Source organism: Oryza sativa, chromosome 4 (assembly GCF_034140825.1).
Source record: "Oryza sativa Japonica Group chromosome 4, ASM3414082v1".
In the NCBI taxonomy this organism is placed as follows: Eukaryota; Viridiplantae; Streptophyta; class Magnoliopsida; order Poales; family Poaceae; genus Oryza; species Oryza sativa.
In genome coordinates, this window is record NC_089038.1 from 26546171 (window position 1) to 26680339 (window position 134169).

General features: G+C 46.5%; 14 protein-coding genes and 1 long non-coding RNA gene across 27 annotated transcripts; 11 read left to right on the top strand and 4 right to left on the bottom strand.

Annotated features, from left to right (window-relative positions):
- Nucleotides 1-31154: 31154 nt before the first annotated feature.
- Nucleotides 31155-32276, bottom strand: LOC4336422 (protein S40-4). The gene has a single exon (XM_015778669.3). The coding sequence runs from the start codon at nucleotides 32107-32109 to the stop codon at nucleotides 31585-31587; it is 525 nt and encodes a 174-aa protein (XP_015634155.1). The 5' UTR covers nucleotides 32110-32276; the 3' UTR covers nucleotides 31155-31584.
- Nucleotides 32277-43827: 11551 nt separating this feature from the next.
- LOC107280720 (uncharacterized) lies at nucleotides 43828-44595 on the top strand. The gene is made up of 2 exons (XR_001545274.3): nucleotides 43828-44019; nucleotides 44122-44595. It is a non-coding gene; the product is annotated as an uncharacterized lncRNA (long non-coding RNA).
- Nucleotides 44596-47249: 2654 nt separating this feature from the next.
- Nucleotides 47250-53783, top strand: LOC4336423 (pentatricopeptide repeat-containing protein At3g22670, mitochondrial). Of its 10 annotated transcripts, none has more exons than XR_010740968.1 (4): nucleotides 47250-48719; nucleotides 51445-51623; nucleotides 51837-51981; nucleotides 52354-52854. XR_010740968.1 is itself a non-coding variant. In XM_066309995.1 (3 exons), exons 1-2 carry the CDS (start codon nucleotides 47297-47299, stop codon nucleotides 48689-48691), a joined length of 1311 nt encoding a protein of 436 aa, XP_066166092.1. In that variant the 5' UTR covers nucleotides 47250-47296; the 3' UTR covers nucleotides 48692-48719; nucleotides 51445-51876. The 10 variants fall into 10 exon arrangements, 5 of the variants coding, with proteins under 5 accessions (XP_066166092.1, XP_025880292.1, XP_015636185.1 ...); XR_010740969.1 differs by having other exon boundaries at nucleotides 51928-51981; nucleotides 52354-52403; XR_010740971.1 differs by lacking the exon at nucleotides 52354-52854 and having other exon boundaries at nucleotides 47250-48456; nucleotides 48541-48719; nucleotides 51837-51876.
- Nucleotides 53784-55827: 2044 nt separating this feature from the next.
- On the top strand, nucleotides 55828-58376 carry LOC4336424 (probable aquaporin PIP2-3). The gene is made up of 3 exons (NM_001419671.1): nucleotides 55828-56501; nucleotides 57252-57392; nucleotides 57902-58376. The coding sequence occupies exons 1-3, from the start codon at nucleotides 55884-55886 to the stop codon at nucleotides 58013-58015; spliced, it is 873 nt and encodes a 290-aa protein (NP_001406600.1). The 5' UTR covers nucleotides 55828-55883; the 3' UTR covers nucleotides 58016-58376.
- Nucleotides 58377-60342: 1966 nt separating this feature from the next.
- On the top strand, nucleotides 60343-62619 carry LOC9268189 (uncharacterized). Its single transcript, XM_015778902.3, has 2 exons — nucleotides 60343-60718; nucleotides 62281-62619. The coding sequence occupies exons 1-2, from the start codon at nucleotides 60457-60459 to the stop codon at nucleotides 62316-62318; spliced, it is 300 nt and encodes a 99-aa protein (XP_015634388.1). The 5' UTR covers nucleotides 60343-60456; the 3' UTR covers nucleotides 62319-62619.
- A 2156-nt stretch (nucleotides 62620-64775) lies between these two features.
- LOC4336426 (WPP domain-associated protein) lies at nucleotides 64776-67585 on the top strand. Its single transcript, XM_026024800.2, has 3 exons — nucleotides 64776-67055; nucleotides 67228-67354; nucleotides 67472-67585. Exons 1-3 carry the CDS (start codon nucleotides 65026-65028, stop codon nucleotides 67583-67585), a joined length of 2271 nt encoding a protein of 756 aa, XP_025880585.1. The 5' UTR covers nucleotides 64776-65025.
- Nucleotides 67586-68276: 691 nt separating this feature from the next.
- Nucleotides 68277-70507, top strand: LOC4336427 (uncharacterized). The gene is made up of 2 exons (XM_015780887.3): nucleotides 68277-68809; nucleotides 70020-70507. The coding sequence occupies exon 1, from the start codon at nucleotides 68330-68332 to the stop codon at nucleotides 68801-68803; it is 474 nt and encodes a 157-aa protein (XP_015636373.1). The 5' UTR covers nucleotides 68277-68329; the 3' UTR covers nucleotides 68804-68809; nucleotides 70020-70507.
- Nucleotides 70508-71336: 829 nt separating this feature from the next.
- On the top strand, nucleotides 71337-74957 carry LOC4336428 (IAA-amino acid hydrolase ILR1-like 5). Its single transcript, NM_001402400.1, has 5 exons — nucleotides 71337-71705; nucleotides 71955-72080; nucleotides 72449-72763; nucleotides 73784-73912; nucleotides 74321-74957. The coding sequence occupies exons 1-5, from the start codon at nucleotides 71394-71396 to the stop codon at nucleotides 74717-74719; spliced, it is 1281 nt and encodes a 426-aa protein (NP_001389329.1). The 5' UTR covers nucleotides 71337-71393; the 3' UTR covers nucleotides 74720-74957.
- Nucleotides 74436-75527, bottom strand: LOC4336429 (predicted GPI-anchored protein 58). The gene has a single exon (XM_015780886.3). It carries the CDS (start codon nucleotides 75525-75527, stop codon nucleotides 75039-75041), a length of 489 nt encoding a protein of 162 aa, XP_015636372.1. The 3' UTR covers nucleotides 74436-75038.
- A 1398-nt stretch (nucleotides 75528-76925) lies between these two features.
- LOC107277757 (defensin-like protein CAL1) lies at nucleotides 76926-77624 on the top strand. Its single transcript, XM_015780888.3, has 2 exons — nucleotides 76926-77083; nucleotides 77199-77624. The coding sequence occupies exons 1-2, from the start codon at nucleotides 77017-77019 to the stop codon at nucleotides 77375-77377; spliced, it is 246 nt and encodes an 81-aa protein (XP_015636374.1). The 5' UTR covers nucleotides 76926-77016; the 3' UTR covers nucleotides 77378-77624.
- A 10027-nt stretch (nucleotides 77625-87651) lies between these two features.
- LOC4336431 (gibberellin 2-beta-dioxygenase 6-like) lies at nucleotides 87652-91323 on the bottom strand. The gene is made up of 3 exons (XM_015779673.3): nucleotides 90692-91323; nucleotides 88304-88646; nucleotides 87652-88123 (listed from the first exon to the last, which is right to left on the bottom strand). The coding sequence occupies exons 1-3, from the start codon at nucleotides 91177-91179 to the stop codon at nucleotides 87878-87880; spliced, it is 1077 nt and encodes a 358-aa protein (XP_015635159.1). The 5' UTR covers nucleotides 91180-91323; the 3' UTR covers nucleotides 87652-87877.
- Nucleotides 91324-110475: 19152 nt separating this feature from the next.
- LOC107278684 (uncharacterized protein At2g24330) lies at nucleotides 110476-114426 on the top strand. The gene is given in 8 exon segments (XM_066309828.1): nucleotides 110476-110798; nucleotides 110801-110854; nucleotides 112103-112213; nucleotides 112216-112239; nucleotides 112952-113061; nucleotides 113177-113313; nucleotides 113379-113695; nucleotides 113826-114426. Coding segments are annotated over 8 exon segments (1230 nt in total). The 5' UTR covers nucleotides 110476-110575; the 3' UTR covers nucleotides 114080-114426.
- Nucleotides 114427-115803: 1377 nt separating this feature from the next.
- LOC4336432 (photosynthetic NDH subunit of lumenal location 3, chloroplastic) lies at nucleotides 115804-123739 on the top strand. 2 transcript variants are annotated; one of them, XM_015780697.3, is made up of 3 exons: nucleotides 115804-115909; nucleotides 122461-122760; nucleotides 123349-123739. In XM_015780697.3, the coding sequence occupies exons 2-3, from the start codon at nucleotides 122512-122514 to the stop codon at nucleotides 123454-123456; spliced, it is 357 nt and encodes a 118-aa protein (XP_015636183.1). In that variant the 5' UTR covers nucleotides 115804-115909; nucleotides 122461-122511; the 3' UTR covers nucleotides 123457-123739. The 2 variants fall into 2 exon arrangements, with proteins under 2 accessions (XP_015636183.1, XP_066166093.1); XM_066309996.1 differs by having other exon boundaries at nucleotides 115804-115882.
- Nucleotides 123740-124712: 973 nt separating this feature from the next.
- LOC4336434 (psbQ-like protein 3, chloroplastic) lies at nucleotides 124713-125715 on the top strand. Its single transcript, XM_015780696.3, has 2 exons — nucleotides 124713-125308; nucleotides 125398-125715. The coding sequence occupies exons 1-2, from the start codon at nucleotides 124850-124852 to the stop codon at nucleotides 125494-125496; spliced, it is 558 nt and encodes a 185-aa protein (XP_015636182.1). The 5' UTR covers nucleotides 124713-124849; the 3' UTR covers nucleotides 125497-125715.
- LOC4336435 (uncharacterized) lies at nucleotides 125565-130654 on the bottom strand. 3 transcript variants are annotated; one of them, XM_015780694.3, is made up of 10 exons: nucleotides 130470-130654; nucleotides 129132-129624; nucleotides 128790-128889; nucleotides 127739-127807; nucleotides 127142-127256; nucleotides 126773-126861; nucleotides 126403-126464; nucleotides 126213-126309; nucleotides 126081-126127; nucleotides 125565-125962 (listed from the first exon to the last, which is right to left on the bottom strand). In XM_015780694.3, exons 2-10 carry the CDS (start codon nucleotides 129428-129430, stop codon nucleotides 125827-125829), a joined length of 1014 nt encoding a protein of 337 aa, XP_015636180.1. In that variant the 5' UTR covers nucleotides 129431-129624; nucleotides 130470-130654; the 3' UTR covers nucleotides 125565-125826. The 3 variants fall into 3 exon arrangements, with proteins under 3 accessions (XP_015636180.1, XP_015636181.1, XP_066166094.1); XM_015780695.3 differs by having other exon boundaries at nucleotides 125565-125992; XM_066309997.1 differs by having other exon boundaries at nucleotides 125928-126127.
- Nucleotides 130655-134169: the final 3515 nt, after the last annotated feature.

Here is a 134169-nt window from a genome sequence, read left to right on the forward strand (position 1 = left end):
CATAGAATAAAGGAGAAATATTATTTTAGAACAAAATTGGTTATGTCCGGAATCCGTCCAGTCTGTCTGGATCGGGTCGATTAAAAAACATGTGGTTTTCCGTCCAGTCTGTCTTGTGGACAAAGAACAAATGAGAAATGCTATTTTAGGATAAATTTGGTTACAACATGCGAAATCCATCCGGTCTATCCGGACTGGGTCAATTAAAAAACACGTGGTTTTTCGCTCGTGCGCATATAGAATAAAGGAGAAATATTATTTTAGGATAAAATTGTTACGCTCGGAATCTGTCTGGTCTGTCCAGACCGGATCGATTAAAAATTAAGTGTTTTTTAGTCTTGCGCACATAAAACAAAGGAGAAATACTATTTTAGGAATTGGTCACAATGCTCGGAATCCGTCTGCTTCTGTCCGGACCCTCGAGTCGATTAAAAAACATGTGGTTTTTGCTTGTGCGTATATAGAATAAAGGAGAAATATTATTTTATGACAAAATTAGTTATGCTCGGAATCGGTCCGATCTGTCCAAACCGGGTCGATTAATAAAACGTGTGGTTTTTACGTATTGTAAACATAGAACAAAGGAGAAATACTATTTTAGCACAATAATGGTTACAAACTCTTGGAATTCGTCCGGTCTGTCCGGATCCACGGGTTGACCAAAAACACGTGGTTTTTTTGCTTGTGCGCAGAAATATTATTTTATGACAAAACTGGTTACGCCAGAATCCGTCCAGCCTATCCGGACCGGGTGGATTAAAAAATACTCCCTCCGTTTCAGGTTACAAGACGTTTTGACTTTAGTAGAGAGCTACAGATATTTGTAATACTAAATTATTTATATTTTCATAATAATTTTGTCTTGGGTTAAAAATGTTGCTACTTTTTCTATAAATATAAAGTTGGTCAAACTTAAAATAGTTTGACTTTAACCACAACTTATAACCTGAAACGGAAGGAGTACATTGTTTTTGTTTTTTGGACCAACCATATTATTCCTGTCAGAATCTATCCGTATGTCAACCGGGACTTTCCGTTTTTCATCTATGTTGTTTTCTCTATTTTCTCTTTTTTTCCGTACGTACGAGATCCATTTTCTTTTTTCGTACGTACGAGATCCATTTTCTCCGTTTCCACTGCAGTTTCTTTCCCCTATTACCCCGTTTCCATCCATTATCGATCCGTCCGTTTCCATCTATTATCCCGTCAATTTATCCTGTTTTAACGTGATTTGTTTTCTCCGTTTGCACTTGCTGTTTCTTTCCCGTACTATCCCGTTTACAATTGGTGCGGTTTATATTTTTAATCGTATCGAGTTCTTTACCGCTATGGAATTAATGTTATTAATGGCAGTGAATTCCCAATCTGAACATATACCATGCGGCGGAGCAGGCGAGGTCGTCCGAGGCGGCGATGACGGCGGAGGAAGGAGCTGCGAGGTTCTCTTCGCCTCGGCTTAGGTTAGGGATGGCGTTGGCTCTGGAACGAGAGAGGAGAAAGTGCAGCTAAGGTTAGAGAATAAAAAGGACGAAAATACCCATCCGTAAATATTTTTTCCTAGACAAATATACCCCTCTACGATTCTACTACCGTTAAATGTAGTTGGAGTAGAAATAGATTTGAACCCTCCGATCAGATAAGATCAACGGTTTAGATTATTTTCTACTACGAGTAGAAAGCACCGGAGTGGCTGCATTCGTCAAAAGGATAGACCTCACCTCATCCCGTGGTTAAACTTTAACCGGTCGCTGCCTCGCTGGTGCTTCGTCACCAGACGAAAGATTGATGGATGTTTGCCTTTGGAGAAGATCGAGAGTGACCGTGAAATGTGATGGCATCAAGATGACATTTTCTGCATTTGGGCGCGCAACTTGAAGGAAAATGTAGTAAGCACTTTGCAGCCTGTAGGGAGTAGCGACCGTTTTCTATTGACGTATATGGTGTATATACCGATTTCCGTAAAAAAAAAGTGAAAATGTTAAGAAAACAAAGGACTGTACAATGTACTCCCTCCATCTACTTTTGATAGTAATATTTTCAAATCTAAAAAATCTATTTTTGATAGGCATATTTCAATCCAACAACCTATCATCTTAATGACTTTCTCGGATTTAATGCATGACTCTCCATTCTTCCACACAAGATTGGTTGCATGGACATCGAGAAATGTAAAAAATTAATGAATCGCTTGTTTACGAGGAATTACTAGTAGCATGTTTAAATAGATAATAAGTAGAATCACTTATCCTTGATCTGTGTATCAAGATGAAAAATGACTATCAAAAATCGATGATTGCAATGTCCTTTGTAGCAAAGCACTCCACGTCAAGGGAACACCTTGCGGGTTCAAACTAAACAACCGCAGGCAGTACTACATAAGGATAAGGATATGTTATATTCAATGATAGAGACGAGTATGGTCTCTTAAATAATACAAGATTATTTAGAGATCGTGTCTTTACAATAGTAGAAACGAAAAAGGCTCTAATTATTAACCCAAGAAATATTCCTTTTGTTAATATTCTTTCTATTTTTTTAATCCTCATGCAACCATATTTTCATATTATAGTGATTAAGAGTCGTTGTTAGACACTGTTATGCATAACAACGATGTTTGTCTCTCCCTCTTTCTATTTCTTCCATATCATCAAGTATTCCTAATTAGCAACGTGACGGAGCGTGGGGCTCCTCACCGGGAGACCGCGCAGGCCCCCCTTTGCCGGTTCGGCCGGGGGCGCTAAGTGAGATTCTTCGCCCTCGATCTGAGGAACGTCAGCGAGAGAGGAAGTGCACAAGACACGGGCGACGTAGACAGGTTCGGGCCGCTGAGAAGCGTAACACCCTACTCCTGTGTTCTGGTGGATCTGTGCGTGAAGGAATACAGAGAGCCCGAGAGCGAGAGAGAGTTCAGGCTCTAGAACCCATTCGCCAGAGTCCCAACCCCCTTCCCTTCCCTTCCTTTCTTCTCTCTAGGCCTGGGCCTCCTTTTTATCTGGTCCGGGGTCACCACATGGGCCTCCTGCTGCCTAAGAAGGGAAACATGCTTTTTACAATGAGGGCTAGTCTACAGCCGGAAGTGACCTCTGACAAGCAGAGCACACGCCTCCTGCCCCGCTCGCCCGCTTTTCCGGTGGACGCCCATTTCAACCTTCATTTAATGGCCAGCGACTTCCTTGCCATACTTGCCCTGAAGCCTGGAATGGATCTGACCGGGACTGACATACCAACTCCAGGAGTTAGCACGCCAGCTCCGGCTAGGGACGAGAGCCAGGAAGCTCTCATCATTCCGACGGGACGGGGCGAGGCGTGTGACAGGCCGCCTGTTGCCACCTAACCCGCGATCTGACCGGTCTGTGACCGGTCACACACCGCGACCGGTCACGGACCGGATAAGCGTGCGCTGCGCCGCATTAAATGCGGCGTGGCGCGCTCGTCCAACCTGCTATAAATGCGGTTAGGTGAGCCCGCTGTGCTCACCTAACCCACACACGTGGCGCCAAAACCACAGGGGGTCGGGGCGCCCCAGCCCTCGGGGCCGAAACGGGAGCGGCCCGATCCCTCGGGGAGACAGAGGGAGGGGTGGCCACGTCACCCTCGGGCCCGATCCCCCCGAGGGGGTCAGGCCACGTGGGTGACCGCGGCTACCCAAGCCTCTAGTCACGATACCCCCGGCCCCATGTCACCGACAGTAGCCCCCGGCGTTACGCCAGGGCGATCGCCCCCCTCGAGGGAAGCGCTCGGGCGTGACGCCACTCCTTAGGCCCGGTGACAGGTGGGGCCGGTCCCTACAGGCGGGCAGAAACCCAGCGGTCGCAAATCGCGCGCATCGGCAAGGGAAAACCGACCGACAATAATGAGCGGCCTCTTTAAGACCGCTACATTACTCGAGCAGCGCGCGAATCGGGACGAGCCGGTTCGTTTCGCCTGGAGGCATGATGATGGCGCTTTTCACGGTTGGCGGGCGTAGTTAATGCGCGCACGATCTGCCCCATCTCAACCGCCACGGCCGCACATCTGCCGCGTGCGCCGCAAACGGGCGAGTGGGGTTAGTGGAGGCGTGGGCGCGAGAAACGAGGGGGCGAGGTAGTGGGCGCGGGAAGCGAGGAGCCGGGCATAGCGTTGGCAAGGGTGTAAAGACGCCGAGGAAGGGATTCGTTTCTTTCCTCTCGCCACTCTTCCCCTTGCCTTCGCCACTTGTGCTCTAACTCTTCGTTTCCTGTGCCCTACCCTTGCCGCACTCGCGCGCTCTCAAGCTCCTCCTCCGCCGGCGTCATGGCACGGGGCTCCGCACCGCTCGATGGTAGCGTGCTGCCGCCTTCCCGCATCGTGAGCGAGAGGCAGGCCGGGCTGCCGCGCCGATTCATGCCGGAATCTGCCACCGGCCGGGAGGTGGTCGCGCTGGGCGAGGGACGCCCGGCGCCACACTACCAGGGGCGGTCCGTCTTCTTCCTCTCTTTCGCAATGGCGGGGCTGGTCCCGCCATTCTCTATTTTTTTCATGGATATTCTGGAGTTTTATGATCTCCAGATGGCGCACCTCACCCCCAACGCGATAATGACGTTGGCCATCTTCGCGCACCTGTGCGAGATGTTTATCGGGGTACGCCCATTTCTCCGGCTGTTCCGGTGGTTCTTCACCGTACAGCCGGTGTCGCCGCCGACGGTAGTCGGTGGCTGCTACTTCCAGCCGTGGGGGCAGGTGCTGAACCGCTACATTCCCTACGTCCTCCGCAAAAAGTGGGACGACTGGAAGAGCGATTGGTTCTACACCCCCCTCGCCGACGAAGCGCGCCTCCGACTTCCGAGCCAGCCCCCGGCGCAGGCCTCCATGTAACACCCTGAAAATTCGACCGACAAAACAAAAACTCTAAAAATACGGATTTTCAAAAACTTTTTAAACTAATTGCATCATGCCGATCTTATTCGTCTATTTTATCTGGAGTTGATCTCGAGGATTATTAATCGTGAGTAAAGAATAGTTAATTAGAAATAAACCCTAAAAACAAATTGGTAAAATAAATATAAATTAAAAATAAAGATTAGGTGTGGATAGTAATAAATAAAATATTATCGCGACCATATTTGGATCAATTAAATTTCATTGCGATGGAATAAGAATTAACCCTAATTAAAGCTCAAATAAATTATATAAAAATAAAATATGAGTAATATTAATCTAATCTAGGGTGAATTCATTAGTTAAGATAACACGAACATTGAGTAAAATGCATATATGTAAAATTAGGAATTGTGGAATCAAATTTATATGGGAAATACTCTAAAATCGGTTTAATGGAAAAATGGCACTGTTCATCGGCCGCCACGTGCTCGACCGTGTCCCCTAGCCCAGCCCCTTCTCTCCCACCTTTGCCCCTAGCCGCCCCGAGCCCGCGCGTCGCCGCCTCGCGCCGCTCGCCCGCCGCGCCGCCGTCGCCATCGTCGCCGTCGGCCTCGCGCCCCGTGCCGTCGCCTCGAGTCCCGTGCCGCTGCCTCGCGCCTCGCGCCGCCGCTGCCACACTGTCGCCATCGCCGTCGCGCCGCGCCGTCCCATCGCCGCGCGCGTTCCATCGTCGCTCCGAGCCGCGCGCCGTCGCTGCCGAGCCGTTCCCATCGCCGTCCCGCTGCCGCACCGCTTGCCGTCGCGTCGCCGCTGTCGTCGCGCCGCGCGCCCGTCCCCTCGCCCCTGCCGCGCCGCGCCAATGTCGCCACGCCGTCGCCATCGCCGCGGGTCGCCGTCTGCCTCGTGCCTCGTGCCGCCCGCCGTCGCGTCGCCGCTGCTGAGCCGTCGCCATCGCTGCTCCGCGCCATCTCATTATAGGATTAATGAGAATATCGTTAGATGAACTCCTACTATTTAAAATACCTAAAGTACTAAGATTTGATTATAGAATTAATTATTTACGAATTAAAAACAATTAGATAAATCTTAATAGATTGTTATAGATTATTTTTAGTAATGTCTATAGGAGATCAATTCGCGGTAATAATTTAGATCAATTCGCGGTAATTATTATAGATTATTTTGGGTAATCTCTATAAGTAATCAATTAACGGTAGAAAATTCGGATTTAATTACTAGGGATTATAGCCGTGTAATATATTTAATCGTTTAGTCATAGACTAAATTAAATCATATAATGTTTCTAGGATTTTGTCAGATAGTTAGCTCGCGCTAGAAATCTCTAACCTATTATATGGATATAATGCTCAGGTAGATTAAATTAAAAATTTGTGACAACAAAACATTTATACCCGCAAAATAGTTTAAATCGAAATTGGGTTTGTCATAGTTCGCAGATAGTAAAATTAATAAAAAGGAATCGACTTTCGCATGTGACTTTTATTTGGATTTATTTGGATTTTTATTTGAATTCTAACCGAATTCAAATCAATTCTTGCACGTAACTATAGAGCCCGAGGGAGTTGCGGATCCAAGCGAAGGCCAAGACCCGCAAGACTTTGAGCAAGGCAAGTCATCACTATTCTTTGAACATGTTGATCCCAATTGCGAAATTGTTTTGTTTACAAATAAAATTGCATGCAATTATGAACATCCTACTTGTGATTATACCATGCCTTGATTATTGTTCACCTTTAAATCCTTGTAACCATAGATACGTACGAGTCCCTAGTCAACTATGACACTTGCTTAGAAATGCTATTTTAGATTCATGCATACTCATATTTATCAAATGCTATATGCTTGGGCAATTACCTTTGGGAAGGTAATTGAGATGCGGCATGTGGAGACATGAGCGCCACATTGCCATGATATTGACGACATAATTTGTGAAAGGAAAATAAAGTAAAACAACTGTTTTCGACTGGGGCGGCTGGAGGACTTGGGTGGTGTCCGGAAAAGGCTAGTGCCGTCCCTGGTCAATTAAGGACCGAGCCATGAAGTTAAGCATGAAACGACCCCCGTACAACCGCACTTCTCGTATGGGTATAGACCTAGCGGAGTAGATAGCTGAGCGGAGGCAGTATCCATGCATAGTGGTTTCTTGATGTGTGAGGCAGGGGCTCTACGGTGGGGCAGCCATTGGTAGGACCGCGAGGCGGGTGTCTACAGTGGTGTCGCCATCGGTAGGACTGCCATGTGAGAATCTAAAACATAATTATAACTTAATGCATGTGTGAGTCTTCCCTTCCCGGGTGCGCCAGAACTCCTCTCACTGCTAGAAACCGTGTACGCCTAGAGTGCATGAGGATGAAAAGTTCATGGAGCGGGTACTGCCAATGCGAGGTTATCGAAAAGCTTTGTCGTGACGCGTCTCATGTGTTGGGACGAGGCTCATGTGTTGGGCAGTCGCGGAGTGCGGGTAAAGTGTACATCCACTGCAGTGTGAGTAAACTAAATCTATTCGAATAGCCGTGCTCGCGGTTATTGAGCACCGGGACATGTATTACACTTGGCTAGACTCTAAATTCTTAACTTGTGTGGGAGGGGATATTGCATGATGAATTTTATGCTGTTGGAACCACTTCCTGAGAGGCGGGAAGGTGGACGTCCTCAGAAAACCATGACGAATCAATGGCGGGAAGCTATCCTTGGGATCACAATGGATGGTGGACAGAACCGTCGTTGTTTAAATACAAACTCTGGTACTAAAATTTGATCAGTCAATGCTAGGTCTTAGGCTTGTGAAAAGAATTACAAAACTTGCTTTGCGCAAAAGAACTATGGCCATCCTTTGAACTCCCCCTTTCATATGCATTGTTGCTGTGGTGGCTTGTTGAGTACGGTTGATACTCACCCTTGCAAATATAAAATTAATCAGAGGCGGGCGATGAAGCTACGGAGGACCCCTATGCCTACTACCCTGGGTTCCCGTCATACCGAGTGAGACAGTGTGGCTCAGTTTGGGAGGCTCGGGTCGAGATTCACCCCCGAGTCCCTTCCGAGTTGGACTACAGCTTCCAGACACGTCACCACCGAGACCTGCCAGAGACCGCGATGCAGGATGCCGCCCGGGAGGCCTTCCTCCGACTCAGCTCTATCCACCGAGCTGAGTTAGTGAGTACCGAGTTTGCTCATCACCCGTTCCGGGAGGAGGGCAACTCAGTTTGCACAGTTCAGGACACGCCCTGCTGCTACAACCCGATGGTGACTCGGTTGTCACGATGGGCTGAGGCAGTAGATGACTACTACGAGGAGGCTCTGTTGGAGATTGACGACCACCAGAGACGTGTGGGGGAGTTAGAGACTGAGGTGACCGACCTCACAGCGCAGCAGCTCCAGTTGGAGGAGGAGCACCAGGCTTGGGGCAGTGAGATAGACTCACTGAAGGCACAGCTCCAGGTCCACGGCGACCAGTTCCAGCAGTTATCTGACCAGTACAACGATCGCCGCGGGATGATGGACACTCTTGAGGAACAGCTGAGAGAGAGTCAGGAGCACGTCTGTCAGCTGGAGGAGCAGCTTCGGGCAGCCAAGATCAGCACTTCAGGGGCTTCCACTTCCACGGCAGTAGGCCGTGACCGCTACTTCTTCCTCACCCCGCCGTACCCACCAGCGTTCCACGCTCTTCTGGGAGAGGCTAGTATGCTAGCTACCGAGTCAGCGCCCTACCTAGTGGACCCTACAGCGACACAGCCACCTGTTCCGGAGTTGGTACACACTCCACTGATCCCTACACCTTCTCCGCAGCTGGGTTCCAGTTTGGAGACTCCGATCCAGGTCGACTCCGAGACAGAGGGGACCGACACCGAGCCAGAGATCGAGCCAGACATCACTGATCCTTCAGAGGATGAGGCTCCTGTTCCCCGTATCACCTTCCTCGGAGGCCCTCGCACCCTCAGCACTGCTCGCAAGAGCACACGACCCCCGGGCAAGAGGCCCAAGCCAGATCCAGAGGCCACTACCTCTGAGCCGTGGGGACTCCGGTTTGCGCGAGCCAGCGACCACCCTCTACCTGCCCCGGGATCCTGCGGATGGCTGGAGGACTAGACTGACGGACTCCTTGCAGCTTTGATCTCGTATCAGATGGTTTTTGGATAGTATGCGAGACACCCCTTACCTAGATTGACGAGTAGTTTGATGATTGGTTTGATGTATTGTTTGGATGAACCTTATTTGGACTGCGTATGTATGCAGTCAATTGCATCATGATTTATGTACCATTTGTGAAACTCTGTGATGTTATTTATGATATCTATTGTTGTTGTGTTGTAAATGAGTTTATTCCACCATGCTTGCGAAACAAAGTTCATATCGACACAACTCCCTTAATGGGATAAAGCCATAGGAGCTACTTAGAAAATTAGGATGCTTACTCCATCAACCTACACAGATGGCAAGCCGACGTCGGGCAACAACCAGCAATGACGAAACTCAGACACCCGACTTAAACACTCTGGCCGGAATTATGGCCACCCAAACTCAACTTCTGCAAGCTATCGCGAGCAACCAAGGCAACCGCGGAGGGTCAAGCTTTGGAGAGTTTATGAGGACCAAGCCGCCCACGTTCGCTACGGCCGATGAGCCCATGGAAGCAGAAGACTGGTTACGCATCATAGAAAAGAAACTGACTCTAGTCAGGGTACGCGAAGCCGACAAGGTGATCTTCGCAGTGAACCAGCTGGAAGGACCCGCTGGTGATTGGTGGGATACCTACAAGGAAGCCCGAGAAGACGGTGCTGGAGAACCCACCTGGGAGGAGTTCACTGTAGCGTTTCGCGAGAATTTCGTACCTGCTGCAGTGATGCGCATGAAGAAGAACGAGTTTAGAAGACTGCGGCAAGGGAATACAACAGTGCAGGAGTATCTAAACAAGTTCACTCAGTTGGCTCGCTACGCAATTGGAGACCTGGCAGATGAAGAAGAAAAGATCGACAAGTTCATAGAAGGGCTGAATGATGAATTGCGTGGACCTATGATTGGGCAGGATCACGAGAGTTTCCAGAGCCTGATCAACAAGGTCGTCAGGCTAGAGAACGATCAAAGGACGGTGGAACACAACCGCAAGAGGAGGCTTGCTATGAGTCGCCTACCTCAGACAGTGCCTCAGCGACTTAAGGGAGCCACTCCGTCCGGATGGAAGCCCCCTGTCATGGTGACCAACCGTCCCGCTGCACTTAGCAACTTCAACAGGCCAGTTGCACTTCAGAACCGCACCCCTACACCAACTTTGGCTGCCCCTGGAGCCAAGAAGAATGTGGACTGTTTCAACTGTGGGGAATACGGGCACTACGCTAACAACTGCCCTCATCCACGCAAAACCCCTATCCGAACTGGCGCGAATGCAATGACTGTTCGCGGCACTACTACCCCTGCTGTCGGGCGAGGTCTATTCAAGACTCCGCAATCTAACAGGACCACCACTGGATTTGGGCGAGGACAAGTGAACCATGTCCGAGCTGAAGAGGCCCAGGAAGATCAGGGCGTACTAATGGGTATGTTCTCTATCAATTCCACCCCGGTTAAAGTTCTCTTCGATTCCGGTGCATCGCATTCATTTATATCTCTGAAGGCTAGTCAAAAGCACAACTTGACCCTCGTGGGACTTAGAAAGCCTATGATAGTACACTCACCTGGGGGCGAGATAACTGTGAGTCATGCTTGCATAGATGTACCAATTCGCCTTAGGGATGTGGTATTTCCCTCTAATCTTATGGTGCTAATACCCCAAACTCTTGATGTCATTTTGGGTATGGATTGGTTAGCAAAGCATAGAGGAGTAATTGACTGTAGACGTAGAGAGGTTACCCTGACCACACCCTGGGGATCGGATATGAGAGCAACCATGGATCAAGATCCTAGGCTAACCGAACGTGCTGGGGGTATATTCACCATGCTACCCCTAAAGGGAATGCCCGTAGTACAGCGATTTCCTGATGTGTTTCCAGAAGATTTACCTGGAATGCCACCAGATCGTGACGTAGAGTTCATTATTGACCTGATACCCGGAACTGCCCCCATATCCAAGAGACCATATCGGATGCCGGTCAATGAGTTAGAAGAACTTAAAAAGCAAATCAGAGAGTTGCAACAGAAGGGATTTGTACGCCCCAGTTCGTCACCTTGGGGAGCCCCAGTGTTGTTTGATAAAAAGAAAGACGGTAGCATGAGAATGTGTGTAGACTACCGATCACTGAACGAAGTAACTATCAAAAACAAGTATCCACTACCACGGATTGATGACCTCTTCGACCAACTTAAGGGAGCTAAGGTGTTTTCAAAGATAGACCTTCGATCAGGATACCACCAACTGAAGATTAGGACCGAGGATATCCCCAAAACCGCGTTTTCAACACGCTATGGGTTGTATGAATTCACAGTAATGTCGTTTGGTCTAACCAATGCCCCGGCATACTTCATGAATCTTATGAACAAAGTATTCATGGATTACTTGGATAAGTTTGTGGTGGTATTCATCGATGACATTCTGATCTACTCCAAAGATGAAGAAGAACATGCGGAACACTTAAGATTGGTTCTCCAGAAACTCCGAAAGCACAAGTTATACGCAAAATTCAGCAAGTGCGAATTTTGGTTGAAGGAAGTCGCTTTTCTGGGTCACGTAATCTCAGCCGGTGGAGTAGCAGTGGACCCTGCTAAAGTGGAGGCTGTCACGGAATGGAAAGCACCCAAATCTGTGACTGAAATTCGGAGTTTTCTAGGCTTGGCTGGATACTACCGAAGGTTCATTGAAGGGTTCTCTAAGATAGCCCGACCAATGACACAACTACTCAAGAAGGAAAAGAAGTTTGTGTGGTCAGAACAGTGTCAGGAAAGCTTTGAGCAGCTCAAGGAAAAGCTGACCTCAGCGCCTATTTTAGTTCTTCCCGACATCAGGAAAGACTTTGTTATATATTGTGATGCGTCAAGGCAAGGACTAGGAGGAGTACTGATGCAGGACGAAAAAGTGGTGGCCTATGCGTCGCGACAATTGCGACCACATGAGGAAAACTACCCTACCCATGACCTAGAACTCGTAGCTGTGGTTCATGCGCTAAAGATTTGGAGACATTATCTGATTGGAAACCATTGCGATATCTACACTGACCACAAGAGTCTAAAGTATATCTTCACCCAGTCAGATCTCAACTTGAGGCAAAGGCGATGGTTAGAATTAATCAAGGACTATGATTTAGAGGTTCACTATCACCCAGGCAAAGCAAACGTTGTGGCCGACGCTCTGAGTCGTAAGAGCCATTGCAATCATCTGAGAATGGAAGGGATGGTCCCTGAGCTTAGGGAGGAAATAGCTCAGCTGAACCTACATATAGTACCCCGTGGACAGATAAACACCCTGGACATTCAACCTCTTTTGAGAACCCAAATAGAAGAAGCCCAGAAGGACAACGAGGAAGTCCGAGAGGTGAAGGAACGCTTGGCTGCAGGACGTGCAAAGGAATTTTCAACCGACGAAAAAGATGTTCTATGGTATAAAAAGAGAATTTACGTACCCGAACAGGGTGGACTGAGGGGATTAATTTTAAAGGAAGCTCACGAATCGGCATATTCATTGCACCCCAGAAGTACGAAGATGTACCAAGATCTGAAGGAAGGATACTGGTGGCCCAACATGAAGAGAGATGTGGCCGAATACGTAGCACTCTGCGACGTATGCCAGAAGGTGAAGGCTGAACACCAGAGGCCGGCAGGTTTGTTGCAACCTCTCAGGATTCCCGAATGGAAATGGGATGAGATAGGTATGGATTTTATTGTTGGATTGCCCAAAACCGCAACAGGATATGATTCCATTTGGGTGATCGTGGATCGACTCACCAAGACGGCGAGATTCATTCCCGTTAAGACAAATTATAGCAGTGCTAAGCTAGCCGAGTTATACATGACCAGGATAGTATGTCTTCATGGTGTACCAAAGAAAATTATATCTGATCGGGGCACACAATTTACCTCACATTTCTGGGAGAAAGTCCATGAAGCCCTAGGAAGTTATCTCGCATTTAGCACAGCTTATCATCCACAGACAGATGGCCAGACGGAGAGAACCAACCAGGTCCTAGAAGACATGCTGAGGGCTTGTGCTCTGGATTTTAGCAAGGACTGGGAGAGATGTTTGCCCTACGCCGAATTCTCCTACAACAACAGCTTTCAAGCAAGCCTAAAGATGTCACCCAATGAGGCATTGTTTGGTCGACGATGTCGTACCCCGCTAATGTGGTCCGAGACTGGAGAACGGGCGGTGTTTGGACCTGACATTATTCAAGAAGCCGAAGAAAAGGTTCGCTTGATCCGTGACCGTCTAAAAGTAGCACAATCACGACAAAAGAGTTACGCCGACACTCGAAGAAGAAACCTGGAATTTAAGGAGGGAGATTACGTTTATCTAAAGGTTTCTCCGATGAGGGGAACAAAAAGGTTTAAGGTCAAGGGAAAACTGGCACCAAGATATGTGGGGCCATTCCAGATCACCGCCAGGCGAGGAGAAGTTGCATATCAGTTACAATTACCGGAGAATATCGCGGAGGTGCACCCAGTCTTCCATGTATCCCAATTAAAGAAATGCTTACGAGTGCCGGAAGAACAAGCTCCGCTGGAAGAGATTCACATTAGCAATGATCTCACATATCCAGAACACCCGATTCGGATATTGGATGAAGCAGAAAAGAGGACTAGGAGCAAAGTGTGGCGTATGTACAAGGTACAATGGAGTAATCACACTGAGGCTGAAGCCACCTGGGAAAGCGAAGAATTCTTGAGGACGGAGTACCCGCATCTATTCGAAAACTGGTAAGAAATCTCGGGACGAGATTTGTTTAAGGGGGGTAGGTTTGTAACACCCTGAAAATTCGACCGACAAAACAAAAACTCTAAAAATACGGATTTTCAAAAACTTTTTAAACTAATTGCATCATGCCGATCTTATTCGTCTATTTTATCTGGAGTTGATCTCGAGGATTATTAATCGTGAGTAAAGAATAGTTAATTAGAAATAAACCCTAAAAACAAATTGGTAAAATAAATATAAATTAAAACTAAAGATTAGGTGTGGATAGTAATAAATAAAATATTATCGCGACCATATTTGGATCAATTAAATTTCATTGCGATGGAATAAGAATTAACCCTAATTAAAGCTCAAATAAATTATATAAAAATAAAATATGAGTAATATTAATCTAATCTAGGGTGAATTCATTAGTTAAGATAACACGAACATTGAGTAAAATGCATATATGTAAAATTAGGAATTGTGGAATCAAATTTATATGGGAAATACTCTAAAATCGGTTTAATGGAAAAAGGGCACTGTTCATCGGCCGCCACGTGCTCGACCGTGTCCCCTAGCCCAGCCCCTTCTCTCCCACCTTTGCCCCTAGCCGCCCCGAGCCCGCGCGTCGCCGCCTCGCGCCGCTCGCCCGCCGCGCCGCCGTCGCCATCGTCGCCGTCGGCCTCGCGCCCCGTGCCGTCGCCTCGAGCCCCGTGCCGCTGCCTCGCGCCTCGCGCCGCCGCTGCCACACTGTCGCCATCGCCGTCGCGCCGCGCCGTCCCATCGCCGCGCGCGTTCCATCGTCGCTCCGAGCCGCGCGCCGCCGCTGCCGAGCTGTTCCCATCGCCGTCCCGCTGCCGCACCGCTTGCCGTCGCGTCGCCGCTGTCGTCGCGCCGCGCGCCCGTCCCCTCGCCCCTGCCGCGCCGCGCCAATGTCGCCACGCCGTCGCCATCGCCGCGGGTCGCCGTCTGCCTCGTGCCTCGTGCCGCCCGCCGTCGCGTCGCCGCTGCTGAGCCGTCGCCATCGCTGCTCCGCACCCCGCGCCGCGCCGCGCGCCATCCCGTCGCCGCGCGCCGTTGCCACCGCTGTCACATCGCGCGTCGCCGCAGCCATCGCGTCGCCTCGCGCCGCGCGCCCCCACCTCGCGCCCCGCGCCGCCGTCGCGTCCCCCTTCTCCCCTCTCCCCCTTATCTCTTCCCCTCCCCTATATAAGCCCCACTATTCCCCCTCTTCCCCTCCACCTCCACCCCCTCTCCTCTACCCACTCCTCCACGCCGCCGCGCCGCCGTCTCCACGCCGCCACGCCATCGCTTAAAGCCGCCGCGCCGCCGCCTTGAAGCCGCCGCGCCGCGCCTTGAGCCAACACCGCCACCGTCGCCGTCGCCGCCGTCGTCGCCGCTGCCGCCGTCGGTGAGCCGCCCTCCTTCTCCTCTTTCTTCCCCCCCCCCCCCCCCGCGTCCACCGCCGCCGCTCGGGTAGGAGGGAGAGCCGAGAGAGAGAGATAGAGCCGGGAGAGGGAGAGGAAAAGAGTGCCGAGAGGGAGAGGAAGAAAAGAAAAAGAAGGAGAGAAAGAAAAGAAAAGGAAAAGAGAGGAAGAGAGAGAAAAAAAAAAGAAAGAGAGAGGAAGAGAGAAAAAGAAAGAAAGGAAAGAAAAGAAAAGGAAAAGAGAGAAAAAGAGAAAAAGAAAAGAAAGAGAAAAGAGAAAAAGGAAAAATTTAAGAGATTTAGAATATTTAACATATTAGAAATTAATTATAGGATTAATGAGAATATCGTTAGATGAACTCCTACTATTTAAAATACCTAAAGTACTAAGATTTGATTATAGAATTAATTATTTACGAATTAAAAACAATTAGATAAATCTTAATAGATTGTTATAGATTATTTTTAGTAATGTCTATAGGAGATCAATTCGCGGTAATAATTTAGATCAATTCGCGGTAATTATTATAGATTATTTTGGGTAATCTCTATAAGTAATCAATTAACGGTAGAAAATTCGGATTTAATTACTAGGGATTATAGCCGTGTAATATATTTAATCGTTTAGTCATAGACTAAATTAAATCATATAATGTTTCTAGGATTTTGTCAGATAGTTAGCTCGCGCTAGAAATCTCTAACCTATTATATGGATATAATGCTCAGGTAGATTAAATTAAAAATTTGTGACAACAAAACATTTATACCCGCAAAATAGTTTAAATCGAAATTGGGTTTGTCATAGTTCGCAGATAGTAAAATTAATAAAAAGGAATCGACTTTCGCATGTGACTTTTATTTGGATTTATTTGGATTTTTATTTGAATTCTAACCGAATTCAAATCAATTCTTGCACGTAACTATAGAGCCCGAGGGAGTTGCGGATCCAAGCGAAGGCCAAGACCCGCAAGACTTTGAGCAAGGCAAGTCATCACTATTCTTTGAACATGTTGATCCCAATTGCGAAATTGTTTTGTTTACAAATAAAATTGCATGCAATTATGAACATCCTACTTGTGATTATACCATGCCTTGATTATTGTTCACCTTTAAATCCTTGTAACCATAGATACGTACGAGTCCCTAGTCAACTATGACACTTGCTTAGAAATGCTATTTTAGATTCATGCATACTCATATTTATCAAATGCTATATGCTTGGGCAATTACCTTTGGGAAGGTAATTGAGATGCGGCATGTGGAGACATGAGCGCCACATTGCCATGATATTGACGACATAATTTGTGAAAGGAAAATAAAGTAAAACAACTGTTTTCGACTGGGGCGGCTGGAGGACTTGGGTGGTGTCCGGAAAAGGCTAGTGCCGTCCCTGGTCAATTAAGGACCGAGCCATGAAGTTAAGCATGAAACGACCCCCGTACAACCGCACTTCTCGTATGGGTATAGACCTAGCGGAGTAGATAGCTGAGCGGAGGCAGTATCCATGCATAGTGGTTTCTTGATGTGTGAGGCAGGGGCTCTACGGTGGGGCAGCCATTGGTAGGACCGCGAGGCGGGTGTCTACAGTGGTGTCGCCATCGGTAGGACTGCCATGTGAGAATCTAAAACATAATTATAACTTAATGCATGTGTGAGTCTTCCCTTCCCGGGTGCGCCAGAACTCCTCTCACTGCTAGAAACCGTGTACGCCTAGAGTGCATGAGGATGAAAAGTTCATGGAGCGGGTACTGCCAATGCGAGGTTATCGAAAAGCTTTGTCGTGACGCGTCTCATGTGTTGGGACGAGGCTCATGTGTTGGGCAGTCGCGGAGTGCGGGTAAAGTGTACATCCACTGCAGTGTGAGTAAACCAAATCTATTCGAATAGCCGTGCTCGCGGTTATTGAGCACCGGGACATGTATTACACTTGGCTAGACTCTAAATTCTTAACTTGTGTGGGAGGGGATATTGCATGATGAATTTTATGCTGTTGGAACCACTTCCTGAGAGGCGGGAAGGTGGACGTCCTCAGAAAACCATGACGAATCAATGGCGGGAAGCTATCCTTGGGATCACAATGGATGGTGGACAGAACCGTCGTTGTTTAAATACAAACTCTGGTACTAAAATTTGATCAGTCAATGCTAGGTCTTAGGCTTGTGAAAAGAATTACAAAACTTGCTTTGCGCAAAAGAACTATGGCCATCCTTTGAACTCCCCCTTTCATATGCATTGTTGCTGTGGTGGCTTGTTGAGTACGGTTGGTACTCACCCTTGCAAATATAAAATTAATCAGAGGCGGGCGATGAAGCTACGGAGGACCCCTATGCCTACTACCAGGAGGGAGACGAGGACGATGGTGCCCAGTAGGTCTTAGTACGGTCGTTGCCTGTGGCAATGGCATGCCGCTGCCTGAATTCCGCTGCCTTATCTATTTCTGCTTTTGGATGTATTCCGGACCGCTCGGTCCGATGATTTAAGACTATGCCTGCGGGCCTATAATGTAATAATTCGTATTAGACACTCGTGTATGTGCACTTGGTATTCCAGCTATGAATCCGTGTGTACCAAACTACTTGATCCAGGGAAATGGTACTGTTTACACGATTGATTCCTGTTATAAAAACGGGGGTCTACACTCCAGCTGGCGGGCGGCGGTAGATCTGGGAGACGGCTACGACGCCGTTCTTGACCGCCTGGCGGGTTTGCAATCCCAGGGGCTCACGGGGGCCATGGTGTTCGGCGACTACCTTCGTCGCCGGATCGCGTCGCTCCAGCGGCGCGCCCGGGGCGCCTGGGAGTACAGCGGGCCCGAGGACTACATGAGGACCCACCAGGGGCGCAAATGGGACTGGGACCCTGAGGACTTCAGGATGGTGGTCCAACGGGTGCTGAATCTCAGCTCCGTGGAGGCATCCCTCATCCCCCAAGGGGTCCTCCTCCTCTGCTGCGATCCAGAGCGCGCCAAGATCCTGGCCATCATGCAGGTGGTCGGGGCGTCGGGGGAGCGGGCCCCCCGAGGCCACGATGGCGCGGGCGGGAGCCGCAGGGGGGAACAATCTACCCCGGGAGGGGGTCGTGCTTCTGGGCCCCGCGACGGGGGCCCGGGGGGCAGCCGCCCTGCCGACGCCTGGGGGAAGAGGAAGCAGGAGGGTACCCCTCCCCCATCTCCTCCCCGAGGGGGCGGGGCGGTGCGTGCCAGCAGCAGGCGCCCGGAGGGTGCCGTGCCGACGCCGCAGCCCGAGGGGGAGCGAAAGAAGAAACGGCCCCGCAAGATGGGGGGGATCGTGCCATGCCGGGGGAACCTCATCTCGCCCCCGAGGTGGTCGTTTAGCCGACCTCCCCGCAGGTTCGTCCCCGCGCCCACCGCGGCCGTATTCATTCTCCCATCTCCCAAGGCGAGTTTTCACTCACCCGTTTCTTTTTGTCTTCTGGTTTTTCTTCTGCCTCAGCGAGATCCCGTCGCGCCCCCCTCCCCCCGCCATTCCAAGTCCGGCCGGTCTGAGGCCGAGGAGACGGCGACCGCGGAGGCCCGGAGGCGGGAAGCTGACCGGCGAGAAGCCGCGGACCGCCTCCGGGAAGCCGAGGAGGCTGCCCAGGAGGCCGTCCGGGTTGGCCAGGCTGAGGAGGCCGCTCGGGAGGAGGCCAGACTCCGCCGGGCCGGGGAGTCCGTCCGGGAGGCAGAGGCGGCGCGCGCACGCCAGGCGGCCTGCCAAACCCCCGACCCAACTCCGCCCGAGGCGACGATGACTTCCGAGGCCACCCACGACGAGGCCGCGGGCGCGCCGCTCGGGCCCGACCCCTCGGGCGACGCTTGGGACGAGGCAGCTTCGGGGGACGCCCCCGAGTCCGGCACGTCGATCGGCGGGCCGAGCCGCGCGGCACCCACACCGAGGGGGCTCTCCCCTCTGCCTTCCGCTGCCCCACTGAGCGCGGAGCCCCTCCTGAAGGCCTTGGCCGCCGCGAACAGCACGGTGCTGGACGGGTTAAGTGCCCAGATGGAGGCCCTGCAGGCGGAGCGGGCGGAGCTCGACGCGGCGTGGGCGCGCGTCGAGGAGGGGCGGCGCTCGGTGGAGGCCATGGTGGAGGCGGGCCGCAAGGCACACCGCCGGCACGCCTCACAGCTCGAGGCCCGTCGTAGGGACCTGGCGGAGATCGCCAGGGAGGTGGAGGAGGAGCGGGAGACTGCCCTCATCGCCACCGCCATGCTCGACGAGGCGCGGGACGACCTCCGCCTCCAATACGGGAGCCGGGCGGCGGAGCTAGAGGAGAAGCTCGACGCCGCCCGGGGAGTCCTTGACGCCGCCGCTGCCCGGGAACGGCGGGCGGCGGAGAACGAGGCTGCGTCCCGGCAGCGCGAAGAGGCCCTTGAGGCTCGCGCCACGACGCTGGAGGAGCGCGCCCGCGCCCTGGACGCGAAGGAGAGAGACCCGGCGGACCGCGAGGCCGCCGTCGCCACCCGGGAGGCAACACTGGCGGCGCACGAGGCCGCCTGTGCCGAAGAGGAGTCCGCACTCCGCCTCCGCGAGGACGCGCTCACCAAGCGGGGGCGAGCTCTCGAGGAGGCCGAGGCCACGGCGCAGCGGCTGGCGGACAGCCTGTCCCTCCACGAGGCAGCGCGGGAGGAGCAGGCGCGCCGCAATCTGGAAGGCGCCCGCGCCGAGAGGGCCGCACTGGATCAGCGGGCCGCTGAGCTCGAGGCGCGGGCGAAGGAGCTGGACGCGAGAGCACACAGCGGCGGGGCAGCCGCGGGCCACGGCGACCTAGTCGCCCGCCTCGCAGCCGCCGAACACACCATCGCCGAGCTGCAGGGCGCGCTGGACTCGTCCGCCGGGGAGATCGAGGCCCTCCGCTTGGCGAGCGAAGTAGGGCCCGGCATGCTTCGGGACGCCGTCTCCCGTCTAGACCGCGCCGGGCGGCAGGCGGGCCTCTGGGGCGGGCGGTACGCGAAGTACGCCGCCAACCAGGGGGGCCTCGCCCAGCGCCTCTCAGAGATGGCCGGGGTCCTCGAGCGGCTCCCCGAGGAGCTCGAGGAGACGATCAAGTCATCCTCGAGGGACCTCGCCCGGGGGGCGGTGGAGCTCGTACTGGCAAGCTACCAGGCCAGGGACCCTGACTTCTCCCCGTGGGCAGCGCTGGAAGAGTTCCCTCCCGGAACCGAGGACGGCGCGCGCGCGCAGGTCCGGGACGCCGCCGACCACATCGTCCATAGCTTCGAGGGTACGGCCCCTCGGCTCGCGTTCGCGCTCGACTCCGACTAGGAGGGCGGTGACGACGGTGCGGACGACAGCGACGACGAGGCCGACGACCCGGGCGCGTCGGAGTGAGCCCCCAGGCCCCCGCCAATCTTAATAACTTTTCCTTCTTCTTCCGAGGCCTTCGGGCCCCCTTCTTGTATAGACTGATTTAATCTGCAATCAAGTAAAGAGGAAATTTCTGCGTCAGTTCTGTTTGTTGTGTGTATGAGACGAGGATGGTCTGTGCCGCGGTCCTTCTGTGTCTTGGCTTGAACAAGGGCTCGTGCCCAGGTCCCAGCCTCAAACGGCGCTGGTCGGGGCTAGTGCCTGGGGAGATCCTCGTGTCGAGACTGGCCAGGCCGGGAGCGCGGTGACCGAGGGTTATGGATGACCCGATTGTGGGCCTTTGCCGATTCCCCCCCGGAGTTCACCACGCCCCGGGGCACGGCTTGGTTCTGGGCCCCGTTTGGCGATTTTAGCCGGCCCGGGCCACCGAGGGCAGGGTCGAGCACGAGCGTGGTAATTCAAGCCAAGATTCTTCAAAAGGAAACGATGGCACAGACATAGTCCTCAGGAAATCGAAAATGCTTTTATTGAAATACGGAAGAGAAAAAAGGTAAGTATATGCATGTGGTAGCCCCCGGCCAACCCTGCACACCCGGGGGGGTGCGGGGTTGGCCCGAGCCCGAGACATGACACCCGACCCCCACTAGGGGTAGAAGCGACGAAGGTGTTCGATGTTCCACAGGTTAGGCAGCTCTGTGCCGTCGCCCGTGGCCAGCCGAACGGAGCCCGGCCGGGGGACGCCGATCACTCGATACGGACCCTCCCACATTGGTGAGAGCTTGCTCAGTCCAGCACGCGTTTGGACGCGGCGTAGGACGAGGTCGTCGACGCAGAGTGATCGGGCCCGGACGTGGCGCTGATGGTAGCGCCGCAGGCTCTGCTGGTAGCGCGCGGCTCGGAGGGCCGCGCGCCGCCTTCGCTCTTCCAAATAGTCGAGGTCGTCTCGGCGAAGCTGATCTTGATTAGCCTCGCAATACATGGTGACCCGAGGGGACCTCAGGGTGAGCTCAGATGGGAGGACCGCCTCCGCGCCGTAGACGAGGAAGAAAGGCGTTTCCCCGGTTGCTCGGCTTGGCGTGGTTCGGTTCGCCCAGAGCACCGCTGGCAGCTCCTCGATCCACGAGTCGCCGTGCTTCTTGAGGATGTTGAAGGTCTTGGTTTTGAGGCCCTTGAGGATTTCCGCTTTGGCGCGCTCCACTTGGCCATTGCTTCTGGGGTGGGCGGGGGAGGCGAAGCAGAGCTTGATGCCCATGTCTTCGCAGTAGTCACCGAAGAGCTCACTAGTGAATTGGGTGCCGTTATCCGTAATGATACGGTTAGGCACCACAAACCGAGCAGTGATGCCCCTGATGAATTTAAGCGCGGAGTGCTTATCGATCTTGATGACCGGATAAGCCTCGGGCCACTTAGTGAACTTGTCAACAGCGACATACAGATACTCGAACCCGCCCGGGGCCCGCCTGAACGGACCCAGGATATCGAGCCCCCAGACAGCAAACGGCCACGAAAGAGGTATGGTCTGCAGGGCCTGGGCCGGCTGATGGGTTTGCCTGGCGTGGAACTGGCACGCCCTGCACCGCCGGACCAGGTCGACCGCATCGTTGAGAGCCGTCGGCCAATAGAAACCCTGGCGAAAGGCCTTGCCAACCAAGGTGCGTGAGGCGGAGTGGGCTCCGCACTCGCCTTCATGGACATCGGTGAGAAGCTCGACGCCTTGTTCCCGAGGAATGCACTTCAGGAGGACTCCGTTAGCCGCGCGCCGATAGAGGGTCCCTTCCACCAGCACGTAGCGCTTGGAGATGCGCCGGACGCGTTCACTCCCTTCGCGGTCCTCGGGTAGAGTCTTATCTGCGAGGTACGCCTGGATCTCAGTGATCCAAGCAATTAATCTAGGGTAGCTGGGAGCGCTCCCCTCGGGTCCTGAGGCCTGGACTCCGACGGGCCTCGGGGGCCGTTCAGGCGCGCCCGTCTCCCCTAGGGGTCGGGTCGCGCCGACGGCTGGGCAAGCCTTTCTTCAAAGGCGTCCGGTGGGGTCTGGGCTCGCGAGGAAGCGAGCCTTGAGAGTTCGTCGGCGACCGCGTTATCCCGTCTAGGCACGTGCCGAAGCTCTATCCCGTCGAAATGGCGCTCCATACGCCGCACCTGGCGCACGTAAGCGTCCATCTGCGGGTCAGAGCACTGGTACTCCTTACAGACCTGGTTAACGACCAACTGGGAGTCGCCTAACACCAGGAGGCGGCGGATCCCCAGTCCAGCTGCCACTCTGAGTCCCGCAAGGAGTCCCTCGTACTCCGCCATATTGTTGGTCGCCCGAAAGTCGAGGCGGACCAGGTATCTGAGGACGTCTCCGCTCGGCGAGGTCAACGTGACCCCCACACCGGCGCCCTGAAGAGACAGGGAGCCGTCGAACTGCATCACCCAGTAGGCGGTGTGAGGCAGCTGCGAGGGGCCCGAGCTGGCCTCGGGGGCGGAGATGGGCTCGGGAGCTGGGGTCCACTCCGCCATAAAGTCGGCGAGGGCCTGGCTCTTGATCGCGTGGCGTGGTTCAAAGCGCAAATCGAATTCAGAGAGTTCGATTGCCCATCTCACCACCCGTCCAGTACCCTCCCGGTTATGCAAGATTTGGCCGAGGGGGTAAGACGTAACTTCCGTGACCCGATGCGCCTGGAAATAATGGCGCAACTTCCTCGAAGCCATCAGAATAGCGTAAAGCATCTTCTGGGCCTGAGGGTATCGGGTCTTGGCGTCCCGGAGGGCCTCGCTAACGAAGTAGACGGGCCGCTGCACCTTTCGGCGGGGCCGATCCTCTTCGTCAGGGGCCGCATCTCCAGGGCGCTCTTCGTCCGAGAGGCCACGCGGGGCGCACTCGGCTTCTGTGCCGACGACCTCGGGGTCAGAGGGCGACAGGCGCGGCCTTCCCGCAGTGGCCCCGGGGCCATCCTGGGGGTCGGGGGCGCCTGGCACCGTCGGACAAGCAGGCGGAGGGCCAGCTCCGGCCGTAGGGGGCCTTGGGCCGCCATTCGGCTCGGGGGCCTCTCCTCCCTGCTCTCTCCCGGGTCGAGTCGACACAGGGTGGGGATGCGCGGAGTGAGGGTTGTCCTCGTCGCGCTCCACGACCAACGCCGCGCTGACCACCTGCGGGGTTGCCGCCAGGTAGAGTAGCAACGGCTCATCTGGCTCCGGGGCGACCAGGACTGGGGGAGAACTGAGGTACGCCTTCAACTGAGTGAAGGCCCGCTCAGCCTCCTCCGTCCAGGTAAACGGCCCGGAGCGTTTGAGGAGCTTAAATAGGGGTAGTGCCTTCTCTCCCAGCCTCGATATGAACCGACTTAGGGCGGCCATGCAGCCGGTGACGCACTGCACATCCCTAAGCTTGCTGGGGGGGCGCATCCGCTCTATAGCTCGTATCTTCTCGGGGTTGGCCTCGATGCCTCGGGCAGAGACCAAGAACCCGAGAAGCTTGCCCGCAGGCACGCCGAACACGCACTTATCGGGGTTCAGCTTTATGTGGGCGGAGCGGAGACTTTCGAAAGTTTCCGCTAGATCCGAGAGTAAGGTCTCTTGGTTGCGCGTCTTCACAACCAAGTCATCAACATAGGCCTCAACATTGCGTCCTATCTGGCTACCCAAAGAAATTCGAGTAGTACGTTGAAAAGTAGGACCTGCATTCTTTAACCCGAAAGGCATTGTCGTATAACAATAAGTTCCTATGGGGTAATGAATGCAGTTTTTTCCTCATCCTCCCTAGCCATGCGAATCTGATGATAACCAGAGTATGCATCTAGAAAACACAAAAGGTCGCACCCCGCGGTGGAGTCGACAATCTGATCTATGCGTGGCAGGGGGTAAGGGTCCTTAGGACATGCCTTGTTAAGGTCGGTGTAGTCGACGCACATCCGAAGCCTGCCGTTCGCCTTGGGAACGACGACCGGGTTCGCCAGCCACTCCGGATGGATGACCTCACGGATGAATCCGGCTTCCAGAAGTCGCGCCACCTCCTCGCGGATGAAGGCTTGACGTTCCGGGGCCTGCCGCCGCACTTTCTGTCGGACCGGCCTTGCGCCCGGCCGCACGGCGAGACGGTGCTCAATCACCTCCCTGGGGACCCCGGGCATGTCCGCCGGTCTCCAGGCGAAGACGTCGGCGTTTGCCCGCAGGAAGGAGACGAGCGCGTCTTCCTATTTGTCGTCCAGAAGACCACCGATTCGTGTGGTCTTGGACGGGCCGTCGCCCAGGGCAACCTGCTTGACCGGGACCTCGTCGCACGTGACCATCCGCTGCCTTGGGGCGGCCGGGACGGAGGTGCTGAGCCTCTCGTCGCCACCCGCGGGCTTGGACGCCGCGGCAAGGTGGTCCGCGCGCTGCTCCATACAAGCAAGCGCGACTTTGAGGTCGCCATAGACGGTGATGGGGCCACTGGGGCCCGGCATCTTCATCTGGAGATAGGCGTAGTGGACCGCCGCCATGAACTTCACCAACGCGGGCCTCCCCAGGACCGCGTTGTAGGGCAGACTGAGGTCCACCACATCGAAGTCCACCCGCTCCGTGCGGAAGTTGGCGGAACCACCGAAGGTGACCGGGAGGTCGATATGACCCAACGGCCAGGTGTGCCCCGGCGTCACACCGATGATCGGCTGGGACGGCCGGAGCACCATCCCCGGGGCCTTGATGGCGTCAAAGGCTGCGGGGGAAAGGATGTTGAGGGCTGCACCCCCGTCTATGAGGACACGCCCCAACTTCACATTGCAAACGGTGGGGGAAACCACCATCGCGATCTGTCCTCCCCGGGCAACGCACGGCGGGTGGTCGGTCTGGTCGAAGGTGAGGGCAACCTCCGACCACCGCGCCCGCCGCGTCGCCTCATGGGTAGGGGCCGCGGCCAGAAGCTCTCGCTTCATGGCCTTGAGGCTCCGGCGAGAAGCGTGAGCGCACGCTCCCCCATCGACGGTGGCGACGGTGGCCTCAGGCTCCTAGAACCCCAGGTCATCGTCGCCATCGTCGATGTCCTCGGCGGTGGCCTTCTGCTTGGCCTCACCTCGCCGGTTGCCGGCGGGAGCCGCCGGGATCTTGCCCTCACGGCGCTCCTGCCTCTTCTCCTCCTCCCACTTCCTCGTCCGCTCAGCCAAACTTTTGACCGCGCGGCAGTCCGCGAGGTCATGGAGGGAGGTGTTGTGCACGGTACACCACTTGCCGGTCGGGCGCTCCCTGCTAGGAGCGCCGGCCTCCTTCTTTTTGTCGCTCGCAGGCCTCCCCTTTCGGGGGGCCCGCGAAGCGCCCTCGACAGCGAGGACATGACCCTCGTCGTCGGAACGGGCCGACCCCTTCTTCCTCCTCCTGTCCCGCCGCCCTGACCGAGCGGCGGACCCGGGGGCGGCCGGAGCTGCCACACCAGAACCGGAGGAGTTCCAGGTCCAGGCCTCCTCCTTGCGAGCCACACGGTCCGCGAGCTCAAAAAGCTGCGCGGTGGTCTGGGGCTCCTTGGAGGCGATCTTCTCGAGCATGCGGTTGTGCCGCACGCCCCCCCTGAACACGTAGATCACCGCGTGTGCGGGGATGCACGGTATGGTGTTGCGGACTTGACAGAACCGCTGAATGTACGAGCGAAGAGACTCATCGTCCCTTCGCTGTACCGCATGCAAGTCCGCTTCTTCGCCTGGGCGCGGATATATGCCCTGGAAGTTCGTGGTGAACTGCTGGCACAAATCCTCCCAAGAGTGGACCGACGCGGGTGGCAAGTTCATTAGCCAACCCCGCGCCTGACCCTTCAGGGCCATGGGGAAGAAATTCGCCATGACCCTGTCGTCACCCCCGGCGGCCTCGATCCCGGTCGTGTAGATCTGGAGAAACTCGGCGGGGTTGACGCTTCCGTCGTATTTTTCGGTGATGGTGGGCCGGAACCTTGGGGGCCAACGGACGTTCCAAAGGCTCGCCACAAAGGCTCGACAGCCGGCACCGCCAACCGGGGACACGGGGGGCCGGCCCCCGTGCCCGGACCGAAGTGGCGCTCCGGACGAGGAAGCGCCCTCCGTTGCGTGGGCGGCGCGACGAGTGCCGCGCCGGCGCTCGATATCGAGGCGGGCATCCAGCCCCCCACACACATCTTCTTGGGTTGGAGGCGTTGACGAGGGAATGGCGGACGAACGGCGGGTAGCGGCCGCCGCTCGCCGTGCCCTCCGCCTCGACGACATGGAGCCGGCGGCGGCAGCGCCAGAGGCCTCGGTGGCGGAGGACCGCCCGCCGGCGCCTAGGCGCTGCTGCGCCGTCATGACCAAGTCGGCCACGTCATCCAGCCAACGTCGGGCTGGAGTCTCTGGATCGGGGACGACGGGCGGGTGACGCAGGAGCGCGCCCGCAGCCTGGAGCGCGCCCTGGGGCGTGCCGCCATCGCCGTAGACGAGGCGGCGACGCGCCCCGTCTCGCCGTCCTCCCCAGTCGCCCGCGGGCGGCGAAGTCGCGGATCCTTCGACCTCTCCGAGCGCCTCCCCCCGCCCAAGATTTCGGCGAGAGGGGGACGGTGGGGTGCGAGCCCGACGGCGCGGGTTCTGCTCCCCGTCGTCACCGCTAGCGTTCGGAGAGAGGCTGTGCGCCACTGCCCGTTCGGTCATTGGGCTGAGCGGGAGAAGCTTGGCGCACACGAAAGAGGACGAGGGCTTAGAAAGACACGCGCGCCCCCTACCTGGCGCGCCAGATGACGGAGCGTGGGGCTCCTCACCGGGAGACCGCGCAGGCCCCCCTTTGCCGGTTCGGCCGGGGGCGCTAAGTGAGATTCTTCGCCCTCGATCTGAGGAACGTCAGCGAGAGAGGAAGTGCACAAGACACGGGCGACGTAGACAGGTTCGGGTCGCTGAGAAGCGTAACACCCTACTCCTGTGTTCTGGTGGATCTGTGCGTGAAGGAATACAGAGAGCCCGAGAGCGAGAGAGAGTTCAGGCTCTAGAACCCATTCGCCAGAGTCCCAACCCCCTTCCCTTCCCTTCCTTTCTTCTCTCTAGGCCTGGGCCTCCTTTTTATCTGGTCCGGGGTCACCACATGGGCCTCCTGCTGCCTAAGAAGGGAAACATGCTTTTTACAATGAGGGCTAGTCTACAGCCGGAAGTGACCTCTGACAAGCAGAGCACACGCCTCCTGCCCCGCTCGCCCGCTTTTCCGGTGGACGCCCATTTCAACCTTCATTTAATGGCCAGCGACTTCCTTGCCATACTTGCCCTGAAGCCTGGAATGGATCTGACCGGGACTGACATACCAACTCCAGGAGTTAGCACGCCAGCTCCGGCTAGGGACGAGAGCCAGGAAGCTCTCATCATTCCGACAGGACGGGGCGAGGCATGTGACAGGCCGCCTGTTGCCACCTAACCCGCGATCTGACCGGTCTGTGACCGGTCACACACCGCGACCGGTCACGGACCGGATAAGCGTGCGCTGCGCCGCATTAAATGCGGCGTGGCGCGCTCGTCCAACCTGCTATAAATGCGGTTAGGTGAGCCCGCTGTGCTCACCTAACCCACACACGTGGCGCCAAAACCACAGGGGGTCGGGGCGCCCCAGCCCTCGGGGCCAAAACGGGAGCGGCCCGATCCCTCGGGGAGACAGAGGGAGGGGTGGCCACGTCACCCTCGGGCCCGACCCCCCCGAGGGGGTCAGGCCACGTGGGTGACCGCGGCTACCCAAGCCTCTAGTCACGATACCCCCGGCCCCATGTCACCGACACAACGCTAAGAGACCACTATTGACAACCATTGTACATGCCTAAGTACTTCTACTGTTTCAAGTTATAAGACTTTTTAACATTGCACATATTCGTATAAATGTTAATGAATCTAGACATATATATATCTAGATTTATTAACATATATATGAATGTGGATAATACTAAAAAGTCTTATAATATAAAACAGAGGAATTAGATATATTACCAATTTGATGATTGAAAGCGGTTTGGGGGGCAGAGTAGGATTCCTGATTTTGACAGAGGTTGCATAAAAGCAGCGGAAAAAAAATCTCGATAGTCAGAAAGAGAGGTTATTAATATTTCATCCCTGTTGTGGTTAACTATCTTTCAGAAAAAAAGAAGAAGAACTGCTTGGGTTAACACAGAAGGGACATTATATAACAGCCGCATTATTGGATCGTTGCAAAGCTGTCGTTCTGCATGCACCTCATACTACTGCAACCGGGTCAATCATTTTGGCCACGGTTGCAGTGACAATTTTGTTTGCACTGTCAAGTGGCTCCGGAGACCACTAAACTAAACACATTTTTACAGTACATCCTGTGCATACCGTAAGTACGTTGTTTGTTGAGTCCGTCCTAAGCGAATCCGAACACCGGCGTTGGTTTCCCACCGTGTCAACGTCAGGAAATTGTTGCCGCTCTGGGGACTCGGCAACCGACGCCCTGCCAGTTTACGACATCCAAGAAGTCTCTAGAAAAAATATCGTCATCCCCGCGCGTCGTCGGTCGGTCTGCGGTGCCCGGGCCAGCAGCGAGCCAGCCGCAAAACCTCCTCTCGCGGAGCAAACCACCTAAAAAACCAGCGGCGGCCGGGTTCGCCCAGACGCCCACAGTGCGCGCGCGGAAAGCCAAACCACCGCGCGAGCACGCACCGTGGAGCGGAGCGCTCCATGCGGCGTCGCCTCGCGCGGCTGAGCAGACACGCACGCACGTACTAGGACGAGTAGCCTGTCGCCACTCGCCACCCGCTAGTCGCAACCGCCACGTCTGGCCACTGGCCACTGGCCTGGATTCTCACCTTGACAAACCACTTGGATACTTGATGCATGTCAGTTACTTCCACTCTCCCAGTGTACCGCTCCTGTCTAGGGCTGCTAGGCAATACGCGACCAGTAGCACACTAGCACTGGCCAGAAGCAATGTATTGCCACCGCTGCATGACCACCGCTTGTGCCCTGTACACTTGCTGATGCAGCGCAACGTTCCCCATGCGTTTCTGCTGCAGCGTGGCGAGCGAGCTGCTAGGTTCAGTAGTAGTGCTATCTTGGACGTCCACTAGTTTCTTACATGTCATCTAAATGATTATGAAAAAATCTTAAAAAAATTATAAGATACTTTAATATATAATATATCATTTCACAAACATGTAAGTTCAAATTCGACTTCTAAAAGTTGTAACAAAAATAACAAATTAAACTCTAACTAGTATATGTATATTTACAGTCAAATTTATTATTTTTGTTTCAACTTGTAAAAGTTGAATTTGAATTTACATGTTTGTGAGATGATATATTACATATTAACCTATCATGTCAATTTTTTTAAAAAATTTTCATAACTATTTAGATGACATGTAAGAAACGGGTAGACGTCCACCCGAGTGTTTAAAACACTTTCCCGTACTATCTTCTCTTTTGTAAAAGCGGTCCCAGGTAGAAGCTTGATCGATCCAAGTTTTACGTGGCGGAGAGGCGAGGTAGGCGCCACGGCGTTCACGGCGATCGAGAACCAAATCAACCCCGGGTAGCTCCGCTGCCGCAGTCGGTCGATCGATCGCGCGCGGTGCCATCCATGCATGCATGCATGGGCAGGCTCCTCTTGCCAGCTGCGCCGTCTGTGGCAGTGCGCCCTGCTCGTAACCGAGCCGACAGATCCTAGTGCGGGCAGGCGCCGCGGTGCGTGCCACTGCCACAAGACCAGAGAGACGTGGTGCACCCACGGGCCACACGCCGCCCGCCCCCGCCGCGCGCGCGTGCGCGTGCAGAGGCGGCAGCAGCTGCCTTCACGTGCACAACCGTGCCATGGCCGGGCCTCACCTCGCCGATGCATCCACCCTGCTCGCCTCGGTCGAGCGGCCGGCCGGGCCTGGCTCCGCTGCTCGTGCGCAGGCTGCGGCGTCGTTCGTCCGAGGACGTCCCATCAGTCCACGTCGAGACCACTTGGCGAGAGCTTGGATCAGCAAGGCACAAGTTTAATCTCGCAGCCGCACCCTGCTCCATTTTAAATTGATCGTGCCATTGTCGGTACGTACGGGTTTAAAACTGCGTCGTGACATAAGCAGATGGGAGTGAGTGAGCATTACGGTTCAGCGATGCATGGGTCGGGTCTGGAAGGGGACGTCGTTTCGATATATTTTTCCTGTGTGCAGCTTCAGCAGCAGCATGGGTGAAGCGATAGGGTCCTACATGGCCCTACATGATCTTATCCAGCTACAACGTTGTGAAAACAACGCCTTGCCATATGCCATGCATATTATCGGCTATCCATGTATAGCCGTGTTAACAAATAAATACTAATAGATCAATTATTGATGCTCTTCGGTTTGTGGAGACTCGCAGCCTCATATGTCACCTAATCTGTTTTAGCATCAACTTTAATTCTGATATGGGACCCTACAAAAGTCCGAACGTAGTGAATGAGTATATGTATTTCCAGGATTTTCCTTATATAATCACTGATATGATACATATCAGTATCTGCTAACTGTTCAGTAGGGTCGGCTTGCCGCTGCATCATTGGCAATGATGTTGCTAGCTAGTGTTGCACTATACTTAGGTGTCCCGCTCATCCAAAAGAACAATTCATCATTTTAGCTATTGCAGGAGAGGCAGTCGTTCATTTTCCATTTACACTCCTGTTGAATGACATCAATATATATACTATATGCATACAAAATTACTGGAAAAATGTGTGGTGTGACGGTATGAAAGATATTTTTTCTTTTCTCGAATTCTATAAATAAAATACTACTACTATAAGAATAAGTACCAGAGACTGGCAGTATGCATGCATGTCAACACAAGATTCTTTCTGAATTTCTTCGCTCTCTGCAATTTCGCACAAAACGGCATGTACAATTCTGCATACTACATACTACAGTGGTATAATACATACACTGTGCAGTAATGTGGAATTTCCCATACTCGAAGGGTAGAAAAAAAATACAGGATCGATCAGCTGATCAACCAACTCCAACCATCTCCAGGTGCCCTCAAAATTGTCACACCTTGATTGAACAAACCACCCACTCTTCCTGTCCTCTCTTGCATCTAGCCTTCTAGGACTAGGAATACTACCCAATTTCTTATCTTGTCCATGGCGAAAGAAAAAGAAATAAGAACAAAAGAGAATAAAGTAATTAGTACTACTAAGTACTCATTTTAAACCTACTGCACGTCTGCGCGGCGAGGCCAACCACCGGGAGTGATCAGCTAGCTCGCCGGTCAGTCCTCGAAGCCGGTCTTCTTCCAGACCGCGTCCCGGACCCGGCTGAGGTCGCGCCCCTTGAGCGTCCTCCCGATCCCCTCGTGCACCGACAGCGACGCCGCGCGGCCGCGCCACGCCAGCTCGTGCGGCGGTATCACCACGCCGCCGACGCCGGCCACCTTGCCGTACTCGTAGTCGTCGTCGCCGTCGCCCTGGAGCTCCCACTCCGCAGCAGCGGCCTGGTGATCCCTGTACTCGACCCCAAGAATCTTCTGCCAGTCCGGTATGTTCACCGGCAGCGAGCCGGCGGCCCGATCCAGCGGGGCCTTCCGGCCGGCGCGGGCGGACGGGATCGCGCGGCCCCGGGCGCCTAGCTCGGCGGGGCTGGACTCCACGCCGGCCGCGCCGTACGAGCCCCACACGTCCGACTCGTCGAACTCGTCCGCCCCGGGGCTTCCGGGGCACCTCGCCGCTGCGCCCCTGGACGGCGCGAACATCCGGTAGGCGTGCTTCGCTGCCGCCGACCTCGCGCTCCCAGCCATACGCCGCCGCCGCCGCCCGATCGATCGGTCTACGCTGCAGGGTAATATATAGGAGTAATTTGCTCCGCTTTACCGTGACGCCGCTCGCAACCACCGATCTTTACAGGAGGGGAGAGCGCGAGAATGTCGTGAGGAGAGTAATGGGTTTGGAGTTTGTGTGTGGCCTTGGACGTTTGGTTGTCCACGTTGGATTTTATAGGAGCGAGAGGTGAAGAACGGGAATACTGCGCCTCCGCGAGGTGAAGACTGAAGAGTGACGAGAGATAGCAGAAGCGGATAAGACTGTTTTTTGGAATGACGCTTCTGCCCTCCGGTGGTTCACGCTGCCACGGCTTCGTAGGCTTACAGCTATGCACCGGGGCACACCGTGGGCGCTTGTGTGGCCATGGGACACGTCGGTCTTGTACACGCTTGAACCGTGGCGAGTAAACATATTTTCCACCGGTGACGTGCCCGCGTCGAGACAAAATCGTACTACGACTACGAGTACGACCAGCTTCACGCTGGAAATGGACCATTTCACAGGGAGTAATAATTGGCCAAGGGCATTGGCGAGATTTCGCCAAGAGGAAAGGACCCAGGGACGCCGTCCTGAAATTTTCACAACTTGACCCTTTGCAAAAACCATTTTTACAAATGAACCACCGCCAAAACTTATTTCAAAATTGACTTTTCGTTGTCAGCGCCAAATCACCTGGCGCTGAATTTAGACACCTCAGCGCCATGTCAACTGGCGCTGAATGCCGTACCACCGTGGATGGGAGACTAAGTCAGCGTACCAACGTATATTTAGTGCCACGCTATTTGGCGCTGAGGTGTCTAAGTTCAGCGCCACACGATTTGGCGCTGAACAAAAGGGTTGTTTTTAAAATAAGTTTTAGCTGCGGTTTATTTGTAAAAATAGTTTTTGCAAAGGTCAAATTGTGAAAATTTTTGGACGCCGTCGCTGCACACACGATGGCAAACATGGCCCCCTCGGCTGGGTCGACGGGTCCGCGAAGGCGACACGTGGTCTCGCGCTTGGCTGTCTCCCCACGTTCGCTGCCGGTGGCCCCGTGCCCCCTCGTGGGCGCGTGAATTGCAGCTTACTGGCGAAGGGGCCCAACCGTGGGCCCGGCTGTTGGCTGGTAGAGGAGACTGGGCCGGTGGCCGGTTGAAACTTGAACGCAATGCAAATAGTGCAGTTCGAGTACTGCGGTAGTGTCCGGGTCAGGTACGGCACAGATTGATATACTACCGGACTACCGGACCGTAGTGCAGTTAACACCGGTCACAGCTTGACCGGGATGATCAGAAAATATTAGAGCCACAGGCAAAAGGTCGTTGGAACAAATCAATCTTATCCAACTGAGCTGTATAACTTCTCTTCAAGGCATGAATGCATAAGGGATGGGATCACAATGGTGTGTTGTTAATCGTCTTGCGTATCACCTAGAAACAACACTATCGTCTAACGAGTTGTTTCTACATTATTACAGCATATAAAAAGAGCCACCCTACAAACTGTGAGCGAAGAGATAATAGATACCACCTCCGTTTCAAACTATAACAGTACTTATTTTGTTTCGTCATGATAATGTTTTGAACAACAATTATTTTATTAAAATGTGATTTTTGACACAAATTAATTTTTATTATATTTATATTCAAAAGTAATTACTTTTGCCACAAAATTATATTCTAATGAAATAATGATTGATCAGAGTCTTGTCCCGATGAAACAAAATATACCTTATATTTTGAGATAGATGGAGTAGTAGTACAATACAAGAAGAGATATATGCCCCATCTGTTGTATGGGTTATTTGGCTCGTCTCTTCACCAAGGGCCAATGGCTCTATTTTCTTTGGTACACATTAGAAAAAATATCTATACAACATTACATAAGGACGACATAGTAATTGTTGTTACACACTCGACGACATAGTAATTGTTGTTACACACTCAACAACATATTAACAATTTATTTATTGAAAATGTCTCAGCTATTTACGCCATTTATTGATTGTATTTAAAAACCATATATTGTTAGTTGTTTTAACCTTTAGATGGTTGTTCTTTGGTGTAGGTTGTACAGAGTCACAAATGTAATACACCAAGCAACGAAGCAAATATACCACACCTAGGTTATTCATCTTGTTTCACGCATGATCAGTCTACCTCTCTGCAAGAAAAAAATGCTAAAACTATTAACAAGAACAATTATGATACCTCTATCTAGTCAGGATTAGGATACCTCATACTAAATCACTAATACGTATTGTTTGGATCAATGAGAACACATAGCATTTTCATACTACAGTGTAAAGCCTAGTGATAGGGTGTGATATCCATACCCTTGTAGATGAGAGCTCACTGGGAGCTATAGGATGGTGGACTGCGATAGGCAAACAACCAAAAGTAAAATAGGGTAGCTAAATTTAGCAATATTTTTGGTTGGTAGTGTAGGGAAGAAAAATGATCTGTTCAAGTATAGCCAAGCAGTCAAATTCACCCACTATTTATGCATGTTATATAACATTATTATTTTTGTAGTTGAAAAATTAGCTACAGTTCAAGTAGGAGTACATTTTTATTCAACTGTAGCATTGTGTAATTTTTTTTTGACGCAAACATTGTGTAAATTTTTACACCATGAAACACAAATCTGCCAATGAGTGATCACGGTCGACTGTGCATCGGTGTGTGATGCCCCTGGAGGCTTGGACGTTGTCGCCCGCTGTACCACACTACTATCGTCGATCGCACGCGCTGTAGCTGTCGTGGTGCATGTATGCTGAACTGTACTGCTACCCACGAGCGGGCCGCGCGCGGGTACGTGGCGTGCGGGCAGTGGCCCGGTCCACGTGGGCGCTGCCCTGGACGCACGTAAGGTAGGGCGCATCTGTACCCGATCCAAAATTAAAGACGCCCCTCGGTCGCCCCCGGCTAAGTTTTAATTCCGACCCGAACTGTCTCTACAAAACACAACACGTCTCTACCAGTACACTCGTGGAGAAACCACATTTTATCGGTCGGCCGAATTCCACAATAGTCCTGGTTACAATAAAAACCGACCTAGTCCCGGTTCAAATACTGTCAGGGCCTATTAGCCCCCTCGGGATTTTTAGTCCCGTTCATAACACCAACCAGGACTAAAGTCCCACCCCTATATATGTCTTCTTCCTCCTCCAGCTGCTCGAGCAAGCTTCAAAATTTCTTCAAAAAAGAGGGGAGGTCATGCCAAAATTTCTATTGAATTTATTTTGGTGATTATATACAAATCGGAGGTGCCTAAATGGTTAGCAACTTCATCCTCCAATGTTTTTTTGTCATATTACATTTGGAGCTATGTTTTGCACACTTTTTTTTCTCCAAAATTTAGTTGTAAGTTGATGAGAGAGAAAATTTATGTGGGGAAGAAAGAATATATATATAGAAATTTAGTTTATTTGCTAAATAAGGTTTTATAAAATAGTTGAGAAGAAAAATATAGTGAAAGTTAATCTTAAATAATAGAAAACAAACTAAAATGAAAATTAAAAGAAGTACAACACATTAATATTAGTTTAAAACTTTAGAAATAGTAAATAAGAATTATTTGGTGTAATATTTTATAATTTTTGTATGAATAATGATATGTCATTATTGTATGACTGTCATTATTGTAAGAATAATTATTTGTGTACGATTTTTTTTCATCTTATGTAGATGGATCGGCAATGGATGTACGCTGACCGGCGGTCCAAAGAGTTTATTGACGTCGTGCATTATTTTTTTAGAGTGGCCGAAGCAAACAGGCATAAGGGTTTTATTTATTGTCCATGCAATAAGTGTAAGAATCAGAAGGAGTATTCTGCATCCAGGACTATTCATTTCCACTTGTTTGAGTTAGGGTTCATGCCAAGCTATAACTGTTAGACATCCCACGGAAAGCAAGGGGTTGAAATGGAAGAAGATGAAGTGGAAGATGACAATATTCTGGATTTGAAGGAAATCAAACGGGCGAGGAGGAAAGGGATGCTGATGGTAACGACGTTGCGGATGATCTTGGTCAGATGTTGCAGGACGCCAAGGAGGACTGCGAAAGTGAAAAGGGGGCCCATAAATTGGACAAGTTGTTAGAGGACCACGGAACGTCGTTGTACCCAGGTTGCAAGCAGGGGCACAAAAAGTTAGATACCACTCTGGAGTTCTTGCAATGGAAGGCAAAAAATGGTGTTAGTGACAAGGCATTTGGCGATTTATTGAAACTCGTCAAGAACATTCTTCCGGAGGGAAACAAATTGCCCGAGACAACGTACGAGGCTAAGAAGATAGACTGCCCTCTAGGACTGGAAGTTCAGAAGATTCACGCATGTTCGAATGATTGTATCCTATATCGCGGTGAGGAGTACGAGAACCTAGAAGCATGCCCTGTTTGCAAAGCACTACGATACAAGATTAGACGAGACGATACAGGAGAGGTTGACGGGCAGCTAACAAAGAAGAGAATTCCTGCTAAGGTGATATGGTATTTCCCTATAATACCACGGCTAAGGCGTTTGTTCAGAAACAAGGGGAATGCTAGAATGATGCGATGGCACGCTGAAGAGCGTCAACAGGACGGGATGCTGAGACACCCCGCCGATGGTTCGCAGTGGCGAAACATCGACAGAAAATTTAAAAACTTTGGAAAGGACGCACGAAACATACGGTTTGGTTTAAGTACGAATGGCATGAATCCTTTTGGACAGATGAGCAGCGGCCATAGCACTTGGCCCGTTACGATGTGTATCTACAACCTCCCCCCTGGCTATGCATGAAGAGGAAGTACATAATGATACCGATTATTATTCAAGGCCCCAAGCAACCTGGTAACGACATCGATGTGTACCTAAGACCACTGGTCGAAGATCTTAAACTGTTGTGGAAAAAGGAAGGTGTCACCGTGTGGGACGAGGACAAACAGGAGGAGTTTAGCCTACGAGCGCTGCTGTTCGTAACCATCAACGATTGGCCTGCACTTAGCAACCTTTCCGGTCAGTCCAACAAGGGGTACAAGGCTTGCACTCACTGTATGCATGAAACAGAAAGTACATATCTTAAGCACTGTAGGAAGGTTGTGTACATGGGTCATCGTCGATTACTTGCTGCAAACCACCCGGTACGGAAGAAAGGCAAGCACTTTGAACATAAGACGGACCACCGTACGAAGCCTAAACATCGCAGCGGAAAAACAGTGTTTGCTATGGTTAAAGATCTTAAAGTAGTGTTCGGAAAGGGGCCTGGAAGCCAGCCTATAGAGAGCGAAGATGGTCACGCGGCGATGTGGAAAAAGAACTCTATATTTTGGGAGTTACCCTATTGGGAATTCTTAGACGTCCGCCACGCAATCGACGTGATGCACCTCACTAAGAACCTTTGCGTAAACCTTCTTGGCTTCCTAGGTGTATATGGAAAGTCGAAAGATACACTGGAAGCACGTAATGATCTGAAGCATATGGAACAACGCGGCGACCTTCACCCGGAACCAAAGGAGAAAGGAAGCCATCACTTGAGTCCAGCCAGCTACACTCTTAGCAAGGCAGAGAAGGAAAGTATGTTTGAATGCTTGGAGAGCATAAATGTACCGTCTGGATACTCCACGAATATCAAGCGAATAATAAGCACGAAGGAGAAGAAGTTCACAAACCTAAAGTCTCATGACTGTCACGTGTTGATGACACAACTGCTACCAGTTGTAATAAGGGGTATCCTTCCAGACAATGTCCGGGCAACAATAACAAAGCTATGTGCTTTCATGAACGCAATTTCGCAGAAGGTCATCGATCCGGATAGATTAGAAGCCCTTTAGAATGATGTGGTGCAATATCTTGTCAGTTTTGAGTTGATATTTCCACCTTCATTTTTCAATATAATGACACATCTGCTTTGTCACCTTGTCAAAGAGATCAGTATTCTCGGGCCTGTGTACCTACACAACATGTTTCCTTTCGAGAGGTACATGGGCGTTCTGAAGAAGTATATTCGTAACCGTGCTCGTCCAGAGGCAAGCATCGCCAAGGGGTATGGAACATAGGAGGTCATTGAATTTTGCATAGAATTTATTGAAGATCTTTGCCCAATCGGGGTACCTGAATCACGCCATGAAGGGAGACTACGGGGAAAGGAAACTCTCGGAAGGAAAGCAATAATGACGGTAGACAACAATTTATTCCGTAAATCCCATTTCACGGTTCTGCAACAATCTTCATTAGTATCTCCTTACATCGAGGAGCACTTGGCTCTAGTTCGCGCCAGAAACATCGGTAAGTCCGATGCATGGATTACATGGCATCACATTGATACTTTCCCCCCGTGGTTACGACAACATCTCATGGGTAACGAGACGATCAACCAACAACTGGCCTTCCTAGCGAGGGGACCATCTGGGTCGATCGCGACATTCCAGGGATATGAGATCAATGGATACACATTCTACACGAGAGCCTAAGACATGAAGACTCCAGAGCATCCAGGACGAACACGAGGGAAAGGGGTGATTCCTTGGAAGATTGGATTCAAGGAGGACATCCACACGTACAGGAGTCGGATGAGGAGCAAGAGAGATACCGAGGCGAAGATTGCAGATCTTGAGTACAGAGTATCGAGCTACGAGCTCAGCATGCAAGAGGAGGTGAACTTAACAAGAACGTGAACATGAACTTAACGTACGTTAACGTGAACGTATGTGAACGAACGAACGTAGGTGAACGAAATGTGAACTTAACGAGAACGCCAACGTGAAATACAATATATGTTACTTTGCGTTTATCCTAATACATCTTTTTGTATGTTGCAGAAAAGACGTTGTCGTCTTCATCCCTCAAGCCGGATTGGTAGCTAGCCCTCGAAGGAATTCGCGCAGGCAAGTGATGTAAATATATGATTGTTAGATTTTTAATGCAATTAAGACTATAAGATTTAATATACGACACTTAGACTTAGCATATATGATTATCTAGGTTTGTAATGTACGACACTTAGACGACTTAGCATATATGATTACCTAGGGTCCTAATATACGACACTTAGACTTAGCATAGTATAAGATTATTAGATTTGTAATAAGACTTAGCATATTGTGTAGGGTTCTAATATACGATAGTTAGACTTAGCATATATGACTATTTGAGTTTTAATATAAGATTATTAGAGTTCTAATACAAGATTATTTGAGTTTTAATATAAGATTATTAGATTTGTAATTAGACATAGTATATAATTATTGTCTAGGGTCCTAATATACGACACTTAGACTTAACATAGTTGACTATTAGAGTTTTAATACAATATTATTTGAGTTTTAATATAAGATTATTAGATTTGTAATAAGACTTAGCATATAAAATTGTGTAGGGTTCTAATATACGACAGTTAGACTTAGCATATTTGACTTAATTAGCATATATGATTGTTAGCATATAAGATTGTTAAAGCAAAAATGACCTATAATAGTTGTTAAAGCAACTATTTCTTGGATGAACAGATGGCTGATCGCGATGAGGAACAGATACTGTAGGATATAATCGCGGAGGGAAGCAGCCAGTGCTGGAACGAAGAAGAGGGGAACGAGGATCCAAACCAGTACTTGAACGAGGAAGGGAACGTGGAGAGGGATGCGGAGGGGAACCAGGAGGGGAACGTGTTGAGGGATGTGGAGGGGAACCAGGAGGAGGAGGCTAGTGGAAGTCAACCCTCCGCTGGACAGAAGAGGGCACGCGGGCAACGAGGTGCTGCGAAGAAGCTAGAGGGTCGGCACATCATAACGGAAGTGGACGAAGACGGCCGACCTAGTGCCCCGGCGGAAGCAGCCAAGAACTACGTACGACACATCGGTTGGGTTGTGCGGGATAACGTGCCTGTCAGTACGGTGTACTGGCGCAGAACAAGGGCACGCGGAGATCATGAGAGCTTTGTCCCAGATTCGGAGAAAGAGATGCTGTGGACCACAATGCTCAAGACATTCACCCTTCCCGCGGGTACAGAGGACAAAGTGAAAAGGTGGACTCTAAAGAAAATGGCAGAACAGTTTCAGAGCTTCAAGGGAGATCTGTACCAGAAATATATCCTGAAGGGGCAGACACTGAACTTCGACACATTCCCAAAGCTAAGGGATCATTGGGACGAGTTCGTTGCATATAAGACAGGTCAACAAGGGCAGGCGATGATGGAAAGAAACAAAGAAAATGCCGCCAAGAAGAAGTACCATCACCACTTGGGTCAGGCGGCTATAGCGTCGCGATGCCGAAGTGGGAGGAGATGGAGGCAAGCTTGCTTGAGAGGGGGATCGAACCGGCCACCGCTAAATGGCCGGATCGATCGAAGTTCGGGTACTATGCTCACGGTGGAACGCTCAACCCAGTTGATGGCTCCCTGGTCTTCAGCAATCAGATACGCGAGGCTGCGCGTCGACTAACGGACGCAGTGGAAGCCTCTTCTCAGGGCACGTTCCGACCCGACAGAGAGAAGGACGAGCTGTCACTCGCCCTGCAGACTCCAGAGCATCCAGGACGAACACGAGGGAAAGGGGTGATTCCTTGGAAGATTGGATTCAAGGAGGACATCCACACGTACAGGAGTCGGATGAGAAGCAAGAGAGATACCGAGGCGAAGATTGTAGATCTTGAGTACAGGGTATCGAGCTACGAGCTCAGCATGCAAGAGTAGGTGGCAAGGAAGGTTGATGAACGCATGGCCGCACATCGGTCCCATTATCCCCAGCCGACCATTCCTCCTGCAATGTTGATCCCTTTAGGCAATCATAGCAGCTGCGCCTCAACAAGGCAGGTAGGATCACAGAGCATGGACGCCATGCAAACCCAGGACGAAACCACCTGCCCCGTTGATGACATAACTCAGCGGACACCATGTGAGCTGCATATTCCCTTCAAGAACTTATCAATAAAGGTAAGTTCGTAGTTTATAGATTTTAGATTTGTCCATTCCGCAAGTTGCTGCTTATATATGTTGATTACTAATAAATAACCTCTCACCACGTCAAGGTGGCGTCGGGCATGGCCATCCCAACGGACCCTTCGGGGACTTACCACTGCAGGCCGATTTCAGCAGGATACTCCAAGGTCGAAGTTGAGTTGGTGGAAGGCGTGTACGAGTACCTCGAGTTGGATTACCCTGGAGGAGACGGTGAGACGCATCTACGAGACACAAGCCATGCCATTATACTATGGCGCAAGCGGTACATCATCCTCCCTGGGCGACAAGCGGCGTCTCGTGCACCATCTCCTCCGACTCCGCCATCTCCTCCTCAGGCTCCTACACCGTCTCCTCCTCATGCTCCAGCACCGTCTCCACCTCAGGCTCCTGCACCGACTCCTCCTCAGGCTCCTACACCGACTCCTTCGCAAGCTCCTCGTCCAGCACCTTCCAAGTCAAGGGCCCCCAAGCTCCACCGCCTGCCCCCACAAGGGCAACGAAGAAGGCGAAAGTTGATGCCGCAAAAAACGAGGACCCGGGGTACGATTGCACGCAAGAGGAGCTTGACGCTTATGTGGCATCAGAAGTCAGGAGACAATTGAAGCCTCGAAGTCCAGAAAAGAAGATTCCTATAGACTTGAGTCAGGAACTTCTTCAGGGGTATGTCTGCACCTGCCAAGGAGGCTATAAAGCTATCGGACTATGAGCGAACACTTAAGAAAGCATCTTCTGGAAAGTCCAAACCAGTCCCTCAGCTTGGAGAGCAACCAAACCAGGAGATCGAGCCGTTGGTGACTGGTGAAGATTTTGGAATACAAGAATTTATTAATGACACCGGGCTAACTACGGATCAATTGCTACGAGGCGCACCAATCGAAAAGGCGGAAGTAAAATACATGTACGAACTCGGTAAACCGCTTGTCAAGCCTGAGCAGCTGCAGTCCCTACCCACACAAATGTACAAGTTCCATCAACTGTACATGGAGATGAGCGCCACCGGTAGAGAGATGATCGGAGCGAGGATCAGGGACACGGACTTCTTGCAAGGAGATGACATTCTCTGGATCAATTGTAAGGGTATCTACGAACTATACCAGCTGGACACCCTCGACGTCTCTATTATGAGTTGCTGGATTTTGTAAGTATCGTTTAGTTAGATTTCTTATTACGTTTCCTTTAATTAATTAGGTCCTTCTATATAAGTAGACTATATATAATATATACTTCCCTTTATCGTTGTAGAATGGAGATTCAAAGGGCCCGACGGCGGGGGGTTTTCGATACTGGATTCATCGACCCTCGGAAAGTAAACGTCGCAATGCTCGACCAGTATCCGTAAGCTACAGAGGACAATCTCGTCCATCTCCTGAAGGCGCAGCATTACAAGACGTTCATACTATTGCCGTACAACACAGAGTTAGTTTTTACTGTCTTCCTATACCAAATTTCATTCCCGTACGAACATGCTAAGTGTTTCATATGTAATGCATCCCACGCACATTGCAGATTCCACTGGGTCCTTTTACTCTTCGACTTGGAGGCCTGCACCGTCAACGTATATGACTCAATGGATAAAAAAGAGTCTACGTTTGACAAGGTTTTCGAACTTATAGATAGGTACTGTCATAAGTTCCTATGTTAATTACGAATCTTGTTATAATTAATTGCTACTACGAATCATAGCTTTAAACTCCATGTAGGGCTTGGTATCGGTTCCGTCATTTGGTCCGCGGCAAATGGAGAGAAAGACTTAGGCGGAAGTTCAATTTTCTTGTGAGTACACATGCTCTACATTTATATTCGATCTCCAATTCAAATACATACAAGTGTATATTAATTAGATCTCTCGCCGTTTGTCATTTATTTATAGCGCGCAAAGCAAAAGCAGGGAACTAACTTGTGCGGCTACTACGTGTGCAAGTATTGCCACTGCCTTGCAGACCAAATCATCACCACAAGAGAGCTCGATGTACGTACAAATAAATTCAAAATTTCATTGCGTACGTATCGATTTGTTGTTTAATTACTAATTAATTTCATACATTCATATAGTTTATTCGCATGAGGAATAACCTGATCACACACAAGGAATTTATCGCGGCGGTTCAAGAACAACTCATGGGATTCATCAACGAACAAATCCTTGATCCCAAGGGTGAATTCTACTACGACGGAAATACAATTCATAGGTCCTTAGCTTTTGAGATAACGACTACTACTACGTTGAAATCGTAGCTAGCTAGGACATCATAATGGATTGTAATTAATACATGTCTATTTTTTCTATATGCATGTACACATTTTCTTTAATGTAAATATATACTACCCTCGTTTTTTAATAGATAACGCCGTTGACTTTTTATTACATATTTGACCATTCGTCTTATTCAAAAATTTTATGCAAATGTATAAGATATAAATCACACTTAAAGTACTATGAGTGATAAAACAACTCATAGCAAAATAAATTATAATTACATAAATTTTTTGAATAAGACAAATGGTCAAACATGTGAGAAAAAGTCAATGGCGTCATCTATTAAAAAATGGAGGGAGTATTTTGGTCATATATATATATATATATATATATATATATATATATATATTCTATATACCTGGGAGTACGTACACCTGCTCCCATCCACCGTCCATCCATTCAACTAGCGATCTACCCGATCGAACCTCCCCCTAACGGGTATAGCTACACTGGCCCGTTAATATTTTGAATAAGATTTAATCCATAATTATCCAGGGATAATTTAACTAACCATCGCCGATTTTTTCTCACTAAAGCGACACATATCTCTCGCCATACAGACGCGGCGGCGTGCGGCCATGGCGCGATCCATCGGCGATTCGGCCGCGACGCCGGCACGATCCATCGGTGATTCGGCCACGATGCGAGGTGCGGTGGCTACAGGCAATCCGGCGACGACGGCGTGGTGGTTCATAGGCCGATCGTCCTCATTGTTGGTACCAATCCTTGAAGTCTGACTGCTAGATATATATTCTGATTCCAGATATTCTGATTCATGGTCGCTTCTAAATCTCTGCTATCCTTTCCCCCTTTCGCAGTGAGCCAGGCGTACGAGAACCGTATCAATCATGGCAGAGGTTTCCGGGCTTCCGGCCATAACCTGGAGGCAAACTGTCCAACGATGGCAGCTGCTCACACGGATCCTCGATGGACGATGGTGTCTAGTCAATGAATCACGGCCACAACGTCCGGTAGAAACGTGTACTGCACCATGTCTATGGTTATTTGATTTCAGGTTCAGAGCTAATATCGATCTGCCAAAAATCAGAGGCGACACGTAAGGCATTTGTTCCAACCTCCCAGAGAACTGAATAGATTCTGAATTTTTCAGCAGCATATATATCTACCTCTTATTTCTTTTTCTCTATTTTTCGATCGACTAGTTGATTCTGAATCCTGTGAGCATGAGCTCATATATACCTCTTGTTTTTTGTATTTGTAGATGAATTTTGTATCATACTTCTAAATTTTGCTCGTGAAAAAGCATATAATACTGCACACATGAAAAGCAATATATGGCTTATCTAAGTAATAGTGGTACATACTACTAAATCTAAGAAATAGTGTATATACTTATTTAAGCCGTATATGCATCATATATATACTGAAGAAACAAAAAGAGTAGTATATGCAGATACTGAGCAAACAAGAAAGCAGTATTATCTCCTTTAGCGATGAGATGCAGTATATAGTGACCGAACAAAAGTATAGCAGCATATACTGACCAAATTAAGAAAAAACTAGTATATGCTCCGTCAATACTAATGTAGTATATACTGGCCAGAAAATTCAAGAAAACAGTATATACTGTTCAAAGGAATAAGTAGCATATACTTGTAACAAAACAGTACATACTGTTCCAATAAACAGTAAACAGTATATACTTATAAGAGTATGTGAACATACTATATATACTACATTGCTACTAGAGTATGCAGAAAGCATGTACATATGTACATTCATATATATACTTTGGGAAAGAAATCAGTACATACTCTTTCGGAGAATAAATCAGTATATACTGAACCAAAAGAAAATTAGTATGTGCTGCTATAATTAAGTAAAACGAGTAAAGTTTATACTACTACTACTAAGTGGGAAAAAGTATATACTACAATGTTTATAATCGGATTTCTCTAATCATTCCCAAAAAAAATTCAGTATATACTCACTCGTTCCAAAAAAATCAGTATATACTCATTCCAAGAAAAATCAGTTTATACTACTCATTCAGTCGTTCCAACAGTATATACTGCACGTACCATTAAAAAAAGAAATAATCAGTATATATACTAGTTGATTCTGAAGTAAGTATATACGACTGCTAAGAAAAATAAGTATACACTGCTACAACAAAAATATAAGGTAATCCTTACCATGTACTGCTAATAAAAAAAAAACTAGTATATATATACTACTGCTCATCACTACAAAGAGTGTATATACTAGCCTAAAAACAGTATATACTGTTGCTTACTAGAAAAGAGAGTATAACTAAGGCACGTTATCAAATTTGAAAGCAAATGCATACCAACGCCCTCGTTCAAATTTGCACCAAATCCGCTGGGCTAGCGGCCACATGCATACGGTGTTTTGGAAATTAATAATTTTATTCTTTTTCCTGGTTAATTTGAATGCTAATGGATCATCCACTAATAAGAGGGAGTGCATACACCTGGGTGTACGAAAGAGTCGTCATATATATATATATATATATATATATATATATATATATATATATATATATATATATATATATATATATATATATATATATATATATATATATATATATATATATATATATATATATTTTAACCATGCAGCAATAGGGCCATGAAAAAAAAAAGGTCAGCTCGATCTTTAGTCCCGGTTTGGGGTTACGAACCGGGACTAGAAACACTTTCTCCACCTTCTCCACCAGTGGTAGTATCGGACCGTGTTTGTATCTGTATATACACGCAATGACCCACACCGATGCGCGATGTTTGGACAGACGAAATACTGGTGTGAATTTGTGTCGTCGATGCGTACATCGATCGATTCGTTGCAAAGAAGCGGCTGTCATATCCATCAATTGTGGCATATATATGGCCTGAAACTATGAGAGGATTAACGTACGAGCTTGGTCTTTTTTTAAAAAAAAAAAAACGGTTCATACTTAATTACGTTTCTAAATTCTAATGTGAAAGGATATGACTTGTACCGATCATACGCTCCTGGTTCTGGCGTGCAGGTTATATACTTGCATTACGAGTAGCTGTCATATTCGACCTTCATTCCCATCTGCCTCGCAGTGGGCGTCAAGAGGTAGAGGGGATGCATGGTCAGGTGCGCAGTGCAGGGTATTTTGGCCGGTCAGTTCAGTTGGTCTACCGGTTTTGCTTGCATTCCTGGGTCTCCTTCCAATTCGCTATCACTGCGCTGTTCCGGATAAAAAGCGGTAGCTAGATGGTGAAGTCAATACCGTATGCGTACTGGACTGCTCGACAGATGACATCGTCGTCTCTGGCAGCCTCCGATCGTGTGCACCGTGTGTGGTGCGTACAGTAGACATCGCAGACTGAATTTTCATTGTAAGGTACGTATAGCTGGTTTTTAAATACGCGTATAGTATAGCTAGCCATCCTGACGCGGGTTATCTCGATCAGGACTCAGAAGGCTAATGTAGCATACGCCACTGTGATACTGTCCATAATATATGGATCATCCTTTTGTGAAACGTGGAAAGGCTAACGGTGATTCACGCCATCCTTTTGGAGTACTTCTGATCAATGATCATCAATTCATCGTATGGGCTAATGGGCAGCTGAAGGACGCAACAGTGGTCAACTAAAAGCAGTGTCTTGCCGAACTCGGTACGTACTCGTCCCTACACTAGTATAGCACACAAATTTGCCTATACCGATATGATGTATTCGGCCTTGCTAGAGTTGGGCTCACAAAAATTTTTCTCGGCCCAAATGTTCCGCAACAGCCTAGAATGAGCCTTCTTCTCTGTTGGGCCAATCTAATGCTCGTTTTCTCCCAAAATCCGCGAGGTTTTGTTTTGTAGGCCCAAATACGCTACACACGGCAAGAGGACACCGCGGAAACTCATCTCCAACAACCCTCCAGTCAATGCTGTTCGAGAGATTCATCAGAGAATCGGAAGCAGTTCAATCCCGAAGCAATTTCACTTTTCCTAAATCCTAATCCCTTCGCTTGTCGCCGATGAGCGCGGCGACGGAGGAGGGGCGGCCGGACGGCGAGGAGGATTCGCCGCGCGCGGAGGCGTTCCTGGAGATCCTCGGCCGGGTCCAGCCGGGGGATGCGGAAGCGGAGCTCTCCTCCTGCGGCATCGGCCCGACGGCGGAGGTCGCGGAGCAGGTGCTCAGGTCCCGCGTCTGCTACTCCCGCCCCAAATCCGCCGTCCGCTTCTTCGTCTGGTCGGGCCGGTCGGTGAAGCACACCGGCTACGCCTGGAACCTCCTCGTCGACATCCTCGGCAAGGCCGACATGGAGGAGCCCATGTGGGACGCCGTCCGCACCATGAACAAGGAGGGCGGCGGCCTCGTCACCGTCGCCACCTTCGCCTCCATCTTCTCCTCCTACTGCGCCAGCGGCAACCTCAGGAAGGCCGTCGAGGCCTTCGACGTCATGGGGAAGTACGGCGTGGAGCCGGACGCCGTCGCCCTCAACTCCCTCCTCTCCGCCATGTGCCGCGGGGAGGGCCGCGCGCAGGCGGCGCAGGACCTGTTCGAGCGCACCAAGGCCACCGTCGCGCCCGACGCGGACACCTTCGGGATTCTCCTCGAGGCGTGGGAGAAAGAGGGGAACGCCCAGCGCGCCAAGAGCACCTTCGGCGAGATGATTGTCCGCGTCGGCTGGGACGCCGGCAACATGCCCGCGTACGACGCCTTCCTCTCCACGCTTGTGCGCGGGGATCAATTCGGCGAGGCGCTCAAGTTCCTTCAGGTGATGCGGTCCAAGGGCTGCCTCCCGGGGCTCAAGTTCTTCGCCAGGGCAATCGACCTTGTCGTCCGCAAGCGCGACTATGCGAACTCTTTGGCCATTTGGCAAATGATGATCTCGGATGCTGGCCTTGTACCAAACCTCCCCATGTACAATGCCATGATCGACCTCTGTTGCAGTGTTGGTGATACCGACTACGCCCTCCGCATGCTCGACGAAATGCCCTTCAATGGCGTCTTTGCAGATTTTATCACGTACAATGCCATACTTGAAGGGCTCATCAAGCAGCGCAAGGCTCGTGAGGCTGAGGCTTTCCTCGCAGAGATGAGCAAGAACGAGCAGCTGCCCTCCCCAACCAATTGTGCTGCTGCTATCAGCATGTTCTCTAAGGAGTTTAACCCGTCAGCAGCAATCGATGTGTGGCACTGCATTGTGGAGCACCAGATTACTCCGGCTGATGAGTCAGCCAGAGAACTAATAGTTGGGTTGCTTGATTTTGGCAGGTTTGCTGAGGTGAAGAAATATACTGATGAAATGCTTGACATGGGAATTGAGTTACCTCAGTCAACCATTGATAATATGAAGCGCACATTTGATAAGGTTGGCAAGCACCACACATATGACCATATTGCTAGAAGGCCAAAGCGGTGTTAGCTATACATCACCAATTTAATCATAATAGGTATGCCTTCTTTCATATGGGTGTTTTTGGCTGTGTCAGTGAATGCCATGAATTGCATGAATTCATCTATCATCTTGACCTTATGCCATTCACTAATAAGTCCTCATGACTTGCTAGTAAGCTACTTGGAGTGAATGTCATCAGTTGCGTGAATTCACCAATTATCTTGACCTTATGACATTCACTAATTAGTCCTCATGACTTGCAATTAAGCTACTTGGAATTGGAGGTTTTATCCTGGACTACTAGTTTGGTTCCCTATGTTCTTGCATGAGCCAATTCCTTGTTCCTCTTGGCTGTCTTGCTCTCCTTGTCTTGTTAATATTGGAGTACCTTTTCTTGGCACGGTGCACAAGGCCACTAAAAATGACTATTCCACTGACTATTTATGTGCGCTACTTTTATGCATTTTGATAACTTTCCTTGCCCCTTTGGAAGACACTGGACATCTATGATTCCATCTTCCTTTACAATAGGATTCATAGTGATGTTGTATGGAAATGTAGCTGTTTGGTGCTCTTCAATGGAGGAAGAACTCCTAACTCATATCTTGGGTATCTAGCGGACATGCACTTCTATCACAACAACTCATATCTTGGGTTATCTAGCGGACATGCACTTCTCTTACAACAACTCCTTGTCGATGTCTACACTACTCACCCCACTTTAAGATAGATATCTTGTGGTGGCTGTCGGGGTTTACAGACTTATGTGCCCTCGCACTAAAGTTGATGCAACCCATAAGTCCTGATTGCAGATGGACACATTGCATTGACTATCGTCTATCTTCCAGGACCTAACTATTACACATTGGCTATATGTCTAGGCTGTGGTCTCCCCTCATCTAATTATTGAGTGAGTCCCTTGTCCCAAATTACAATGGCCTTACAGATGTGTTTTGTGCTTAACCTTTTTCTCTCTGATCACTTCCATCATTGTAGGTGTCGTGGGCTTCTTAGTGTTTAAGCCAAGTAAAATGTGATTCAATCTTCTTTGCTCAAATCTTTGATTCCTGGTACAACATAGTCGAGATAAAACATAATGTTGTTCACTTTAGCCTGTTTGGGTTTTGCAAAACTCCATAGATATGCAGAAGAGAAATGCTATCCCACTCCATCATGGCTTGACACTTCTTAGTCTGAACTCTGTAGAATTTTAAGGATTGCCTTCTAATTTTGGCATATTATGGACTCGAGTTCAAGATGTGGTGTACTGCGTGTCATCTTTTTTCCCTTACCAAGTTACCCCTGCTATATAGCTTCTCCAAATGCTTTTGATCACTCTTTGAGAAAGGCATGTTGGAAAACAGAAACATGTGGTCAGTACTGATCACACATTGCACAAGATGGTACTGTTTCTTCTTCGTTGAACCTAGATTATCTTCTTTAGTGTTTCTCTGGAACAACAAACCTCTTGAATTGTTAAAGATTCAGTAGCATTGAGTAAAACTACAACAGGTTATGTCTACTGTTACCACTGTTTGATGCACTTCCATCCTATAGAAATCAATAGCTAATGTTTCTATTCATGACGTGTCTACCAGGGAGGATTTACATAATTAGAGTCGGGGACTTTTTTGGGGCCTTTTGTGGGTTGACTCCAAAAAAAAAAAAAAAATCCCAATGAGAACCTTTAAAAAAAACAGAATGATCTATTTTGGTTTACTTAATGATCAATGCGCCTATGATTGCATGCATCTGTTGAAGTAGAGTTGTATTCCCACCTCTCTCTACACCTTAAGCTTTTGGATGAGCTGATTGGTTCATGAAACTCCAAATATTTTCTGTGGATGTGTTGCTTGATTACTTATTTATGTGTTTCATGGACACACTGACTATCTATGGTATGCCTGTTCTGTTGGTAGCCTCATATGACCTTGCTTTTGTTACCACATGTGTTACTTTTGCAGCCCGACAACCTAGGCTTTACTTAGTACTGTATGTTACCATTTGTATTTGGTCAAATATTGAATTTTTTGGTGTTGGTTTTGTCTGTCGATTGAAAACTAGAGTGTGAATGAGAGAAAAAAGAGGACAAAAGGCAAACCTCATGTCAAAATTTCCTTTTTGTGTCTCATCTCTCCTAGCTCCAGCTTGGCGATTGTGGACCAAACAAAATGCTGACCTCTGGTCACTGTAAGACGTTTATTCAAACTATGCCACCCTGCTTTGCTGCGTTGTCGTTGAGAAGCTCCTCACCATTGGCAGGGGCATTGTTGTGCACCTCCTCTTCCTCCAGGCAGAGCTCATATAGCTAACGAAACCATGTTTTATATTTCAACACACATATTTAGATTGAAACTTAACCTTTTAACATAAAACACCATCTTGTCTCCCTGTTGGTGCTAACTTGGAACAATCTTGCCACATCTTGGCATAGTTGCCTTCATATGGGCATGGTTGCTACAGTTAAGTGCCCTTCTTTGCACCCAATCGACCCAAAAAGGCATGAATTCTGCCATTTGGCCTTGTCTGTCTTACCATATGTGTTGGCTGATGTGGCAGAATACCAGTATAGAGATTAGCCTGGCTTGAGCAACCTTTACTAAAAGACGGCGTTTTACATTGGTTGACTGCTCACCTTGTTCATGTGCAAAGAAGTAAAGGGGAATGGGCAAAATTTCAGAATGAGGAATTTATCCAAACAAATGTAATGCATGTGGTTGTGTTACACTTTGTCATGTTCTATAAATTTGTGAAATTTACCCTTTCAAAATATCTGACAGGCTGCCTAAAAGTATTGACAGTAGTGGTATGAACCGCCTATTCTCTGAAACGTAGCAGCGTGATGAACAAGATCAAATCAAGTGGTTGGACTGTCCTTGGTGCGTTCGTTGGCATCAGCATCTGCGCTTCCTGTCATAGACGCCTCTCGCCTGAATCGAGGATTAAATGAAATCAAACGGTGAGAGTACATGCTGATGTGTGGATTCAAGTCCAACAATTAAAAGGGCATAAAATGTAGAAGAGCAAATCAAACATTTGTTTCATTTGGAAGATCTCATAGTTTTTGTGCTATTAGCTTGTCCTTCACATGGCACTGTAGTGCCTAGGGGTGTAGATATAGTTGTTTCAAGAATCCAGTCATTAACATGTCACCATGTGCCTTTATTTTTAGATCTGCAAGTCTATGGGATGTCGATAAAGTTTTCCTGAGAGGGTGTTGAGTTCTTTGGTATGTTAGTATTGCCATATGTCCACTTGTCCAGGATGAGAAGAGGCGAGTTCTGGGTCTCTTGGAAGGCTGCATGGGTACAACCACGGTGAGTTGCTAATTTCATCACATATGTTGCCTATCCATTGCCGTGATTTGCAGGTGTGCCAGAATGGGATAGTGATTTGCATGCGTGTTCCGTCATAGTTGGGTCTGAACAGGATATCGATGTATAAAAATGTGGTTTATTTTATTTTATTTAGGTCTGCATGATATAATAGAGTGATGGACATGCATCATCTAGTTTCTAATCAACCTTTAGGGGAAATGATCAAATCCACTCAACTATGGGGCAAACAATACATGGCCTTGGGGGAAAAGAAAGAAAGATCGATTTCCCGTAAGAGTAAAAGTTGTCATTAAGCCATTATCCTGCTGATCCTTATATTGTTTTCCTTTTGTTGTTATTGTTCAACTTCAGCTATTTGAAGGCGGATTTTGGAGTAAAAGGTATTCCACAGAGTTGCTCCATTTCAATATCGCTACTGAAATATTACGGGTTTGTTGTGTTGAAAATTGAACTTAGGCGAAGTGCTTCAGTGTCAATTTGCAACACGGGAAACCTGTATAGTTTTGAAATCTACTGTTATTACCAGCAATCCAGCATTTTTATCACCCATTTTGTGTTGGGTTTTGATTGCACGTTGATTGTTTTAATACAAGAAATTGCTTTTTGCTGGAGATTGTGTTGTTTTTTAGTTGAATTTTTATGCTTAAGATCAGATTGGCATTCTTCGAAGGGGATATGCTTTGTTGAATCGGTTCCATTGATCTGAGATTACTTGGTTGTTAGCTGGCTAAGGTGACAGTTCTCCCATATTCTTCAACTTAAGTCAGCTTAACATATCCGTTGCTCCGACATCCCAATTGTTATGTAAAGAATCTAATATGTTTTAAAATATATACTTGTTTTTCTAATTTGTATTACACTATTACTCCTTTATATCTGGACCTTCCAGGTGCAGATCATCATATACGCAATCCATCTTATTTTTACACATTTTTCGCGGGACCTCCTTTTACAGAATGTTCTCTTTATGCTACGTTCTGCAACTGCAAGTCTGCAACCTGTCTGGACATGCCTAATGGTGGTTCATAATTTTCCCTAGTTCTGATTGCTACGAATTTTGTTGAATTGTTAGACACAGACCCCTTGGATGGATAGCGTGCAGAGTCGTCTCTTTGTCTGTATGCGAAAAAGGATTTCATGTTCTTTGTTTTGACAAAAATGAAAGGAAAAAGAACTTCCTGTCCTGCAATGCCAGCCTGCTAGGCAGTTGTAGAAACCCATCAAAAATATTTGGAGTGAATAGGACTCGAGCCGTCCAGCTCGTTTCAACCATAAAGGCGTAAATTATAGGGCTCAGCGTCACTATTAGCCTGGTCGGTCATTGTTTCATTTTTTTCGCATATTGTAATCTAATGGCTGCAGTGCATCCACTTGTCCATCCAGGAGTCCAGCACGAACTGCATGCGTCAACATGCAATCGCGGAGAAGCGATGGCTCAGGAAGCGACCTGGGAGATGGAATTGGGGAGGGAGATTAATAATGGATCTTCGCTTTCTGTTTTGTGCTGTTGTTGTCTTCATGGACGAAAGGGCGGCTTGAAACTGTTCCATTCATGAGCGAAATAACGGCATCCATGGATGAGAGTGGACGGTCCTCGAAAGAGAGTGGCAAAGCGTTTTGTCAGGAACAAGCAATCGCATTGCTTTCATGTGAAAGCGTAGCAAAACTGCAGAAGGTTCTAGCCTCGCAAGTTGCAATTCGCGAGAGATTTTATTTTCACGTTGCAGTTTGAACTTTTGCATCCTCCAATTTTTGGTAAGGAAAGGAAAAGGTTCTCTAAAGTCTGAACTGTAGTGTAGTGATGCAACGCTCGTTGCAACGAACCGCTTTTGCACCACAAATTTAATCCGGCCGTATGGTTCAGACAGGCTCGCCTGACCTCATGGCAAGACGTAATTAATTCAACCAGGCTTACAAATTTGTGTACTTTTGCCTTTGATAATTCAGAGAAAGGAGGGATACAGCTAGGGATGGCAATTTTGCCCACGGGTCTGGGTACGCGGATACCCGGACCGATGGGCACGGGCATGGGTGTAATATTTTGCCTGTGGGCACGCCCGCCCGAGACCCGAGAACATCGTAGGCAAGAGGTGGGTATTGTTTTTTGCCCGTGGGTAATATATATCCGACCCGGTATATATGTATGAGCTAATTTTGGCCCATCTCTTATTCCTCGTACCCCTTTTTTTTTTTTGCCCATTTGGCCCACTAATATATACTAGAAACCCTAACCTATTCCAATCCCCTCTCCTGTTCCCCACTCCCCTCTCCTATTCCAATCTTGGTGGCGGCGCAGGCTGGCTCTAAGGACGACGGTGGAAGCGGGCGACGGCGATGGCTCTGAGGGCGACGCGGCCGAGGCGGACTCAGGCGGTGAGTGGCGCGTCAGCGGTGGCGGCGGGAGTCCGACTCATCACCGCCGTCGAGCTTCGCTTCCTCGCTTCCTCATCGCCGCCAGCCTCCTCATCCACCATCGCCCGGCAGCTGGCGACGCGGCAGCGCATCAGCGCGGGCGGCGGCTGGCGACAAGGCGGCGCGGGTGGAGGCCGGCGAAGTGGCTGCGCACAGGCGGCGACTGTGGCATGGCGGCACACGGCAGGGGCGCGGCTGGCGACACGGCGGCGCGGGCGGAGGCCGGCGAGGCGGCGACGCGATTGTGCATGGCGGCGACCGGCGGCGTGGCGGTGGTTGACGACATGGCGGCGCACGGCAAGCAAGCCCGATGGGTACCCGTCGGGCATGCCCGTGCCCGACGGGCATGAGCACGGGTATGGGGTTTTGCCCGATAGGCTTTGCGGGCGTGGATTGGGCACGGGCACTTGGATCTCGGGTCGGGCATGGTTTTGCTCTACCCGTGCCCGACCCGACCCGTTGCCATCCCTAGATACAGCCAATGCTGGCACATCATGGGATATTTAGGTTGCAACTAATCAAGCTTTCTGATAACAATCTTGATTAGTTGGTGGTTCTTGCGATGTACACACGCAGGATGCATGATAGATCGATGATTCGTTGTCCTTCTTATTATTAGCAACCAAACTGCTGATCAAGCAATGACTAATGATTCTCGCTGCCAGACAAATGGCAATAATACGAAAACATTCCGCCTAATATTCGTGGTGACTAATGATTCGCCAGAAGTATGAAAAACACAAGCATGCAGCTAGCCAATGGGTAGCAATGGCTTCCCAGAATTCCGGGACGTGCATGCAAAACCTGTATATAATACTGAAATGTAAATTTCTCCATTTCAGCAGATATTCAAGCGAACTGAAGGTCTGAAGCCAACTAAACAAGGTGTTGTAAGTTCTAAACAAACGAAACCTGTTACCTATACACTAAAGGGCCAAACCTTAATCGCTTAAAACACTAAAACCTAACCACTGAATTGAACTAAGTGTGTACAACATCTGTATGGAGGGCTCTGAGTTGGTAAAGAACAGCAGAGAGCCAGGAGATCGTGGGACGTTTATCAGAGAGCTAAATCCAAATGTTGAACACATAAGCCATCCACACAATATCGCTGGATTAAACTTGGCCTCTGATTATTAAAAGCAAGCCCCCGTATAATGCACAGCCACCAGTTTGTCTCTGGAATGACCTAATGATGATGGCTTTAGTCGGTTGAGGGCGGCAAAATTATAACCCAGAAATCCCCCTCACCATAAACCCCAGGCTTATCTCTCACTAATTAACAAAATCTCTAAACAAACTAATCACTTGATCACTTCCTGTCCAGTCACGAGCCAGTAGCTAGCTACTACTAGGTACAGTCCACTAGACACCGCCCATAAATACCTCGGCTCGCCGAGCTCGTCAGCTCACACCACTGCAAGCAGCGAGAAAGCTAAGCACACACAGCGCGCTCACAGTGATCGGAGATGGCGAAGGACATTGAGGCGGCGGCGGCGGCGGAGGGCGGGGAGTACATGGCGAAGGACTACTCCGACCCGCCGCCGGCGCCGCTGATCGACGCGGAGGAGCTGACCAAGTGGTCCCTGTACCGCGCGGTGATCGCCGAGTTCGTGGCCACGCTGCTCTTCCTCTACATCACGGTGGCCACGGTCATCGGGTACAAGCACCAGTCGGACCCGGGCGCGAACGCCGCCGACGCCGCGTGCAGCGGCGTCGGCATCCTCGGCATCGCGTGGGCGTTCGGCGGCATGATCTTCATCCTCGTCTACTGCACCGCCGGCGTGTCCGGCGGCCACATCAACCCGGCGGTGACGTTCGGGCTCTTCCTGGCGCGCAAGGTGTCGCTGGTGCGCGCGGTGCTCTACATCGTAGCGCAGAGCCTCGGCGCCATCTGCGGCGTCGGGCTCGTCAAGGGGTTCCAGAGCGCCTTCTACGTGCGCTATGGCGGCGGCGCCAACGAGCTCAGCGACGGCTACTCCAAGGGCACCGGCCTCGCCGCCGAGATCATCGGCACCTTCGTGCTCGTCTACACCGTCTTCTCCGCCACCGACCCCAAGCGCAACGCCCGCGACTCCCACGTCCCCGTAAGTGTTCATGCTGCCTCCTCAGCACTTCGCGCGTTAGCTCTTCTTCTTGCATGGCAATTAGCAAATGATTAATTAGCATTAAACAAGTGGTATCGCTAGATAGGGACAATTGAAGAAGTCTAAACACGTGATTACATTAGGTGAGCCATCGTTTTCAAGGTCTGATGGATAACATATATACAGTTCTCATTGGCATTCTTCTCATTAGTTCTCTGGAACCTTAGGGTCAATTGTTGATAATGTTAGTTTCATACTCTCTCCGTACGGACTCCAAAACATAATTTTAACTTCTTGTTTCTATAAAAATATTTATTGAAAAGTTTTATATATATATATATATATATATATATATATATATATATATATATATATATATATATATATATATATATATATATATATATATATATATAAGTATTTTTAAGACAAATTTATTCACACAATTTTTACATTTTCAAACTTAAGAATTTAAGAGTTATTCATGATTTATATTCTCAAGATTTGAATTAAACATTGTCCTAAACGGCTTTCTTTACGAGTACGTAGGGCATAGAGAGTACAGTTCAACTAGAAGAACTTTAATAAAAGTAACTCCTTTAACCAAACTGATTGCATAAGCGTGCAGTGTGTGCTTCCTGATGGTTCAAAATGTCTAAACAGCTGAACTGAAATTAATTTCAGAACATCTGAAGAAACAGTCTCGAGAATTTGTTCATATAATTAACATGATGCAATTGATTTGTTCAGGTGCTTGCTCCTCTTCCAATTGGGTTCGCGGTGTTCATGGTTCACTTGGCCACGATCCCGATCACCGGCACCGGCATCAACCCGGCAAGGAGCTTGGGAGCTGCGGTGATCTACAACCAGCACAAGGCATGGCATGACCACGTACGTGCCACACTACTTTGCCTCCTATTTTCCATTTTTTTTACAGTCTACCAATGGTCTACTTACATGACAATCGATTAGCAATCACAAGCTTAAATTATAAGCATAACTTTGCGGCTCTTCTGAGCCGCAAAGTCCACACATGTATAGCAGACAGTAGATATACTATTATACCGAAAGGCTCGGGATAAGGCTTTAATTAAGCTCAGCAGATGTCATCACCGACTGATAATTAAGTCATGAAGTTCTTAAAATTTAGCAACCCCACCTGCAGAGCAACTTCAGAAAGCAACCCACTACAGTGCAACTACCCTCAGACATACCTAAAGAAGCTCAAAATTAAACTACTCCATCGGCTAGCTAATGGTAGCTTGGTGTACAAAGTACAACTGTACATACACTAATCAACAATTAATAATATAATCAGGAGCAATTTAACTCGCTCTTTTATTAACTGAGATGACTTGAAGTAGTACTGTCACTAACATAGCTTGTTCATGTTGTTGTAGTGGATCTTCTGGGTGGGGCCCCTCATCGGCGCCGCCATCGCCGCCGCCTACCACCAGTACGTCCTGAGGGCCAGCGCCGCCAAGCTCGGCTCTTCCTCCTCCTTCCGCGGCTAGACGCCGCCGCCGCTGGATGCATGACCGGAGGCATTGAAGTGTAGATATATCGATATCAGAGAGGGCCTCCGGTCAGCTCGCTGTTAATGATCAGCTAGCTGTTCGTTTGCCTGCCAGAGCTAGTTTATCCTCGGTTTCTGGCTTTCTGCGTCAGCTAGCTTCTTGATCATCTTCAGCTTCTGTAATTCCTGAGCTATGCTGCATAATTGTTTGCTCAATGTTTCTTCCAGGTGTGCTTTTCATGTTAACTTTGTATGTGTCTGTATGTATATATGCGAGCTGTGTGCATATGGTACCAAAAAACTGTATGCACTCTATATGAAAAAGTACTTCGATGTTTTCCTCCTAGGTTCTTCCGGATCTATCTATTCCTGCTTTGAGTATCGCTTCTTTAGAATCTGTTGAATGTGTCAACAAAGGAAGAACACCATAAGTCAGTTTATTTACCCGAGCTGTGCTTGAACAAGGGGTGAACGGGCCGCGGACGCTTGCGTTTTGGTGAAAAGGCCGGATGGAGTGCACGCCAGGCAACGCAGCCGGGCCGGTGGCAGCTGGGCCATAGATCACCTGCAAGTCTGCAACAGAGGGTGCGCTCTTTTCAGCTTATAGGATTAGATTCTCCTCGTTTTCCGTTAGCACGCTTTTAAAATTGCTAAACGGTATATGTCGTGCGCAAACTTTCTATAAAGAAATTGTTAAAACAAATCCAACAAATTTATTCATAAAAAAATTATATATTAATACTTAATTAATCATATGCTAGTCGCATTTCTCGTTTTGCGTGCGGCTAAACTGTCCACCGCCACTACTGAAACGATCGCACCCAGAGTGTAGAGAATTTAGAGTATCCAGAGTGGATGGGTCTATTTGGCACAACTTCAACTTCAGCTTCATCTTTTTTGAAACTGGAGTAAACAAACAGATTCACATTACGAAGAATAGAGTGAAGCGAGCTGAAGTTGTAGCCCTAATGAGTTAAATTTAGATCTAACTAAAAATAGAGTTAAATTTAGACTTTATTTCTATTTAAATACCAAACTACGAAATCATATCACTCAAAGTTATTTTTGAGTCATAAGAGATACACATCTTTAAATAAATAAATTGATAAATCTATATAGCGCGCACTACATGCTGTAGTATGTGAAATGTCTATATACTTATAAGTTATAACCAACTAGCTAAATACCCGTATGTTGCAACAGAGTTTTAAAAGCGAAACTCATCTTTCTAAAACCATTTACATTTTCTAATCACGAGACTGTACTTGCAAAAATTGATATTAAATTTTCTTATGGATTTTTTGTGACTTCTAGAGCCTAGTTGGCTGGTTATCTCTACTATATAATTGCCAAAAGGATAAATAAAATTTTTAATTAAAACTCAAACAATCTAAAGTCGTGCCAAATAGATACTCCTTCCATCCCATAATATAAGGATTTTGATATTTTGCTTATACTGTTTGACCACTCGTCTTATTAAAAAAATTGTGCAAATATAAAAAACGAAAGGTTATGCTAGCTTAAAGTACGTTGGATAATAAAGTAAGTAAAAAATAAATAGTAATTTTATTTTTTTTAATAAGACAAATGGTCAAACAGTGCAATCAAAATATCAAAATCCTTTATATTAGGGGATGGAGGGAGTATTTAAATCCAGATTGTTGGTTCTAATGAAGAATAATGGATATAGATCTATATAGGCTTTGTTATCCGTTGGTTCTTCCCTCGGTCTTCATCCGGAGCTAATTGTAACAGGATTGGGCAATGGTCCGATCTGAGGGTGTACAACCTGTGCCATAGGAAAAATCGTCAACCAATTCTGGCTCGCAATAGCCCGATCAAGTCGGACTAGCACATTTCGTCTTCCTTCTTGTTTGTTATCGTATGCCCATGGCGACTCCTTGAACCCTAAATCATATTTGGCTATATAGATCCTAAATAAGTTTGAAAAAAAAATGGTCAAACAACTAATAATATACTAAACGGAGAGATTATTTTTTCTTTTCTCCTGATCAAGGATATGTGTACTTGTGAAAGCACGTATCCACCGCGTCAGTATATTGGATGTGACACACCAAAACTATATCCAACATTAATTAATCCTCAAAAGTTTGGGTTGATCGATCATTTGCCTACCGAAACTCACGTGAAAAACGGCTGCCCTACAATACGGTCAGCATATCTACCACCCGTCCGATATTCCTCCAACGATACGTGACCTGACCCCACCCTCCGACGGCCCACCCGAGCCCAGATCGGCCTACGGGCCCGCGTGGGCCCGTCGTTGCAGTCACATCCTCCCCTTCCATGGACTGATGGACCCCTGACCAAACCGCGACGATCCTCCCCCAAAACTCACGCTTCTCGCCGCCGCCGCCTCCTCGCTCCTCTCCTCTCCGGCCATCCGCCGCGAACCCCCGAAATCTCCCGCCGGCGAAGATGCACCTGTGGCCGTCGCTCCGGATCCGCGACTCCTTCAAACACGCCTACCTTGATAAGCTGGAGTTCAACCTCGCCCGCATGAAGCGCGCGCGGGGCGAGGACCAGGACCAGGACCAGCAGCAGCCGCCCGGCGACGGGAAGGCGCCGCTGCTCGAGGGCCTCCGGGCTCCGAGGAGCTCGTTCGTCGCCGGCGCGCTTGAGCTCGCCATGGACGCCGCCATGCTCCTCACCTGCTGCTGCTGTTGCTTCTGCTGTGGCGGTATGTAACACAGACTGAATCCTGTTTTCAATTCCATTTCTAATTATTGGGATCGCAGAAATTCAACCATGCTACCATCTATTTAATTTATCATTATTTTTTGCACAGATTCAGCGTTTGATTGTGAAAAAACGCATTTATCATGATAGACGAAGTATTGTCTACTAATTTTCAGTTTTTCTGAATGCCCTAAAAAATTTCCACTTGTATTTCTACTTGAATCAGACAGAACAAAATCATGTGATAGATTACGACTGCGATAGCTCGTAGAGTTGTAGGTTCAATTGATTGAGATGGTATAGGAATTAATATTCTGGTCGTGTATGGTATGGATTGGTTTCCTGATCGATCAAGTTGAATCTGTCTCCTTAACATTGGGGCTTCAGACTTGATCGCTTATGCTTAACTACTTAACCACATATAATTCGTAAGAAATCATCTCCTACAAGAGCACCCAACCTTTTTGGTAAGTTGGCAAATGGCAACCATGGGAATTCACTGTACACAGTTTCTATTGGAGGCTGTAACTCACACCTCTGTCGTTGTTAGCAATCTCAAATGATTGCAGTTATGCAATGTGGGGTGTTCACGAATGTTAACAAGAGTTGTGGTGTGATCTGGTTACATTGAGGGCATAGTGTGTCAGAGCGTGGCTGTAGTTCAGGGTTAATTGATGAATTTACGATGGCAGTGAAACTGTGAAAGTCAAGGTTTGCTGTTGGACGCACCTGATTATGTGCTTTTCCTTTTTGTCCTGAGTCAGCAGTTTGATGGTCCTTCCGTAATACGTTCTCGTGGGCTATCCCGTCTTCAGTTTGATTTCCTTGCAAACAGAGTCACAGACTCAAGTCAGGACATTTGAAAACAACTTCATTTCTTCAATTCATAAATTGTGGCCAAGTTGTTTTGAATTATGATTACTGATTAGACACTTTTGTGGAAACCCTCATATCCAAACATCTGAAGATATTATGCATGTTTGTTTGAAATCTCAATACTAGGCCAAAAACTCATTTAGGACGACAATTTTGAGAAAACTATCCAGGGACCAGGGCGGCCTACTATGCCTGTTGAAATTGTTTCTGCACTGATTTTTCTTTTTAGAACTAGATTCCTGGACTCTGACTGAACAAGAAGATTTTCCCGCTGAAAGTGGACATTGTATATTGTTGGTGCTTCAGCGGACATTGTATATTGTTGGTGCCTAGTACGATCACGAGTTGCTATGGATCTATCGTGCATATGCCGCATGCAGATCTTTGGAGGGACACATAATTGACTCTCCTTAATTTAATGGCTACTGCTAATTGGTGGGCATATGCACCTTCCTGTTTTCGAACTTATGATTTGTCACTGTGATAAAATAAGTTGAAGCCGTTTTCCATATATATTTGGTAATTCATGTTCTTGCGATCTCCATTTTGTTCCATGACCATCATGTTCTTCATTTGCAAAAGAAAAAGAGAACCGCTAAAATCCCCTTTGGTTTCTTTCCTGAATTTGATCTAGCTAACTTTATTTTTTCTAACTCGTATATAACCAAACCATCTGTTTTGTTCCAGCTTGTGGTGACGAGGAAGATCATCCTATTGCTCGCTGAGAATCACCTTCAGAAGAGTTCCCTGAAGAAAACCAGAAAATGCATGGACACAGTCAAATAACATCGTCTCTGTATATATGGATTTTTGGTTGTTCGCTGATGTGGCTCAAAGATGCCACTGGCAAATATACATAGAAGTATTTTTTTTATGTAGAAAATTAATGTAGTTATACTTCAGAATCAACATGTGTGCTCTAGAAAGTCGTATTTACATTCAGGGTACTGTGCTTCTCCCGTCACATTTATCCTTACCTCTGTACGTTCTAGACGTGTTAAACGCCTATCGCTGCATTCATGGTTACCCTTCGCTCGACATTTTAATCTGATTGGGCCAATGGCCGATCACAGGAAAGGTTTGATTCTACGCTCTAACTCCTGGGGATAGCGTAATCTTAATGCATAGATCAAGGGCAATTTTCATTACTTTATCTTTCCTGTGGTCATGATTTTGTGCAACTCATGCACAAACACTCTGGTCATTGGCTGGTTGAAAAGTGGTTGACCATATATGGTCTGGTTGAAACATTCGCACCATTTCAAGACCATTCACATTGCGCCCCCGCCTCGTCCTCCCCCACGGGCGACACGGGAGGCGGAAACCGCCGGCCTCGCCCGCTCCTCCCCCCTCCTCCCTCTGCCGCCTCGCCGCCGCCCGAGCGGCCGCCGGCAAAGCCGCGCGGCCGCAAGGACGGCGGCGGCGGGGCTTCACCCTCGTCTTCGTCTCCCTCTCCCGTCGCGGTGGGGGGCCGCGCGCGGGATGGCGAAGACCGCCCAGATCCGGGCCGCCGCGGCCGGATCTGGCGGGGAGGCCGCCGGAGGCGGGTCGGTGTGAGGTGGCGGCAACAGTTGGTGGTGGTGGCGGCGGGGATTGAAGGTGGCGGGGTGGCGGCGGCAGTTGGTGGCGGCTGGCGCCGGGGAAGGCGACGACGGTGGCGGGGGAGACGGCGACGGCGACAGGGATGTCGTGCGTGCTGGTGGCGTGCTGCTTCTCTTGCTGGGGGCGTCGGCGGCGGGGTTGGAGATGGCGGCGGGGATGGAGGTGGCGGCGAGGCTGGTGACGGAGGCCGGATCTGGCGGTGAGGCTGGCATCGGCGACCGGATCCAGGCGCTGGAGATGGTTTTGCCCCGGTGACGGTCGCGATGGCAGCGGAGAGCTCGGCGACGGCGTTGGGGCGGTTGCGTTGGCGGTGCCGGCGGTTTGCGACGACGACTGCTGGCGTCGGTGGCTGGTGACAGCGGCATCAGCAACGGCGGCCGACTTGCAGCGGCCGTGACTGAGGAGACGGTGGCGACGTCAAAGGATGCGACAATGGAGGCGGGGAAGGAGTTAGGTGTGAGGTGACGGCGGCGACGGTGAGGTGGTGACCGTGACGGTGGTGGGAGGAGGCATGGCGGCCTCGGATGGCTTGCCGAGGGCGTGGCAGACGGCTGCATCGGCCAGCGCAGCATCGTTTGGATGAGGGGTCGGAGACCGGCTGGACGCAGAGTGGCGTAGCCGATGGCAGCGGAGGCCGGCTCGGCGCGAGAGGCGCGGGCGGCGGAGATGGAGGCCGGCTTGGCGCGAGAGGCGCAACCGATGGAGGGAGGCCGGATTGGCGTGAGAGGCGCGTCCAGTGGAGGAGGCCGGCTTGGCGCGAGAGGCGCGGCCGGCGGTGGAAGAGGCGACCTCGGTGCGTGGTGGAGCTGCCGGTGGGTGTGGCGTGGTCTTCGGCGCACGAAGGCTGGCCGGCGGGGCGTCGGTGCAGGGGCCCTACATGTCGGCATAGTTTGAGTGGTGGTGGAGCATCGTGCATCAGCCGTAGATTCGCAGGTGGTGAGCGGCGGGTGAAAACCCAGCCCGGCCTTGGCCGGACCGACAACGATGAATTCCCCCTCATGAGGGCGTTGTCGTGCTGTCTCACCCCTCAAGGGTGATTGCCGGGCGAAAGTCCAGTCTTGGCTCCTTTGAGCCCTGATGGACGGCGGCGGCGGTCTTCCGTCGCTTCTCTTCTTGAAGATGTCGTTTTGGCACCCTCTTGCTGTAGGGTGATCTCGTCTGTGTTCCCTTGTTGGTCTAGCGGCGGCCGGTCTGGTGCTAACCTTCTCCTGGTCATGTGTGTTGGCGCTGCCAGTGTGTGGGTGGTGGTATATTTTTTTTCTTTCTCTTGGTTATGACCCTTCAAGGTTGTAATCTTGTAATTTTTTCATACTCTATCAATAGAACTTCGCATCGTCTCGTGCGAGTCGTTAAAAAAAAAACATTCGCACCCAACCACCCAACCAAGGCAATGATCATGAGAGCCCATTCTTCTACAGATGGTACGATCCATATCAGGGAGGGCCCATACATTCAACTGCTCACGGCTCTTTTCGCGGTCCTAAATGGGCCAGCCCACTATTTGTTTTGCCCAAAAGGGCCCAAGTATAGAAGAAGCCCAACACCGGGACATTCGCGTCGTCTTCCCCTCCGTCTCCGATGGCCGGAGCGACGCCTCCGCAGCCTTCGGGGTTCGGATCTCTCCACTCCGTATCCTCGCCTACTTGGGTTCCGTTCTACCACCATCTTTTAGGACCCCTTTTCTCGTCCTCGCGGTCTCCTTGTGGTCACCTGAATTGAAGGATTGGGGATTTCGCCTTCCTCTCCACGAACTCACCTTGCCGCGCGTCGAGGGAGGAGGGAATTACTACCACCGGGTGACTCGTGGTTTCGTACGCAGAAGGTGGCGAAATGGACGAGTTCTTCATCGGGCTCGAATCCCGGCTGCGGCGCTCGGTGAAGGTGGCGGACTCCGTCATGATGGGGCTCGTGAACGCCGCCATGGAAGACGCCTACAAGAAGAGCCTCTGGAAGGACGGCGACCTGGAGCGCCTCGTCCAGAAGCTCCGCTTCGCCGAGCTCGCCATCATGCAGCTCGAGTGGAGCCTCCGCTTCGTGCGCGGCGAGATGGAGTCCGGCTCCGGCGGCGGCGGCGACGGCGACTGCCACGAGCAGCTGCTCGACGACCTCCTCGAGACGCGCGACCGGATCCAGGCCCGCCTCGACGAGGCCGAGCTCGCCGTCGCCGACAAGGACCGCGACTACATGCTCCGGAAGCACGAGGAGCTTGCCTCGTCGCGCCGCGAGGCGGCGGTGCCCGCCGTCTCCGGCCGTGCCAGCGCGCTCCGCCGGGAAGCCGACGACGACGAGGAACGCCGCGTGTTCGGGGAGCTGAAGGGCTCGGTGGACCGGCAGATGGCGAGGATGAGGTTCAGGCTCGAGGACGCGCGGTCCACGCTCATGGCGCTCATGGAGACGGTCAGCGGCGAGGCGTCGCCGATGGCGAGGCTGCAGGAGGCCGGGCACGAGGGCGACGGGGTGAAATGCTTGTCAGGATTCTACAGCATGGCGCAGCTGCTCATGGAGTTCCAGGAGATGGTCCTCGACGCCGGCGCAGTGAGCGACAGCGTCACATCCTCGTTCGAGTTCATGGAGAGGTCCGTCTCCTCGTTGAAGGAGGCCATGGACGAGCAGCAGTGGCTGGCTAACGTCGAGAAGGAGATGTACGCAGCGACCATCAATGGTTTTCTCAGAGAGATCAGTGCGGGATTTCCAGTTCTGAATGATTGTTCTTCTCCGGGAGAGAGGCAGCCACCTACTGAGAATATTTGGGAGGAAACTGAACATCTGAAGGAAAAAACCGAGCACAATCAGAAGAGCCTGAAGGGAGATCAATGCGGGATATCTGGTTCTGAATATCTGACAACAACAAGGCCTGCGGCAACAGGGCAATGTTATTCAGAAGAGCCTAGCATCTGTCATGAGGAGGTTGAGAGGCTTATAGAAGAAAAGATTGATTCGGAGATCAGATGTGAACTGCAACATGTGTTACATTCAGAAATATTCAGAGACTTGGTGAGGAAATTGGCTGTTCTGGATGTTCAGAAGCTAACTGAAGAAAATGGTGAACTGAACATCAGAGTTGAACTACTCTGTGAAATATATACTACAGTATTTAAAGATTTGGTGAGTAAACTAAGTTCAGAATCTGCTGAACATTTTATCAGGACCTTCATCAAAGATGAAGTAGAAGCTGTCATTTTTGCCCGGACTTTAAAAGAAATTAAGAGTGTGACTGAAATGGTTCGCAGTGAGAAGCATATCAAGGAAGAAAACAATTGCAGTTTTCCTGGGGAAATAGAAAAGGGTTTAGAACAAAATATTGATTTTAATGTGCTCAGATTCCCAGATGAAAATGCATGCACCAATAATTTGGGAAGATTCAGTATGATTGGCAATATTGAACAACTATATACTATGAAGATGCAAACTAGTGGTGCTAGTGAAGATAAATGTACAGATTATTATCAGGTACCTCTTGAGAAAGAGATTTTAAGCAGCCCTGGTAATTGTGACAGGCAAGATTCAGAAGAAAATTATCTGCTAGCTGAAATATCAACAGGAAAAGATGGTGTTTCTGATGCATGGAATGGCAATGTTGAGCAGTCTTTGCAGCAACAGGATCATAGGAAGCTGCACGTGGGAGACACAGCTTTAAATCTGAGCATACCTCCTGAAGAAGCGAATACAGAGAATGCCGAAATGACCTTGATTCTTAATGAGAAACTTGATGTGATTCACTCAACAGGTTCAAATTCCATGCTTGCTGAACAGGATCACTTTGATCTGCAAATGGCTCTAGTTTCATTCACTGGTTTCCAGGAAGTGTTCATGAATTTTGAAGCTGTTACCTGCGAAAAGTTAGAAACAGCTATGCTGAGGTTGGTACGTTTCTTCGATAACTTTTCATACTCATTTTTTTTTGAACGCCGGCAAAAGCTTTGCCTTTTATATAACTTTTCATACTATAGCACACACGGAGGATAATCTCAAAATTACATTTGAAGTGAAGTTAGGTATGCAATTGCAAACTCAGTAGGGATGATTATGCAGATTGAATTATTTGAAAAAGCAACAGGGAAATCTGATTGAACAGATGCGCTCTCTTAAAATGAGCGAACAGAGTTATCAGATAGCTTTCATCAGGCGATGCCACGATCTCCAAACTGCGGAAGCAGAGGTTAGAGACATTGACACTTTTTATCTCAGGGGGAAAACGGCTTAGTACTGATTCCCAATACCAAAATGATTCAGTGCAATAGGAAGATGCTTTATCTTTGTTTGCTCTGAATGATAGGTGGATCTGCTTGGTGATGAGGTGGAACTGCTTCTTGGACTTCTCAGGAAGACATATAAAGCGTTGGATCGCTATTCACCGGTTTTAGAACACTATCTCGGGGTAATGTTATGATTTTGTGCCATTATGAGTTAGATTTATAAAGCAAAGCTATTGCAGATACTACTGAGTACGGCATTGCTCGAATATCTAAATAATCATACCTGAAATGGTATAGTTGAGTTTGTTCATTTACTTTTTCAGGTTAGGGAGATGCTGAAACTGCTTGGGAAGGAGCTAGCCCTGAGGCATCAGGTTTAGTACAGTGTTGTTCGTATCAGTCTGTTGATCAGTGAAACATATGCTTCATACACCCAGATTAACCCATAGACCTGGTTCAGGTGCATGTATTTTCTTTCGCTTGTAGCTTGTTTATATTTTAAAGAAAACATTAGGATCAGTCAATAAAATACGATCATTTTCTTTTTCGAAAGATCGATGAGATACGATAATGTATCGTGTGATTTGCTAATTCGCTCTCATCTGCTGTCATGCTGTCCTCCTTGGCTGATGCTGCCAATCGCTGGTAGGTAGGCCGGGACGGCCGGACAGCATGAGGCGGTGAGGCCCATTGGACCATTAATAGTTGGGCTGAAACGGGATTACGGTGGACGTGCGGACCATATTGATTGGGCCGAAACGCGGAATCGTACGGCCCAAAATAGTTGGGCCGGAAATGCTCCATGGTGATTTGTTACTGACACTTCTCGAAGTTTCCAGTGGTTTACGCCACTGCACAAAGCAGCCGTACCCGCCGGCCGCCGCCGGATCGCCGACTTTGCACGGGGAACTCGCCGTCCCGGCCTCACTCGGCCAGCCATGGAGCTCGACCTCCCGCCGAAGCAACAAGCCCCGCCGCTCGCCGACCTCGCCGTTGCCATCCACCGGGCCGCCGAGGCCACCGCCGCGCTCTCCGCACCCTCCTCCTCTTCCCAAGCCGCCGCCGCCGCGGTGGTCGCCCTCCGTGACGCCCACGCCGCTATAGGCGGCTTCCTCTATCGCCTCGACGTCTCAGTCCCTGCCTCTTCTTCGTCCAGCGACGATCAGCCGATGGCGGACGGCTGCGAGGAGGAGGGGGAGGGGGAGCAGCAGATGGTAGAGGAGGTGGAGGAGGGTCTCCGGGAGTGCGCCCTGCAGGGGAGCAAGCGGCGGAAGCGGCCTGTGCCGCCGTCGTGGCCCCTAGGGCGCCGCTCGAGTGGCGGTTGCGTGGTGCCGGAGGCCGCGCCGGCTCCTCTGGACGTGGAGGGGCGGCGGCGCGCTGCCATGGATCTCTTGCTACAGTTCCATGGGTAGGATGAGGTGAGGAACTGATGATTCGGTGCTTATCATGTCTAACATTTTCATCTATATTGTGCATACCAGTGCGTTGCAACGGCATTTGGAATTATGGGGTTTAGTTTTTTTTTGTATCCGATTTTTGTGTTGATATTTTAGGTAGTTTTCTAAGGAGGCGGTTTTTGGGAACTAAGATGGTGGGGAGGACTTTGCTAGTTTGCTTTTAAAATGTTAGAGAAATTAGGTTAGGGGGGTTTGGGTTTGTTGATGAGAGGGAAATGAGCAATGATGAGAACTATTCCGTTTACTATCTTCCCAATCCCAGTGATAATCAGTGTTTGACTGTGGACATGTTACTGTACCATTGCTGGTGGTACTAGACTTCTTCAACTACCTTGTTGTGGATAATTGTGGCATTAGGAAAGTTGGGGATTGAAAACTGAAATCTTTACATTTTGCAAATGTAAAGAAAAAAACTGCAAAGAGATGAGCAACGTGTTTGTTGTGAAGGATGTATTGAGTAGTAGTATGCTGAATATGGTACGCATCTCAGGTAGGAGTGTAGGATAACAATCTCCAAAATTCAGCAGCATAAAAGATAGAAATAGAAATACAAACTTTACTCCTTAAGAAAATAATCATTTCAGAGTAACTCAGGCTGTTGTGGTGAATTGCTCAATTAGAAAAAATAAATGCCTCGATGCATTGCGTGCATACTGTGTAGCAAACCCTCTTGTGCTAATGGGGAAAGTCTTGGGCACTTATCAGCCCATCTTTTTTCACCGCAATGCTCGTCAAGCTCCTTCAAGAATATTTTCTTCTAGTTTTCCTGCCTGTGTTAGCAACTGATAGTAGATACAGTCGATAAATCTTTTCTGGAAGCACTATACCCTTCATTTATATCGTATTGATCTCTACAAGTTTGCACTGTACTTGTAATGTTGTGAGCTCATATGAGGAGTAAAATTAATTTGGGTTCCATCCTTCTATGCAATGTTGCAATGAAGCAAACCTTCTACGGTTCTACCTGTCAACCTGTGCTTGTACTTATACTTCTCCAGCATGAAAACTGAAATATATCCGCGCCATATAATAGCGGGTCTGCTTACTAGCATACAGCCCCATCCTTCGATACAATGTTGCAACCAAGCAAACCATCTACCTGAGCCTGTGCATCAATACATTGCATTGATATCTTCAACTCTTGTACTGATATTTTTTTCTCATTTTTCAGTGCAGGGTTCATTGGCACAATACGAACGAAATGATGAGGCGCCTACTGAATAGTCCATACCAAGTTTGTAGGTCATACACTCGTGCTGTTCTTCACGAAGATATACACAAACATATCAAACAAACCACAAGCAAATAGGTGAAATCACCAACCTTCCCAATACTGAGGCAGCTAGAAATCAACACTTCAGCAGTGAGTGTGAGACAGAGCTAGTATCAAGCAGTACTCATCAACATAATGAGCCACTTAGCCTTACAGATTGTGTTATTTCCCAAAAAATAAAAAGTGAGATGAAAGACTCAGATTTGAGTCCCAAGATTGTTTTGTTTTTCAGTAAATGGGCTGAATCATTTGTCTCCTCAGGCGTTAATTCGTTATCCCCTGTACCTCCTACGCCACCAGTCTTATGAGTGGATTGACAGTTGCTTGCTCAAACATGTTCCTGGAAGGTATTTATTTTACATCTAATATTTTTTATTTGGGGTTCAGCGGGCATTTGTTTTGATTGTTTCTTATTACTCCCTCCGATTATAAATATTTGATATTTTTGAACAAGATTTGATCAAACTTTTAAAACTTTGATCATCAATAACATCTCAAAATTCTTAGCTTAAATATGAAACAAATGGTTTTGCGTAGGTTTGCCTTGAAGAATACTGTCATATTATCATAAGATTTTTAGATTTTTACAAACTTTTTGTAACATTAGCTGATTGTCTGCTCGTTGCAACGGATCTTAAATAAGAACATTGTCAATTGTCATACATTTTAAAGCCCTAAGTCTATCTAATCATCAAACCGTTTTGCCATCAATTTGCATATCACATCAGTTAATTTCTGGAAATCTATCACTTGGAATTTTGTATATACTTTGAGCTAACCACACATGTATAGCTTTATAAGGAACAGAAAGTTGGTGATAAGGGTGATGGCAGATTCATCATATACCCGCACCGCTTATTTAAAAGTATACTCCAGTATAGATAAAATTGATATAGATGGTAAAAGTTTGAAAGTTGAATTAAATCTGGCCCAACACGCACTCAGGGAAGTACCTGTACTTCCTACAAGACTTTGCAGCGTTTCATCCATTGAAAAGTCAGTTGGGCTGCAAGGCTTGCAGCTGTACAGGATATGGAATTCTTCAAAGATTTTTGTACTCACTAGTAGAACACATGGCCCACTGAATAGTGGGACCGGTAAACGAAGTATCATACATCGCACGGTTTTTTTCCCGCGACCACAGCGATCAGCCACAAAAACAAACGAGTCAACTTTCACAAACAAAGCGAGAGCAACAGTATCAATCTACACTGCGCAACCGGCAACCAAACCCCAAGTCAGGCTTCCAATTCCAACTACCACCGCTTCACCATGGCCGCTCCTCTCTTCCTCCTCCTCCTCCTCCTCCTCGTCTCCTCCGCCTCCGCGGGTTACGAGGAGGAGGCGCTGCTGCGGCGCGCGGAGGAGGAGCGGGACTGGATGGTGGGCGTGCGGCGCCGCATCCACGCCCATCCGGAGCTCGCGTTCCGGGAGCACCACACCAGCGCCCTCGTCCGCGACGAGCTGGAGCGGCTCGGCCTCACCGCCCGCGCGGTCGCCGGCACCGGCGTCGTCGCCGACGTCGGCTCCGGCCTCCCCCCCGTCGTCGCCCTCCGCGCCGACATGGACGCCCTCCCCGTCCAGGTCCCACCTCTTCCCCCTTTTTCTGATTTCGGTCGTACTAGCTTGTAGGAATTCCAAAACCTGCATCTCAGCATCTCTGTCCATCGGTGGTACCAAGGAGTGAAGGATGCGGAGCAGCTTCTGATCGCTCATGCTTTGCTTTAGTTCGTAGTTCCACTCTAAATCGCTTATTTTGAGGGATTGATTTGTACTACGACCGGGGTTTCTCTTCGTTGAATTGACTTCATTCGGTTGGTTGTGGTGGTAAAGGAATTAGTGGAGTGGGAACACAAGAGCAAAGTGGATGGTGTGATGCATGCCTGCGGTCATGATGTGCACACCGCGATGCTCCTGGGAGCTGCAAAGTTGCTTAGTGAGCGCAAGGAGCAGATCAAGGTGTGCTTTCTTATTTATTCTGATCTGAAAGGATTTTGCAGTTTTAATTTGGCATGATGTCGTAAACTGATCTTATGCAAGTTCAGATTTTCATGCACATAGCATTGGCCATTTCACATGTTTTAAGAGATTCCCTGGAGTCAAATATTTATTGTATAGTGACATTGCATGATGATAAGGAATATCGACAAATTCCTCGTTCAAATGATTCTTGTGATGCAACTCAACAAATTATACTAGCCATCTGAAACTTTACATTAGCTACAGATTTTCCAAATATCTTTCAGTGCACATGCTAGTGAATACACCTAGATATTACAGGGATGAACAGATATTCATTTTTGTCACATCTATCTTTTATGATCAAGGGCACAGTGAGACTTCTTTTCCAACCTGCCGAGGAAGGTGGTGCGGGTGCATCTTACATGATAAAAGATGGTGTTCTTGATGGCGTTGAAGCTATATTCGGGATGCATGTTGACTATCGGATGCCAACAGGTGTAATAGCAGCTCATGCAGGGCCTACACAAGCTGCTGTATGTTTTTATGAAGCAAAAATAGAAGGTAAAACTGGAAAGGCTGAAACTCCACACTTAAATGTGGATCCTATTGTTGCTGCATCATTTGTCATCCTATCCCTGCAGCAGCTCATTTCAAGAGAAGATGATCCTCTTCACAGCCAGGTATGGCACTATATTTCAGTAATATTACTTACTTCTGGTAGTTCTTATTTAGTATGTTAATATGTTATAGAAAAGTGTTGCACATAAGCCAAAATGGAAAGAGAAGGAATGAAACCATGTTGGTTAACAAAAAGTTCTTTCTTGTCATAGACATGTTAATATGTTATTAGGGCTAGTGAGTCGGGGTCTCTTTAGAACAGTATTCAGTTATTACTCTTGTTGCGCAAGGTAAAGTGTAAATTATTAATAACAAGCTCCGGCATTTTGATGTTGTCATGTGGGGAAATATTCCTTATCGTCGAAGGACTCATGCACAAGCGCCGCACGGCAAGATTGACAAGGCTTCCTGAAGTTTACCTTTCCGTTTGTTTAGAGATTAGTTCTTGAGTTTGTTAGGAGTTTGATAGGATGAAGAGTTAGTATCAGTATCTATTTAAGGAGTTGTAATTCGTCAGGAGGAATTAAGAATTAAACCAAACACCTCATCTCCTATATCTGTTCTCCCTCAAGTCTCTCCTTTCTCTTGCGTGCCCTTATTCTCTTTTGCACGTTCTTTTCTTTCTTCTGTTTCGATCTATCACCATACCTCGCCAAATTCGACAATGGAGGCCACGGCCTCTGCACTTTCATCCATACAATCTTCGGCCGCTGCCGGGCCGTGACAGATGTGCTAGCTGCTACAAGGTCAACTCAACTTTAGATCATGTACTAAAAGGTGTTATGTTGTAACCATGCATTTGTTCAATTGTGGATCATTAGTCATCAGCACATGAGATAAAAGTTAAGGTCTTGTACATTTTCAATTGGCACCTAATATGCCATAGAAGGGATGATATTTTATTGGGAAATCTACTCTTGCATGCTGCCATGATACTCATTTTGATTTATAGTTCTCACATTTATTGAGACAATATGTTTTGTAATTTATTTGGATACCTTTAAATTCTCTAGTAGAACTATTTGGGGCAAACAACAGGAAACTGTGCATGTTTCTGAATATTATTAATTTGTTGCCTTCAGGTGCTCTCAGTTACCTATGTCAAGGGTGGGAACACTATTGATGCCACACCTCCAGTTATTGAATTCGGAGGTACTTTGAGGAGCCTCACTACTGAAGGTCTATATCGTCTACAGAAAAGGGTCAAGGAGGTTAGCCCTATGGCATCCTTTTATTCTCTATAAGCCTAAATTAGCATTTTTGCACAACTTTGTTGTCCTGTTACCATTGCTAGTACTTTCATAGCAGTCCGCTGAGGACTTCATATCATTAACCTTGCATTGTTCTCTCTCTCAGACTCAGCAACACATTCAAGATTCAATTGCATATACAGAAAAAAAAAATGCTATCACTAACTTGTATTTAGACCAACTGGGTTATGGATTACGGTCCTGTTCTTGTAATCAGTGCTTCATGCCTTTTCTTTGCAAATGGCATCCGCTCAAAGCTAACAGTGTGCTAGTGTATGCATATTTGCGGACAATCATTATTTCAAACTATCAGATAACTTGCTCGACTGTACAGTAGATCTTGAATATAAATGTTGTCCCATTTCCCAGGTGGTAGAAGGGCAGGCAGCTGTGCACAGATGCAAGGGAGTTGTCCAGATAAAAAGGGACGACTACCCAATGTATCCAGCTGTCTTTAATGATGAGAAACTGCATCACCATGTAGAAACTGTGGGCAGACGATTACTTGGTCCAGACAAGGTGAAGCCGGGAGAGAAGATTATGGCTGGCGAAGACTTCGCTTTCTACCAACAGTTAGTTCCTGGAGTTATGTTTGGCATTGGTATTAGAAACGGGGAAGTTGGTTCAGTTCACACTGTTCATAACCCTAAGTTCTTCGTTGATGAGGATGTTATCCCAATTGGAGCTGCACTGCATACTGCCCTTGCAGAAATGTACCTTACTGAGCGCTCCACAGAAGGTGAAGACGGAAGCCAGCATTCGCATTGACATTCGTGCGTTGAACAGTTCGAGTGTACAAGTATCCAAGAGAATAATCATGCTTCAAGAATCCAGATGATCATTTTAGTAGCGTGCAAGGCGTTCTTGTACTCAGGTATGCTCGAGTAATGACAAGAAATATATACACTGTATTACTCAATGATCACTGTACAACATCCAACATACAAAAACCGAACTGGAACTGACAATCTCAACAGAGGCATCAATACATACACAAATTACGACTGAACCAAACCTGACGGATCACGAGATGAGAGACCCATTGGAAGAGCAATGCAAAAGCGTGCACGAACAGGACATGCCTACGCTACGCCGAAGGAGGTGGCGCGAGGAATGGCACCGGCACGTTGGCGGCCGGAATGGCAGGCATCGGAGGCAACGCCACCTTGGGGATCCCGGCTGGAATTGGGGGCATCGTCACCTTCGGCACAACGACGGCGGGCACGGGCGGCAACGTGACCTTCGGCACCGCCGGCATGGGTGGCACCGTGACCGTGGACACGGTGACCGCCGGCACGGCTGGCATCGGTGGCAAGGTGACCGCGGGCACGGCAGGCATGGGTGGCATCGTGACCTGCGGTACGGTGGCCGCGGGCACGGCTGGCATTGGTGGCATCGCTGTGGGCACGGGCAGCTTCGGCACGGCGGGGATGCTGCCGGGGACGGCGGCAGGAGACGCGGTGGGAGTAGCTGATTCCGTGGCGTCTGCCAGGAGGCGAGCGGCGTAGCTCACGTTGGTGCCAATGAGAGCGAGCGCCATGACGAAGGCTAAGCAGCTGCCGGAAGTAGCGGCCATTGCAGGAGGGAAGCCGCGTGTGATCCTTGGTTTGTAATGTGACTGATCCAAGGATTGGTTCTCCTCTGCTTAGTTCTCGTTTGCTTGGTGCGAACTAGGAGGATTCGTGCATGCGTATTTATATACACAGAAGACTAGATTGATCACGCCATCAGGGTGTGATCCGATCATCCGATCGGTTAGATTGGTAGTTGACCAGATTAGCATGGCATCCCTAGGCGAAACGGGTTGTTTTAGGAGTCAGTGATGCCCTGACCCCAGTTCGACGAGGGAGCTGTATCGACGTGACAACCCGCGTAGCGATCTGCTATGTATTTCTCAGGTTAGTTCACCTCCCAATTGGCTCGAAACTAACGCATGACATGGGCGTATTGTGCTACTGCACCAACAATTGGCTCAACCACAACCACTAGCAGAAAATTTTCCCATATACTCGTAGTTGAATAGATAAGTTTCGGCACAGGGAACCAGAGATCGGGAACGGTAGTGGTAGTGGAGTTGGGTTGGCTAGGAAAAACCGGGCACGCTCTCTGGCTCCGACGCCGCGACGCAGATGCGCTCGGGCGCGTTTTTGCAGAGAGCGGAGAGCCGGAGAAGCACGGGATGTACAGGCAGTAGTGCAGTACGCGTGTTGACGGATGGAGATTTAGAGGGCTTTCCAAGGAGTTGGGCCGGCTTGCGTGGAGTGTGGGCAATTTGGTTGGACTAGTATTGGGCCCGTAGCTCAAGGCTGGAACAGAATCTCTGGCCCAGGGTGTTGCAGGCTGAAATTTCTGGCCTTACGGGGCCTAGTTCGGTAGCTAGGAGCCCAACCTACCCCGAAGGCCGAAAGCCATGTGAAGTTAGCCAACAAGCACAATGTGATTGCCAATGAATTCATGTTTGAGTGACTCCGGTCGGCACCGACTAGTTGCCTTGACACTCATGATGCACGCCGCTCAATCTGATTGGCCGCATCCTCAACGCTGATCACGTGTACCCGTCCATCCCACTGTCAGGTCGGTAGCTGTAGCTCCCATTACGAAGCCAAATACACACACGACGATTGTAGCTACCCGTGCTCTTTGTCTAGCTTGTCATACTGAATTCGTAGCCTGCCGGCCAGCATCAACATGCCTGACCCTTGCCAGCCAGCTCCTCGGCGTTCCAAATCCAAAAAAACATCCACACATGCGCGCACCATCACCTCTAAACCAGCGCACAAATACTTTCTTTCTGCACCTGCCCGCTGCGAATTTTACCGGTACCAATGAGATTGCCGGGTGTCGGGTGCTGGCTGTATTTGGAAATTTTAACCCAACCCGGTCTCCAATGCACTGCTGATATGAAATGGCTAGTTTTGAATTTCGAACTGGACTTCGAAACTGCTATATAAACCCCTACAGTCTGGCGTCCCCCGGACCGTGCTAGCTGCTCAAGTTCGTGTACAACATCCTCACAGATTCCATCGCTATAGTTGAGCGCAGGTGTTCCTAAGGAAGCAGAGCAAATGGCTCCCATCTCTCGCCGCATTGCGCCCCTCCTCTTCCTGATGCTCCTCATCCTCGTCGCCTCAGGTTCATACACTTGTCCTCTCGTCATCAGTCAATCAGTAGTATGAAGAAGAACAGAAACCAATGTGATGTATTGGATTACGTTTGATGGATTGTGCTGTACCATTCGTGCGTGCAGAGATGGGGACGACGAGGGTGGCGGAGGCGAGGCATTGCGTGTCGCAGAGCCACAGGTTCGTGGGCGCGTGCATGAGGAAGAGCAACTGCGAGCACGTCTGCATGACCGAGGGCTTCCCGTGGGGGGAGTGCAGGTTCCACGGCATCGAGCGCAAGTGCTTCTGCAAGAAGCGCTGCTAGCCTGCTTAGCCGGAGAGGCCCAGCCCCAGGCCACCCGCTGATCGATCGATGATCCACCAAGCCAAGCCAAGGCGCCATTCCCCCCATCTCGCTGGTCACAGTCGTCGCTCACCTACTCTCGTGTAGTAGCCCTTCTCTTTTGATGTTATCGTGCACGCGAACTGCTGTCGACTTGCCTGGTCTTGTAGTAAGTTTGCAACGTGTCTTTACTTACCTGGAACAATAAAAACTTTGGTCGTTGCTCCGATTGCTTGGCTGCATATGTATGCCTGTTGTTCTTTTGGCGTGACACGTACGAGGGGTTTCAACTTCCGAAACCTCGCGTTCACGAGACAGTGCGTAAAGACGATCGAGCAGGGCTAGCGAATCAATCACAATATCGAAAAGGAATAAGTTCACTTTAGGTCCCTCTATTTGTCGCCCAGTCCGATTTTCGTCCCTTGATCGCAAAACCGGGTATGACCTGTCTCCTAACTTACAAAAACCGGACAAACGCGGTCCCTCGACGGTTTGGAAGACGGTTTTGGCTGACGTGGCGCATACGTGGCTTGTTTGACTATGTCTCCATCCCATGTGGCATTGACGTGGCGCTTACGTGGCAATTATATCTCAGCAAAATAATAAAAAGTGTGGCCCCACATGTCAGCTGCAAAAAGAAATAATTATAAAATAGTAGGGCCATGTGGGCCCTACATATCAGCCTCACTCCTCTCTTCTTGTAACGTCCTGCCTCAGCTTTCATAGGTCATAGACTGCCCGCTTACATCTGGCAGCTTTCATAGGTCATAGACTGTCCTCACAGACCAACACAAGCCTTTCCTGCACACTTTGTCCTCACTCGTGCGCACCCGGGATCCCGGTCGGTCACCCATCCCAAATTGCTCTAGGTCAAGCACGCTTAACCCTGGAGTTCTTTAGAGATCGGCTTCCGGAAAAGAAGTTACAACTTGTTGATATGAGTATTCTAGTAATTCTATTAAGCCCTAGGCCGGGATGTTACAGCTGTCGACCTTCGCTAACCACCAGACCATCCATGCCACAGCCACCGGACCATCCATGTCGCCGCCGCCGACCTCCGCGCGCGCCGGGACGGCATCGCCGAGCGCCTCTACACCGCGCTCGTTGTCCTTCCGCCGCCTACGCCGCGCTTGAGCTGTGTCGAGCTCCCTCATCTCCCGCCGGCGAGCTAGAAGGGCGGCGGACGGCTAGGCGAGCTCCCTGGCACAACCAATCGACCAAACAAATTCATATCTCTTTCTCTTTGATCTCTTCTCCCTGCTCAATCTCAAGAACGTATATTTTGTGTTCGACAAATTTTCATCAAGAAATCTCAAGAACACGTCGTGTTCAGGCAAAAGAAAGACAAGAGGCGATCGATGGCAATGGCCATGCGAAGTTGTTCATCACCGGGCTGAGCATGACGATCACCTGCTCCTCCGCGGTGGTGTTCAAGGGCGCCGCCATGGCCGTCGTGCTCCTGCTCAGGCTGGTCCAGCTCCCGGGCTACCTCGGCTACCTCCTCATCCGCGCCATCAGAGCTGCCGTCGAGGGGGCCGTGGTGGCCGCCTTCGCCGCCGCCAGGGACGCCGTCGCGGCGGCGGCGGACGCCGCGGCGGGGTGGAGGGACGCCGCGTCGTCGAACAGCACCGCGGCGGTGGCATTCATGCAGGCCGCCATGGGGAGGCCCGAGGCGCTGCTCGCCGAGATGCTCGCCATCTTCGGCCTCGTCGCCTTGCTTTCATGCAGACCATCGTCCCAGCGCACGCGGAGGGTGTCTGGGTGCTCGGCGGCGGCGACACGGATAGTGGCGTCGAAGAAGGCGGCGACGCGACGGAGAAGAAGGCGACGACGCAACGGAGGAGAAGGAAGGAGAGAGGATAGAGAGAGAGAGAGAAAAAAAAGAATAGAGAAAGAGGGGTAGGGAGGATGACAGGTGGGGTCCACGTGGCCCCCACCATTTTGAAATTATTGTGTGTGTGAAACTGACATGTGGGTCCATAATTTTTATTATTTTTCGGATCGAATTGCCACGTATGCGGCACGTCAATGCCACGTCAGATGAAGACCGAGTCAATTAGCCACGTAGGCACCACTTCAGTTAAAAACGGAGTCAAATACTACCGAGGGACCTTATTTAAACGGTTTCGTAAGTTGAGGGACCTGTCGTACCCGGTTTTGCGATTAAGGGACGAAAATCAGACTGGGTGACAAATAGAGGGACCCAAAGTGAACTTATTCCTATCGAAAACCACACTTGCTATTAAACGTGCCAGCCGGTGCCACCAGCCCACCATCGAAGACCGCGCGGCGTGCTTCACACAGTCCATCGGTTGGAGTTTCAAACTTGCCCAAAACAAGCCCAGAGAGAAGTAGAAGAACCAGGACTGCACTGATAAATGGCCGACTGTTTATTGTAGGCCATACCCAAAAAAACGTTCTTTCGGCCTCATAAGAATAGATCAACTGGCCCAAAACAGGTTGAGCCTGACTATCTTTTATCCTGTCCATTTTTGTCTATTTTATCCGGTTTTCTTGGAGTATCCCAAAATGACTATGTGAGTCCCTTGAGTTGGTTTTTATAGATCAGAATTTTTTTAAATGAAACACAGTACAAGCGCTAACGCCCATAACACGCGCACACTCATTTTTATGAACGCATACACGTACACCCTATCCCTATAAACGCATCCCGAAGACCGAGCCGACCTTTCTTGAGATCAACGAAGTCACTATAAACGTCTCGATGTCGACAGGTACGTCACCTACTACTAAAAGAATAATTAGTTGTAAATGCGAGCACCCTATCAAATATATGATTTGAACCCGGGTAGGCTAGTCCCACCACAAGGAAGCTAAACAGTTGAGCTACGCTCACTTTGCTTTATAGATTAGATTATATTATACTCCTTCCGTCGCATAATAAGTTTACTTTTAGATATGAATATAAATATAGGTCTGTCCGAATAAGTTTACTTTCAACATGAATGTGGACATAGATATTTAACAATAAGTTTATTTTTGGCCTATGTATATTCATATATATACATACATACATACATACATATATATATATATATATATATATATATATATATATATATATATATATATATATATATATATATATATATATATATATATATATATATATATATATATATATATATATATATATATATATATATATATATATATATATATAAGTAAACTTATTTTGGAATATAGGGACCAGATAGTATGTGTATCAACAATTTTAAAGCATTAAAATAAAAATTAAAAAGTATAATGGCAACATGATAAGTTCGTATATCATTTGTTACTAAAATGGATAAATGATGTGCAACATCCTTGCCAAAAAAAACCAACACCGTTCCCCCCGCGTCGCCCACGCGCAGGCGACCGGAGGGCAAACCCAACCGCCGCCGCCGCCCACTTCTCCTCCTCCCCCTTTCAACATGAATGTGGACATAGATATTTAACAATAAGTTTATTTTTGGCCTATGTATATTCATATATATACATACATACATACATACATACATATATATATATATATATATATATATATATATATATATATATATATATATATATATATATATATATATATATATATATATATATATATATATATATATATATATATATATATATATATATATATATATATATATATATATATATATATATATATATATATATATATATATATATATATATATATATATATATATATATATATATATATATATATATATATATATATATATATATATATATATATATATATATATATATATATATATATATATATATATATATATATATATATATATATAAGTAAACTTATTTTGGAATATAGGGACCAGATAGTATGTGTATCAACAATTTTAAAGCATTAAAATGAAAATTAAAAAGTATAATGGCAACATGATAAGTTCGTATATCATTTGTTACTAAAATGGATAAATGATGTGCAACATCCTTGCCAAAAAAAACCAACACCGTTCCCCCCGCGTCGCCCACGCGCAGGCGACCGGAGGGCAAACCCAACCGCCGCCGCCGCCCACTTCTCCTCCTCCCCCAACCTCACTGTTGCTGGAGCTCGCTACTGGTAAAGCAGGCTGGAGAGCTAGGATGGCGTTCGCCGACGGCGGGAGTGGCAGCGGCGAGGTATCCCGGCTAGGAGTGGCAGATCCGGCCCCACCGCCACTGGATCTGGTGACCACTGGCAGCGCGAAGTGGAGGCAATGTGGCTGGCGGTGGCCGCTGCGGCGCGAGGCGGCGGAGTCCGGCGTGTGGGTGGTAGAATCACGGCGTAGCGACGACAGCTGGCTCCGTGGTCGGTGGGAGCGTCGGGTGTCCCTCCGGCCGCCCCTCGTCGCCGGCGGAAGCAGAGGCCGCCCCCACCCCCACCCACCTCCCTCTCCCACCTCAACTACCATCTTCTATCCTTCTTTCTCTCTTCCTCTCTGTGTTGTCTCTCGGCACAAGCAGAACCTCCCTCTGATACCCAATTCCTCCCTTGCCTCCTCTCTCTTCCTCTATGTGCCGTCTCTTGGCACAAGCAGATGGGGGAGGCCCCTCCCCCCATTCCTTCATCCCTTCCTCTCGCCAGCTCTTCTGTCTAGTTGACTAGTTGCCCTGCTGATTGCCCCCGCGCTCCTCTCTCCGCTCTGGTGGTGAAGTTCGAGGTGGTTGCCGAAGTTGTAAGGATTGTCCCGCGAAGCCCGGAGATCATCGCCGAAAACATGGAAGACACCGATGTCTTTGTTGCCCGGTCTTCAGCTCTCAGTTCCTCTTCAGGCCTAGCAAGCCTCCTCTCCTCCTTGATGCTCCTCTCTTCTTTTGGCCGTCTGCTTTCAGACCCTGCCGTGAAGTCTTTCGGTGGTCGAGGAGAAGTGTTCGTTCGTGTGGTGATCTAGTCTATCTGTAGTCAGGGCTCTTGGGCCTCGCCGGTGCTTCTTGTGCCCTGTGACTGTCTAAACCTGTCATAGTGCCAAGTTTGGAACGGTGTGCTTACCCCATACGGAACTAGAGTTTCTGTGTTAAGGCGAAGTCAGAGCTGCTGCATCAGATTCAGCCGATGAGCTGGGCAACGATAACACTCGATACTCTTACTCTGGCTTCTTGGAGGTCCCACACCTTTGGAGGGAGTCTTGGGCGAAAGCACTGCCTAGTCTTCCAGGACCGGCGACATCGACGCCTGTGGGTACCGTTTCCTCCTTGGAGGTGTTGCCTTGTGGACTCTCTCCCCCTTTGGGTGAAAATCCAGTCTAGTTTTGGGCGGGTGTTGGCAGCGGCTTCTGTCGTTATTTACCTCCTTGGAGGCTTCGTCTTGAAGGTGTTGCTATTCCCTTGATCACTTCTGTGGTTCGTAGTTGTTTTGTCATAGGCTTTTTTTGTCTTCTGTATAAGGTTTTGCCGGTTTCCAAACTATGTAGTTGTATGGTTTTTAGGCCTAGTCTTCCTTATAAATAAGGTCAACTCTCTTCTTCTAATATATCCGGTAGAACTCCTGTTGTCTACTATTAAAAAACATCCTTACCCAATTAGAATTTGGCATGTGTGGCACATGAGAGCTGTGTGCGTATGTTTAGTACTAGCTTACTAGTTTAGCATGAGTGGAACCAACTGATAAATGCTTATATCCTTCTAACCCTATCACTCCAGGTTAACACTTTTACATGAAGCGAGGACAAAAGTATAAGTGGGGTGGTATGTGTAAGTAGGCCCCGCCCATCGGTTAGGCTGGGCTACGTGGTTCTGGAGGCCGGGTTATTACGAATGGTATCAGAGTCAACCCTCATGGTTGCGTATATAGATCAATGTGCGGGCATATGGCGTCGACACTAGACATATCGACGTGTGCTAAGAGGGGACGTGTTCCTGGATATTTGCCTATATGCGTGTGTGGTCCCTCCTAGCATATCACTCCCTAGTTAACTCTTTTACATGAACCAACTATATCACTCACTGGTTAATCCTTTTAACGACGCAACGACAAAAGTATAAGTAAGGTGATATGTGTAAGTGGGTCCGCGCGTCCGTTGAGTTAGGCTACACGGTTCTGGTGACCGGGCTGTTTCATGATGTCAACGCCCTAGCTAAGAGGGTCTCTACTTAACCACTTTTATTCGTTTTGAAGGCATGACGTCACATTGTGCAGTTAGTGGGCCAACGCCATTTTGCAATACACCTCGATCCCCTCATGCTCGGATTTGCATCGATCCCCCGCACCGCAACACAAGACGACATACGCGGCCGGACCGCCGGAGTGCCGAGTGCCGACACGGTCCTCCTCGACGTTGGGTTGTCCACCGCGCGCGCGCCTCGGACGGGCTGGCCAATAATTCGTACGCGTCGTGCGCCTCTCCGCTGCCACATAACGCGAGTCGGCGTCGCGAGATATGGTGCAACGAATATGATGCCCTTTGGCGGCAAGATTCCTGAATGCATGCAGACGCGGTGGGTTTAACAACACGTGTCGTCGTGGAAAAGTCTCGCTGCCGTGTCGACCGTCCTGTAATCCTGCAACGTTAGAAAGGACATAGCATCGATGTGTCAATGAGCTCATCCAGTCATCCTTGGTACGGATCATTGACGAAGTGTGTTAATTCCAAGAGTGCACGTCGCACCAAGTGTCACGCCGCCCAGTCGCACTCCGTTTTCTCTCTTTGTATGTACGATCAGCGCCTCAACGGTAGTACGCCATTAGGCATCTTTCTAGAAAAGAGAAGAAGAGAGAGAGAGAGCTACGCAAAATAGAGACCCGATCCCGTACATTTCGATTGATTCAATTCGTCCGCTACACGTGAAAAGGGCCATACCTCCGAGGGTGAAATTTGTCGGCACGAAAGTCATTCTCATTTTTGTGCCTACAGCCTACTGCCTAACGAGGCTAACGCTCATTGGTGCGTGTTCCAACAGAAATAGCATGTCGGGCTCTAGCAACAGGATCAACGGCATATCTTCTTCAAAAGTAGGAAAAAAAGAGAGAAAGGGTGTGTTTTGGTTGAAATTGAAATGATGTAATGAAAAAATTGAAAGTTTATGTGAGTAGAAAAGTTTTGATATGATAGAAAAATTGAAATTTTGAAGAAAAAATTTAGATCCAAACACGGTAAAAAAAAAGGATACCTTCGAGATCACATCTAATTGATCGATTGCACCGAGCATCAAAAGGACCCTTCTTGCGACTTGCGAGTTTAGAATTTGACAACATAAAGGTCATTTTCATTCATCGTTGATAGCTGATGAGGTTATACTATTTGTCTTTGACTATCTTGTCAGAGTGATTTTTACAGCTCTTTAAAGAAGCACTAGGAAATACCGTATTATATGAAAAAAAGATTGATACATCTTAGTATCGCTAGTACGTCTATCATAAAAAAAGTTGACACTACTCAAAGACCATAATTTTTTCTAAAATTATTTAAAAGACAGGATGTGTCGAAACAAGATTTCGGCAATAGTAAAAGGGGGTGGTTATCAAGTTAGGAAAGTGGATGAGTTTGGAGACGAAGAATTTTATACAGGTTCAAGCCTTCTTATTCAATAAGTAATACCCTACTCCTGTCCGGGGATTATTCCGCCGAGTGTGTTATTGATTGTATATATTGGAAAAAAGAATCGTGCCCCGAGAGGCACACGGACCCTCCTTATATAGGGGAAAGAGTCCGCTTTACAAAGTACAGTCCATATCCCTAACGGTATGTAATTACAGATAAAATACAATCGTAACCGACTAAGATCTCGGGCAATTCCTTGACATACAAGTTAAAAACTAACCCGAGTCCTCATAAAGATATTATATCTATATTTGGTACCGTATATCCGACTAAATTATAACTGTCATGTAGATATGGGGTATCCATAATTTCCACAGGATATAACTAAAACTAGTCTTACACGTTGCAGATGACCAACACTGGTATTTGTCTTCAATGTCGCTAGAATCTGCTTCGCTCATGTCAAATCTGAGAGAATTGTCATTGGACATGATGACAACAAGGTCACAAAAAAGATGGCCATGCCCATGTGAAGCCATATCAACGTCAAGCATAACATACCTATCACTAGGCATAACATCATGCCATATGTGGTAGCAAATCATTAGTGTAATGGAGAGTAGGTTTTGAATTGTCGTCGCGATGGGCTTGTACGTAGTTTTAGTGTCTCAAGCGGGGTTGATCCAAGATAACTCTATTTCAATGACTAGGGTCACGCCCACATCTAGGCTTTGTCGTTGCATCATGGTACTATGTAAAGATATATAGTGATGTCTCTTGCAATTGTATCAGAGTGGTATATGGGCATGTTTAATGGATTACTTTTCAAAGGTGTTTGATAGATTCCAAATTTTGTGATGTTAACTAGTGAATATGATGTGATGTAGACGCTCATGGTTGGACCACTTCTTATATATGAGTTATATCGCTTAATTGCCAACAGATCTTACTGGTATCATCATAATTAAGGACATCTTCTATCCTTGGGAGGTGTCACCAGTATATATCTGTATAATTATAATAAAAAGAAGGTATCAAAATTAATCATAGAAAGTCTACCTTTGCAATTTTTCTCTTAGTTTTTCTCCAATCCTTAAGAGTTACAGGTATTTAGTGATTGTCAGTTGGCTACTAAGAGTACTATATTCTCTTGCTAACACTATTACTACGTACAAAATCTTCGACTAACTTCTATGAACCATAAGCCCCACCGCGATGCTCTCTATTGGTAATAGAAAGAAATCCAAACCGTTGAACTACCACCCCAGTTAACGGTAGTAGAAACGTGGAGGAGCATTATTATAAAAAAAAAAGGTGCGAAGGGGTATAATCATTTATTAGCGATTAAACCTTTTTCCTCCTTTTTCGCTTTTTCGATGGAATACAAGTGATGCCAGCGCAATGGATGAAAATAGATCAATCTAGCAAGAAAAAAAACATAAATAACATACTTGCCGCTAATTATTGTATTAGTAAATTACTAATTTATCCTTAGTAATGAACTATTCAGATAATTTCTACTAGTAGTATAGTACTACCGGTAGAAAGCACTGGAGTATCGCCCAGTACTTTTTATGGGAGAAACAAAATCAACGTTATATATTTTTTCTCTAATCAGTACTGTTGCTTACTATATGTTTTGTCTCTCATGTCAAGGGAAAATATAATATCTTGTAAACACAAGAGAAAACATTATGGCTAAGACACTGAGAGCACCCTAAAAAAAGATAATGTCACATTATCAAAACCTAGAAAATACATGCCAGATACACACACGCCACACTCAGGGTCAGTTTGGTACAGCTCCAACTCCTAAATTTAGCTCTAGTAGTTGGGTCTGGAGTGGAGTTATGGAGCTGCCTAAACCCAGCTCCAAAACTCTAATTCATTTTATGAGAGAGCTCCACCCAGCTCCACTCCCAGTTTTGGTGGAGCTGAAACTATTTGGCTGAGCTCCAGCTCCAGGAGAGGTGGAGCTGGAGCTGTGCCAAACAGGCCCTCACACTCAATTAGATATGGGCGTACTAATATCTACTATTATAAAAATTAAAGATACTTTTGTCGGTATTTTAGTATGTCATCCGTGTATGAGTCGGTTTTTAAATTCGTTTGCTTTAGGAAACACAGAAGGAATCGTATAAAATCTCTTTAAAAAACTCGCATACTAACATGAGACGATCAGACTTCTAATTGCAGCTCATGATTTTCTAACAAAATATATCCAAATGAATTTAACACATTGAATTTTACATTAACTAAACCATATAACAATAGTAAGATTAAAATAGTTTTCACATGTTGCAACGCACGGGTATTTTTTCTAGTATATATCTAAATAGTAGTTAAGATTTAACCTCACGTAGAGAACCAATTTAGCCACACGGATCCACGAGAGATTGGGGATCAAATATGCAGTTTTGGAGTCGAGGGTGTCGAGTGGACCTTTTACAGAACAATGTTAGAAATGTACTCCCTCCGTCCCAAAATAAGTGTAGTTTTACACTATTCACGTTTAACGTTTGACCATTCGTCTTATTTGAAAATTTTTTATGATTAGTATTTTTATTGCTATTAGATGATAAAACATGAATAGTACTTTATGTGTGACTAAATATTTTTAAATTTTTCACAAATTTTTCAAATAAGACGGACGGTCAAACGTTGGGCACGAATATCTACGGCTGTACTTATTTTGGGACGGAAGTAGTAGTAAATTATTTCCTCCGACATGGTGGCAGTTGTCATTATGCGATAACTTGATAATTGCACATAAGGCCTTCTGGTTTAATCACTTGTATAGTACTACCTTGCCAATTACAATCTACAAACCAAAAAAGGCCACGGAAATGATAAGGAAAGAACCTCCAACCCCGAACACCGCACACACAATTGTACAGTGAGATGGATTGATGGTACGGTCGAGTTCACATCGACCATAAATTATAACGAACATATATAGAACAAGCGGTTGCTGTCATTGATGCGATCATTATTGTACTGAAGAATGCTTGAAAAAGTTTGGGAGGCCAATCTTTTTCCCGGTTGTCCTGACGTCTTCCTGCACCTTCTTCCTGTACTCCCCGAAGGTGAAGGCCCTGTATGGCGATGGCTCGCCGCATGTCCCGACAAGCGAGTCGTAGGACGGGCACAGGAAGTAGGCCACCGATAGCCGGTCCGTCTTGGCGTTGGCCACCACTTTATGCTCCACGCTCTTGTACCTGTTGTTGCTCCACGCCTATAGCAGAGCAGAGAATTAATTAGCTAATGATTCATGGCCTCATGGGACATCGAAAGTTAAAATCAATGCATCCACACAAAGACACGTCGATCTGATGACATCTCTGTTTCTCCCGCCTTGGTGGTCAAAGCTGGTACACACAATGATGCCCGAGCGAGCTAATCGGCGGACTGTTACCTGAAACAGATCGCCGATGTTGACGACGAGGGCGTCGGGGCGTGGCCTGACGGCCACCCACCGGGAGTCCTTCATCAGGTGCAGGCCCCCGACCTGGTCCTGGCACAGGACGGTGAGGAAGTCGCTGTCCGTGTGCGGCACCAGCCCGAACGTGTCCGCCGCGAAAGGGCACGCCGGGTACCGGTTGAGCCGCAGGAAGCACGTCGTCTCGTCGCACCCCGCAGGGAACCACGGCGCCGCCGATGCCCCGCCGCCTCCGCGCCCGGTCAGCTCCTCCGCCAGCGCCGCTGCCACCGTGTTCGCCACCCGCGACATCGCTTCGGCCACCTCCTGCATCACGCCCCTGCACGCCGTCACCACCACAACAACCTCCGCTTGTTAGTAATCGAGTACAACCACTCGATCATAATCCGTACTAGAGTCCATGTGCACCAACCGGCAGTAAAACAGTAAAAGTACTGATCAGCCAGGTTAATAACCTCTCGGCTAACCGGTAGGACAACGGAAACCGGTTATATATATGTTATTCACTGTTGATCCGATAAAGAACTAATAGAAGCTTAATTAGATTTCTTTATAACCTGATACGACGCTAGAAACCTTATCACCATCCAACTTTAGTGGTCAGTTTAGATTAATCTACAAAGCAACTGTGAAGGGGACATGATTTGGTAGGGTCAACTAAATATTCCTCTGTTTTTAGAATGTACGAGATGATGCTGATATTTAAACGTGATGTTTTATTAAAATATTATATAAATATGTAAACGACACGTAAAGTACCTTTAATAATAGAATATGCCATAAAAAATACATATTTTTCGCTAACTTTTAAGTAAGATAAACAGTCAAACGTATTATCCAAATATCAATTAACGCTATATATAAAGAGGAATCAGTAGCAAGTCAATGTTCATACAAGTTAGTCATTGGTGTCGCTAGCAAGCATAGGATCCATAAGCTCAGTGACCTAGCTAGTGGCTCAATTTACTGGATCTACCCTCGATTTAGACGGGAAAGGTTATATATTAGAGGTTACAACTCCGATTTATGCATCCTCCTACGCCTACGTGTGTGACTCAGATATTTCTTGTGCCCGAGATATTTCTCACAGTATTTCCTTCACTGTGTATGAAAGCTAGACACGCCTCGGAATGTACACGACACACAATATAATACTATCTCCATATTTTAATGTATGACGCCATTGACTTTTTATCTAACGTTTGACCATTCGTCTTATTAAAAAAATTTTATGTAATTATCATTTATTTTATTATGACTTGATTCGTTATCAAATGTCCTTTAAGTATGACATAAATATTTTCATATTTGCACAAAAATTTCGAATAAAACAAATGGTCAACGGCGTCATACATTAAAATAATGAGGGAGTAATTAATAAGCGAGTATATATATCACCGACGTGGGGGACGGCGTTGGTAGGCTGGTTCGATGGACACGAAGGCGTTAAATTCGGTTAGTGTACTAAAAGGCACGCATGTTTCGTGGGCACATACGCCACCGCACACATGATATCATCACTCATTGACTCACATGAGCGGAATATATACAGGTGACAGGCAAGTTTGCTGCTCGCTTGGAGCTTATTGTAGACCCCAGAGACTTTTATAGCTTAATTTGTTCGATCGTAAGGACAGCGAGCACGCGCGAATATAGCAGCGATCGCGCTCGCTCGCGTATGTGTCAGACAGTCGCGGCGAGTACGTGTACACGAGAAATATCCCGTGAACGATCGCAATTAACAGAGATACCTCCTTTTCTGATGAGCAGTGCCCTGTTAGCGCCTTTTGTACTAAGCTAGTACTAGTACTTAGACGCTGACACTGTAACTGTGACGGCCCGGTCTAGCTAGCTACAGAGCTTGTACGTACGAGTGTGAAACCGCAAGTTACTCCTACCTCCATCATATAATATATCAATCTAAAACTGGATGAGATCTATCCTACCTCAAAATATAGCAACACTAGAATTAGATAAGATATATTCGAGTCCAACGAATCTAGACAATCCCTTCTCCAGTTTCATTGGATTGGATATGTCTCGTCTAGTCCTAAATTACTAGTATATTTTAAGACGAAGGGAGTAGTTATAACTAAAAACAACTTAATTGCCAATTTTGTTAGCATATATCCAGCTTGTCACATGCATGCATATGCCGATATGCAAATACTCACGGATCGCCTCACCGGCCTGTTTCATCAAAATGACTAAAGTGTGCTTGCGCGAGCGAGCTAATTAAGAAAAACCAAGCTAACATATAAAAAGCAACATGGAGTACTGCAGTGCACACTGTACACTACTCCACTACGTATATTAACGAGTATATACGAGCTAGTAATTAAGCATAGTACGTACTGTACGTACCTTAAGGAGGTGAGGTCTCCAAAGTCGCAATCCGCCCCGGAGATGCTGGCGAGCGGGACGTGGAACGCCTCCGACCACGAGAGGTGGCGGAGCGACGTGGCGGTGGGGTTGCCCCACCGGTACGAGCCGTTGAGCAGGCCGGCCTTCTCCTTGGTTTCGAACGGCAGACGGAACAGCCTTGCCTGCTCCCGCCTCATCTCCTCCATCAGCTCCCGGCCCACGCCGTGGTTGGTCAGCTGGAAGAACCCCCACTCCGACGCCGCCCTCGCCATGGCGCCCGCGCACGCCTTCCTCTCCCCCGCGCCGCCCCTCGTCAGCCGCTCCAGGTCCACCATCGGCAGGTCGCGCTCCAGCACGGCGCCGCCCGAGCCGACCATCTGCACAGCCGGCGGCGCAATGCCACCGTCGCGGTCGCGGCGGAGCAGCGCCAGCGCGCGGTAGCTGTCGGCCAGAGGCGGGTCGATGGCGATGTCGGCGAAGGCCGGCATGGTCGGGAAGACGTCTACGTAGGCGAGAGGCTTATCTGTGTCTGTACAGCCGTGTACGCGTCGCACACGCAGTTGCACGTATGCTAAGCTAGCTTCTGGCTATCGCAGAGCGCGCGTCGACGAATGCTGCTGGGATACTACTAGCTAGCTAGGATGCGAGGCCTATATATAGAGCTCGCGAGGGGCCATATCGTCTCTCGGGACGTCGTACGTGGGTGCGACACTCCTAGGAGCCACGTGTGGGGTAGTGTTGTTGGGTTATGGCTGGGCCTTTGGTACTGTTTGGAAAGCTTTTTGACAGCTGCAGTTTTATCTAGACTTAAAAGTTTGTCTAAACAATTTATCTGGATTCTAAAAAACTTGTAGAATCCAAAATATAAACAAAAAGTCAGAAGTTGAAAACTCAACATTTTCAAATTCTCAAAAACTAACTATTAATCAACTACTTCTCAGAACCTTAAGTTGTACAAACAAGCTCGTTGACCATGTCACACTTGATTTAATTTGTTAAAGAGAGATTGACCCTAACCACTTAATAAGCCATAAGATGGACTTCAACTTATGAAGGCAAAAATATCTAAAACTTAGAAAATCTTATACAAAATTAATTAAACTGCACATCCCCGGCCCTTGACAGCCTCTGACAGAATGAACCGGGACTAAAGATCATCCAGGACCGATAGAGTTTTAAACCAGGACAAAAAACCATATTTAAACCTGGTTTCTATTCAAACCGGGACTATTGTGGTTTTTGGCCAACACAGCAACGATGGTTTCTTCGGTAGTGTTCCATACAGGCATACGTGCCTTGTAGAAACCATAACTCAACAGCGGGAGGCATGAGCGAAGCCACGTCTAGGGAGCGGATTGGCAAGCGTCTTTGCTGTGACATCCTAGCCCAATAGGATTTGGCATGTATGACCTCATGAGAGTTCTGTGCGCATGTTAATACCACTTTGCTAGTTTAGCAATAGTGAAACTAACTTATAAGATCTCTTCCCTTCAATCATACTACTTTTGGGTTAATCCTTTTACACAAAACGAGGATGAAAGTGTAAGTGGGGTGGTACGTACAGTAGTGGGCCCGCCTATCGGACGGGTTGGGCCACGGGGTTCTAGAGGGCGGGTTGTTAAAGTCGCCCTGCTATGATGCCCTTCGGCCGTGGAGCTCTCTAGCCATGCCACCTCAATCAAATCCAGTCCATTGTTGCATCGGCATGTCCTCGTTGACCAATGAGAAAGGAGAATATGCATTGTCAGAGTTCACCAATGAGAGGGAGTGGCCTCCAATTCGTTAGAGGTGGGGGAGAAGAGGTGCCTACCATAAGTACACAGCCGACCAAAGCTCTATCCATGCCTCTGAGCTCCAGATAAGGAGGAAGGCACGGTGATTAGAGGAGGAGGAAGGGTGACATGGCAGATGGAGGAGGAGGAAGAGAGGCGCGACGACTAGAAAAAGAAAAGCTTGACGGGTGGCATGAAGGAGAGCTCAGGTTGTGCTACATCAGGCGTCAAGGAGTAGAGGAGAGGGAGCAGCGTGGTGCGAGAGGAAGAGAAAAAGAATTGGGGAGAGGTGAAGAGAAGAAGAAGACGAATTGGGGGAGAGAGAGAAGGGTAGAAAAATGAGATGTGGTAGTTGAGAGGTGAAGTTACGGTTTAATTTATAGATAATTATTCTCTTAGAAGGGTTTTATTGTAAAATCTATAATACCATATCGTTTTATGGGCTATAGTAAAAACAAGAAGGCCTGACACACAAATTTTAGGGCCTATCTCAAGGTACGATGCATTGGGAGTTGCAATTTGATTGTTGCATTCATTTACTTTTGCTTAGGTAAAGCTTTGGGGGTACTAGTTAGGCTGCATTGTTCATGTCCTTCAGCATGGACAAGGTAGCCATGAGCTCATTGTCTCCTGTTGTTCAATTTTGTGTGGGAACAGTGAGACAAGCCGACAGTGGTTGGTCAGAGAGCTAGGATTTGGCATCTCTCCGACCTCACAAAAAGAAATAAAATGTACAGTTGCCCTAGGGCAAGTAAGAGAACAACAAGAATGCAATTAATATGCAGAGAAGTCCGGTATTAGTTTCAGTTACACCAGTCTAGTATGTGCTTTAATAACAAAAAGTTACTCTGTAAGATGGAGTTTGTGTCCTCCCTATGAGTCAAGCACATAATTGATAATGTGAATATACCTCTTATATCACTTTAGTTGACAACACAACAACATAGAGCCACATAACAACAGGGACGAGTTCATTCAATTCAGCTAGGATAATATATACCATCAGACTAAAATGCGAACACATACGTATCTTTCATCTTTTTATCATTTCTATCTTTTTTATTACTAGTATGTATTTATATTTGTATATGATATGATGAATATTGCGACCAATTAATTCGTGCATGGCCCAAGAGCAGCCAGCACTAGGTCAAAACAAACCTTTTCAGAGGCTATCCTATCCACGTGGAACAAAATTGAGTAGGCGATAGCTAGCACACTAGCACGTTCCCGTCCACAGACCAGACAAATTTCTTGTCCCAAGCGCTGCGCTCGTTATCTTAATGAAACTTCTTTAAATTTCATTAAATTTATAGTAAAATATAGCAATATTTTTAATATAAAATAAACATATTATCAAAATATATTTAATGTTAAATTTAATAAAATTAATTTGGTGTTATACATGTTGCTATTTTTTCTATAAACTTAATCAAATAAAAAAACTTTGACTAAAAAAAAGTCAAACAACTTATAACATGAAACGGAGTGAGTATCTTCTTAGGTGGTGTTTACATCCAGGGACTTAACTTTAGTCCCTGTCTTTAGACACTAATTTAGAGTATTAAATATAGACTACTTATAAAACTAATTACATAAATAAAAGCTAATTCACGAGACAAATTTTTTAAGCCTAATTAATCTATAATTAGAGAATGTTACTGTAGCATCACATAGGCTAATCATGGATTAATTAGGCTCATTAGATTCGTCTCGCAAATTAGTCCAAGATTATGGATGGGTTTTATTAATAGTCTACGTTTAATATTTATAATTAATTTTCAAACATCCGATGTGATAGGGACTTAAAAGTTTTAGTCCTATCTAAACAGGGCCTTAGCAATGTTCTAAATCTCAAGCTATAACTGCCGCTATAGCCGGAGATAGCGGATGGGGAGGGAAATAGCTAGGATATGCCAATTTTGATGCTACGATTTATCGGCCCTAATAGCTGTACTTAGCCGAAGATAGCCGCTAAAATAGCCAAAGATAGCTGCACTTAGAGACATCAAAACTAAAAAATAGATTCTTGACGTGCGAGGCACGCGAAGTTTAGCCCAAAAGGCCAAAAGCCCAGCCCAAAACTAAACCCTAAATCCCCCACTCCCCATCCACACTCGTGTTCTCCTCTTCTCCCCTAGTTCTCGATTCCCCTCTCCAAAGTAGCGGCGGCAGCTCCGACCTGCTGTGGCAGTGGCAGCGGTTGTGCTTCTCCTGGCCGCGGGGGTGGTGGATGCAGCTGCTTCTCCTTATGGTGGTGGGTACTGCTGCTTCTCCCGGCGACAGCAGGGGCTACTGCTTATTCCTAACGACGAACGTCCACCATTCCTCCCCGCCCCCTGCACCAATCCTCCTTTCCGTCGTGTCCCTGACCCCGAGCAACAACATGTCCCTGCCGAAGCAATATACATGCAAGAAAACGTTCTCTGATTGAAATTGTTCAAATGCCAAATGTTTTGTGTATGACGTTCTTTGATTTTGAATTGGTGATGAACTCTACGTGCAATCAAATAAGTGATATGTTAATTTTTTTTATATTTTAGAAAACCGCTAAATGTTTTAGCTGTAGCTATAGCCGGCTATAGCTGCTCTTAGCTGTTGGAGAGCTCAACAACTAAGAGGCTTGGCTGGAGATTTAGAATAGTTTCTTAGAGGTTTTTTTTTCACTCATCTTGTATACTTCAGTGTTTCTTAAATATAAATATTTCTAGCATTCAAACTTCATATATGATATAAATTAAAATTTGTAACACACCGATCAATTTAGTGTATGGAAATCTAAATATTTTTAGTTAATTATATATTTAAGATAAGAATCTAAGCAATTTATTATCTTTGTTAAATAATATAAAAATACTTTATATTTAGTAGGAACGTGGGGAGTAGTATTTTGTACACTATATACGACGTCCTATCTTACTATAAAGTTATCCTGCACTAACTTCTTAAGCTTAACAAGCAAAGATGCCACATTATTATCCATTAATTAACAAGATGCCACATCATCATTCACTAACAATCATCACATTTAAACATCATGCAAATATGCTATATCTTTATAATTTTTATAATTTAAGAGCTTTTCAAATACAAACATGTTAAATTATCATCCAATATAATTCACATAATGTTTCAATGTATATCTTTATTATGTTTTATGATATTCTATATACTTATATATTTCATCCTCACTTAGTTAGTGCTTAAATGATTAATTTATGGTCCAAATTATCTTTCTCCTTTTTTCCTCTAATTAATTTATATCACATCAATTGTTTTTAGCCTTTAGATGATTAATCTACGGTCTAAACTATCTCCCTACTTTTCATCTTCTATAAAATCATACCACCTTACTTTTTACGTTTGAATCACCATTCTACATACCATTTAAATTTAAATTATCATAAACCACATTAATTTACTTAATCTGATGTTATCTAGCTATTTACACGTTATTTTTTTATTGTTATTATACTAAATTCCCGCAGCAATGCAGGGGTTTCACATAGTTTTCTAGGATGGTCCTATCCTACAATTCAACGGTTTAAACTCGAAAGAGTGTCTATCCTGGTACTCTGTCATCATACATAGGCATGTACAGTCACATTTTTCAGGGCCAGCTGCGAGCCCTGCCGGAAGCATCGCATTTTGCAGACATGCCATGTTCCACGACCAGACCTGACTACCACTGAAAGGTTCATGAACGTACGGTGCCGCCATGCCTGCACTTTATTTGGAGCTGGTCTGTGCATGTAAGAAGAAGATTCGTCCAGTTTCTTTCCTTTTTTATCTCAAACAAAAAGTGGACGTTAATCACCAATCCATTCATCTGTCTCCAGAGTCCAAATTTCTTCTACTTAGATAAGTAGAATTCACATTACTTTAATAGCGAAACACTTGTGGTGATTTCACCAATCTTAAAATATATGGACTATCTAAGAACTTGCCGCAAGTTTTTTAAGAGAAAAGCTTTCAAATCTAACTATATTATAATTGTAATACAATTCCACTGTAACTATAATTTAGTATTAAAATAATATATGTAACTTTATATCTAACTTATATATAAATTACAATGTAGTTGCAGTATAACTACGATGTACGTAGTTACAATTTAACTGTAGTGTAATTACATTGTAGTTACACTACAACTATACTATAATCATATTTGAAAGTTTTTTTCTTGTGATAATTTTTTAGCAATTCCGTAAAATATATCAATCCCGGTCTCTCCAATATATTTATAGAGATACTCCTTCCGTTTCACAATGTAAGTCATTCTAACATTTCTCACATTCATATTGATATTAATAAATCTAGACATATATATCTGTCTAGATTCATTAACATTAATAGTGTTGATCGGAAGTGCTGGCTGCAGCAGCTGCTACAGCCAGTCAGCCCCAATCCAAACGCTGCAGTTGTGAATGGCTTATTTGCGGCAGTTGTGAATGGCTTGCTGGTGCAGCAGCCAGCACAACCGATCAAGCCCAATATAAATGTGAAAAATATTAGAATAACTTATATTGTAAAACAGAGAAAATAGAATATATGTATATGTATTTATATGATGAGCATGCACGCATATATACGAGTGTCGACCGAAAAGAAAATGAATGCACACAACTCCACACCGCCTACTCGTGCCACTCCATGCATATACATACTGTTGGCGCAACGATCGGCCAAACACCAAAGCACCAGAACATACGGATCCCCATCGGATCAACTTGTGGCACTCCTCACGAAACCCATCGGTTTTGAAAATTCAGACTACTCGGATTTCGCAAGCTCACCGTGAAACCTACCCGCACACATACTCGAGAAGGACCTTGCCATGTAGATGTGCCTACGATTCCTCTAGGGTCAGTAGGCCAACTAGAGCGGTTTTTAATCACCATATAGATTAAGGGAGGACAACCATAATCTAATACAAGAATCATTCTTTTACCTTCTATTTTAGTTTTTGTTTTAGCTCTGTTTCGTAAGCAAGCTACATGCGTGCTACGAGCACTGGAGAGATCTTAGCCGGATCGGCCAAAAACTACATTAGCCCCAGCTCCAATAAAAACCGAAAAGAAAAGTATTTTTAGTCCCAATTAAAAACTCCATCGGGACTATGTGATCTTTAGTTAACACCAACTGGGACGTTCATCCCCTGATAAGGCTTGTCAGTGGCCTGTCAGGGGGCCGAGGATCTTTATTCCTGGTTGGTTCAGTGACACCAACCGGGAATAAAGATCACCACTTTAGTCCCGTTAGTAATACTAACTAGTACTAAAATTCAACGCGTATTATATAGTCCCTCACACTTATCCTCTCCTCCACAATCGCAAACACTTGCTGCTGGAGTATTTTTTTTAACTTCCTCCTCTCTCCTCTCTCTCTTATCCTCTCCTTTACTTGCTCTCATCCTCTCCTCTCAAATATTGCAGCAACTAGGAGCGAGCGCGGCGCGGGGGTGGAGGCGGCGGCCCGCACGGGGGCAGCGGCGGCCCGGCGCGGGGCGGCGTCAGCCTGGCGCAGTGCAAGCGGAGGCGGCAGCCAGCGCAGGGGCTCACGGCGGCTGTGTGCGGCGGCGGCGGCGGCGGTGGCTTGGTGCTGCGCGGGGGCGGTGACAGCCGGCGCGGCGCGGGGCAGAGCCGGCGGCCCGCGCGGGGGGCAGCCGCGGCCGTGTGTGGCGGCGGCGACCTGGCGTGACGACCTACATGGGGATGATTTTTAGATGTGATATGATTTTTTGGATGATTTTGTGATTTTAATTTGTGGATGATTTTTTTGATGTCAATTTGTGGATGATTTTGTTATGTCAATTTGTGAATGATTTTGTGATGTTGGATCTGTGATTTGTGATATGTGATTGTTGGATCTGTGAATGTTGGAAAAAAAACTCGATCTGTGTGTGATTGTTGGTCTGTGAATGTTGAAAAAAAAAGATGAAAAAAATATGCAAGCAGCTAAAAACAATAGAAAAGAAAAAGAAAAAGAAAACTTTACTCTCAGTTGGTGTTACCAACCAGGAGTGAAGATGGTTATCTTTAACCCAGTTATTTTACTTGGTACTAAAGATATCTTAGATTTATGGTTTCGGTTGCATACTCGGAATTAAAGGGTGTTTCGAAGCGAGAGTATATATATGTATTCTACAGCAGTGGAGGGAGAATTTTATGGGAGAGTACGTGGTTTCTGTCTAATCTACAGCATGCATGTCTCTGTTTTTCTTTAAGAGAAAAAAGAACATCAATTAGATCGATCAATGGGATAGGATACATACATGCACGCCCCTAATTACCTCATGCATTTTTTTCTTTTCCTGGGCCGGCCGGTTGCACATCAAGCTTGCAAAAAGTCGCGATGCATGCCGCCAACAGCAGGGTCCCGCCTTTTCGCCATCTTGTTCATCGCAGAGGCCAGGAGCTCCGACGTCGCGTGAGGCAGTGGTGTTTGTTGCTAGCTGATCCCGTGATGGCGTACGAGATGGCTCGCGCGCGCGATCGTCGTCGTTGGCTCGGTTCGATCAGCGGTTCAACCGGAGCTCCTCTCCATCACCTGGAGGAAAGAGACGCGCATGCATGTGTCGTGGCACTGTCCCCTCGAGATCAACGAAGGACCCTCGAATCCGGTCGTGTCAACCGGCCGGCACGAGAGAAGGGAAAAAAAAAAAAAGAAGGCAGAGGCGTTTTAGGAGCCCCGTCGTTGTTTGCGGGGTGTTGATTTCTGTACCTTCGTGTTCGCTAAAGCGGGGGGCAGGAGGAAGAGAGCAGGACACTTGACAATATATTGTTCTTGACAAATTGTGTTAGCATGCATGCATGGAATCTCAGGCGCATTAAGCGTCGAAATTTTGTCATGTTTATATGGAAACTGAACTGTGAGTGGGTTGGAAGGGTTTCCCACTCAGAGAGGGCCTCACCCTCGCTTTTAGTTTCTCCCAGCCTATGTGTTTTTTTTTTAAAAAAAAGAAAAACTCAGTCTATGTTCTTTTCTCATAATTGTTGCACTGCACTAAACGTCTCCCTTTGGACCATTTTGATTCTCTACCCTATTATTTTTTTATATAAAAATAATTTACCATCAGGAAAGTGATGTATTATCTACTATTGGTTTGTTAACAATATCGAGCCGGGTTTTATAATATGGCGAGGAGAGTTTTAGACTTGTACTAAATGAAGCATAGGTATTGTCAACTATTTAGCTTCAAACTAAAACATCACATTTACTATTTAAGCTATTGGTAGGAACGTCTTGGCTTTATAGTCTAGAGTCCAGACGAACCTTAAACAAGGGGTGCAAGTTGGAGGCTTATTATCCAAAATATTTGATTATCGAATCTGATAATAAATGATGAAATGCTTTAGACTTTTGCATGCAAATAAACAAGGGTGAATAGCTAATTTAGTCCCTAAAGTTTCATCGAAGGCTCAATTTGGTCCTTCAGGTTTCATTTTATCCACATAGATCCTCTAAATATTTATTTTGGCTTAAAATCATCCTTGGACCCACTTATATGCCATATGACTATTTTTAGTCAACAATTATGTGAGAAAATATCCTTTTTGCCCTTAATTTGTATACAACTATACATTGGAAAAAAAGAAAACCAAAATGAATAAACAACATTGCATATGTACTTTCCATTACCTCAACATGTGCACATAAAACTTGCGCCCAATGGCTAGCATATACACTTGCAAGTACATAATTTATTTTTGTTGTACATAATTTTTTTTAGCTTATATATTGCGACGAAAATTTTTTTAGCTCATTATTGAATTATTTTTAAATGTTGCATGATGTTCCACCAGGTATATCGGAATTGTTTCACTAAGTAGATCGAAAATGTTTCACTCGTTTAAATCAGGTGTTGTTTCACCTTATATAAAAACAATGTTTCAGCAAATAGCGGAAGAATGTTTTAATTCACTGCAACATTTGATCTATACATAGTGAACATTATAAGTACACTAGGTGAAACATTTTTCGGTGGAACAAAAAATAAAAAGAATTCCCTTAATAGGGGGTTTCCAAAATATTTAGGTTTTTTTGTTGCAATGGAATATTTCAGTTCACTGCAACATTAGATCTATATATAGTGAAATATTGTGAATACACTAGGTGAAACATTTTTGGTGGAACAAAAAATAAACCAAATTTCCTTAATAGAGGGTTTCCAAAATATGTAGGTGATTTGTTGCAATGGAGTTGTGTGTATGGATAAGTGGCAGGTGGGGACAGGGACATGTGGTGGGGGCCTAGAGGGGCTGCTGGTGCGCACGTGATGGGGGGAGGGGGGAGCGACCGATTTTTCCCCCTCCCCCGTGCGATCGAGAAGGAGCATTTTCGAGAAGATAATTATTTTTTGTCACAATACCACTGACAAATATTATTTCTTCTTTTACTTCATTTCTATATTGTTTCATGGGCATGCATATATTGTTACTATCGTAGACCGAAATAGTTTGTATTTAATTCGACTCAACTTATAAGGTACGTACAAAATATGGTATAAACAATAGCATGTTCTAATTCGACCATTTGCACCATCCACCTTAAACCATAATTAGGATTCGCTAGCCCGTGATACAAGGATACAAGGACGTGGAGGAATTCCCGACTCCAATCGAGAACTCCTTTGGAAGGCATGAATATGAAAGTACACGAATATGAAAAACGTAAGTTAGAACGCCACAACAAGTTAAATCCCACAGGAAAAAACCATATGAATTACTTAAAAGATATGTTTGGATGGCTCACATGGAAATTGTAAGAATCTTAAAAATTACATATTACTTAGATTAAGCGAGAGCAGATGGAGGAAGAGTGAGATGCGTTGGAATTTTCAAAGGAAAAAAACATAATTTTATACTTCATTATACTTATGTTCAAAATCCTATAGAATTAAGGCATACGAATTTATTCCAAAGAAATTTCGCAACTCAAAAATTTTTCCTTTGAAAATCCTCCAATCTAAAGAGTAAAAATTTCTTGTATACCTCTGAAACTTTACCAAATCTCGCATAACAATCTCATAAATATAATTTCTCATACAATAAATTTTTATCCTCCAATAATATACTTCGTAAATATATATGTTTATTGGTACCGAAGTCAAAATGGTCTTTATATTGGAATTTAATGGTCAACTTAAGATCAAGTAACAAAAAGGGTATTAGAAGTGATCCAGACTAAAATTTAGCGGTGCATAAGGGAATTTCAGTAACAATATAGGGGATTTTTCTCATCTTAAGAAGCCTGAGAGTAGACTAGACTGGAGTGTCTACTCTAAATATATAGACTTATCTTGAGTGCTGACAACACCTGTTGTTTGAGCTGGCAATTTTAAAATCTGATTCTAACTTCAGCGTGCATGTGAAACCCTTCGGCTCATAGGGCATGAACAGCATCGATTCAGCGCCTTCAATTGTCATGCTGAAATGACATTCTCACTCAATTGAATGACTGTTACTACTCTTTCCGTCCAAAAAAGACAAACACTGGGTTTCCGTGTTCAACATTTAACTGTCTGTCTTATATGAAATTTTTTTATAATTAGTATTTTTATTATTGTTAGATGATAAAACATGATTAATACTTTATGTGTGACTTGTCTTTTTTATTTCTTTCTATAATTTTTTCAAATAAGACGGACGGTCAAATATTGGACACAGAAACCTAACGTTTATTTGTATGTTTTTTTTTTTTACAGAGGGAGTACTTGCCAAGCAGCGAAGCAAAATTGACTGACGATTCCACACACACACACAAAACAAAGAAAAAAAGAGGCAAATGTGACTGATGACATGCGTGCTTGGATGCTTTCCCTTGCATAGTACTACTAGACTACTAGTACCATGCTCCTGCGTGCATTAAAAGGACTCACATAATTAAGCCTAAAATCGTCTATACAAAAGAAAAGAAACAGAAGAGAATGATAAATTATGCATGAAGTCTATCTGAAAGTGTTTGTGAACTTTCTTTTTTTTTGAACGTGGGAGTGTTTGTGTACATTGATCCATGCCTAATTGCCTAGAGAAAATTTGGAATCAAGACCCTTGCAGCTTGCTACATGGAAGCATTTGAATTCGTATTTGTGGCTCCACGAGTAGTAAATAATTTGAAGCATCAACCATTTGTAAATTTGTAACATGTCAACATCACCGGAGTTCTACGGAAACAAAAGATCATATGATAGTTTGACATGACAACTTGTTAATTTTTAAACTACCCACTGATCGACGGTTAATTAGTGGCGAATTATTTGTCGGCAGGATGAATCCAACGTAGTACCTTTAACCGTTCTAATGACAGTGTGATACTGCTACTCAAATGTTACTCGAAAACTACATTTCTTTTTAAAGTGAGTGCGTGAACTTTTTTTGGGCATTTGCCGTCCCGGAGCATGATCGTGCATCAGTAATGCAGCCTCTTACGCATATACTCCCTCCGTTTTTTAATATATGACACCGTTGACTTTTGAACATATGCTTGACCATTCGTCTTATTAAAAAAAATTATGTAAATGTATAGATATAAATCATGCTTAAAGTACTTTGAGTGATAAAACAACTCACAACAAAATAAATTATAATTACGTAAATTTTGTGAATAAGATGAATAGTCAAACGTGTGATAAAAAATCAATGACGTCATCTATTAAAAAACGGAGGTAGTATCAATCAACCAATCATCCTGAAATCGATCCTCAATCGCACTAGATACATCCAGAAAAGTTTTCTTAAAAAAAATACTCCCCCTATCTCGTAATAAGTTTACTTTTAGCTACTTTCATTTATTCTAAAATATATTTATTTTTAAAGTATTATATTAGAGTTTATAAAAGTAATGACTAATTGTATTGGGAGTAAATAAAGTAGAAATAGTTGTATTTGGATTTAATAAAATAAGAATAATTCTTATTTTATTTTATATTGGTACATGTGAAATGGGTAAAAAGAAAGAAATTTATTTTAGAATGGACGGGAGGTAGTAGGCATATTCATTCAGAAAAGTGATTATGTACTACACGTCTACACCCATCATAAACGTCGCAAACAAATAAGGTTTCGTCGTCAAGGAAAAATTTAAGCTCAAATCTTATCTCGGAATTTTCGCTCGGTGGAGCACTAAGTGGCTAAGTGCAGAGCTTTTTCCACTGGTATATATCCGGCACTTTCGGGAAACTGTCCATCTGTTTGTTTATTATATGTCATCTAAATATTATGAAAAAACTTAAAAATAATCGATAAGATATATCAATATTTAATATATGACTCTACAAACATACAAGTTAAAATTCAAATTCTACAATTATAATAAAAATAACAAACAAAACTTAAATTACTATATGTATATTAATTTACAATTAAATTTATTATTTTTGTTATAATTTGTATAAGTTGAATTTGAACTTATATATTTATGGGGTGATATATTATATATTAATCTATATTGTTATTTTTCTTGAAAATTTTTTATAACTATTTCGTTTTTTTATAATTAATTAGTTGATATATAACAAATGGATGGATGTCCACTCACTAATTAGAATCCATATCCGGCACCTTCGGCTTTTAATTCGTGGATGCGCCTCGGCTCTCTGATATGTGTACTGTGAGAGTGCAAGTGCAACCAGCCAAGTGTCTGCCGTCGTTGCAGAACCTTTGGACTGCATGTGGATGTATTTTGTGTCTCCATTCAGTGAAGGGACTCCATGTGTGCTGGCGTGCTGCAGCCTTAATGTCTTCCATTTTACTATACTATACTTTCAGCGGATCGATCACCTCTGATGATCAGTACTTCGCTACCAGCAGCTCAAATGCAACTTCTGTTCTTTTCTGATGAACGAAACTATGGCCTTGTTTAGTTTACGAAAAGAAAAATATTGGGTGTCATATCGGATGTTTAACCGGATATTGAAAAAGATTTTTGGACACGAATGAAAAACTAATTTCATAACTCGTCTGAAAACGGCGAGACGAATCTTTTGAGCCTAATTAATCCATCATTAACATATGTAGGTTACTGTAACACTTATGGCTAATTATAAACTAATTAGACTTAAGAAATTTATCTCACGATTTCCTCTAGTTGTGCAATTAGTTTTTATTTTTATCTATATTTAATACTTCATGCATGTGAACAAAGATGTTTCGATGTGATGTTTTGGGAAAAAAATTTGGGAACTAAACAAGGCCTATGGAACTATGGATTAACCGGCATGCTTCCCATTTTTTTTTTAAAATATTATACATATAAATATCTTAAATAGTGTTTTAAAATCTATCGTGCAACCTTTACTAGTTACTCTCTCTGTCCCACCAAGAAGATCGTTTTACTCATTAGCAAATTTCACAAAATACTTGATGCTGAACTTCCCCATCAACCAATACTAGCGCAAAAAAGAGCTAGAAACATATCAGTTTTTGAATTAATGGGACCGGTTGGATTACTATAATCCATGAAATTTTGCCGCTAGATCATTCAAATGAGGTGCATGGCACCAATCTATACTGCTGCTGCTGGCACCAGCCATTAATTAATGGAAAAAAGTACGAATTACCTCCCCCGGAACTATCGTGGTCATCCGAATTACCCCCTAAACCACAAAACCGGACATTCTTCACCCCCAACTATGTAAACCGAACGAATTACCCCCTCGACCCAATCCGCGGTGGTTTTGGTCTACGTGGCGTACGCGTGGCAGTCTAGTAAACATTTTATTTATTAAAAAAATATGGGACCCACCTGTCATACTCCTATTTCTCTCTCTTCTCTCTCTCACTCTTCCTCTCTCCTCTCTCACTCTCTTTCTCACTCAGGCGCACGGTGGCACGGGGGACAGGGAGCGGCGGCGGCGGCGGGAGCTCGTGCTGCTCGAGGCGAGGCGAGGCGGTGGCGGTGCACGCATGCATACGGGGGCGGGAGGCAGCGGCGAGGACGGCGGCACGCCCGGCGCGGCGGGGCGGGACGGGGCGCGAGGAGGCGACGCGACGGCGGCAGCATGTGGGCACGCCGCACGCGGGCGCGGGGTCAAGGCGACGATAGCGACGGGCGACGGACAACAGCGCGGGTGGGACTCGAGGGGAGATGGCGACGGCCAGTCCATCTCCCACGTCCACATCGCCTTCCTCACCGAAGCCACCGGCTCCAGCCTCCACAGCTCGCCGAACACGGTGGCTGCTACCGAAGAGGTTGGTGATGGCGTTGGAGATGGCGAGCGCGGTGCAGACGCCCTTGCCGCTCCCCGACATGTCCTCCTCGAGCAGCAGCTTCGCGGAGCAGTCGCCGGATGTCTCCGACTCACTGACTTCCGCGCTCGGGCTGTAGCTCCCGCAGCACCGCTCCGAGCCACCGTTGTCCTCCGACGCGCTCGCCATTGTAGTCGTACCACCCTCCCCTCCGACCTTCGAGCGAGCTAGCTAGTCGCGGCGGGAGGGAATCGCATCCACGAGGTGAGAGGTGGTGGATTGATGCGACGGCAAGCAAGGGGAGGGGAAAGCGATGGGAGAGAAAGCAAGCACACTGATGACTACCGTCGCCCGTCGCCATCTCCCCTCGAGTCCCGCCCGTGCCGTGCGCCGTCGTCCGTCGCCCATCGCCATCGTCGCCTCGACCCCGCGCCCGCGTGCGGCTCACCGTCGTCGCCTCGCCTCCTCCTCCGCTGCTGCCGCCGTGCCTCGCCTCCTCCGCCGTACCCCGCCGCCGCTCACCGCCTCATCCCCTGCCGCCGCTGCTCCCTGTCCCCCGTGCCGCCGTGCACCTGAGTGAGAAAGAGAGTGAGAGAAGAGAGAGAGGAAGAGTGAGAGAGAAGAGAGAGGAATAGGAGTATGATAGGTGGGTCCTACATTTTTTTAATAAATAAAATGCTGACTGGACTGCCACGCGTACGCCACGTAGACCAAAACTACCGCGGATTGGGTCGAGGGGGGTAATTCGTCTGGTTTGCATAGTTGGAGGTGAAGAATGTCCGGTTTTGTGGTTTAGGGGGTAATTCGGACGACCGCGATAGTTCGGGGGTAATTCGTACTTTTTCCTTAATTAATTGTATTATGCTTTCAGTATTCTTTCGGTAGTAGATGTGGTAGCGTAATTAATTGTGGCATTGTACTACTATCAAACCTCAACATGATTAGCCGTAATCCCATAAACATGGGTACTATGGTCATTTTCACCTAAATATAATTTGCCTCAACGTGCCGAGAACGGCATCTTTTGTTGCATGGAGTGATGGAGGGAGTAGATAATTCATTCCTTCCACCGAACAATTATCATAAGACATTCAGATATGTAGCAATGCATTTAACACAAAATAACGCGCGCTACGCTAGTCGAGGATGACTATCTATTGCATTGAGAAACACTACAGTATATGCATGCTGTATTCACGTTACTTCTGCAACTGGACTGAGAACCACTATTTTCGGTGGGAAGTGCTATGGCTCACGGTCGACGACCCCACAGTAAGCTGGAGACCGACGCGTACGCTGGGTACCCGAAGTAGTGCAGGTTCATGCATGCATGCTTCGCTGAGATGTCATCGGTCATGCTTTGGCCCAGATGCCGGGACAAAGCTTCCGCGCAGGGTGTCCGGCGCAACGCACACGTTAGCCCGATATGCAGAACGGTGCCAATTAACCTTTGGCTCGTACCGTTGGTTTCCGCGGAGCACCGTGCTGATCCCGGCCCTGCTTGAATTCCGGCTTCCGGTGCAGCTTGCCTCGCGTTCCGCGTCTCCCGCTGTCGCACCGCCCGCACCGGCGGCAGGGGGCCCTCTTCGCCGCGCGGCTGCCTGCCTGTGCCGCGATCACACACACACACCCCCGTACCACTGATTATTCGATCCAGATGGATACGTTCTGCTGCTCACCGGACACAAAACATGAGGGCCACGCATGGCTGCTGCCGCTGGTAGCTAGCTGCAAGCACGATCGAGACGCTCCGTTACCCTGCGGGTTCGCCCTGTCGTCGCCCTGCCCGATCGATCGGTGCCCGTGACGGTGACCCCCCGGCCGGCCCGGTGACCAGCTCGGGAGCAGGACGGAGGAGGAGTTTGTTCAGGGTAAAGTACTCCTGTTTGTCCGTCCAACATGTGGAGCCACCGTTGAAATTTGTTGAATGGAGGGAATCGAATAATTCTGGTGCCGACGAACTGCGGCTGCATACTGCGGCATGCATGTCTGGGACTCTGGAGACCCTTGCTGGCTGCTTGTGGAACAGAGCACTACGGGCTGAAAGAAACTCCCACCGCTTAATAAAACATGTCCGTGGGCCTTCCTTAATACCCGCGACGATGGACATTACACATGCGTAAGCGGGAAGTCTAATGGGCGATCAATCGCGGGCCACGATAGTTTTATTTTTTTTTCCTCTTTTAGTAAGTTTATACATATAAAATTTACACATCTAAAGTTTATCTATCTAAAGTTTGTAGAGCGAATGTTTATAAGTCAAAAGTTTATATACCCGATTCAAATTCAAATTCGAATTCAAATATTTTATAGTTTTTTCTTTTAGTAAGTTTATACACCTAAAGTTTACCCATCTAAAGTTTATCCACCTAAAGTTTGTAGAGCGAATGTTTATAAGTCAAAATTTTATATACCCGATTCAAATTCGAATTCGAATATTTTATATTTTCCTCTTTTAGTAAGTTTATACGCCTAAAGCTTACACATCTAAAGTTTATCCACCTAAAGTTTGTAGAGCGAATGTTTATAAGTCAAACGTTTATATACCCAATTCAAATTCAAATTCGGATTTAAATATTTTATATATAAAATCTATACACAAAGTTTATGCGTGCAAAGTTTACGGTATAAAGCCCATGCACATGAATAAAAGTATTAGATTTTTCCCCCTAATTTTCTTTTACTATTTTTTTTTGAAATTAATGATGAAAGAGGAGTATTAGGGGGGAGGGACGTACGGGTGATCGCTAGGAGGAGAGGGAAGCGATCACCCGCCCACAAGCAACCCCCCAAATATTCTTTCGATAAAATTTTAGTCAGCTGAATGATTTACTATGGTCCTTATCTCTTTGAGCTTGTGTTAGAGATGTATCTCCGGTGTGCAAGTGTAGTTTGTGTATAACAGTGTGTAGTGTGTACGCGTAGAGATGATAATGGTATCTGATTCTCCATTTCTCGTGGGGCATTTCCATTATTAGGATGGGGGATGGTTGGAGTTAGTTCCCCATGAGAAATCAAATGGAAGAAAACATGTCCCTGTCTAGGTTCGTCCGCTCATGGGACGGAGATGATCCTTTGTCCCCCATCCATACTTCCATGGAGACCCACATAGGAGTCCAATTTCAATGTTTTTTTTTTCTTATGTCATGTGATTATGCTACTTATGATTTTGTTTGAATGACAATATTATGTTTTCATCATATGAATTAGTGGATATATGTTGAATATTGACGTGTGTTGCACTATAATGAGATGCATATGTTATTTTAAACAGGGACGGGAACCCATGGCCCTGTGCAGGGGCGAGGATGGAAACAAAGTTTTCCAGTTGTATTTAGTGAGGACGGGAAAAAATTGATTTGCGGGGACGGGGATGGAGATGCAATCCCCACGGAGAATTATGTGTTGCTATCTCTTTGTACATGTATGTATGTTCCATGAATAAAAAGTTTTAAGGCATCCTTTGGAATAAAGGAAATTGATATGAATTTTCAGGAATTGAACTCCTGTAAAAATCTTGTAGAATTCCTTTTGGTCCAAAGAAGTCATTAGGTTAAGTTCTAACCAATGTCATGAATTTCGCAAGAAAATATACTTAACAAAACAGTCGTTTAGGAGTTTAGGTAGATGGCCGGAGATCCAAACAACTCCTTGTTAGAGCTTTTATATGCAGAAATTTGGATTCAAATTTATTTATTTTGAAGTCCTAGGGCAAGAACCGTTTTACAGATCTCCCCGGCCGCATTTTTCCTTTTGTTTTTCTTCAATCCAAATTTTCTTTCTTTTCAGACAATTGCTCACTTTTTCTAGATTGGATTATAAGCTTCAAAGAACAAACGAGATTTGATAGTTTCGCGACAGTGCCAAAAAAAAAAATCTTCACTCGTTGAGCTGAGTTAATGAGAGTTTAAATATCTTCACGAATTACATACCATTTTTCATGATTATAATAATTGGATTATAAAGCTAACTATAGAGCTCAAGCTCTAGCAAGTAGCAACCCCATGCCTATTTCCGCCCCTAGTTTCGTCCAACGATCGAATGTCAATTGGTACTAACATGTTTAGTTGTTAGCGCTGGCCCAACTTCACAGCCTGCCGGATGCAATCATCCAAGTGGGGAGGATGAGCCTATGTTTGCCCGTTCCGATCACAACGATCCGTGAATTATCGGTGCGCTGGCCCATGGCACATGGTGACCTACTCGGCCCAGGTATTCTTCTACCTTGGTTACTTAGAAACACCAAGATTCTGATGATTGCAAACTGTTTTCCAATTAAATCATCTTTATGATCACTTCACTTGCATGCATGACAGCGCGGCCGTCTTATACAGTTATACTACTACCTGAATATCTGAACATTGACACGTCATAAACGACGAGCTCATCCGTCTTGGACTTGGAGAAGCTTCCGGAATCCATGATACCCCATCGTTGTGTTCACAGGTTACTTAATCCGACTGAGGACGTAGTAGATGCAAGCCAACACTTATACTATTGCAAAATAAAACACAATATTTACAGTATACAGATTACAGGGTGCAGTTTATAAATGCGCAGTCTTGTGATGACAAATACATTTAGCTGGAGTATATTATATTAGGCCTGGTTTAGTTTCTAACCTTTTCTTTAAACTTCCAACTTTCGGTCACATTAAAACTTTCTTACATACATAAACTTTTAACTTTTTCGTCACATCGTTTCATTTTTATTCAAACTTTTAATTTTAGCGTGAACTAAACACCCTTGATTGGTATAACTACTCCATTATCAGACGAACACCTGTACCGTTCTAATTAACTCCTCCGCATTACTCCCAAGTCCCAACTGCTTCAAAACGGTGTTGATTCTGAGAGCCAAACACCCCCAATCTTTCAGGCCCCTCCCGCGCAGAAGCCGATCGGACCAGATCCGTACCCCGTCCAATGGCCTCTACGGCAGAAGTTGCCGCCGCGGCGGCGTCGGCGTCGGCGGCGGCGGCCGCAGCGGAGACGAAGGGGAAGGGTGAGGAGGGGAAGAGGAAGGGTATGGGGGATACTGGGGATGATTTGGCGGGCTCTGTGTTCGCGGGGCGCGGCGATGACTACGAGAGATGGCTGCAGTACCTGTCCAAGGAGGAGGCCGCCGTGCACGCGCGCCTGCGCCGTTCGCCCGCCGTGGCGTCCGCAACCTCGTCGTCCTCTCCATCCTCAGCGAGGTATTGTGTCCCCTGTGTGCTATCACTTCGCTTCAGGTTTACGGATGGTTATTCTGAGTGCTGGATTTTGCTTGTAGTTGAATTTGCATCCGTTGGTGACCCGTGTTTTTCCCCTTGAATTGAGTTGCGTAATCTTAAAATCCACTATGAACCTTGCTATATTACGGGTAAGGATCGTTATGGATTAGTAGGTGATAACCCACGCTTTGCTGCAGAATGCGTGAACGAAATATATGTTAAATATCATAGAAATAATGAATATTGAAATATTGTAAAAATAATGTGAGAAAGATGATTTGTCATATTTATATGTTGAGCTCTATTTTATATTGTAGATAATGTGTTATACTTGATGAGATTTAAGATACTCTATAACAGTAATTGCTAGTGGATGATGAAGTGACACACTTGTATGTTGAGTTTTAGCTTTTAATAATTGCCCGTGGATACTTTATAGAATGTATAAATATGAGTGCCAGTAGATAGATAAGAGCAAGTGCTTCGTTTCTGGATTGAGCTAGGATGGTTAGAGCCTGTTGATGATAAATCATGGCTGTTGGAAACAGTAAAAGTACATTTGCAGCATCATGAATGGTATTTCTAGATAATGCAAGATAACTGCACCATGAACTGTATAAGTTCAGGCTCCCATCGGATGGCCCATTAAGCCAAAGAAAAAGCTAAATTTTAAATTTTCAAACTTAATTTTGAGATTGATTTTGAGATATTTTCAACGTAGTTTCTTTTTCAGCATTGGCTTTTAAGTCATCAAGAACACATATATAAAAGTTTTACCTACAAATTTATTTTTATTTCCTAATAAGCTGTTTTGGCTTATTAGAAAATAAGCGAAACGATGGGGCCCTCAATTGCTTATAGTTTAGTGCGTGCAGGGCTGCAGGCTCATGAATAAGTTCTGTTTGCTACGGTTCCCTCTTTGCTGACAGGCAGTCCTTCTGCCTTGTTTCACAAGAAGTGCATTGCAGTTTCATAACTCATTCATCAGTCAAAATATTTAAACATGGATTGGGCGATACAAAATGTATGCAATCTGTTTGTAGATACTTTGGCTTGCTAGTATCATCCTGAGTATTTCAGAATTGCTCCTGTAATTTTGAGGTACTGGGTGCAACATTTGACCAAAAATAGCAATAATTATAGCCTTATTTGAAAATTAATAATTATAACCTTATTTGATTTTTTCTTTTAACTGAGCAATTTTTGAAATCTGATTGATGCTTTTCTCAGGTGGGAGCTGTAGTTTATGCAATCATCATGACAAAATCTGTGGATCTAGATTGGCAGATGAGGGCTATTAGAGTGCTGCCTATGTTCGTCTTGCCTGCTTTATCCTCAATGATATATTCAATACGCTAAGCTTCACAAGGATGTGTAATGCTCAAACTCAGAACTCTCTCATGATTTATAATTTTAACTATTGATAAAATGCTAACCATGCAGTTCTTTTGTTACTGATGATTATACTTAGACTGTATTTAGTCAGTTCTACTGAGGACTTTCATATCCTTTGACCTTGTATACAGTTGCTCCTCCTGAGATAATTTGTTTTAGGTTTTTTTTCCTTTAATTATCAACCTTACCCATTTGATGTTTTTTTTCCTAAGAACGTGCAAAAACTTTGCACATCAATATATTAGAAGATGAATAAGATTTACACACCGCGTCCTACTAAAAGTAGGCGCAAGACATAAAGGTGAAAAAACAATCTACTTAAGTACTATTTGACGTTTGAGTAACCTGAGGACTGGTATGTATTTGTGTTAGTTGCACTTAGTGTACACTTATGAATCATTTTGACTATTGACCTATATTTCTAGAAGGTTTTCATTATGATTAGCATATTGATTTTACTCAAGGTGGATAGCTGTGACCAAAGCTTGTTAGATTTTATATGATCATAGAAGAAATCTTATTAGCAATTGTTAGCATCTTCATGTCTCTCTCTGAAGTCTGAACATTATGATGTAGAGGTTAGATTTTATGTAAATCTAACGTGGACATGCAATTGGACATTTCTTAGTTTGGGACCCATCAACAATAGGCTTTGTTAGTGTACTAATAACCTTTTTGCCTCTGTACACAGTGGAGCAGAAGGATCAGAAGTTGCTTGAAAGATTGAGAGAGGAGAGAAAAGCTAAGATTGATGAACTGAAAGAGAGAACAAATTATTATCTCACCCAGAAGCTTATTCAGGTAAGAATTACTACTTCTTTAAAAAATCTTTATTAATATCAGAAGTATTTGATATATCAGTTCTATTTGGTTTTGTGTACAACATTGAATCGTGTACCATCTTGAACATGTGCAGAAATATGACCTTGATCCTGCAGCGAAAGCAGCAGCAGCTTCGGTCTTGGCAACTAAGCTGGGGGCAGATAGTGGTCTTAAAGTATACTCCCTCCGTCCCAAAAAAACCCAACCTAGGATGGGATGGGACATATTCTAGTACAGATACGGAGTACATTGTACTAGAATATGTCCCCAGATACATTGTACTAGAATATGTCCCATCCCATCCTAGGTTGGGTTTTTTTAGGACGGAGGGAGTACGTCAAAGATGAAGCAAAATCTGAGTCATCACAGGCTAGAAGTAGCGCCAGTGAGGTAATTCCTTCCAATGGGTTGAGAAACAGGAAGCATACAAAAGCAAAAGGCAGCAGCACTGGCAACGCTGCAGATGATCATAATACTGGGCAGGTAAGTGAAGCTGTAGGCGATCACCTGGAAGCTATGGAACCTTCTAGAGTCGTTGGGCATTATCAAAGCTCAGGTACCAGTGACAGTGGTTGGATGGCAAAGATTTGTGGCAGTTGCCATATGCATAATGGCGAGTATACTAATTTATTTTGCTTTGAAAAGAATATAACAATTACAGAAAGCCCTCGAGAGATTACAGGTGCTATGAACTTCACATGACATTGGTACAACTAACGTTACATAGCATGCAAAACTTGCAGGGTTGGCCAGGAAAGAAGATTTTCCTCACGTGACGTACTGCTGCCCACATTGTCATGCACTTAACATGTCAAATCAAACCATTGGGCGATGGTCCGGCTCAAACTCCGGTCAGTTGACCTCAAGTGCTCAAGTTTCTGGTACAAATCCTGTTGCAGACAATGAACTAGGCAACCAAACCGAAGGTCAAGAGATCTACGTGGAGGAAAATTCTGGGGAAGGTCAAGGGATCTACGTGGAGGCAAATTCTGGGTAACAACCAGTGAATGTAGATTGAGGCTTGTCGTTTGATGAAGAACCTCTCTCTAGTCTCCTTGCCGGTTACAACTACACCAGCAGCTGTTCAGAGCTCATGCAGGAGTCAGTAGTAGTAGTACTGTTGTAAATAGCACATATCTGTATACATGATGTACGATAGCTGGAACAATATGTTCAGAGCGTCTTCGCACAGAGCACATCACCGTCTGATCAAATTGGTTGAGAGGCTGCATATTATTGTACGTACGTCAGTACCTGTCTACGTGATATTATGGTATGTTGGTTTAACCCTCAGCAGCATGGATGGTCAATATCTATAAAAAATGATGTGTCAGTTTTTTTTTACGATTAGAAGAAGCACGCGGATACATACCACTATACATGCTCGCACCCTGATTGTGCTCCGTTTGCAATCAGTTCCGTTGTTCTTGTTCGGATATCATTTTGCAGGAGACTCTCGCGACAGATTCACCTTCGTATGACAGCCGGAACACTAACTGTTCCGTGTTAATACACAGGAAAAAATAATCTCCAACAAATCTATGAAACAATTATCCGAGCTCCAGCTGGTCTAGCCATGGATGATGTCATGATCGAGGAAAGGCCCAAAGAAGTAAAGGTTGCTACCATCGGAGCAGAACAAGCCTTTTATCTGTCATCGTGTTTATTGAGTCTCCTGGACCGTCAGTGTCAGCTCGGTGAGGCCATGTGATGGACAGATGATTAGATCAGAGAAAGGAATTACATGATGCTAATCCTAGTCAGTGGCCAAACCTTTTCTGTAATCCTGTTAGCTGTTACTTTCCGCCAGTATTACTTTGTAATCTACCATCTGAATTCACATTTAAGTTAATCGGCCACTCTGTTTTTTTGGTTACACCCACTACCCAAAAGCACAAGCAGCTTACAACACACGACTATTACGAACATCCCTCGTCAGCACCCATGAATCTGAGTATTCGGTTTCTCTTTTTTCTTTTACTCTCTCCGTCTCAAAATAAAGCAACTTAGGGCCCCTTTAAATCACAGGAATGAAAAAATAGAAAAATAGGAAAAACATAGGATTCTGATAGGAATACAAGTGTAAAACAAAGGATTGCAAAACACAGGAAAAACATAGGAATGACCGTTTGATTGAGCTGTAGGAAAAACACAGAAATTTAAGGAGAGAAAAAGACTCAAAGGATTCTTAATATGAGGTAGAAGCTCATGTTAAATTTCCTCTAAAATTTACATGGGAAGAGGCATTCCATAGGAATTTCATAGGATACCATAGGATTTATTTCTTTGATTCAAATGGCTATATAGGAAAAATTCCAATAGGAATGAAATCCTTTAAAATTCCTATGAATTTCCTTAAAATCAAATGGGGGCTTAATATGAGATGGTACATATATGATAGTATAACAAATATGATATGTTCTATTTTATTCTTGTTTTATTTTGGGATGGATTTAGTACAAACTTACAACACATGCACAAAGCTTATGAACTGAAAAGGTATAGAAAGTAATTAAGGAGTCAATAATAAATCATACTATAGAAGTACAATAATATTAAGTTTAAGATCCTTATCTAAGACGATCCCAAATCTGGGGGCCCACATGCAGCGGCACAAAGTTTACGATCGAATCGCTAACTATGTGTGCTGCGTTGATCTTTACGACTTTACCCCGGCGGGGTCTGCGTGTGTATATAAGCACACCCAAACATGGCTACGCCAAGGTAGAGCCAAGCTGCGCTACTATTCCCCCTCTTCCTTTTTCTACGGAAGACGCAGTCACACGCTCAGGCAACGCAGGTAAAGAAAAAGAGAAGAAAAGGCAAGGTACAAACTTGAGACCTGTTCCTCCGTTGCTTTATTAATCATTATCCCGGTGCTTACTTCTTCTTAATTAATCAATAGCAATTAGTGGATTTGTTAAGCTGCTCTAGGGGAATTATTGGGGGCAGGGGGCAGACCGGAATAGAACAAGAAAACTGTTCTCTCGGGTTCTCAGCTTCGATTGCATCGATCGGTCTCGAAATTAAAAAAAATTTAAAGGGGGGGAGGTAAACCCTTTTTTAGTGGGTTGCGGGGAAGCATCTCTACGAAGAGGGAACATGTTGGAGCGTTGAGCTTTCCTCTCATCTTATCTCCTTCGTGGTGGTTTTAAATTGGGGGAAGAAGACGACGAGGTAAAAGCGGGTTTTTGTAGAGAGAAGAAAATATCGGATTTCGGTTTGAGTGCGGATTGGTAATGCGGGAGGAATCGGGGATTTTTTTGTGTGTTCGTCCCTCTCGATTCTTGGTTTTGGACCAGTTGATTCGGATCGTGTGCTCGTGATTTTGATCAACTTAACATGGAAAATGGCCATCCTTCGCTATCTAATCAACCACTATTCCTTTCTTTCTTCGCTTAACTTCGTTTGATGCAGAATGCTGAATGCCATGCCTGTCCCCTCCTTCTTCTCCAGGCATTTTTTTTCATGTCCATCAGCTTTTCTCCCTGATCGGAATATCTCCTACTTGATTGGAAAATGTTCTTGATGAGAAATTAATTAGAGAAGGCTCCAGGAGGTTAGGAACAAATATCATGGAGGTGCTCCTAAATCCCCATGGGTTTCTTGGTCCCTGGAGGTTGGAGGGAATATCTGTCCTCTGGTCTCTGCCCTTTAGCCTTTATTCGTCCTGTTCCTTTCGTTCCATTCCTAAATCCTATTCCAGTCACGCCTTCTCCGTCCACGTTGCCATTACTTCATTAAGCCCTCACTGAACATGGTTAAATCATCTTATTGTAAATTCATCGATCGAAGTTGTGTTCATTGGTCAAAGCTCAATAAAATTCTAGGTGTTGATCATGCCTAGAGGCCAATGGGCAAAGATAGGGAAGAGAACCATCCGACTAATAATTTTGTTTGTGGCAATCAAGCTGCTATCTTTGCCTGCCCTCGTCCTCTTCTGGAAACTGGAACAGCGACCGAAGACAAGAAAAGTAGAATGGAATGTAGGGCCCACACAACTTAGCTGCTCATTGAGCATACCTGATTTTGGTATTTTTGCTGACCATTGATTGATTCCCATAATTACCTAGAGAACTTGTTGAGTTATGTATGTGTTGGTCCATGAGGCCCATATACTACTCATATGTACATGTATATAACAGAGTTAGAGAAATGAAAAAAGTAGTGAAGCTTCTAGAGAAAAATTCCCAAAACTTCATGGTATCAGAGCCAATCGGCTGGTGGCTGGCGACGGCTAAACCCTAGCCTCGCCGGAGCTTGTCGAGGCGTGCAGAGAGGTGCTGAGGGAGCTGCGCTGGCAGAGCTGCGCGTGTACGCGGCGCAGGAGCGCGTGGAGCTCCAGGTGAGGAGGGAAACGCTGGTGCTGGAGCTCCCGGCGAGGACGCAGCGGCGTCAACGGCGGCAGGCAGAGCCAACGGCGGCCGCGCGCGGAGGGAGCTGCTGGTTGTGAGGACGGCACTGCTGGTGCTGGTGTGAGGATTTGGTGAGCTGCTATTGCTGTTCTGTTGCTGAGGCAGAGAAGATCGAGCTGAGGATTTGGTAGTGTGCTGTTGCTGCTGAAAGGAAAAGGGGAACACAAATTTGGTAAGTGTGTTGTTGCTGTTGCTGTTGAGCGAGCAGAGGAATTGTTTGCCGGTTGTGCTATTGGTGTGGCTTGTGTGTGCTGCGGCAAGGAGGTGAGCTTGTGAGTATTGTACTGCTGTGTGTGGTTGAGAAAGGAAGAAAAAGAAGGGAGTATTGCTGCTGGATCTGTTGGTGGTGTCGTGTGTGCTGAAGATTACAGGTGCAGAGAGCAATAGCAGGTGAGGAAAGCTGTAGCTAGCTTCATCTAGAAGGGAAGAAGCGGCTTTGGTGTTGGAAATTAATTATTGTCAAGAAGTAAGGCAACAGGTTGTGCAAGGTGAATGTGAAGTTAGTGCTTCAGATTGGCAGGCAACCAACCAAAATTCGTGTGTGCGAGAACACAGTCCAAGCCTCGGCAGTCACAGAGAGGGAGAGGGGTGCTGCTGTGTCGAGTTCCCTGATCAGGAGGAAAGAAAACCAGGGGACGTTGTCTTCAAGGTGTTAGAATAGAGTGAGTTTGTAAAAAAAAAAAAAAAAAAAAAAGGAATGGAGGGAAGTCAAGGAATTGAACAACTGCTTGCGAAAATGGCTGTAGAAATACAAGAAATAAGGGAAAGAATACGGAAGGAGAGGGAGAAAACAACAGTTCTTGGCAACCTTGTCAACCTCGCGCATCCCATGCAGATGCAGGTACCTCACTCAACCTGGATATTAGACTCTGGAGCATCTAGACATGTAACAGGTATGCCAAGTGAGTTTGTGTCATTTACTCCATATCCACCCACATATAAAGAAACTGTTCAGACCGCCGATGGTACTTCACAGCCTATCAAAGGTGTGGGAAGAGTACAGTGCACTCCATCCATTACATTATCATCAGTGTTATATGCTCCCTCCTTTCCAGTTAATTTGGTATCAATAAGTTCTTTGGTTGACCATATGGATTGTTGGGTTACTCTTGATCGAGAAAATTGCCTAATAGAAGAGAGAAGAACAGGAAGGAAGCTTGGGATTGGCATTAGGCAGAACGGATTGTGGTACTTAGATAGAAGCGGAACAAATAAAGCACTATGTAGTGCATTGGCAGTTGGTACAAGTGAAGAGGAAGCTAGATTGATTCTCCAGCATTGTCGATTGGGCCATATGTGTTTTGAAACTATGAGGAAGATATATCCTGATGAGATGAGTAAGGTGGACAGAAGCAAACTAGTATGTGATGCATGTGAATATGGAAAGCATACAAGAGCTACATATATAAGCAGAGGACTTCGGAGCATATCACCCTTTATGTTAATCCACTCTGATGTGTGGACTTCCCCTATTGTCTCGGTGAGTGGAATGAAGTACTTTGTGACTTTTATTGATTGTTACTCCCGAATGACCTGGATATATCTTATGAAACATAAAAATGAAGTACTAAAATGCTTCAAGGACTTCTACGCATTTGTTAGAAACCAATTCAACACATGTGTCAAAATTATCAGAACTGATAATGGGAAAGAGTATGTGAACAATGAATTTGGTAGTTTCCTTTCGATAGAAGGGATACTACATCAAACTTCTTGTCCTGACACACCACCGCAGAATGGGGTGGCTGAGAGAAAGAATCGCCATATCTTGGAGGTGGCACGTTCACTCATGTATACTATGAATGTACCAAAGTTCCTCTGGAGTGAGGCGGTCATGACAGCTACATATCTTATCAATCGTACACCATCAAGAATACTTGGGATGAAGGCTCCATATGAGATGGTATTTGGATGTAATGAATTTATTGTTCCACCAAAGGTGTTTGGATGCGTATGCTTTGTTCGAGATCATAGACCTTCTGTGGGAAAATTGGATCCCAGAGCTATCAAGTGCATATTTATAGGTTACTCATCTGGTCAGAAAGGATACAAATGTTGGAGTCCATCTGAGAGGCGAACATTTGTAAGTATGGATGTCACCTTTAGAGAGTCTATTCCTTTCTATGGAGAAATGACAGATTTGAGTTATTTGTTTTCTGATCTTGACAATCCAATCATGAGTGAAGTTAGGTATGAAGGGGTGAATGAATCACTAGGAATGGAAGAAGGGGATGAATCAAAGAGGACGAAGGTTGTTATTGGGTCAATCCCATGCCCTATGGGCAAACTCCCACATGAGCAGAATTGGAGGAAACCACATGAAGAAGAAAATCTACAGGTTTACACAAGGAGAAAGCCAAGGTCCTTGGAGACACAACAGGTAGAACAACAACCTCTAACAATTGATAGGAATGAGATGGTGGAACAACATCAACAACCTCTAGTCATTGATGAAATAAATGATCAATCTTCTTATCAGTCAGATCCTATACAAGAGAATACCGAGACAGGGGGAGAGGAGAGTGAAATATCAGGAGAGGAATCTAACTTGCCTATTGCTAATAGGAAAGGGATAAGAAGCACGGCAGGAAAGCCCCCTATAAGATATGGCTTTGAGGAGGTTGAGGAGGAAAATGGGAATGACATAGCTAATTATGTGTCATATTCATCTTTATCTCCTGCCTATAGGGCTTTTATTGCATCATTTCAATCCATAGTGATCCCAAAGGATTGGAGAGAAGCGAAGAATGATCCAAAGTGGCATGAGGCAATGATGGAGGAGATGTCAGCACTTGAGAAGAACAAGACCTGGGAGCTTGTACCTTTTCCAACAGGTAAGAAGGTGGTTAGTTGCAAGTGGGTGAATGCTGTAAAACAAGATCCATTTGGGAAAGTAGAAAGGTACAAGGCAAGGCTTGTGGCAAAAGGGTACAGTCAAACATATGGAATCGATTATGATGAAACCTTTGCACCTGTTGCAAAGATGAGCACAGTGAGAACCTTGATATCATGTGCAGCTAACTTTGATTGGCCACTATACCAACTAGATGTTAAGAATGCATTTTTGCATGGAGATCTTCAAGAGGAAGTTTATATGGAGATTCCACCGGGTTTTTCCACCTCTCAAACTAAAGGAAAGGTATTGAGATTGAAGAAATCCTTGTATGGCCTTAAGCAGTCACCAAGGGCTTGGTTTGATAGATTTAGACGTGCAATGTGTGGCATGGGCTACAAACAGTGCAATGGAGACCATACATTGTTTTATCGTCACCGTGGAAAGAAGATTGCCATCCTGGCTGTATATGTGGATGACATAATTATTACAGGAGATGACACTCAAGAAATAGCTCAGTTAAAAGAGAATATAAGCAAAGAATTTGAAGTCAAAGATCTTGGTCAGCTCAAATATTTTTTGGGCATTGAGATTGCAAGATCTCCTAGAGGGATAGTTCTTTCACAACGAAAGTATGTATTGGATCTACTTTGTGACACAGGTATGCTCGGTTGCCGACCTGCCTCTACACCAATTGAGCAAAATCATAAGTTATGTGCTGAATTAGGAGATCCAGTGAATAAAGAAAGATATCAAAGACTTGTGGGACGACTGATATATTTGTGTCATACCAGACCTGACATAACTTATGCTGTGAGTGTTGTTAGTCGATACATGCATGACCCTCGAAGTGGTCACATGGACGCAGTATATAGAATCCTGAGATATTTAAAAGGGAGCCCAGGAAAAGGCTTATGGTTCAAGAAAAATGGACATCTAGGTGTGGAGGGCTACTGTGATGCGGACTGGGCTAGCAGCCTTGACGATAGGAGGTCAACCTCTGGTTACTGCGTATTTGTTGGTGGCAATTTGGTCTCTTGGAGGAGCAAGAAACAACCGGTAGTGTCTCGCTCAACTGCTGAGGCAGAATACAGGGCAATGTCAGTGAGTTTAAGTGAGCTGTTATGGTTGAGAAATCTTCTTTCTGAGTTAAAGTTGCTAATGAATATTCCCATGAAGTTGTGGTGTGACAATAAGTCGGCTATTAGCATCGCTAACAATCCAGTTCAGCATGATCGAACAAAACATGTGGAGATAGATCGTTTTTTTATCAAGGAAAAACTAGATGAAGGGATTTTGAAGCTAGGTTTTGTTATGTCGGGGGAACAAGTAGCTGACTGTTTAACAAAAGCTTTAAGTGTTGGGGAGTGTACTTCATCGTGTAACAAGATGGGCATGATAGATATCTATCGCCCATCTTGAGGGGGAGTGTTGAGTTATGTATGTGTTGGCCCATGAGGCCCATATACTACTCATATGTACATGTATATAACAGAGTTAGAGAAATGAAAAAAGTAGTGAAGCTTCTAGAGAAAAATTCCCAAAACTTCAGAACTAGTATTGGGTTGTTTGGATACCATCTCATCAGAGTACCATGTGTTGAGCTTCACTAGAGACTTTGTGAAAAAAAATTACTTCAGAAGTCACTCTAGTTTATATATCTTACAGTTGCAAACGTCTACTTTATCACAACCTCACTTTTTTTTTCTTACAAGCAGTTTCTTGTGGTTTCCCCTATTGCACCTTTGGCTGAGTTTAGTTCCAAAATTTTTCTTCAAACTTGCAACTTTTCCATCACATCAAAACTTTCCTACAGACACAAACTTTCAACTTTTCCGTCATTCCAATTTTAACCAAACTTCTATTTTTGGCGTGAACTAAACACACCCTTTCTTGATCTGCAAGCTCCAGGCAATGCGCCAATTACACAGAAGTCTCCTCTTTTCCCAAGAGCGTTATCCTCTGACTAATATTGTATCTTCTCATTGACTAGTTCGCCCAATTGCTACATGGCTTCCTTTCTTTTACACTTTGTTGCATTTGTTGCTTCTAAACATAGTACAAGAATTAGCTTCCTCTTTCTCTTCTTTACTTGATGATGCGCCTTGATGCTATAAATATATCTGATAGGTCTTGACCATTCCAAGCACAACTTGGGATAAGACGAAGTAGTGCCAAATTATGGATTGTGGGATTGAATTGAAGGGCTGCATTTGTCGGATCAACAACTGCGCTGTTGAACTCTTCTCAATGGAGGAGGACTTGGTGATTGATGATGAGGACTCGTGGGACCTTCTTGCGAGGGATCTTCGGTTGAAGGCTACATTCTTGTACATTGACCTCGGCCGTGTGATTTGCTCCTGTGAGATTGATGAACACAAGAAGATGCTCACCGGTTTAGCGAACAAGTTTTTCTACTTCATGGATGAGGTGAGCATTGCTTCCCTCGTTCTTGGCAAGCTTTCGCCCAAAGCATGTGTCTCTTTTTTTATATATAAAAGCATGCCTCTTATTTCATTGCAAATTTAGTAATTCACACGTATTTGAAGAGCTCAAGGATGCCTTTGATTATATATAACACTCCTGTTTTAGTCATTTCCTGTAATAATGCTTTGTCATTTCACATTAAACGTGATTGGTTACTCCATCCTATCTAGCTACAAATTTTATATAGTTTTTATTCATAATTTGTTATCTAAGTCAACAACTCAACATTTTAAGCTAAGCTAATGGGTTGTAAGGGGAGAAGGTTATCTTGGAATTTTCTGGATGTTTAATGTAAATGGATAATTATGCTTCCTTAAAAAAAGTTGTTAACGTCCTTTTCGTGTTTTTGTTTTAGCTGTTTATGGTTCATGAATCATGACTAGGCTCACCCAATAGAATTAGAAAGGTGCTCCTAGCCCGTTCGGCAATGTACTTATTTGTCAAATCAGTTATGGACAATCAACACACTTGATTAATTTGTGGATATATTCGCTGTCTATCTAATTTAAGATGCCTTTGCACAAATGGCAGTTGACGAATGCAGTGAGCAGCAGAAGCATCCCCCTCATGCAGGTGTGCTACAGTGATACGACTCTTCTTCTCCGCGAGGTGCTCTCCGCCCTTGTGCCCTCCCAGTAATTTGGGCCTAATTCAAGATTAGATGCCCCCTGCAAGGCTAGTATTCGCTCTGCTTCTGCAGCATCGCAATGTATGGAGCAGGCGAGGGTAAGATCTGAGAGCCTCACATTTTCTTGGAAGCAAGAAACACCCAGAAGAGGATGGATAAGGAAAATGTGAGAAGAATGAGGTGCAGAATCACCCTCACCTATGTACATATCTTTAATCAGCTTCAGAGTTGGAACTTGGAAGCACTTTAATGGATTAGCATCCGGTTTGCACCAATGAGATGCACTTCTCTGAAGCTTCTTGTTTGTTTGTTTGTTTGTTTCATTTTACATGTGAAAGTTGACTCCTCTCTAACGCGAAATGTAGCAAGATAATTGCCGTTCCATAGCTTCATAGCTTTTAACCTGCAATTTCAGGCGATATGCTTTTGCCGGATAAACAACCAGGTCCTACGCTCCTCCTAGCTTCGGTTTTTTTGACTGATGTTACATTGTGGAGTGATTTTACGGTTCTTGAGGTACCAAGGGTACTCACAGTGCATGTCTCTAAAATGCGTGTCTCTAGGTGACAAATAAACCCATAACATACTTTGGAAACCCATCCCACGGTGCAAAGGGGGCAAGCAAATGGCTTCGAATGGCCGGAGCTGAAAAACGCCACACGGTGAGATCACGTAGACCATGGGGGGCCACTCTCACCAATGTAGGGGTGCCGCTCGTTCGTGCTCCTTGCGTCCTCTAGCGCAGCGAAGGAAACTGCATCCCAGTGAAGGGCCGAGGAATTCAATAGGGAAACGAGTCAAGCTGACGTGTGCAAGAATCTCCTACATGTCGGTTCTAATCCACACGACAACTCAGTCCACTGTAAACGGCCTAAGAAGTATCATATTTTTTATATGTAAAATTTAGTATATCTTGCTATCTCCGTTATTAGGAGGTAAAAAATATTAGGACAATAGTCTTCTGCTGCTAAGCTTTGCTCCTTGCATTCAGGTTTAGAATTAGGCACATGCGCTGCCACTGATGCGTGCTTCATCCGTCTTAAAATAAACCAACCACGTATCGGATATGATACATCATAGTACGATAAATAGGGTGTGTTATCTATATAAAGTTAATTTATTTTGGGACAGTTTGAGTAATTGGTAATGTAATCACAAAGCTGCCAGGTTGCGGTAGTATTCCAGTAGGCACAGATCTGCGATTTACGCGCTGGCGTCTTCACTCAAAATCCCCACATGTTTCGGCCTTCGACAGAGCCTACACGGCTACACATGCCCGTGTTGGCTTTGGGGTTTCCCGACTGAATGTGTCAAGTGTCAACGTGACACCAACCTTATCGGAAGCACCTGGCTGTGCACGCCTCAGCGTCCAAGAAGGCTACACGCTGCCACTGCCAATCTGCCATGGCATTGCAGCTCGCTGCCCAAGCGCTCTCCGCGATCCTCCTGTCCGGCGCCCAGCCGAGCAGCAGACGCGCGACACCGCCCGGAAACGGCCAACGGAGTCGGAGACCGCCAGCCACCGGCAGGCGGCGGCTGGCGGCGTCGCTCCTCGCGTCCCAGCTGCTGCTGCTGCCCGCGGCGGCGACCAGCGTCGCCGGCGCGTTCGAGTTCGACCTGAGGATCACTGTGCCGGAGCAGTCCGGCGAGGAGGCCGAGGCCGTCGTGAAGCTCCACGCGAGGAACCTGGTGCGCGTCAAGGGGCTCATCGACGCCAGGTCGTGGAGGGAGCTGCAGGCGGCGCTCCGGTCCAGCGCCGCCAACCTCAAGCAGGACCTCTACGCCATCATCCAGGCGAGCCCGGCGAGCCGGCGGCCGGAGCTCCGGCGGCTCTACTCCGACCTCTTCAACAGCGTCACCAGCGTAAGCGTCGACACACAAATCAAATCGACGTGTCTACTCAACTCACAGTAGAACATGGTGTGCTAATCTTGTTCTTGTTTCGCATGCAGCTAGATTATGCGGCCAGGGACAAGGATGAGCTCCGAGTTCAGGAATACTACAGCAACATGATCACAAGCCTCGACGAGATTTTTTCCAAGATCATGTAGCAGCTGTCGATTTTTAGCTCGTCTAGGATGAATAGAGAGAGAGAGAGAGAGAGAGAGAGAGAGATGAATTAGATAAAGCTAGACTCTTGGATTGCATTTTACACACAGGGAACAGCAAAATGTTAACGGGCAAAAAGGCCTTTTTTTTCCTCTTTTGCTAAGCTTAGCTAATAGCTAGCTAGCTAGCTAGTACTTATTATTAACTAACTTCCTATTCTACATCCTCTATTCACTATACTGAGAAACTGACAGGATGAGAAATCGAAAAGAAAAAAAAATTCAATATGTGCAGGTGCACCAAGACGAGCAAAACTGAAGTTTCCTGAAATATTACTGTTCAGCCACCAGTTTTACAGGCTTGTCGCTGGCCAGCTGGGGCGTACGTTCAACCCATGTCAGTGGAGGCCGAGCAGCAGATTGGTTACAGTTACCTCCCCTTCGCCTTCTGATAGAGAAAGCAGGATCCCTGGTAGTTCTACTCATCAGTCATCACCATCTGACAGCAGTAATTCCCAAATATTTCACTAAGTTTGTGATGGAGTTTAAACGTTTGCTTCATGTGCAACCTGTTGGCAGTGACTTACCATCCTCTTGGTTCCTCCTTCAATTGGCTGCCTCCGAGAAATTGTGGCTAAGAATGAAAGGAAATCAAATTAACAGGTAAAACAAAATTTCCATACTGTGTGTCGAATAGTCACAGGACCTTGAGTACTTACCACTGTAAGACCAGGAAGTACGAAGCTAGCAAGATTTTCATTCACCGAGACGGGCAACGGAGGCATCTTACTCATTATCCCAGGCATTTGGTTCATGCTGTTTATAGAAGAAACACAATTAGAGACAGTGAATCTATACTACAAGCATAACTCCAAAATTCTGCATGCATCAGAGAGGGAATATGTTTACGTTTGCAGAAGACCATTGATGTTCCTTCTTGTCCGATGGAAGAGTTCAATATTGTTTTGCGGCTGGAAGAAATAGTAATTAGAGTGAAATCCATGTAATTAACGGGAAATATGTTTAACACAGCGCATTTTCATAATGATCGATGCACCTCTCCAATATGGTTTTGCGCGAACATAGCCTAGAATTACTTTTTTTTCATCGGGTCGGCAAAGAAGTGCCGACCGAAGTTTATTAAGATTAGGGGAAAACTGTCGGAAGTACAACAGTACTGGCAACCAGGATCGCTACAGTACAACAGTCCTGGCAACCTAGAATAACTGGAACGATGAACAAAAAAACACCATTCTTTGTAAGATAAATATACACCTACCTGACATGCTAGCATATTTGCTTCAATCTGATCAAGAAGTCGATCATTTTGTACTAGTAATTGCTGCATTGCACGATCTATTTCAGTGGCTGCATGTTAGAAAAATACGCACATGGTCAAATTAAGGAACATATATGTAATATGTGTATGAAAAGTCATCAGCTTAATCTTGTCAAAAACCAGTTCTTATGAATCTTTCCATCAGCGCATAATTCTAATATCTTATTTAAATTGCATCTGCTAATCCGTTAATTTATTATTTACTCTCCCAAGAGCATAATCGAAATGAAGGATTATCATGCGTTGGACCCACAGCAGATGGTTTTACATTCTAGAAAAATGGACCTGATACTCAAGTGACCTACCAACCTCCAGTTAGAATTTGGTTGTTTTGAATGGCATTATGTGACACAAACGAAGGAACTCTTGTGTCCGTCTGAACTGGATGATTGGTACCCCATAAGGAAGGCTCGGCCATTTTAGCCTGAAAAAATAACCATTATTACACCAGTCAAAAACATGTGCATGAAGTACGAAATGCCCAGGGCTAAATAGTTAGGTCTGCTATTTGTTATGTACTTCAAAACTTCTATTTTTGATAAATCAGTTAAAACAATTATAAGGCTGAGTTCTTTCCCCAACTTTTCCAACTCACATTTCTCGTGTTCCGCTCGTACGCTTTTCAAACTGCTAAACGGTGCGTTTTTTGTAAAAAGTTTCTTTACGAAAGTTGCTTAAAAAATCATATTGATCTATTTTTGAAAAAAAAATAGTTAAAACTTAATTAATCACGTGCTAATAGACCGCTCCGTTTTCCGTGGGCAGGAAATGGGTTCTCAACACACACAAAGGAACACAGCCTAAGTTGTTCAAATAGGACCAATAGTTTTTTTTTTTTTGGAAACGGGGCTAAACGTGTTACTGAATCAGTTGCATTAATCAGAAAACCATTAGGAACGTTAATACCTTTCTTTCTTTCATCTTTCTTCCAGTGTGATGGTCTTCAGACTTCCGCCGCCTTGAATTTTCTCTTTTCTGCAAGAGAACCAAATCATTATTATTATTATTAAAAATAAAAAAAAGAACTACTAATAAAAGAAAATAAAGTACTAGGTCAGCTAGGAAACGCACACGCGCATCTTAAATATATATAACTGTTGTTTAGTTAGCTATATTCTTAATAAAACTTTTGAAGAATATAAAGCCCATTTTGATTTTATCACAAACAATATACTGATCCAAAGAGGAACCACACCTTTAGTTTTCAGTACAGTATCAGACAATATTTTTTTTTGCCGGGTCAGCCGAAGGAACCGGCGACCAAATTTCATTAAGATTGAGAGGAATAAAATCAAAGTACAAGTAGTTTTCGCTTGCAACGACAGGAGGCTGTCGAATTAGACTGTGGCAGGAACCATAGCCCGGCAAACTAAAAAAAAAAACTGGAACGCCAACACAATAGAAAGAAAACTAAGAACTGCAGTATCAGACAATAATTCAGGCAATTGCCTAGTCAGCTATCGTAACTAATAATATGGTGGGTCCAAAAGATATATCACTGGCAAAAAGATATATGCATGTTTTTTATAAAAAAAAATGGTATAAGAATGTGCTGTCTTTTGATCTACCTTTTTTCCTTTTGGACAATACAAATGTATATCAATATAATAACAGCCCACAAGGAGAAATTGATTGCCAACTCATGTCTCAATATGACTATGGTCCAAAATGTGCAACTTTCGCATTTATGTACATAATCATTGAGAAGAAGTGTATCTATCATTCATATTAGCATATTCAGAGAAAAAAAATGAGGCATAGCAAGCCCCATCCAAAAACTGCTCAAGGAGAAAAGGGAATATTGTCTGCCTGAACGGTTGTACCTAAGGGAATATTGTCAATTATGTAACGAGCAAACCTCAAACAGAAGGCATCCTTGTAATCGGGAAAGGGAATGCAGATATTATGTTCGAGTGACTACAACTTACAGAGTATATACATATTAGAGATTGCTTACCCCTAGCCACTGACACTTCATTGCGACATCTCTCACAGTCTTGCTTGGTAATGAAGCTGCTATCTTTATATACTTCATGATGCCTTGTTCATTTCCATATCTGTGTATATTCATCATTGGCGTCCCAATGAGAACAAAATAAAGGACACACATGAGGGATGGTCCAGTGAATAAAAAACATGGACCAGGAAAAAGATATTCCAACATCAACCAATGGAATAGTAAAACCTCTATCGATTGGACTAACACATGCTCTGAGTTTGCATAAGTTTAGACAATTTAATTAGACCACATGCTCTGAATTTGCATAAGATTACAATCATATAAGTGGAAGTAGCTTACTTCTGGAGGCCATCTTTCAGCACATCGAGCTCAAGACGTGACCAATCAGCTGCCAGGGGCCCTCCATATTTGAGGTTCTGCCCGGGATCAGCAACCGTATTGGACGAAGTGGTGGAGACAACCACAGAAGGTGTGGTGCTCAACATCACCGTGTTGCTGTCCATCCCACTGGAACAGTCCAGGTACACTGGCATGCCTCCTGACCCACTAGTTGTCACGCTTGGCTGAAATGAAACAACTTGCTGGCTGCAGAATGGCTGAGGAAATTCACCAAAGTCTAGACTAGGATCATCTGCCATCTGCGCGCCCAGCAAATTATCTAGAACGGAATTTGGTATTTCCAGTTTCGAAGGACGCACTCCAAGTTGATCCAGAGCAACTCCACAATGCAGAATGGACGACTTTGGTACCTACTGCTCCAGGTACTCATCCAAGCATGGACTCTTTGTAACGATACTCAAAAAGTTTGTGTACTTCCACAATATATTGTTCCCTGCAGATGGAACTAAGCACGTCAAGGAAGCTGAAACCTTGGAATTTGGAGAAATAAAACTCAATAGAGGAAACTAGTATCGAGCCAATCTTCCATGAAGATAGAAATGTCGAATTTCTTTGCTTGGCAAAAAGAAATATGCTTAAGGAACACAATTGTACTCTGCAACGCAGGTTTACTTCACTTGTAAAAGATCAGAGTATCAATATTTTCAAAGCAATAGATTATTTTTCTCCCTTTTGCCATGTAATCCTCATAATTCAGCCAATTCTACTCTCTTTCATGTGAAGCACGCCACAGACGAAATCCTCGCTACAGAACCAGATCAACAGGCAAAATTTGGACGATTTTCTCTCATCGTCTCATGCGGATCAGAGCACACAGCCATATAACCCAGTCGGGCAGTCAGTGTCTATCCGCATGTCGCATGGCCCCCAGTAACAAGAAAGCAACAGAATTCGATGAAAGAATCAAATCAAAGAAAGTAACTCGCGGACAAGGACCCGGCCAATCTGCTCCTGCATACAGTTCATAAGCCCATAGAAAAAGACCTAGTAAAAAAAACCCAAACCCACCAATGATTGCGTAAAGCCAAACCACACAGACATGCATGCAAAACCCGAAACTGCCGCCCCCATGAACTAACCTGGCTTTGCACACTGCAGTTCATATGGCACGATAGAGAGAGAATCAGAGAAGCAAACCAAGAAAACAAAAATCAACACTACCATAATCCACAGCTAGCCCAATCAATCGACCAGCAGTATAGGCAAGAACCCGATCCTAAGCATCGAATGAACGAACACACGGGTAAACCGTAAAACGAAAAACCAGCTTAAAATTACCGGGTTGAAACCGATCTAATCTGCAGGGAGCGAGAGATCGCCAAGCTCTTCAAGCAGCTTCAGTGCGACTCGATCGCCTGGAGCGATCGATCGATCGGTCCCTCGTGTGTGTGCGCGCGCGCGCGCGCGGGCGAGCGGGGTGTGACGGTGAGCGCGGTGGGTGGTTGATGGACACTGATGGTGGTGGAGGTGGTGGTGGTGGTGGTGCTAGTGTTGTTGTTTGGTTCTTCTTTAAAGAGAGATGGTGCCGCCCAGCTTTGCTCGCTCCAATGGGAGGGAGGCCGAAAAGCGGCGGACCCGCGCTCCCCTCGACTCGATCGGCAGGAGTAAAACCGGCCGGGGTATTGCCCCTCCTCCCCTCCCCCCCTCGAAAAGCCGCCAAAGTCGCGTGCCGATCTCACGTACAACTTGTTGCGCACCGTAGCATAGGCACAGGAGAAGCAGAGCAGCCGAGATGGGGGCGAAGCCAACAATAATTTTGCCACTATTGGTTTCTATCTTAGGTTTGCTCTCGCTCCAGGCTCGCCTTTCCTTTCTCGGTTGTTTTCCCACTTTTTCATGCGAGGAAAGCAACACGTACGTCCCCATGTATACAAGTAGCTCTCTCCTTTTTCTGGTGCTGTGGATTATTTATATTGCTGTTGTTAACTAAACCGGTATCTAGGAGTAATAGTAGTGTTTAGGAAGCTACGCTGATGGACATCTGTGGACTCTAGAGGCTGTAAAGAGCAGTACTTTGGAAGCATGATAATTTATAAACGGCGTAGCTGCAGGTATGGAGTAACACTCGTATCACATCACGGAAGCTGTCCTCTTTCACTTTTAAGTTTTACTTCATGACACAAAGACTTGTTAAAACTACACTTGCATCCTCTCCTTCCCTTTTGTTGTTTTCTAAACGCAAGTAGATTGGGTGCCCATTCCATTCGATCCCCCCTACCGGACCTCTCCTTTTGATTTCATCGTGGGCTTGGAATCGGATCCTACTAGTTTTTATGCAAAACTGGACTGTTTTACGAAGGTAACGTGCAATTCCGGCGTGTGTATTCCACTAGTCCACTCATGGTCTACAGGGCATTTTGTTCCGGTCGGGACCCATCTGCTGTGCCTGTGTGCCTGTGTACCGTATGTTCTTACAGTTAACCAGAACCATTAGTTAAAAAGAGGAGACATCAAAGCAAATATTGCCATCTAAGTTTTTTGGGGGCCGATTTCAGACAGGACCACTTTTGGGGGACATGCAAGTGGAGCAACTAATTAGTACTAATAATCAGTATAACCAGGAAAACGTACGTATTATATTATTACTAGTAGGCCGTGTCAAAATAGCATTTGGTTTAATTGTGTTGTGCGAGTATTAGGCCATCATCAACCGCGCGCGCCTGCGTGGCCGGCCTCCTTGGCGCCGTGCCCAGCTGACGCCTGCGCCGCGCTTCCCGCGGTTGATAGAGGCGTTACGGCCGGAAAGGAGCTGAGACACGCGCGCGCTAGCTTTTTGTTCGCGGGCGCGGAGCCACCGCCTCGCACGACCGCAAGCGACAAACGGTTCGCACACAGCGGCAGCGCGCCCGCGGCTGCCCGCGCGCGTGCGATGCGTGCATCAGCTAGCCCAGCGCACACGAGAGTTGCAGCGGCTAGCTAGCTCGCCACCCGCCCACCCGCCCGCGCGCACGGGCGGCGAGAGCAATACCGTATGATTATCGCACGCGATAACCTTCTTAATTTTTAAAACCACCGTATATCTTATAGTATTGGTAATCGTGTGGCGATTATAAAACCGTGAGGTGACAGTAACTTTACTCTAAACAGTTCAGTGGGCCTGAGCGAGACGCTATCGACATAGAACGGGAACGGCCGAGCTAGCATTCCATCCCACTCCGCTCGGTGCCGGCGCGTGTTGATCGGCCGCATATACGCATTATTGCGAAGAGGTCGTTGCGAGCGGTGCTGCACAGCGCCATCCAATGCTTCCGTGGTCTTAATCAGTTGCTCTGCAATTACGTACGTATGGGTGCTTGGGTACGATTATACACATGGACGTTGCAGTGAAGAGAGAGCCTGCATGCATGGCCGGCCACTGGCGTGCACCAATTGGCGCGGACTGGCGCCGGTGGACAGCTGGTGGCCGGACCAGCTAGCTGCGGATTAGGGGTGGTCACAAGACTCACAGCTCATCAGATAGAGTGTGCCACTGTGTCCGAGCGGCGAGCGACACTTATTATGATCAACGTGTCACACGTTGGTGCATGGCTCGTGACAGATAGCGCGCCATGTATGATATTAGTATCATTTTGTCTCACTATATATTATACTATATCGCTCTTTTATGGTGCCGATGAGCACACGTGCTGTTGTTCTTGGGATCCTATTTTCTCTCACGTGAACTGGCTATTTTTCCCCATCCATGCTAATTATTGTTCCAAAAAGTAATTTAACTTTTTTCAAAAGATATTTTTCTAAGACATTTTAGGTCTGTAATCTGTCATCTCTGCATGACGATGGATGGATCATGCCAAGTTGCCACCACTTAGATCTTGGCGGATCCAAAAAGAAATAGCAGTGGGGTAGTCTTCACGTCAATAGTGGGGGCTCAATACCCCGTCGCCCCTGTGCTGGATCCGCCCCAGTCTTTCTCCTCGCAAGTCTGGAACCTTGTGTGCAGCCAGCTACACAATGTGACGGATCAATAGCCGTGTGTTTGATGTGATGATAATCCTGGTGGCATGGATGTTTCGAAGAATCGAAGGAGCAGAATGCTCGCATTTTTTATGGCGTCGCTCGCTCTGCTGTGAGAGTGGCCGGGATAATTCACGAAGAATGGTGGACATGGCGTGTGGCTAGGCGCCACTTGATGTTCACTGTAACTTGTAACATTTAGAGGGGTAGCATTTACCCTAATGAGCTGGTATCGGTAGGGACATGTTTTAAGAAACAACCATGTTTGTTGTTTTCTGTACTAAACTTCTCCTATCTTAATGCAAATCCTATCACTAAGATTATAGACTTGTTTTTCTAAAAAAAATCAAAATTTTCTTTACTATTTAAGATATAAATTTCTGGCCTTTGGGTCGGCTCACATCGTTATGTTGTCCAAAATCACTTAAATTCGGACCAAGTTTGTAAAGTGAATGATTTTGATTATTAAGGACTGAAAAGTGTCTAATTCTAAACTTTCATAAGAGTTGGTAGATAAAATAGACGTCTACTTAAATATTACATAAAATGAATATGGCAAAAATTTGTTGGAAGCAATAATAATAGTTTAATAATAATAAAGATATAGAGATGAAATATTATCCATAAGACAGTCCTAAAATTTTTCGTCGAGCGAAATGGACTATTCTTTATCTTTATGTTTAATAATGGTTCAACGTTAAGTGTAAGCATAGTTTCTTTATAATATTTTATTTATTGGGTCTGTTCGGTTGTCATTTTTCACAGCCGCACTGCAGCAAGTTGCAGCTGCTGCAGCCGCACAACGCAGGTTGCAGCCGCAGCGCTGCCGCAGATATGACAGCCGAACAGGCCCATTCTTTGGAGAATTAGAGCTAATGGATGTGTGCTATCAATAGAATAGAGTATATATCGGTTCATCAAGATTCTACTTAATTGAAAGCACTGAGTAACTTTCCTCGAGAATCTTTTAGTCTAGTTGAAAAGTTCACTTTATAGATTTGGCTTTCTTCCTTCTTCTTTTCAT

Excerpts from the sequence above, each read along its gene's own strand:
- LOC4336422 (XM_015778669.3), bottom strand. The coding sequence starts at position 32,109 with ATGGCTGGGAGCGCGAGGTCGGCGGCAGCGAAGCACGCCTACCGGATG.
- LOC4336428 (NM_001402400.1), top strand. The coding sequence starts at position 71,394 with ATGGCCGCTCCTCTCTTCCTCCTCCTCCTCCTCCTCCTCGTCTCCTCC. Across the intron at positions 71,706-71,954 it reads TGGACGCCCTCCCCGTCCAG|GAATTAGTGGAGTGGGAACA; the intron begins GTCCCACCTCTT and ends GTGGTGGTAAAG. Across the intron at positions 72,081-72,448 it reads AGCGCAAGGAGCAGATCAAG|GGCACAGTGAGACTTCTTTT; the intron begins GTGTGCTTTCTT and ends TTTATGATCAAG.
- LOC4336423 (XM_026024507.2), top strand. The coding sequence starts at position 47,297 with ATGAGCGCGGCGACGGAGGAGGGGCGGCCGGACGGCGAGGAGGATTCG.
- LOC4336432 (XM_015780697.3), top strand. The coding sequence starts at position 122,512 with ATGGATTGTGGGATTGAATTGAAGGGCTGCATTTGTCGGATCAACAAC. Across the intron at positions 122,761-123,348 it reads TTTTCTACTTCATGGATGAG|TTGACGAATGCAGTGAGCAG; the intron begins GTGAGCATTGCT and ends CACAAATGGCAG.
- LOC4336434 (XM_015780696.3), top strand. The coding sequence starts at position 124,850 with ATGGCATTGCAGCTCGCTGCCCAAGCGCTCTCCGCGATCCTCCTGTCC. Across the intron at positions 125,309-125,397 it reads TCTTCAACAGCGTCACCAGC|CTAGATTATGCGGCCAGGGA; the intron begins GTAAGCGTCGAC and ends TTTCGCATGCAG.
- LOC4336435 (XM_015780694.3), bottom strand. The coding sequence starts at position 129,430 with ATGGCAGATGATCCTAGTCTAGACTTTGGTGAATTTCCTCAGCCATTC. Across the intron at positions 126,310-126,402 it reads ATCAATGGTCTTCTGCAAAC|CATGAACCAAATGCCTGGGA; the intron begins GTAAACATATTC and ends TTCTATAAACAG. Across the intron at positions 125,963-126,080 it reads AAGGAGGAACCAAGAGGATG|GGATCCTGCTTTCTCTATCA; the intron begins GTAAGTCACTGC and ends TAGAACTACCAG.
- LOC4336424 (NM_001419671.1), top strand. The coding sequence starts at position 55,884 with ATGGCGAAGGACATTGAGGCGGCGGCGGCGGCGGAGGGCGGGGAGTAC. Across the intron at positions 56,502-57,251 it reads CCCGCGACTCCCACGTCCCC|GTGCTTGCTCCTCTTCCAAT; the intron begins GTAAGTGTTCAT and ends TGATTTGTTCAG. Across the intron at positions 57,393-57,901 it reads ACAAGGCATGGCATGACCAC|TGGATCTTCTGGGTGGGGCC; the intron begins GTACGTGCCACA and ends ATGTTGTTGTAG.
- LOC4336431 (XM_015779673.3), bottom strand. The coding sequence starts at position 91,179 with ATGCCGGCCTTCGCCGACATCGCCATCGACCCGCCTCTGGCCGACAGC. Across the intron at positions 88,647-90,691 it reads GGAGACCTCACCTCCTTAAG|GGGCGTGATGCAGGAGGTGG; the intron begins GTACGTACAGTA and ends GACGGCGTGCAG. Across the intron at positions 88,124-88,303 it reads ACATCGGCGATCTGTTTCAG|GCGTGGAGCAACAACAGGTA; the intron begins GTAACAGTCCGC and ends GCTCTGCTATAG.
- LOC4336426 (XM_026024800.2), top strand. The coding sequence starts at position 65,026 with ATGGACGAGTTCTTCATCGGGCTCGAATCCCGGCTGCGGCGCTCGGTG. Across the intron at positions 67,056-67,227 it reads TTAGAAACAGCTATGCTGAG|ATTGAATTATTTGAAAAAGC; the intron begins GTTGGTACGTTT and ends ATGATTATGCAG. Across the intron at positions 67,355-67,471 it reads TCCAAACTGCGGAAGCAGAG|GTGGATCTGCTTGGTGATGA; the intron begins GTTAGAGACATT and ends TCTGAATGATAG.
- LOC4336427 (XM_015780887.3), top strand. The coding sequence starts at position 68,330 with ATGGAGCTCGACCTCCCGCCGAAGCAACAAGCCCCGCCGCTCGCCGAC.
- LOC4336429 (XM_015780886.3), bottom strand. The coding sequence starts at position 75,527 with ATGGCCGCTACTTCCGGCAGCTGCTTAGCCTTCGTCATGGCGCTCGCT.
- LOC9268189 (XM_015778902.3), top strand. The coding sequence starts at position 60,457 with ATGCACCTGTGGCCGTCGCTCCGGATCCGCGACTCCTTCAAACACGCC. Across the intron at positions 60,719-62,280 it reads CTGTTGCTTCTGCTGTGGCG|CTTGTGGTGACGAGGAAGAT; the intron begins GTATGTAACACA and ends GTTTTGTTCCAG.
- LOC107277757 (XM_015780888.3), top strand. The coding sequence starts at position 77,017 with ATGGCTCCCATCTCTCGCCGCATTGCGCCCCTCCTCTTCCTGATGCTC. Across the intron at positions 77,084-77,198 it reads CCTCATCCTCGTCGCCTCAG|AGATGGGGACGACGAGGGTG; the intron begins GTTCATACACTT and ends TCGTGCGTGCAG.